This window comes from Meriones unguiculatus, chromosome 11 (genome assembly GCF_030254825.1).
Source record: "Meriones unguiculatus strain TT.TT164.6M chromosome 11, Bangor_MerUng_6.1, whole genome shotgun sequence".
In the NCBI taxonomy this organism is placed as follows: domain Eukaryota; kingdom Metazoa; phylum Chordata; class Mammalia; order Rodentia; family Muridae; genus Meriones; species Meriones unguiculatus.
In genome coordinates this window covers 48,255,837-48,361,804 of record NC_083359.1, presented here as the reverse complement: position 1 = coordinate 48,361,804, position 105,968 = coordinate 48,255,837, and the positions used below count along the sequence as shown (strand labels likewise).

Below are 105,968 nucleotides of genomic sequence, written 5' to 3'. Positions count from 1 at the left end.
GGGAGGAGGGAGGGAGGGAGGAGGGAAGGAGGCAGGGCCACCCTGGTGGTTCTGTTTCTGCATGGGGCATGGGCATCAGTTTGTAGGATGCCCACTCTGTTAACATTTGTGTGTTGCCTGGAGACCACACAGCAGAGATAGCAGGATTTGGCTCTGTCTCATCTCTGAATGGGGAGAATCCAGGCCTTAGAGAGAGATGCAATCTCCCGGGGGAGAAGGTGGGAAAAGGCTCAGAGAAGCCACCATTGTTAAAAGAGCAAAGAGCAATCTCCTCAATAGAGCAGATTGAGAACCTCAGAGGCTGTGTGAGGTTGGGAAAGTGAGTTACCCTCTCTGTGGCCTGCTCCACCTGCTGGGGATCATAGCTAAGGAGCTGGTGGAATTGTCTATGGGGGGGTTTCATCGGTGCTAGACACAGCTTGCTGAAAGCAGTGTTATTGGTATTACTACTGTGATCTGTTCTGGGGGCCCAGCACTGCGGTCAACTGTCCCTTTCCTGGCCATCACTGTTTCAGTGTGTGAATGTCCTCTGCAGATGTATTTCATGTCCCCACTAGGCCTGTCATCCCTCAGGCTAGCCTTCTGGGACTCAGCTTCCCACTTCTTCCTGAAGTCACCCCGGAAAGCGCCATAGGCCCCCAGAGGCTGTGATTCCAGCCTCGTGGCTCAGGGCTCTGGACAGTAAAGATGTTTGAGACGGGAAAACCACCTGTTTGAAAAAGAAGCCAGATACAAAGGACCACATGCCACACTACTTGTGTGAAATCTCCAGGGAGCACACCATAAAAATAGAAAGTGGAGCAGGGCACAGTGGCGCATGCCTGTAATCCCAGCACTCAGGAGGCAGAGGCAGGCAGATCTCTGAATTCGAGGACAGCCTGGTTTACGAAGCGAGTCCAGGATAGCCAAGGCTTCCCCGGATTAATGGCTATGAGGTTTCCTTCTAATGCAATGAAGACAGTTTAAAATTGCCTAATGTTGTGGATACACAACTCTGTGAACACAACATGCAGCAGGTTGTCCACTTCATTTATTTGTGTGTATATGTCCGTGTATGCATGCACACATGTGTCCATGTGGACTTAAGCACTTAGATACATCCCCCAGAGGGGGGGGGTACCAGATTAGTCTTCTTTAGTCACTTATCTTATTTTGAAGTTTTTATTTGGTGTGTGTGTGTGTACATGTCATGTGGGTGACCACAGCGGCCTAAAGAGAGCATCAGTCTCCTGAAGCGAGAGTTACAGGCAGTTATGAGCTGCTCAGCATGTGTGCAAGCATCCAGATGCTCTTTCCAGACCCCAGACCCCTAGTTTTTGAGGCCAAGTTTCTCATTAAATCTGATTTGGGCTAGATAAGCCAGGCAGCCGGATCTGGGACCCTCCTGTCTGGACACGCCTGGCTGGCTAATATGAGGGTCCTCAAGCTCAGGCAGCAAGCCCCCTCCCCGCCCCCCTGCTCCAGCCTGGAGCTGCTCACTTTCCAGGGACTGTGTGCACACACCCGACCCCAGCCAGGCAGCTCATGAAGACTATCTGCTGTGGGACTTCGATACCCGGAGCACAGGGGGAAAAGCATAGGTGGAGGGGACTCTGGAGTGAGGGAAGCTGGGGCCAGCTTGGGGAGTACATGATAGATGTGAGCAGTTCTGCCTTTCCTGTCCTCTGGGAGGCCCTGAGCCCAACACCCTGACAGACACCCTCCTTCTACTGTGACACCGCTGTCCCTAAAGCCGTTATCTCCTCCAGCAGACGTACAAGTAAGCCATGTGTCTGGCCATAGGCCTATCAGGTGGCTAAGATGTCCCCGAGGCCACTGGATTACATGCATTAACACAGTCAATTGTATGTCTTATATATTAGATTACAAAACAAACAAACAAAAACGCAGGGCCAGTGAGTTGGCTCAGCAGCTCAAGGAGCTTGCCGCCAAGCCTGAGTTCAATCCCCAAACTCCATGTAGTAGAACTGACTCCCGTAAGTTGTCCCCTAACCTCCACATGCATGCTGTGACACACATGTACAGACACACACACACACACACACACATACACACACACACTTTAAAAACAGAAACAAAGCCACACAGCTACACCGTACGACCTCCCCTGAGACCTGACTAGTTTATAAAAGATGAGAGCTTTTGCTTCCCCCAAGGCAAAATAGGGCTTTCCCCTCAGTGATCTCAAGTCCCAACCCCCATCCCCTCTGTGTGTGTGTGTGGTGGTGGTGGGGGAGAGCTGGTAGTGTCACCACAGGCTTCTGATTGGCTGGTCTCTGCCCCACCACTCACTCCCTCTCTCCTGGTCAGGAGAGAGCTGAGCCGGCCCCTCTAGGGGGTGAGCCTTGCTTTGTGGGCTCCCCTGTTCCTGGAGGATGCCGACACTGACACCCATGGGGCTCCTGGTGCTGGTCCTGCTTTGGGCACAGGCAGGAGTGACCTCGGGGAGTAAGTAAACCTGCTGCCTTCTGCATCTTCTTCTCCAGAGTCCGAGCAGCATGGAGAGGGCAGCCCCCTGATCCGCAGGAGTCAGGTTTGCCCCAAATGCCCTTTTGTCCCTCTGATGCCCTGCTTTGCTGCAGGAGAGCAGAGCTAAAGATGAAGTCTTCATCTCAGGCCCTCTCTCTCTCTCTCTCTCCTCTCTCTCTCTCTCTCTCTCTCTCTCTCTCTCTCTCTCTCTCTCTCTCTCTCGCTTTCCTGAAACAGTAATGTAGGGCTTGCCGAAGCTGCTAGGGACTAGATCTGTACGAGGGAGGGCTGGAGGCTGGCATGCCGCGGGTTTAGTTGCAGGTGTGTCTTGACTGGTGGGCATCCAGAGTAGAAGATAACAGGGCTAAGATTGTCCGAATAAGTATTAAAAAGCGTCAAATGTCTGTATGTCTCTATACTTTGAAATCTAGTACATATTTTCCATTTTTAATTTTTTTTTTTGAGACAAGATATTAAGTAGCCCAGGTTGGCCTCAGTCCCACTGTCGTAGTCAGGTTCTATGCCTTGAGCTCCTGATCCTCCTTCTTCCACCTCCCAAGTCCTGGGATTCCAAGAGTGTGCACCACCACAGCTTTCTAGCTTTTTCAGCTGGGACACTAATGTTTGATCTGTCTTTAGGCAGGGTAGAGGCAAGCACTGTTATTTCCAACGTGTTCCCTGATGTTCTAGTACCCACACTGAGTAGCAGATTTTTGTCTCAATTAATTAAGATTTCACACACACTGGTCAGGGTTCCAGTGGGTGATAGTCAGAGATGACTGATCAGTGCGGCACAGGATGGCAGCCATCTCCTCTGTCTTGACTGGGAACTCCGTGAAGGAGGCGCCCATATGAAGCCAGAGGCCTTTTGCTGGCTTTTCAGACCTCTTCTCAGAAGTGAGTGAATGCTGGAGCACAGCAATTGAGGCTGGAGGACCACAAGTTCCAGGCCAGCCTGGGCTACATAGAAGACCCTGTTTCCAAATAAGTAAATGGGGCCAACGAGATGGGAAAAGGCTTGCCGGATGACGCGTTTGATCCCAGGGCGCACATGGTAGGTGGGAGAACTGGTTCTGGCTAGTTGTCCTCCGGTCTCTACATGCTGTAGTGCATGTGTCCGTGTGCACATGTGTGTGCTTACAGAAACACGAGTAAAAGTGTAAAGTAAATAAGGATGCAGAACCCGGGTTCTTCTTTGTGTGTGCCCTCACCTTTTCCTTACTCTTCATGGATCTGATGCAATGAACTTTGTTCTCTGAAACTTCTTTGTAAAATGGTAGGTTTTTTGTTGTCTTTCTTTCTTTCTTTCTTTCTTTCTTTCTTTCTTTCTTTCTTTCTTTCTTTCTCTCTCTCTCTCTTTCTTTTGTTGTTGTTGTTGTTGTTGCTTGAGAAATGGGAAAGGATCTTAGAACATGTGCCCTTCTGGAAGATCAAGGTGAAAGATATAATTTGATTGAAATTCATTCATTCATTCATTCATTCATTCATCCATCCATCCATCCATCCTTCCCATTCTCTACTGGGTGCTGAGTTCTTTTCCAGAACTCAGGGCTACCAAGTTAACTAAGTCAGAATAATTAAAACACAGAATTTACAATGGTTATAGAGAAAGTGCTGAGGTAGGGAGGGGCAGGCAGGGATCTTTTCTAGGCAGAGGAACTGTCCTGGAAAGAGTCATTTCTTCCGGGACCTAAAGCAGCCTGGAGTTCAGAGAGGAGGAGGAAAAGCATTTAGACAGAATTACTTGTGTTAAAGGCATTGAGCCCAGAGCATCTATCAGTGTAGCTGGAGGATGAGAGCCAACGGGCATGGCCAGGGGGCTAGGCTGGATGGCTTTGTGGTTGAGATTTTATAATGAGAAAGGAAAGAGACCATCCTCTCTTGTGTGCATGCAGGCACAGTAGAGGGCAGAGGGCAGCCCTGGGTGTCATTCTCCAGCCATCATCCATCTTGTCTCTGAGTTAGTTTTTTGTGTTTGGCCTGAAGTTGACGGAGCAGGCTGCACTGGCTAGCAGTGAGCCCAGGTTCTGCTCCCCTCTGTCTGGGATTCCAAGTGTGCCCCTTGGTGACTGGCTTCGTGGGGGCTGGGGATCCAGACTCAGGTCTTCATGCTTGTGTTTTGCTGATTGTGCACCTCCCTAGGCTGATTCATGGTTTGTTGTAATTATTGCTGTTTGGTTGGTCGGTTTTTGTTTTTGTTGAGACAGGGTTTCTTTTTTTTTTTTTTTTTTTTTAATTTTCATCAATTACACTTTATTCATTCTGCATCCCCCCATAAGCCCCTCCCTTCTCCCCTCCCAATGCCACCCTCCCTCCTCCCTCTGCATGCATGCCACTCCCCAAGTCCACTAATAGGGGAGGTTCTCCTCTCCTTTCTGATCTTAGTCTGTCAGTTCAAATCAAAAGTGGCTGCATTGTCCTCTACTATGGCCTGGTAAGGCTGCTCCCCCCCAGAGGAGACAGGGCTTCTCTGTGTATCCCTAGCTGTCCTGGAACTCTGTAGAACAAGGTGGTCTCAGACTCCGCCTGGTCTGATTCAAATTGTGGCCATGGGATACTTAGAGGGGTTTCCTGGTGTCCAGGCAAAAGAAGGTATGGCTTCGCTGAAGCCATGGAGATGGAGGCTTGTAGATGGGTGGGAAGGGGGGTGTAGAGAAGGAGGGTGGGAAAGAGGGAAGGAGGGAGACTCTCTACTAGCTGGTGGAATTGACCAAACTCACAGATGCATCAGACTTGGGGAGGACCTCCAGGCCCACCTACTTGAGCCACCAGGAACTGGTGTCCAAACTGGGGAAGGGCAGGTCGGCCAAGGGGTAAGGTGATCCCTTGAACACTGTGGGAACACTTGTTCCCACCCCCTGCCTCATCCCCCCAGCAGGTGGGTGGTCCTATGGGGCATGGGGGAGGGTACTACCCCATGCCTCTTTCTCACCTTGTCTTGGTTTTATCTGGTTGTGGCTTACAGAAACTGCAGACCAAGTCGGAGAGGAGGTGGCCTGCATGGTGGCCTGCACAGGTGAGTGCACCTCCCAGGGACACTGAGTCACATCTCTGGTCAGGACAGTCAGGCCACTGGAACAGAGCCAGAGCAAGAGTGATGTAAGGGATGACAGAGCTGCAGTGTGGGGTGAAGAGGCCCATAAGGCCTTGGCTGTGTTCCCAACCAGTGTGTGTGTGTGACAGGGGGGTAAGCCAAGCCACCCACACAGTGAGTTTCCAACAGCAAGCCAGGCCTTCCTGCCCAAGCTCTTCTTCTCAGGTGGATTCTCAGGTGGATAACTGTTTTTGGCCCTACACCCCATTTCTTTCTGAGGGTGGAGTAGGCCAGAAAATCCTGGGAGCAAATTGGTAAGAGAGAGAAACATCCTGAGGACCTGGTGTGGCTATGAAGCAGTGACATCGGACAATGAAATGTCCTCTGTCAGGTTAAAGATGGGCTTAGAAGCTTATAGACATCTGTGCTCTTCACACTTGCTGGAAACCTCCAGCAATTCCTCCCCACTCCCAACATGGCCCATGCTGGCCACCTCTCCAGCCTTCCAGCCTGCTTTATTATAAGTCAGAGCCAAGAGCCCCAAGTTCATCAAGGTAGGAGAGAGGAGCCAGGCTGCCAAGGTTGTTTTGTTTGTTTTTACCATTTTAAATGGTGTGTGTGTATACACGCATGTGTATATGTGTGTGTATACGCATTCATGTTCATGTGCCAGCGTGCATGTGTAGAGGTCGGAAGACAACTCCAGAGAGGCAGTCCTCTCCTTCCACCTGTGCACCCCAGGGATCAAACTCAGGCCATCAGGCTTGGTGGCGAGGGCCTTTACCCTCTGAGCCATCTCACTGGCTTGAGACTGCCAAAGTTTGAATGTGGCTTTGCTAAGTTTTTTAACCACTTGGGTCTCAAGTTCATTTCCTGTAAAATGGTGGAAGTAAGAATACCTACTTGGGGAGGGGGGCAGGTCTGGGGAGGTGGCTCAGTCAGTGAAATGTTTACTTACCAAGCACACATGAGAACCCAAGGCGAATCGCCAGAATCCACATCAGAAACATCCAGGTCTAGTTGTTCACACTTGCAGTCCCATTGCCTGGGTCCTGGGGCTTGCCGAGCAGCTAGCCCAGCTGAATTAAGGAGCTCAGGGCCTTCGAATGATCCCGTCTCAGGACAAAACAAAGTGCCAAGGTGTCCCGTGGTCCACATACATGTGCATGCACACAGATATGTGACATGTGTGCACATACACCCACACATCCTGAAAGAACAGAGCCTGGCCCAGGGTAGCCTTGGCTAATTTACTGAGCTCATTCTGTGAGTCTTTGTTTTCCTCTGAGCCCTTCCTGGGTGTCTGCTGCTTCCCGGCTTCTCTAAGCCAGGCTAGCCCCTCAGGGCCCGTCGGGAGAGAGGTGGGTGGGAACAATGCTGAGTGACATTGCTAAAGTGACATTGCTCCCTGTCTGGTTCCAGAGACAGCGGGGTCACACCTCCCTGTGGGCACCAGATACACCTACCAATACTCCAGCAATACCAGCACCAGCCTGCAGGGGGCGCCGCTGGAAGCCAGTGGCCTGGGCCTCCAGGGCTTGGCCGTCCTTGAAGTGTTAGGCCCATGCCAGATGGCCTTATGGGTGAGTGTCTGTGTAACTGGGAGGTTGTGTTGGCATTGGGGAGTTGACACCGCCCCTCAATTCCCAGTTCACCTAATGAACAGAGATCTTTCCATCTCAGGCTCAGGAGGTGAGGTCCCCAGGGAGGGGTGCATGAGAGGGATATCAGTTTGATTGCAAGTGGCCCAGCTGGAAGAAACGGAATCAGGAAAGACTGAGAAGGGTCACAGGATATAGGGACAACTTGACTGAGGGTCAAATGTGAAGGTCCAAGGTGTGATTGAAGTCAAACCAAGCGGAAGCCTTTAGACAAAGAGTCAGTCCTGGGACTGGGGATTGACTCATTCAGTAAAGTGATTGCTACATAAGCATGAGGACTTGTGTTTGTATCCCCAGCAGCCATGTCAAAACCATGTCTAGTGTGGCCATGTGTACCTGTAACCCTGGTGTCAGGGAGCATGGACAAGAGGATCTCTGGGGCTCACTGACCAACCAATCTAGCCAAATTCACAAGCTTCAGCCTCAAAGATAAGGTGGAGAGTGATAGGAAAACACTCAGAGTTGACCTCTGACCACACACACACACACACACACACACACACACACACACACACACAGACTGGTGGAAACACATGTTCAGATGAGCCTCTAGGCTCTGCTGGACACTGGCCTTACACTGTCTGGCCCACAGGCTTAGGATAAAGGTGAGTGGCTAGATGGAGTGGTGTTGGTCCTGGCAGAAATGTGGGCTCAACTCACCGATGGCTGAATGGTTCTTCCTACCACACCCCCACCCCCAAAATGTGTGTCCTATTACCATGACTGTGCTGTTTCTTGGAGAACCCTGCCTATGCCCTGTCCATGACCTTTTCATTTCCTGTGACGTCTTGGACTCGCATGGCAGTCTTGAACAGGCTGAAGCACGTGAAGAGCTTCTCAGAACTCTGTGTTTGCCTGTAGACCACTGGATGGTGCTTTTTGTGGTCATTCAACACCAAATTCTTTTCCTGGCTCTTGTTTGTTTTGTTTTTGAGATAACGTCTCTCTATTGTCCCGGAACTCACTTTCTAGATCAGGCTGGCTTTAAACTCATAGAGATCCTCTTGCCTCTGTCTCCTGAGTGCTGGGATTTAAAGGTGTGAACCACCACGAATGGGCAACAACAATTTTCTTTTCTATTTCTTTTGGTTTTTTGAGACAAGATTTCTCTGTGTACCTTTGCCTGTCCTGGACTCTTTTGGTAGATCAGGCTGGCCTTAAACTCACAGAGATTCATCTGCCTCTGTCTCCCCAAGTGTTGGGATTAAAGGCGTGTGCCACCATGCCAGGCTAACCCAGCAACTCTTATAAAGGGAAACATTTAATCAAGGATGGCTTATAGTTAAAAGGTTTAGTCCATTGTCTTCATGATGGGACGCATGGCAGCACACAAGCAGACAAGGTACTGGAGAAGGAGCTGAGAGTTCTACAGCAGGCAGCAGGAAGAGACTAGGCCTGGCCTGAGCTTCTGAGACCTCAAAGCCCACCCGCCAGTGAACACCGCCTGCAACAAAGCCACACCTCCTAATAGTGCTACTCCCTGTGAGCCTGTGGGCACCATTTTTATTCAAACCACCACACCAAGTAGGCTCTTGTTCTAGAATCTCATGGAATCCTGGTAGCTCCTCAGGTGATGGACTCCCAGCAAACCCATTCAGTTTCCCCATATGTAAACTAAGGGGATGCAGGGCTGCCTTATGAGTTGATGTGAAAGGGAAGTGTGTAAACACAGGTGTGTGAGACCTAACTCCAAGCCTGGTAGACAGAGACCCGCTGGACCAGAGGTGCAACAGCAACAGCATGAGGCAGGGAGGAGCTGACCCCCAAGTCTGAGTGTAAGATGCGCAATGCACAGCTGAGGCATTTGCAGGCAGCTTCACACTCCTGAGAGAGCGCTAGGCTCCCTGTATTGCACCATCCCAAACCCCTGCTGCTCTTTGGACTGCCTGGAGGACTCCTTTGACCTCCTCTTGCAGGCCTGTCCAACATGCATCCAGGAAAGCTGTGAATGTGGCCTGACACAGAGCTCTAAACTCACAGCAATCTGAGATCTTTCTTTCCTTTCCTTTCCTTTCCTTTTCTCTTCTCTTCTCTTCTCTTCTCTTCTCTTCTCTTCTCTTCTCTTCTCTTCTCTTCTCTTCTCTTCTCTTCTCTTCTCTTCTTTGTGTGTGTGTGTGTGTAACTTGACTTCATGGTTTACAAGCCTAAACTTTGTATATAACAAATGTGAAAAGGTTGGATACCCTATGAGTTTAATGGTATTATGCAGGCTGTTAAATTTGTATCTAGTTATTTATTTTACTGTGATATATTGTTCATAACACAAGGTCCCCTCTCTCTCTATATATATATATATGTGTGTATTTAACATATATATACATATATTTAATATATATACATACATATATATACATATATATTTTATATATATACATACATATATATGCATATATATATGTGAGTTCAGTGGCATTGGCTACTTTTACAGCTATCACTGCTGTCCATTTCTAGAATGGTCTTATAATCTTAAACAGGAGCTGTACACAGCAACCACTGACTCCCTAAGCACCTCCACTGGCCCTACCTCTCTTCTCTGCACTCTAGGGATTTTCCTTCATGTAAGTGTAGTCACCGTGGTCTAGACACATGCATGAGTACTCCTCCTCCAGTCCCCACTCCCTGCCACCAGCACTACACACGCACTCATCTCCCAGGTTCTGGGATTAAAGGTGTGTGCCACACCTCAGGAGTAAACACTTTTTAAAAACTCCATCTTATTTTCTCCCAGTGTGACTTTGCATTGTAGGCAAACTGTCGACCACTGAGCGATAGCTCCACCCCAAGTTTTTAAACAACTCTTTTTGTTTGTTTGTTTGTTTGTTTGTTTGTCTTTTCCAGTTACTATGAGCTTAGGCTGGCCTGGACTCAAATGTGACCCCGGGTGGCCTTGAACTCACATCTTCCTGCCATGCCTCCTAAGGGTTGGGATTACAGGCATGCACCACGCTTCTCAGCTTTTTTCTTTGGATGCTGGGATCATAGGAGACCCCGCTGTACCTGATTCCAGAACGTACTTTTTGTTGGAATAAGCACACATGCCAGCCAGCTGCGCACCACCTTTATCTCGGGTTGTCTCATGAGTTGGTAACTGGTTATAGTCTGGGTTTGTAATTAGCCCTCAACAGTTGGCTTAAGTTGTTTGTCACTTAAGTTCATAAGGTATTGTTTGTCATTGGCAGAATCTTCGTTAATGTTTTCGGAGTGGGTGCCTGTGTGAAGGTCAGAGGCCAGCTTGTAGGAAGGCCACTCTGGCTGTGTACCATGTAGGACCTGGATTGACCTCAGGTCATCAGCTTCAGCGCAAACACCTTTGCCCCAGCAGCACCTTTTTTTCTCGATCACTCAGTCCCTACTTATTTTAGTTTGTAGATCCCTGTTGTAGGAATCCTTCTATCAGACTTCAAAGAGCTTTCTGGGTAAAATGAGAACATTCGTGTAGCAGGGAGAAGCAGGCATCTGGTTGTTTCTATTCACCACCCAGAATCTAGAACCTTTTTAAGGAAGGGACCTTAGCCTCTAACATCAGAGACCATAAACTCACAGTATTTTGTGCTTCAGCTTCAAGACCTCCAAGTGATGTCTGTTCTGGGGTCCCAGGTGGAAGTTCTGAAGGAATCTGAGAGTTTAAGGTAAGACCCTAGCCTAGGGTTTCATGTTTGAGCCTATAACCCCTTCCCACAACTAATGGACTTTGGAGCACTAAGCCAGACCAGGAATCCCAGGGAGGGAAAACCCATGCTGAAGATATGTCATTTTGGAATGAAGATAAAATGAGGGTTCATCTTGGCAGGTTTTATTTGAAAAGAGGGTCTTATTGTAGCCCAGGTTAGCTCCAAACTTGTTATGTGGCCAAGGCTGGCTTTGAACTCCTGATGACTCTGCCTCTACCTCCTGAGTGCGGGAATCACAGTTGTGTACCACCACACTTAGCTCATCTTGATGTTTTGACTCTGTCAAGTGATCGGGCTAGAACAGCAGTGGGACAATTGGGAGTTTTCATCATGCAAGAGCCTTGAGTAATTCTAAACAGCCTCAGGTGGCCTCCTTTCTGACGGACTCGCTTTCTACTCCTGCCTGCCCCGCGCTCGCAGCAGGTAGAGTTCATATCTTCTGGTCACCCAGTGGGCACAGGCCCTGTGCAGGTTTTGGATGACTCTGCTCTCTGCACCCCCTGAGACCAGCTGTCTCCCCTTCCCCCATTGTCGAGGAGGTAAAAGGCAATGTCCTGTCTGCCCCAAGCTAAGCTGCCCTTTTGTGACCCAGCCAAGCCTGGAACTCTCCCTTCAGCTGGTTTCCCAGGGCTTTCTGACAGTGGGCTCAAAGCTCCAAGGGCAGCCGGTCTGAAGACAGCCCCACAGACAGATTCCTCTTCCTTTTTTATTGCAAATTCATTTGTTAAAAAAATAAAGCCTTTGTCCAGGAATACAGGGTGGAGGATGCTGGCCAGGGGCAGATGGGTCCCCTGAAAGGCTTGGGGCTGTCTCCTCTAAGGGGCCTATTGTCCCCCACTCCTCATCAGAAATGCTAAGTCAGGGGCCCTGGGGGTTGTCAGTTCTCTGGGACCAGACTGACACACTCTTCTGAGGAGAGAGAGTCACATTAGCATTGCTCTAAGCCCAGGGTCTGAGATCCCAGGCGCTGCCTTAGGACCTCACCCCTGACACCAACTGGAAAAGGAGGGGCACAGCCTCCCAGGGAGGTGGAAATGAGGACAATTTTGTCTGCATTACTGGCTTAGAGGGTGGTCATTTTCCTTCCTCCTGGATCATCTTGGTCTCCATTATTCGCACAAGAATGCAGGCTTCAGCATTCCTTCCCTACCTTTCAGGGCCCAGACACAGGCTTTCCTGCCAGGCTAGAGCAGGGCCCAGAGGCACAGACTCAGTCCTGCTCTCAGAACCTCCCTGGCTGCTGTGTGCATCCCTCATTCCTGGTTTCCTACTCTGAATGATTTCACCTGGAGTTTGGGGGCAAAAGCCAGTGCTCCAGCAGCCCACGCAAGCAGGCTTGGCCACCAGTCCCGATGTACCAATGTAAGAACTGGGTAGTTGTGTCAAGCAGAGAGGCCACCTAGTCAACAGCATGCTGGGAAGAACAGATGCAGGGGTCTAGACAGCCCCCATCTATCTCTTAGGTGCTGACCTGAGCTGTAGAGGAAGAATTGGGGTTGGGGGTGCTAAGAGGTCTGGATGACCAAGCTGTCCTGGCAAGGTGTGCCTGCTTATCATTGTCTCAGCTCCGGTTCTGTGAAGGTGGTCTGTGAAGGACTTCTGTGAAGTCCTTGCCGCTGTCAGCCATTCATTTCTTACAAGGCAAGCATCTCTGCTCCTTCACGGGCAATTGCTCTCCATCAGGGAGTGATGTGCCCTTCAAAGTCTTGCTTTTCCTGGAATCCAAGGTGAGCACGGATTAAAACTGTGTCTCCAGCCCTAACAGGGATGAGATGGATTGTACAGGTTAGCATGCTCTTCCTGTCTGTGCTCTGGAGCTGTGGTCACACGATGACCTCAAACAACAGGGGAGGAAAGCTTACACTGCAGGAGTTCATCACTGAGGGAAGCCAGAGAAGAAACCACTGGAAGGACACGGCTCACTGTCCAGCCTCCTGTTAGGTCTAGGCCCATCTGGCCAGGGACGCTGCCATCCACAGAGCACGGCCTCCCACCTCAGTCCTCAGTCGACACGATCTGTCAGGCTAGTCTGATCTGGGCAATTATTCCGTTGAGGTTCCCACCCCCCAAGTGACTCTATAAGCTATGTCAAGTTGACAGCAGAAACTCAGCAGCGTACACACCGGCCTACAGAGGTAAGCGGGTGGCCCACAGTGAAGCAGCCCAACAGGATAAAGGCAGCAAGGCCAGGCTTTGGTCCTGTCTAGTTACCTATGTTAGGCCCAAGTCTGGAGTTAATGCTTAAAATAAAAACGGTTTTTCCAACGCCTGTTTCACAGCAGTGCCTTGGGTTCAGTCCTCAGTAATGTGACCCTTGGCTCCCCAGCCACAGATAAAATGTTGGGCTGGGCTAGGAATATAGCTCCATTGGTGGCGTGTTTGCCTAGTATGTCTGGAGTTATGGCCTCAGGACCTGGGGGTAGAAGCCAGAGGTCATCCTTGACTACATAGCAGGCTCAAGGCCCGCGTGTATATATGATGCTCTGTCTAAACACACAAACAAAAAGAAAAGAAAATGGGGAGATATGGTTTGGGACAAAGTCTGCCTTTCTCCTGTGCCTGAGTTGCTGTTCTCTAGGAGGCGACACCTCATGGGTTCAGTGAAAGTTTGCCTGACATGAGTGGATTTCTGGTGTTGGACTGGGTGCTGTTGGATGTCCTTCAGGGAAACAGATTCTGTATTCAGAGCTCAGGCAGATCTTGGGAACCTCTTGTATATGAACTCACACACCTGTGGGGTTCGTCATGATGCCAACAAGCCTAAGGGACACCTTGGAGCAGAGAGGTGGGAAAGCAAGGCTGTTCCCAAGTGTAGCTCCTGGGTGTGCCTGCTGGGGGCATCTGCAGGACAGTCAGTGTGGCTCTTGTGATGCCATCTCTCCTTCCACAGTGCTGCTCTGGGCCACAGTCCTCTTGGCTTCATCCTCAGAGATGGGCAAGTGGTCCACATGTGTCCCCACCGCTCTGAGCCACGCTGGGCCTTGAATGTGAAGCGGTCAGTTCTGAGCCTTGTACAGAGCAGTCCTGAGATTCACACGTCCAAGACCCTTGAGGAGGTAAGGCCTGAAGGGAAGGGCTGTGGAATAGGGGTGGTGCAGGGGGCTGACTGCACTCTTGAACATCACAGGTAGACATTCTGGGCCGGTGTCCCACCACATACCGGAGTCAAGGGGATCAGCTGCTCAAGACCAAGGACTTGGCACTGTGCTCTCTCCGCACAGCTCGCTCCTCCCTGCACACTCAGCCGCTGCCTGGGATGGTAAGTGCACCCCGCCCCCAGCTCACTTCCCTCTGCCATCCTCCCCCTGTCCCTTTGCCTTGTCCCTCCTCTCTTCATTTCTCTTCCCTCTTCTCCTCACGCCCTTCTTCCTCCTCCAACTGTCTCTGCTTCCCAAGTGCTAGGACTAAAGCTTTGTGCCATGGTGCCCGCCTCCCTCCCTCATTTTCCTCCTTTATTTACCCTCCTCCCTTCTTCCTTACTCTTTTCTTACCCATTCCTGCTCCTTCCCTCCTTTCTTTCTTTCCTCCTCTCCCTCCTTCCCCCTACTCTGCCCATCCAATCACCTCCCCTTCTCCTCTTCCTCTCTTCCCCTCCACATCTTTCTGTAATGACGGATATGTGCACTGGACAGTGGTCACCTGAATAAGGAAGAAGGGTCACACTGACATCAACCTTTATTCCTGAGAGTGCTGGCCCTAGAGGGCAGAGAGGCCAGCACCTGTCCACACGGCATCCTCCCCTACTACCTCCTCTGACTGTCACCCTCCTTCCTGTCCCCGGGCTCCTGTCCTGCTAACTCTCCCATCCCCCTGTCTGATCTCCCTCTGCATGGTCTACTATATCACTGCCAGGTGAGGGTGGGGTCTTGAAGCTCCAATGTGGCCCATAGCCCTTCCTATGCTGCAGCTCTGCAGGTGGCCTGGGTCCCAGGACATGGTCTGAGCATATGTCTTGCCCTGGTCCAGTCCAGTCTAGCGTCCAACTTCAGCTGTCAGCAGAGCTTCCAGGCTGGTGTACTACAGGAGGCTGCCTGTGAGGAGCTGCACACAGCTGGACCGTTGCTCCGGAAGGCCAATGCGGTGCACACACGAGTGTTCTCCTCCATCAAACTGCTGCACGTGGTGGCTGGGGACCCAGCCAGCACAGGTGATTCCCCTCTTCCCAATCTGGCCATGGTAGGAGGGAGGATGTGAGGAGCCTCAGAGGGCCCATATAGGCCTTCCCTGCCTGTGTATTCCTGAACTATCCAGAATTGGTCAAGGTCAGGATAGCCTCTTCTAGACATTTCCCTGAGCTCTCTGCTGGCTCAGAGGCCACTGGCTGCCCGTTCTCCCTGAACTGTCTTCAGATGGAACCTACTGGTCTGAGCTTTTGTAGGAAAATTTGCCTTAAATTCAGACTGACACTTTTAGTCAGTCTGTTTTGGGGGCAAATTAACTTCAGATTTCCAATTTTCCAGAAAGTTCCTGGTAATGAGTAGCTTCTCTTTGATGCGGCTCTGTTATAGTTGTGCATAGAATGAACTGAATAAGGCCCATGTCTGGGCCAAAGAGAAAGATATTTTATTTTTTATTTGTTTTGCTTTTTTTTAGGAGCCAGTTATTCCTCTGAATAAGGAAATAAAAACATTATTCTATAAATTATTATTATTTTAACTTTTATTTTTTATTTTATGTGTATGGGTGTTTTGTACGTTTGTGTGTGTGTAGTGCCAGTGGAGACCAGAAGAGGGCATCAGGCTCCTGATATTGGAGTTATAGATGTTTGTGAACTGCTAGACATTGAACCTGGGCCCTCTTAACTACTGGGCCATCTCTCCAACCAAGAACATTATTCTTACTAACATATTTTTGTTGTTGTTTAGGGTCTCATGTAGCCCAGGCTAGCCTTGAATTCACTGTGTAGCAGGAGATAGCCTTGAATTCCTGATTCTTCCGAGGGTTTGGAAGAATTACAGGCATGTGCCACCATGCTTGGCTTTTATTTTTGTTTTCAGGACAGGGCCTTGTTAAATGGCCCTGAACTCTCAGTCTTTTTATGATTAATCTCTTATCTTATTTTTTCTTTTTTCCAGTGTGAGGAATTGAACCCAGGTCTCAGGAGTGCTAGGCTAGTGCTTTACCATTGATCTACATCCCCACCCCTTCTAGAATTAATCTTTTTTTGAAAAACACATCAACTGAGGCCTGGAGAGATTGCTTACTAGTTAAGATGCTTGTCATGGAAGCATGAGAAAGGGAGTTTGGGTCTCCAGAAACTACAGAAAAGCTAGGTGGAGGCTGGAGCTGGAGTGACTAAGGGCAGAGGATGTGATTTTGGACTCCAGCATCCTTGCTGGGTGCATACTCCAGCTGCAGGGGGTTGATGCCCTCTTCCATTCTCCAAGAGCACTGCACACACAGGCCCAAAGGCACCCACAGACACAGGCAAATACAGGTTATTAAAAATAAAAATAAATCTAAAAACTGTTGGGTGGGCAAGGTAGCTGACCTTTAGCCCCGGTGCACAGGAGGCAGAGCCACGGAGAGTAAACTGTCTGGCTGGACTAGTCAAATTGGCAAGCTTTGGGTTCAGCTGAGAGACCCTGCATCAGCACATGTTAGAGAGGAATCAAGCAAGCAAGCAATCCAGATATTGGCCTTTTACATGAGCACACATACGTGCATACCAACACACGTGTGCACCCACATATATGTGAAAATGCATACACATACCACACACACATATACATGCAAAAAACCACAAAATCCATCTTTATTGAGATGTAGTCTCTACGCTGTGCTAGCCACCTCTTTAAAGTGTTTAGTAAAGCTGGGCATGGTGGATCTGCTAGCACTGAAGAGGCTGAGGTAGGAAGCAGGAGGACCGATCAGAGTTCAGGACAGCAAAACCCAAAGCAAACCAGAGCATAAAGAATATAATCCTCACCAGGCGAGGTGGCACACGCCTTCAATGCCAGCACTGCAAAGGCAGGTGGATCTCTGGGTTCAAGGCTAGTCTCATCTACAGAGTGAGTTTCAGGCAGCCAGAGCTACACAGAGAAACCCTGTGATTCTGACATATTCCAAGATGCACACCCATCATCATGGCCACTTTCAGGGTGAATCACCCACTAGCAACCGCATTCACTAGCCATCGGCCCGCCTTGTTGCAGCATGAAACTGGCCTCCATTACTGCTTAGTGCTGAACAGGAAGGACCTCATTATCAGAGCTGGAATTGGTGTTGATATAGTACCTCAGCCATGGGCTTTCTGCCTCAGTTTCCTTAGCGCTGTGTGTATGGCTAGACTGACTCTTTCTCTACAGGGGGTTAAGTAAATGCCACAACCTTTGGCTAAGGACCTGTGAATGATAATTATGAGTGATATTCCAGGCCCTGCCTCCCCCACTCTGCTCCCTTAGAGTCCGACTCCCCAAAGACACAAGTCAAAAGCCAAGCTTTAAGCCTTCTTCAAACTCAGAGTCCATCCAACTTGGTGGCTGTGGCCTGCTTTCCACAACTTTCCCCTGGTGTTTGTCATGGAGATGAAGTGGGCTGGTCCCCAGCTTTGACATAGGGTCCTTCTGAGGTACAAGTGTGTTATCTTGCACCAGGCACCTAGGTTCTGGGGATAGAGTTATTGACATGGCCACTGTTCCCGTCACTGTAAAGCTAACACCTCCTACAGAGAGGGACATCACAGACAAACACACACAGACAAGGCAGCTGTGTTTTGTTTCGAGAAAGGGTCTCATGTAGTCCAGGTTGACCTCACACTTGCTATGTAGCTGAAGACAATCTTGAACTTCTGTTCTGATGCTTCTCCCTCCTCAGTGCTGGGATTACAGACATGGGCCACCACGGCTGCTTTATTCTGTGCTGGGGTGTTGAAGTCGGGCTTGGTGCATCCTAGGCGAGCAGTTCCCGATGGAGCCGCAGCCCCAGGCCTGTGCTCTGTCTGACAGCTGGGTCCTTAGGTTCCCTCCTGTCTTGCTGTTGGCCGAGGCTGTCTTTGTCCTCTCTCCTGCCTACCCCGGGAATGGGCTTTGCTGTGACCTCGTGCAGGCGTCTCTAACCTCTTTCCCGGAGAACTGAAGGACTCATTTGCGGAATTCGAGGGACCGCTCCCCGGGGCCTCTAATTCTAACAGCCTTGCCATCTCAGACATAGACTACAAAGATGTGAGTCCCAGCAGCCTGCAGCACGAATGGGAGGAGACACCGTCCCCAGCCACAGTGGTCACGGCAGCTGCATTAGTGGAGAGGCTGTGTGTGGCTCCGCCTGCCAGCTTTGAGGTAAGTTTTTCCAGCCCTAGGCCAGACTCTGCCCTGAGCCTGAGCACCTCCCCATCCTCTCCTCTTTCTGCATAGCTTTACCAACACACCCAAGCACTTGCTCTGTGCTTAGGCGGGAAGCTAAGGACCTCCTTCATGTTACCTAATTCAACCCTTTGGAAAATTCTTATCTGTGTGCCCATTTTACAGGTGAGGAAACCGAGGCTTGCAGAGTTTAGGGACCATATTCAGCCACCTAGACAGGAAGTAGCAGAGCTGGGCACTTCACTGAGGCAGTCTGGTTGTGGGGCAGGGCGCCTGTTCATTGTGGTACACAGAAGAAGCACCCCTGGGCTTTCCCAGTTAGATGCCAGCACCTTCCCTGCCTGTGGTCATGACAACCAGATTGATGTCTCCGGCGCACACTTGTCCTAGCTGAGAACTGCTGCTCTTCTCTCATCATTTCATTGCCCGGCTCCAGGAGCGAGACGGTGGGAAGCCATAGGACAGACCTGCTTCTCCTGTGCAGCTGAGAGCACCTCTTGACCGCAGCTGATAGTTCCCTTGGTCATTGACTTAGGGCGAGGTGTATTGTGGGGTCCCGGTCTCCCTGAGGAGACAAGCCCCCTTTGCAGGGACACACTAGCACACACCCTCCAGGGCCCCAGCCCCCTGGGAGGGCGGAGCCCTGCTGGGTTGCTGGGAGACTGCAATGTCTGTCTGTGCCCTTCCTAAGGCCAGTGGCCCTACACAAGCTTGTTTTCAGTCTTGAAACAAAGCCAGGACTTGGTGCCCCACAGAGAGCAAACTCCCAGTGTGGGTCTCCCTGGGGGCTGGGGGTTGGTGATGTGGGGGGCCTAGCCAAAGCTTTCACTGCGGAGTCTGTGAGGGTGGCTGGAGGGCAGCTGGGCACGCTTGTTCTGAAAGAAAACTCAAGCTGCGTACATTTATTAAGTGCTGGCAGTAGAGCCAAGTGGGTTTTGTGTTTTGTCTTGTTTCTTTTTTTCTTTTTGGAGGAGCTGGGGTCAGAGCCCAGGACCTCACACATGCTAGGAGAGCACCCCAACACAGAGTCATACCTCCTCCAAATGCCCTAGAGACTGTGGTATACAAAACGGGCATATTTATAGGTTAGTGGTGGCCGCAGATAGGTGTCTCTATGTCCTACAGCCAGACGTCAGAGAGGGAAAGACACCTCCAGGTAGCATGGTGGGGTGAGAGCGAGGCTCTGAGGCTACCCAAGTCAGGCCGAGCTGCCGCAGCAGCCATCAGTTCTTCTCGTGCTGCCGGTGGATACCAGCAGTGGAAGCTGAGAGAGTGTGCGTGGAAAAGGTCCATCCCAGGAAGGCGCCCTGCATTCTGGGGTAGGCCCCTCCGCCTCAAGGAGCCTGCTTTGTGCCTGCGCTTTCTTTTTCTATGTTTTTGAGACAGGGTCTCACTCTGTAGCCCAGGCTGTTTGGAACTGATGATGACCCATTTACACCTCCCAAGTGTTGGGACTAGAGCATGTGCCACCGTGCTGGGTACATCCTGTGTTGTTCTGACACCAGGCTGTTGCTGGTCTCAGTGGCAGCCAGGCGGTGGCAGTTCTACTTCAGCGATCCCTCAGCGGTGGCGTCCCCAGCCCTGCCACGAGCAGGCTCACTGCTGAACAGGCAGCAGAAGGTGGGTCTAGCCTGGCTCCTTTGGGCTCCTGTGGCCTTGGGCTTGGGTTGCAGCAGAGACCTAGGGCTAGAGGGAGGCTGAGATGGGAGGAGGAAGTCAGTTTCCCCACACTAAGCAGCCTATAAGGGTCAGGGATGTGCTTTGGAGGCAGCCCTCTGTCTGCTGGAGTGTTTGGACCTCCATGACCGGCCTTCAGGTGAGGACTGGAACCCCTGCCCATGCTTTCCTGCCATGGGTGTTGACAGCCACTTTTTGATAGGAAAAAGTTCAAGGCCGGCAGACAGCTCATCGGGAGGACCACTTGTGTGCACAAGGGCCTTGTGTCCTATCCTCAGTACCACGGAAAACAAACCAAATCCCAAATCCATCAAACATAAACCAGTGTGCCAGGAAGGCAGGCAAAGAGACGCACCTGGGAGGATTTTTGGTTTTTGTTTGTTTGTTTGTTTTGTGTGTGTGTGTGTGGCTATCACTGGTTGCAGCTGCTAAAATGAAGTGACATCTGACTAAAGCAAGAACCACTATGGCATTTCAACGTTCCTTTGAAAGGATGATGAGGTTCAGGTTGTCCGAGGACACTACAAAGGCTAGCAGGTTAGCCAGGCAGTCCAGGTGTCCAGGAAGAAATATGCCATTCCCATTGAATGAGTGCAGCGAGAAAAGGCTAATGGGCACAACTGTCTATGTGGGTGTCTGCCCCAGCTAGGTGATGATGCTGGACAAAAACAAAACAAAACAAAACAAAATCCTGGGAAGGAAAGCCAAGTCTCAACAAGTAGAAAAGGAGAAGTGCCAAACCAGGAGGAGACACTGGAGAAGATGCAGGCAGAAAACAATCTCACACACAGCGTTCATGACTGCTTGAGTGAAACACATTCCAGCCGAGATTCTCCAGGGAGCTAAGGAGAGAGCTAATTTGTTTCTGGCTTGCACAAAACTATGGGTTTGGTTCCCAGCACTGGATAAAGGGGATGTGGTGGTGGGTGTTTATAGTCCAGCACTCAGGAAGCAGAAACAGGAAGAGCAGGGTCATTCTTGGCTGCATAGTGAGTTTGAGGCCAGCTCAGGCTACATGAGACTTGGCACAAAAAAAAAAAAAATTCACAGAAACAAGGGCCAGCAAAATGGCTCAGTGGATAGAGGTGCTTCCCACACAAGCCTTGTGGCCTGAGTTCAATCCCTGAAACCCATGTAATATAGAAAGGAGAGAACAACTTCCACAAAGCTGCCCTCTGACCTCCACGTGGGTGCCATGTCCCGCCTGCAGATCTCATGGCATTTTTTTCTTTTGGTTCTGTGACACAGAGTCTCAGTCTGGTATCTAGGCTGGCCTTAAACTTGTGGCGGTCCTCCTGCCTCTGCCTCCTGAATGCTGGAATGACGGTGTACACTGCCTTCCCCACACCCTAGCGTGACTACAGATGGTTCCCACTAATGGAGCACGCGAAGCTGCCCCGGGGTTCCGGATGGGTTAGATCTGTGGCCTCACCATCTAGCTGCCATCGTGCCTTGAAGCAGGGATGGGCCAGGTGATGATGGGGTCCCCTGTAACATCCTGTCCCCTCTGTACCCCAGACCACAGAGATATTCCTGATGCTGGTGTCTGAGCTCCAAGGCCTTTCTGGGGATGGGCTGACTGAAGTCTGGCAACACTCATCTTTGAAATGCCAAGATGATTGGTAAGGGCCTTACTCCTGGTGGAGGCTGAGGCACCAGCTGGCTGCCTTTGGGGAATCCTTGATGGGGTGGCTTGGCTTTGGTGCTCTCTAGGGTCCTCAGATAGTGTGACACCAGCTTGCCAGGGTGGGGTCTGGAATGCAAGCTTTGTGGGGCTGAGGTTGAAGATGAAGGCCGGCAGATAAAGACGCCATTGTTCCCCCAGGAGCAGCATCTGTAGAAACTCAGGGATTAGCACGCTGCCAAGTGACTTGGGTCTCCTGTGGAGGCAGCTCAGGTGTCTAGAATGGGGTGCTACAGGCTGGGATCCTACCTCAACATCCACCCATCCTCACTCTAACTGAGCTGGGGCCAGCAAAACATATGAAGGGACGCTCAAACCTCAGGGGTCTCCCTGAGGACCTCACTCTGGGGACCCCAGACTGTGCTTAGTGACCTCATAAAATGACTACTTAACAGGATAAGAAGTATGTGACTTTTATGGCCACTGTCCATACTCATTCACCGAATCCACAAATTACCCACAAAGCAAGTGCCGCTATTTCCACTCTGGATTTGCACAGCAAGGCACAGACCGTTTAGGACACTTGCCTGAAGCTACATAGGAGAGAGTTGTTTGTTTTGCTGTTCTGGCCTTGAACTTTCGGCAGTCCTCCTGCCTCGTCCTCCTCAGTACTGAGATTGCAGGCCTGTGCCACCATGCCAGCCTTAGGATGGAAAACCAGGAGGCCTGTACTAATCTATCCCCAACCCCTGTAGATTTTGTCCATCTGTCTTCGTGGACCTTGGGGTTTGGACCATGGGGAGGCCCTTCCCAGGTCTGTCTGTTGCATGAGAGCTGACACTCCCTTGAGTATCTGTCATCTCTTGTCACCACATTCCCTCTTGCAGCCCAGCAAACTGAGACTCATTTACAGACCAAGTGATGTGGAGAGTGCTGGGGGGCAGCTCTATCTCCACCTTCTCCCTACTGCCTCTGGCATCCCCGAGCTTCCCATGTGCCCAAGGGCAATGGCTATGGCGGAGAACCCTCCATCCAGCCACTGCTCCTGCTGCAGACGCCACCCCCACTCTGCAACAGAGTAGCTCAATGTCTTTCTACAGACTTCTTATTTTAAGTCTTAAAAACAAAGAGGGAAAATAAAACAGACAAGAAAAATAAATTCCGTACTTATAGTGAACAAATAAATCCCTTGCCCAAGCTTGTAACCTCAGCTATACTGGAGGCTGAGGCAGCGAGATCATGTATCCCAGGCTTGCCTGCCTACAGAGTGAGTTCAAGGCCAGCCTAAGCAGCCTAAGGAATTTAGGGATATTCTGTCTCAGAATGAAAAATCAAAACGATGCAGGGAAGTAGCATAGCAGTAGAGCACTCACCTGGCGTGTGAGGCCGTGGCCTCTGTTCCCAGCACTGTGACAACGCGGTAATAACACTGCTCAGGCCAAGCATTCCTTGGTGTTGAGCTGACATCGGATGCTTAAATTGGAAACCACTGGCTGTGCAAGAGGGACACAGGCCCAGCACGGCTCCTTCTCCAGAGAGCTCAGGCATGTCCCTCCTTTGGCCCCAGCCTTGGCTGGCCCCCGCTATGAACAAAGGCTGCAGCAAGACTCAGGGCCACAACATTGTCACCGCGCTGCTCTCCTCAGGCATCCGCTGGTAGACGCTCTGCCTGCCTGTGGTACTCAGAACTGTGTGGACCTCATGAAGCAGCTCATCTTAGCTGGGGAGGTGGAGGCAGACCAGGCTGAGGCCTGGCTGTGGTCGCTGGCCTTCATCCCAAAGCCCACGGATGCCATGGTGTACACACTGCTGGTGAGTCTGCCCCGTCCCCCAGCCCTCACCTCCCTCCTTGGCTGGGTTGCTGGACATATGAGGGTCACCTGCTCCCACCCTAGAATGGTGCTTTCCCTTCACAGCCCAGGGATGGAGCTATACTCAAGGCAGGATTTACTATCACAGATCTGGTTTTCACATGTGGGAAGCAGAGCTTGGTATATGCACCAGGCTGGCCTGGAACTTGTTACGGAGCCCAGGCTGTCCTCAAACCATGTATTGTCCTGCCCCTGCCTCCCAAGTGCTGGGACTAGGTGTATGCCAGCACACCGGTGAGATCTGAACTTGAATTTCAGAGGTGTGTGAGCCCGTTGTGTAATGTGAGCCAGAGATTCAACTTCTCTGGACCTTTCTAAAAACAAATATGCACGTGGATGCATGTTTGCATGTATATGGATGTGTGTTCACAGAGACAGGATTTGTTATTATTATTATTATTTTGGTTTTTAGAGATAGGGTTTCTCTGTGTAGCCCTGGCTGTCCTGGAAGTCACTCTGTAGACGGGGTTGGCTGAGGCTCACAGGGTTCTGCCTGCCTCTGGTTCCTGAGAGCGCGGATCAAAGGCGTGCACCACCACTCAAAACTCACTGACATGGGCTAGTCTAGATTGCTCAAGGGGTTCCACATCTCTTCCTTTCGAGTGCTGGAATTGCAGGTGGGCCACCACTGCCACCCAGGGTTTGTGTGGGGCAGTCTCTGAGCCATCTCCCTAGCCCTTCTGAGACTGGTTTTTGGTGTGGGAACTAAGGATGGACCCACTTCTTTTGACTTAGGCTTGAGGTAAGAAACGACACGCTGTGTGTAAAGCGATTCTCCAGGGGCTCAGCACCCAATCGGAACAATTAAACACTAGGCTAGAGAAATAGCTTAGTGGTTAGAAGCTCTGGCTGTCCTGGTGGAGGACTCAGATTCAGGGTGGCTCACAACTATTCTAGTTCCAGAGGAGCTGATCTTCACAAATGAGGCATATACACAAACTGGCACACTCAAATGCTCATATTTTAAAAAAGAAAAACCAGAGCTGCTGTTCTTATAAACAAACTTGTTTGGGAATGTTGCAGTAGGGAATCTCTGAGGAACTAGCCAATAATTCCCATGAACATTCACTTCCCTCAATAGGTCAGTGCTGTCATATCCCAAACTTACAGACGGGAAAACTCAGGTCTCCAGGCAGGGCAGCTAGCCCTCGAGGGAAACCCTGCTCCATCATCCTGCTAACCTCTATCCACATCCTCATTGCCTCAGGGGTGGAGATGCCTCTTGGGGACCCCCATCCCACTGATCTAGGCTGGGAGCATACAAGGGCACCAGTAGCCAGCAGGTGTGGCCACATTCCGTGGCTGGGCCTAGCCAGCCAGTGTCTCTGGAAGCATCAGGAGGACCTCAGCGCTGATGAGGGTGTCAGCACCTCTGAGCCTCAACAGCTCACCCAACCCCTTAACCCTGACCCTTGACCCTGGAGTTGGTTCCACAGTCTATGTGTTGACCCTGTTCCCCAGGACACAGATTTGGGCACCAACTTTGATCGAGATCTGGACTGGAGCCTGAGTGAATCATAGTCCATAGCCCAGCAGGTGACACACTGGTCATGAGCACCATCCAAGGGCTGGGCAGGGCTGGCTGGCGGGAAATAGCCTTGTCTGCCTTCCCTCCCTCCTTTCTTCCTCCCTCAGCAACCCTGGTTATCTGTTCTTTGCATGGTGTGGGTGCAGAGGCACAGACCTTGGCCTCTATCAGCCTGATGTGCCTCCTTGACTGTATGGTGGGCTGTGCTGTGGGTCAGGAGACCGCTGGCAAAGCAACAGAGCGGGACAGGCAGGCTGTGAGGAAAGGGTAGAAGCTCTGCTTGTCTTGGTCAAGGCCACAACAAATGGCTTTTCCTTCTCCTTCAGGGTAGAGCAAATGCTGTCTGATGCCTCTCTGGGCCTCTAATTTTTAAAGTTTAGTTTGACAATGATCATTTTTTAATTTTAAAAAGTTTATCTAATTGTTATTGTGTAGGTGAGTTGCCTGTGTGGAGGGCAGAGGACTGCTCCTGAGTCAGTTCTCTCTTTCCATCCTGGGGTCCAGGGATCTAGCGCAGCTGGCCAGGCCTGTGAGTCTGCCCACCACGCCATCTTGCCAGCCTCTTTTTTGCATCTAGCCCCATTTTACTCTCCACACTGAAGAAACATAGAGGTTCTTTTTATTTTGACAAATACAGGAAGAAAAAGAGAAAATAAATGTGCTTTAAAGCTATTAGTGCTTGTACATTTTCATAGAACACTCAGGCTGAGATGCATGCAGCAAGATTCACGTACTCTGAGATGCACACATGCACACACATGCATATATGTACATGAAGAGGCACATTTGCATACATACATTCCTACACATACACCTTTATATACACTCATACACAGCCACATACACACATATATACACACACCAACTTTCACACATAAAAATTTCATTTACACATTCTCTCTTTTACACACACACACACACACACACACACACACACACACACACAAATGCTGAGATTCCAAAACACCTGGTGGTAGTGAGGTGCACGTGTAGGCCCCATGTGAATGCTTTGTGTCTTGCATTCTCATGTGGACCCGTGGGGAATCTTGCATCCACAGCAGAACGGAGCCAGACAGTGTTTGACGACTTTGTCAGCACTGGGGTGGCCTCAGGCTGACATTTACACCCAGGGCCCCAGGACCTACTGTGTTTTTCAGGACTGAGGCCAGAGCTGCTTTGAGGAGCATTAAGAGCTGCGCCTATGAGCCCAGCCCTTGGGATAAGGCAGAGCTGCGACTCCTACCAGAAACACGAGGCAGGGCATGTCACCTTCCAGAAGCGTCTGTGATAGCAAAGCAGAACTGATAAGAAATTGGTGGAAGGTGTTGGTGGCAGGGGCTGGTGTGCAGTAAGTGCAGGGCACAAGTTGGGGACAGGGCATGAGTGCTGGCAGGTGCATTGAGTAGGGAGCCTATTGCTAGATTCATGGCAGCTTTCACGTTGCTGTTAGATTAAGATAGCCCCAAAATCAAAGGTCCAAGCTTGCATTCAGAGAAATTATATTAAAAACAAGGACGGTGGGTACCCCATAGGGCCAAGATGCCTTCAGATGGTGCTGGCAGACCGCTTGTCTTCATGACACTCCTGAGCTGATTCCAGCCGCCAGCCCAGGGTTCTCAGCTCTCCAGGGGAATCTTTCCCCCTGGGTACACAGGACTCTGCCTGCCCTTGGGGATCCCTGGTCTCTGGTGAGCTTCCCCAGTGGGAGCGCTGCACTCTGCCCACGATGCTGGCTCATCTGTGACCTGCTTGGTACAGAGAGAACTTTGGCTCGTTTCTTGCTCATGGAAGAGAGCAGGAGCTGGCCTGCTGTGTGTGGGTGGCCGACCCTGTGGCCAGGATTCTCCCCTCTCTTCTGTCTGGGGACCTTCACATTGCCCACCCTAGCTGGCAGCTTGGACGAGGTTGGTGCTCAGATTCAGTGCTGCTGGTGTAGGTTGGGATCAGGTAACAGTCGTGGGGTTGTCTTACCCAACAGAGGCTGTTTAGCAAGATCCTTGGGCTGAGGCCATAGCAACAGCACCCTCCCTACTTCCTACAGTTTTTGTTGTTGTTCTTGCTATTGTTTTGCTTCATGTCTTTTGAAAGAGGGTCTCGCTATTTGGTCTAGGCTGGCTTTGAACTCCTGCCTTTCCTGCTTACACCACCAAATACAGTAGTGACATTTGGACTAAGTTTGATTTTTTTTTTCCTGGTGCTGGACCTCTGAATCAAGGACCTTGCCCATACCAGATAGGTGCTCTGCCTCTGAGCTACACCTGAGCCCTCCTAATGCCTATTGTGATGCCCCCGAATGCCCCTAGACACGACAAGAATGTTCCTGTCCTCCTTTATCCTAAGAGCACAGATCTCTATCCTGGGTATATATCAGGGGTCCCTGGTATTGCTCTAGAAACAGTCCACTTATCCACAGTGGGAGGTAGGGACCAGGCTGAGGTGACTTTAGGATGTGCCAGGCTGAGTCAGGGTTGGGGAGGACTGAGGCCCCTTCAGAGGTCACTTACCAGCCTTCTTGTTGTCTATCCCTAGCCACTGCTGCAGTCTCCAGGGGCCAGCTCAGGTGCCTTCCTTGGCATCTCAGCTCTGGCACACAACCTCTGTGCTGCTCTGGACGGGCACTGCCAACTGCTGCCTGGAGTTGGCTCTCTTGTGAGGATTCTGGGAGAGGCGCTGCGTGTGAACTGCAGCTTCCTGGAGCCTGTGGATGCTGGCCAGGTGAGCATGGACAATGTCTCAACACTGGGTTCAGGTCTTGCCTGGCAGGTCACCCTTGCACAGGTGGGTGGGGCTGGGGACCCTTCCAGGCCTCATAGCCCACCCTACTGCCATTTCTTTTCAGCTTCAGCTTGTGCTGAAGGCCATCGGCAATGCAGGGCTGGCAGCGGAGGCTCTCACCCCTGTGCTGAGCACCTGTGCTTCCCTGAGGGGCAACTCTCCAGAGATCCGGCTGGCGGCTGTCCAGGCCTTCCGGAGGATCCCTTGCTCTGCAGATGTGAGTCCTTGTGTTTTCCTCCTGGCTGCAGTTGGGCAGTGGCTGAACTTAACCCAGGTGTCAGTTCCCCACTTCCTTCAAGATCATTATGTACTCACTGAGCAACTTCTGTGTGCTGGGAACCTGACCAGGTACACAGTGTAAGCAGGAATTTTGCCTCTGTCCTCTAGAGCCTGTGTTTGGTGTGGGAAGCTGTTATTCACCAAGAAAACCCACAAATAAGACACTGGCACATGGTCCAGGCCTGCACGTATAGCACTAGCAGACTCTGTGGGCTACTTCCGGGCTGCTATCTGTTCTTATAAATAAAGTGTTCCTAGCACACAATAGCTATGGGCTATCTGTGGCTACTTACTTTGTGGCTATAACTGCTGAGTGGAATCTTTGCTAGAGAAGCTGCAAGGCCCAAGCTGCCTCTGTCTTTGTAGGACATTTTCCCACCTGTCAGGCAGTCAAGGGCAGATTCTTACCCACAAACCACCAAGCTCTGTGGTCTGGTTTCTGACCTGCTTGTACAGTTTAGCCTCATCTACTACTTGTTTTTTCAGGTGTCCTCAGGCCTCGCTCTGCAACTGTCTACAGAGCACTGCTGGGGAGAGATGATAGCTGGGAGATGGTTCTGTCAGTAAAGTGCATATTGTACAGGCATGGGGGCGTAAAAGTGGGCATGGTGAACCTGCCTGTAATCTAGCCTGGGGAGGGGGACAGGGATGGGAGACTCTGTGGGATTTGCTGGGCAGCCAGTCTAGCTGAACTGCTGAGCTCCAGGCGCAGAGAAAGACCTTGGCCCAGAAAATAAGGTGGTAACACATATAAACAATAAACAATAAGTAAATCTTAAAAAAAAAAAAAAAAAAAAAGGCAATGAGCTGCTGGAGAAATGGCTGTACCGCTCTCACAGAGATCTGGGTTTAGTTCCTGATACCCATGTGGTGGCACCTGTAACTCCAGTTCTGGGGAATCTGGCCTCTAAGGGCTCCTGTACACACATGCTGCATGTAAACTAATGCAAGAAAAGAAACCTAAATAATAAAGCTTTAAAAAGGGCCTGGAGAGATGCCTCAGAAGGTAAGAGCACTTGCTGCTCCTGCAGAAGACCTGGGTAATGACCCTACTACCTCTCACGGTGCAGTGAGCAAGTTACTGGAGGCACCCCCCCCCACACACACATGGAGTCCTGTTCACTGTGACACCGTCATTGCTGTTTTACCTGACACTGAACCTCCCAGAGCCCCAGAATCCCTGGTCTTTCTTCCCTATGTTTCTTTATGTGTTATATATTTTGCACATTAACCTTCATTGGACTAGAACCTGAGTGTCGGGTGGATAGGGGCTGGGTCAGTCATGTTCATGATGTCATCTATCCCATCAGGCACACAGTGGTGCTCAGAAAGAGCAAGCTATGAATGGGTGGCCAGATGATTATACCATGAGGGAAGTTGGGAGGGGTTGATGGAGAAGCACAGAGCCTGAAAGTGGCTTACTTAGGATTGGGCCTGGAAGCACTAAGACATTGATATTTCATACTTATGCTATTTTATAAACAAAGTTTTACTGGGATGCATCCATGTACTCCTGTTATGTATTGATATGCAAAAAAACTTACCAGGCTCTGGGATAAGAGGGCTGGGGAATAGGCATGGCCCCACTCTGTCCCACAGTAGGACCGCAGGTGACTGTGCTGGGAAAGTTTCTATGGAGGAGACGCTGTAGAAGCTGGTGGGTCACAGCGTCAACTGCGGGGTGCCACTGAGCAACGAATGTCTTTCCCGAGCCAGAGGTCGGTGCTCTCTCGCCTGTACCAAGCTCCCAAGGAGGACACGGAGCTCCGGATCAATGCCTACCTGGCTCTGATGAGGTGCCCCAGTGAGGAGGTGTTTGCCCAGGTGCGGCACACCCAGGCTAGTGAGCGGTCCACCCAGGGTGAGTAGGCAGCGTGGGGTGTTGGGGTTGGGCTGTCCCAGGAGTCTCCTGAGTTGGGACAGTGTGGTGAGGCGTACCCTCACCCTCTATGCTTCTAGCTTTACTAGACAGTCGGTGCAGTCTATCCCCGACATGGCGGCCCCATCCTACCCATGGAAACCCTGAGAAGAGCCCCTTCTCCTCTCGGGTCCTCAGTTTCTTCCAGACTCACTAAGGTCTGCACACTCTGACCACATCACATATGGTTCTGTAAAGAGACACCAGGGCCAGCTTGAGAGGCTGAGACCCTGGCTGAGAGGAAGAGAGAACCACAGAGACAGAGAGACTGTGGCTACCAATCCTAGGTTCCTTCGGGGATCAGTGAGTCATGCACTTGGGGTATGAATATGAGAAATAAGTTCAGCTGGCTAAACAAAAACAGAAGCCAGTAACAGTTGGCCAGCTATGGTGGTGCCCATCTGCAATTCGTGCGCTAGAGCTGATGAGGCAGAAGAATCATGAATTCCAGGCCAGCCTGGACTACATACTCTGACCCTGTCTCCAAAGAACAAAGGCTGGGCATATGCCAGAGGCTGGGGCTGAGGCCTGGGCCAGGACTGGGTCTCAGTGCAGAGCACTTGTCTAACCTATGGAAGGCCTGTCCTCCATCCTGCACTGGAAAAACAATCTAAAAAAATTACATAATTCACCAGGCAGGAGCAGCACACACCTTTAATCCCAGCACTCAGGAGGCAAAGGCAGTCTCTGAGTTCAAGGCCAGCCTGGTCTACAGAGTTTCAAGACAGCCAGAACTACACAGAGAAACCCTGTCTTGAAAAACAAAACAAAACAAAAAAACCCAAACCAAACCAAAACAAAACCCAAAACCAAAACCAAAACCAAAACCAAAACCAAAACCAAACAAAACAAAAAACCAAAAACCCCAAAACAAAACAAAGCAAACGACAACAAAAAAGATAATGCATAGCTTCTTAACAGCTGGCTTCCAATGCTAGCTCAACTCTTCCTTGCTTGTGTGTCTCAGGAGGGGGCCTCATGCTGCTGTGAGCCTCGGATTCTGTCTGTGAAATGGGGACACGGCAGCACGTTTCTCAGCGCATGCTGAGGGGGATGAGCTGGTGTGTGAGGGAGTGGTGTAAGAGGACAGCCCATCTTTTGTTCTCTCTGTAGCTGTGTTTGAAAGGCAGGGCAGAAGATGAGTGGGCAGTGAAGGCCTTCTTCCCCCAGCCTAGGAATGTGTTCCCTGGGAGCAGCTCTCCCATTTGGCATCGGAACTTCGACACAGTGCTAGAGAGGTTGCCTGGCAGGTGCTAGGCCCTGGGTTCCATCCCTGTAGCTGCAGACAACCAACTGACCAATCAACAAACATCTTTGTAACACAGAGACAAGCACACACAAATTACATACATGTGTATCCTTATCTGTTTTACCCTCCCCACAGAGGCTGGAAGCTGTTTTCAGTCTTGGGCCATTAGCACCAATAACCTAAAGGGACCTGCCTACACACTTGCCTGAAGTGACCTGGTGTTGTCCTAAACCACCTGTGCAAGCAGCATGTTCATATGAAGTAGATGCAGGGCCAGGGATATGGCTCCATGAGAGAGAGTTTGCTTTGCATGTATGATGAGGCCTTTGGCTCCATCCTCCACCAGGCAAACCAAACCAACCCAAGCAACCAAACCAAACCAGTCCCACGTTGCAAATGGCCTTCTCTGGATGTAGGGTCACAGATGATGCAGTACTAGTTCCAGGCTTGGGGCTGAGGCAAGGAAGGGACAAGCCTTCTAAGCATCCTCCAAGTAGTCAGCCAGAGCCCATAGATGCCAGGCTGTGTGCTGCCCAGGGAGATAAGTGGCTTCCCTGCAAATCAGCTCTGTCCCATGGCCAGATGTTCGAGAAGCTTCCAGATGTGCCTTCTGGGAACTTACGTTAGGCTGTGATTGCCCCACAGATTCACACCCTGCCAGTGTATCCCTGCTGGACCCTGGCAGGGTCTCCATCATGGACCACACATCACCAGCTCTGAGATGTCAGACTGTCAGGTTCTGGCTCTGGCCTAGACTGACCTTTGCCAACAGCCCAGTGAGATGAACTGGAAATGAGGAACCTGAGGCTCAGAAAGTTAGAGTGACTCACGTGCACTTAAAAGTAATAGAGCGAAGGCCAGAGAGGGGGGCTCAGTCAGTGGAGTGCCTGCTGGGTACCTGTGAGGACCCAGGTTCCATCTCCAGAGGCCATGTAAAAAGTAGGGTACATTGGCACACGATTGAAATTCCTGTGCTGGGGAGGGGGACTCAGCTCAGTGTCCCTCAAGCTTACTGGCTGGCGAGCCTAGCTGAATTGGCAAGTTTTCCAGGAAAAAAGTGAGAATCCTGTCTAAAAGCAAACAATGTGGATGGTGCCCAAGAAACAGCTCAGCTGTCCTCCAGCCTCTGCATTCATGCACATGCGTGTACACCTGCATACACACAGAAAAGTTGTAAAGGGGCCTGGGTAGAATGAGGATCTGAAATGAAACTTGTTGCCCCCACCTCACAGCGGCACAGAGAAGTGGTTAGCGCCATCCTGAGGTAACACAGCTTGCATTTGTGGAACTGAACTGGGGTTCAGACTCGGGTTTGACTTTCAAGTCATGGGATTCCCCGTCATTCCTTTGCCTTGAGGGAAACTCTTTAGAGTTCCACACAGAGGCTAGGTCCTGTCCTCTTCCGTAACAGGCAGGGCACCCAGCAGCCTGGTGGGGGCGTGGCAGGCGGGGGCAGAGTCAGGGGCCTTGGCCAGTGGCTCACCACGTGTCCCTTGCTGCCTCATTGCCCCAGTGGGGTCTTTTGTGAGGAGCCACATTCTGCAGCTCCTGAGGACGGATGATCCCCTGAAGCATGACCTTCGGGACTCCCTCCCTGAGGACATCCTCGCTCAGCAGTTCCAGACAGAGACCTGGAAACACTCGTCTTACTGTGATGTCACCTTCCGCTCAAGTAAGGCTCACCTGGGGCTGCAAGTTCTGGGAACCTGAGGTCCAATCTTCAAGAGCACTGGGCTTTCCCCTGCCTGGGCTACACAGAAGAAGTTCAGGGCCAGCCTGAGCAACTTGGGAAGAACCTGTCTCAGAAAGCAGAGAGCTGGAGTCCAGTGGTGGCACTTACCCCTGGGCACAGGGCCTGAGTTAGAGCCCCACATGAGCAATGGGGAGGAGGGGCAGGAATCTTTTCAGCTCATGTCCCTGAACCACCTCAGGCATCTTGGGAAGCATAGGACATAGAGGGGTGCTCTGGGGTCTCCCTCAGCCTTCATCAGGTGGATGAGATGTTGTGTAACTCCCTCCTGGGGCAAGACACCTCTCCTTCTAGCTCCAAGGATCTTCTCTTTTCCTTAGCATCTGGCAACCTGGGAGCCAACCTGGAGAGGACCCTTCTCTTCTCTCCCGACTCTTTCCTCCCTTGTTCTGCCACAGTGAATCTCACTGTCTATGCTGCTGGCTGGGCCTTCAACCTCCTGGAGGTAAGAGTGCTGGGCTTGTTGTCACCCTAGCCCTGGCAAGGAGTGAGCCCATCTGTCCATCTGTCTGTCTGCCTGTCTCTTGTTTCCATTGTTCTATATTCATCTACCGTTTTTGACTCATCTATTTTCTACCTGCCCATAAATACAGCCATATATCTGTCCACACATGGTTACCCAAGCACCTTTCCATCCTATTATCCCTCTTATCCATCATCCATCTATTCATCCTTCTCGCTCAGGTATCCTTCTATCTATCTCTCTAATCCATCCATATCCTTCTAATCTATCTATTCCTCTATCTATCTGTCTATCCATCTATCTATGTCACTCATCAATTCATATCCCCACCTTTCATCTGTCTCCATCCATTCATCCACCTACATTCTATCTCTCCACCCATCCACCTACAGTTATCCATCTATCTACCTACCATCCACTGCAGAAATATCCCTCTCTAGCTGACAATGTGGCAGATGTGTTCAGCTATGGACATGTAGCAGTGAACAACTGAGGCATGGTCCCTGCTCTCCTGGTACTTTTCAGTCTCAGAAGCTGTTGTGGGAATTTTCTCTCTGGGTGTGGGGAGTACTAAGCAACTTCTCCCTCCTCCATCTAAAGCCCTAGTGACTAACCAAAGTTGGAGTTCACCCTGAGGAACCAACGAATTCATTATGCTTACTTACAGAGCAGCCTTGCTGGAAGATCTGCACCTAGTGTGGATGATGGCTCCTCCATGACTGCAAAGATGGGGCCCTTCCCTAGCTTTTATTTTTTATTTTTTTGTAATCTTGTATACCTAGGCCCACTCTCAGGCCAAGAAGCCACATGCAATTGGGACTGAATTGCATAGAACTGACAGGGAGGAATAATGACTCTTCTCACCCCTTTCTCCCCTGAGGGATCAACAGTCCACGAGCCCAGCAGAGATTGTGAGCAGACACGGCTGACCTCACAAAGATGGCAGCAGTGTTGTTCTGAGTAGTGTCTTACAACAGAGGAAGACAGCTCAATGTGACAACTTTAAACTGTTTGTTTGGGAACATGACAGTTTAGCTGAGCCCTGAAGGACAGACATTTTATTAATTTTTTTTTGTTGCTGTGACAAACATGAAAAAGTCAGCTGAGGGAAGGGGAATGTATTTTGGCTCCGTTTGATAGTGTAGTTCATTATGGCGGGACGTCATGGGGCAGCGGGCGTGTGAGGTGGTTGGTCACATTGCATCCACAGTTGGGAAGCAGATTGTGCACACACGTGCTGCTGCACAGCTTGCTTACTAGTTTTGGTTTACAAATATTTATTTATTGTCAAGGCAGAGCATGTGGGTACCACGGTGTGCATGTGGAAGGTAAGAGTCAAATCTCTCCTTCCACCATGTGGGTTTGAGGGATGGAACTCACGTCATCAGCGTGGGCCGCAAGCACCTTTATCTGCTGAACTGTGTTGCTGGCTCTGACTTTCTCCTTTTCATTCAGTCCAGGACTCCTGCCCGTAGGAGTAAGTTTAGTATGGGTCTTCCTTTCTCATTTTAGCCTTGTTGGAGACACCCTTATAGCTGGGCCCAGAAGTGTGTTTTGATGAAAGGTGATTCTAAATTCGGTCAAGTTGACCTGTGCAGAGCTGAGGTCAGAGGGTGTCTGCTAAGCAGGCTGCTAGTAAGTGCAATGGTCCCAGGAGAGGAAAGGTGAGGTCTTCACAAGAAACAGAGTGAAGGAAGGGGGCGAGGGGAGGCACAGAGTGGGAACATGCTGATGGGGAGTGGTGTGATGTGACAGACCACTTGCTTGTCACCATGAGGAATGAACAGGCTGTGGGGCAACAGAGGAAGATGGACACCTAATTTATTTTTCTTCCCTCCCTCCCTCCCTTCCTCCCTCCCTCCTTCCCCCTCCCTTTCTCCTTCCCTTCTTCCCTTCCTCTCTCCTTTCCTCTCTCCCTTCCTCTCTCCCTCCCTTCCTCCTTCTTCTCCCTGGCTTGGTGCTGGGGCTGGGACCCTAGTGCATGCCAGGAGTGGCAGGGGAGAGGGAAGATCTCTGAGGCTGGTGTCCTATGGGCTGTTGTGAAGTCCTGACATTTGGCCCCAAGGCCCTGGTGACTGTAGGTGTCATGCTCTGTGCTCTCCCAGCCCTTTCTGGTTGGTGGAGGCCAAGGCCTGCCACCCAGACACTGCCATCTGGCTCTTGTGATTTTCCTCTAAATTCCATCAAAGACACCTGGATGGCAGGAGGGAAGGGAGAAGAGGTGTAGAGAAGGGAAACCAGATGTCTGGGTGGAAGGAAAGAAGACGGAGAGGTGGGTGGGCGGCCTATAGGTGTACAGGAGGAGGAGAGGGGGATGAGGGATGTGCCTATGGGAGGGATGAGAGAGGAAGGATTTATTTGTTCACCCACCAGCTTTTGAGAATCATCTAGGCTAGTTAGATGGCTCATGGTAATTCATGAGTCCCTATACTCAAGGAGATTCCCACGACAGGCCTTGGTGTGAACTTGTTGCTGTGTGCTGGGAACCCAGGTGGAGTTGTGATGTATGTGGCCTGGGAGGAGGAAGGTTGCCCAGAGGTGGTGGCATTTGAACTAAACCCCAAAGAATCTATAGGGAAATTTTCAAGGTTGTGCCCTGTTTCCTGTGCTCAGGTGGTCCCAGGGAGGCTTGAGTGCTCCAGGCGTGCCTCCTGGGTCCCTGTTCCCACTCCTACAGCTCTTGATCATCAGTGTGACTGGCTTGCTCATCCATGAGCCTCTGGCTTCTCTCTGTAGCTGGAAGTCCAGCTGAAAAATGCTGAAGACGTCATCTTCCGTCTGCTGGGCCCTAAGTCCTTCTGGAGGCAGGAAGAGAAGAGAGAGTCCGAGCCAGAGAATCCTTCAGGGTCAGAGCCAGGCCTGGACAGCCCTGAGTGTGCAAACAAAAGATCCAGAAAGATGAAGATCCTCCAGGAAAAGGTAGTGAATCTGGTGTGCTCTGACTACTCTGTCCCCCAGCCAGTGACCCAGACGCCAGCCAGCATAGGCTCCCGGAAAAACTGGAGCTTCAGGGAATCATGAGTCCCTTGTGGACACCTACTAACTAGGCCTCTCTGATGATGAAAATGTGTTTGTCTTAAGTGTAATCCCCACACAGAAAAGTAAAAAAAGCCCCATGTGTACATCTGGATATGTGTTTCCAACTCTGTGCACCAGTGAGGCTAGAATCTGACCTGTTACAGGCACCCCAGAGAACCCTCCACCTTTTCTTCTAGTCAGTACCCGTTCTGAACTAAGGGAGCCACTGGTCTAACTTCTGATGGCACCAATGAGTCCTGCCTTTTAAAAACCAGCTTTGTAAACCCAGTGCTGGTGTAGTGAGACAGAGCGCTTAATGGCTAGCTGGTCTAGCCTAATCAGGCTGCTCCAGCTTCAGTGAGAGGCTCTGCCTCAAAGAACAAAGTGGAGAGCAATGGAAGAAGACATCTGATGTTGGCCTCTGGTTTACACACACACACACACACACACACACACACACACACACACACATCTGGTCGGAAAGTACTGGTTTACCCTCACCAAAAAGCTGATAATACTATCATGCTCAGAGGAATCTTTTTTGTTTTGTTTTCTTTGAGGCAGTTTTAATCTGTAGCCTAGGCTGCCCTCCAACTTGCAATCCTTCTGCCTCAGCCTCTTTATAGATGGGATCACTATGAGGACCTCCATGCCCATCTTACAAGTACCTTCATCCTCTGTAATAATCCTTCCAGTCCTGCTCCCACCTCTGGGAGCTACTGAGAAGCTCCTGCCACTGTGGGCTGCGCGTTTGCTCAGGTGTTACATAGACTGCAACATGTATTTAAAGCCTGTACTCCCTCTTGCTGTTTCGTTCGTCCATGACTGTGAGATGCCCACGTCTCCACCCAGGCTGGGGATGGGACCCAGGGACTTTTCCCTGCTAGAAAGTGGGGTACCACTACACTGAGCTACCCCAGCAGTTATTTATTGCTACTGGTTTGGTTTAGGGTTTTTTTTGGGGGGGGGTTATTTGGTTGTTTTTGAGAAGGATCTTACTATGTAGCTTAGGTTGACCTCAAAGCTTCTATATGCCGGCCTGGACCTTACGCTTTAGTCCATGGCTACCTTCAAACATACAATCCTTTTGCCTCGGCCTCCTACTGCTGAGACCTCCATCCTGCCAGGCTACTTTACTTACTTTAAATCTTTACTTACTTTAATCTGTGTTTCCCTAATGGTGATAAATCTTGTTTATGATTTTATTTTATATATTTTTTGTACCAGGGTCTTACTCTATAGACCAGTTGGCTTCAAACTCACAGAGATCTGCCTGTCTCTGCCTTCCATGTGCTAGAATTAAAGCTGTATACCACCATGCCCAGCCTTGTTTGTTTATTTTTTTATTCTGTGTGTGTGTTCACATTCACATGGCACAGAACATGTATGGAGGTCAGAGGACAATTCATAGTTTTGAGTTCTCTCCTGCCACCATGTAGAAGGGGCAGTCAGGCTTGGCGAGTGCCTGAGCCCTCTTGCAAGCCTTGTGGACAGTTCTTCATAGACTTATCTGCTGTCCAGGTGTCGTCTTTGGTAAAATGTATATTCAAGTATTAGGTTTATTTTATTTTATTGGGTTATTTTCTTACTGAGTTTTGGGAATTCTTTATTTTGGAAGTAAATTCTGTTATCAGATATGTGACTTGGAAACACTATCTCCCAGTTTGTGGTGTGTCTTTTTATTCTCTTCTACCGGGAATGGTTTACTTTGTAGTTTTCTTCCATTTTTTTTGTGTCTGTGCATGTATGTACATGTATGCATGTGTGCACGTGTATGCATCTGTGTGCATGAATGTTTGTATGTATGTGTACATGTGTATGCATATGTGCATGCAAGAGTGCATGTGCTTGTGTGTGTGAATGTGTGCATGTGTACTGCTAGAAAGGTGAAGGGCATGTGAGGCTTCAGCCTTCCAAACACACGCTACCACACATGTTCTTTGACAGGCATGGTAGAGCCCATGGCCCCATCCACACACAACTTCCCAGAACAGGCATAACCAAGAAGCCAGCTAGGACGAGCTGCAATGAGCCAGCTCTGAACTGCAGCTGCTTTTCCCTGGTTCTGGCTTCAGCATTCCCTTCCCACATCCCTTCCAGCCACCTGAGGGCACCGGGCCTCTGACTCCCTGGACTCCAGGCCTCCCCAGACTGAGATTAAGGGATACACTGTTATGTGTGGCTTATATTTTTCTTGAGTACTGGGGACTCAAACTCAGTTCTTCATGCTCATGACAAACACTTTAGTGACTGAGCCATCTCCCTAGCCCCTGTGGTATCTTTAATTTTTGTTTTATTTTATTTGAGATAAAGTCTCACTATGTAGCCCTCCTGCCCCTACCTCTCCAGTGCACCACATAAAACCAGGTGTGGTGGTACACACCAGTAATCCTAGTATCAATAGATGGAGGCAGGAGGAACCCAAATGCAGAGTCAGTCATTCTCAGTCTAGCAAGTTTGAGGTCAGCCTGGGCTACATGAAACGCTGTGTCAGAGAACTGAAATGAAAAGTTGTGTTGTGAGTGCTCTCACATGTGCTTTTGTGGTATGTGTGCATAGTGTCCGAGGCTGTGTGCTTTGTAGTTGGAAGCCTGTCTTCAGCTGAGTGATCATGTCTGTTGCTAGTTGTAGTTTTAGCAGAGACTGTGAGCACAGGTTTTCGTGTGCATTCTGGAGGGCGGGCACCATGAGGAGCACTCACTCTGCCTATAGCATTTGCTCTTATAAAATGCCATTTCTGTGTACATCTGAGAGCCAGCAATGTGGGTGGCTTGGGTGTGTCCTGACATGTTTATACATAGACCAGATGTTAGCCCAGAGCCCAGGTGGGCTAGGAATAAACACTTTGTTCTAGCTGGGCATGGTGGCTCGTGCTTGTAACCCTAGGACTTAGAAGGTGGAGGGATTTCCAGGCAAGCTTTGGCACTGTGGTGGGTTGGAGCCTGTCTGGGCTGGCTACATGGTACTCTGTTTCACAAAAACAAAATAAACATTTTTGTCTTAGAATGCACTCTCCTCCATCTGTTATCTTCTAATGTTTTATATGCACATCTCAAAAACAAACAGTAACAACAGATACTTGACCTCCACATTAACAAGACAAAGGGAGGGTATCCCTCAACTGGAAGCTCCTTCTTGGCTTAGGTCACTCTTGCCCATTACTGAGGAAAGGGTGGATAAACTACTATTTCTGTCTTTAAAGAAGCCTCTGATTTGGATTTTCTATAAAACTTTTAAATGCTAAAATAAAGTCTATTTGTAAAACCAAAAGTACACACCATAAAAAATGATGAGGGATCAGGAATCCATCATGGCCTGGAGTCCACAGAGGCCAAGGCCAGGTGGACGGGATCCTAGAAGGGGATGCTGAAGCAGAACCAGGGGAAAGCAGCTGCAGTTCAGGGGGCTGATGGCCGCTCCTCCGAGGTGGCTTCTTGTTTATGCCTGTTCTAGGAAGTTGTATCTGCACTGGGCTGTAGGCGCTGCATGCATGTCAAAGAACATGTGTGCTAGAGTGTAGGCTGGGGTCCCATATGCCCTTGACCTTTGTAGCAGCCTCCCCTTTCTCCTAACCCAGCTTTGCCTGGCTCACCGTTTCTGTCTTCGTTCGTGTTTCTTTCTCAGATGGCCCAGAGGTCTGAGGCTAGACGGGTACCAGGCTGCCAGCTGAGTATCAAAGTGTTCGGGCATGAGCTGAGCTTTGTGGACTGTGGGCCTCTGGGTGGCCACAGGAGACGCTGGTCTCTGCATCTGGCTGAACTTGCCATCAAGCTTCTCAAGGTACTCTCTGTCCTCTCCCCACTGTCCCTGTCCCACTTCTGCCTCTGACCCCTCTCCTATGACTCCTACCCCTGCTTCCTGCCCTCTGTCCCCTGCCACTTTGCCCTGTCTCCATCGTGTGTCCCCAACCCTGTGTTCTGCTTCATGTCTCTGTCCCCATCCCCTTCCCTCTGTCTTTGCTTACAGCCCTCTGACCCCGTCCCACCCTACTGCTGCTGCTCTCCTCCATCCCTACCTCTGCCCCCTTGACCCTGGGATGTGGGATTTGGGGCGGTACCTGAGTTCAAAACCCCCCTCCCCCCACACCATTCCCACTTTGGGCCTGTTCTGGGTCTTGCTTCTGACATGGGATTTTATCTCTTTTTATCTTTTCAGTGCTGGGGGGTGGGGTGCAGGGCCTCACACATGCTAGGCAATCACTCTGCACTGAGCCATACCCCAGCCTTGAAACAGATGTTAAATAAAACCAGCATACTTCCTTCCGAGGCCCATGCCCAGGACACACTGAATGATGTGACCTTGGTTGACAGAGACACCTACTGTCCCCACCTGCCTCGCTGGCCTTTGGTCAATAAGCAGACCATTGTATTCCCAGGATGGCTATACTGCTAGGTATGTGGCCTAGGACCAACCATTCATGTCCATGGCCTCATTTTCCCCACCTGTATCTCTAGGATGACATATTCGGAGGATGAGTAGGCACCCTGTGCTCCAGGCTAAGATCCCTAGCCATAGCTGTAGGTTGTCACTATGGTTCTCTGGCCACAGGGACAAGAGGTGCAGGTGACCCGGAGGCTGAGCTTGGCTTTGGGGGAGCTCTTCTTTCCCACAGTGTCTGGCATTCCAGCCAGGCTCAGTCTACATGCCCTGGCTACTGTCAGCATCCATGTCCAAGGAGTGGCTGACTTCCAGCAACTCTCAGATTTCTTCCTGAGGGGTTCCATCAAGCCCAGGTAACAGACCTCTCTGAGTTGGGATGAGTAGGGGGCTGAGGATGTGGGGTATTGGACATCATACAGCTGCTGTGGGGAGGCACCCGTTCTGCAGCCTGCCCGACAGCCTGCTCTTTGCAAAATCAAACAGCTGTGAGGCCATCTTGGGTTATGAGGTCCCTTTACAGGCAAGAAGATAGGCTCCAAGGGATGAGGCTGTATGTTCAGGGTTACACAGGAGAGTCAGGCCACAGGCTCCCTGTCAGGATCACCACATCCTGCCTCCTAAGGGAGGTGAGAGGAGCCAAACCCAAGCTCATCAACCCACAGGGACAACTGAGCAAGGGAGGGAAGGCCTTCTCTAGTCCTGCTGTTGGTGAGGAAACAGATTCCAATGAAGTCACCACAGGATCAAGCTGTGTGGCCTGGAAGGGGCAGAGCAGAATGTATGCAAGTCATGGTCTAAAGCCTGGGTCATCTGCTCCACCACCCAGCTGAGCTGTCTGTGGGTTCTAGATGTGACTGAGAACACAGACATCACATCACATCACTGAAGTGGGGCTCAAGTATCCTGCTGTGTCCTGCCCCCAGCCATGGCAGTGGGTGGTGGGTTTGCCCTTTAGAGGCTCACTGTCTCCATCTGTAAAGTGGGCAGGTGACAGTGAGGGCTGGTCGGTCTGTGGGCTGATGAGTGTAGAGAGCAGGCTTTATTCTTTCTCTTTCAGTGCCCTTCTGCAGGTCTCAGCTCAGATGGGCACCACAGGGACCCTGGGGCAGGCTGGGCTGAGGTGGTTGACCCATGTCCGTGGCACAGTGGGCCTAGATGGCGGGATCCAAGCTAGGAAGGGTCAGGACCTCAAAGTGCATTTGAATGCCACAGAGGACTCGGTGGAGCTACTCAGCTTCAGGTGGGGGCCTTCACCACATGGGGACTTGGGAGTGGAAAAGCCTTCGGATGTGGAGGGTAGGATGGGAGGTGGAGGGGGTGGTTTGGGGGCATGGGTCTGTTGGGAGAGCTGCTCATGGGAAGAAATGGGGGGCTGGGGCCTGAGCACAGGGGTGGGAGGAGGGGCTGGGTGGGGCAGGTTGCTAGGGAGTGGCCTGTGTGAGGGAGGGCCTGAGGTGCCCAAAGACATTTTGTCAGACTCATCCTCTTCCACTAGCTCCAGGCTGTATCTTGTCACTGGGAACAGTATGAAGAACTTAAGTGAGGCTCACAGCTCCTCTGAGTCCCTGTCCTGTACCAGTGACGAAGGTAGGCAGCTGCGCCTCTGGTTCCCAGCCTAAGATGGGTGTCCTGGGTGTGGAGGGGATGACCTTAAAGCACTCTCTAAAAGTGTCTGTGCCACTGATGTTTAATTAGTCTCCTTCCAAACTGGCTGCTCGTACTCCACCCTGGAAAAATCCCAAAGTCATGTTTAAATGCTATGCACAAAGGTGTCTGATGAACTATTCTTGTTTGTTTATTTGAGATGAGGTCTTATGTAGCCCAGGCTGGCCTCAAACTTGCTAGCAGCAGAGCTCCTGATCCTCCTGCCTCCAACAACAGATCAAGGGAAAAAGGGTTTCCTGCGGCTCACATCTTCAGGGGATCACGTCATCATGGTGGGAAGGCATGGGTAGAGGAGCAGGAAGCACCTGGGACACAGGGAGGTGGAAGGCTGCCACCTGGCTCTCCTCTCCTGCTTGTGCACCGCAGGACCTCAGCCCATGGGATGGTACCGCCCATAGGGTGCTGGCCTCCCCTCCTTCGTTAACCTAGTCTGGAAAGCCACTCCCAGACACAGCCCTCATAGAGTGGACTGCATGACGCTGGAGGACCTCGAACTCCTGATTCTGCTTTTGTTTTTCAGTGATGTGGAGAAGGAGTGTGTTTAGTTACTAGAGGCAGAGTGTGTTCCTAGACATTTTTTTTCCTTTTCTTTTTGTCTTTTAGCTTTTTTCCTTAGATACTTCTTTTCCCTTTCTTTAAAAAACTGTTACTTTTTTAAAATTTCATTTATTTATTTATTTATTTATTTATTTATTTAGTGTGTGTGTGTAGAGGTTGGGTACAACTTGGGAGATATCTCCTTCCTTGTGGGTTCTGGGGATAGAACTCAGGTTGTCAGATTGGGCAGCAAGCACCTTTATCCACTGAGCTATCTTGTCAGCTCCCCCTTTTCTCTACTCCCTCCTTTCCATCTCCTTCTCCCTTTCTTAAAAGCTAATTATTTAAAGTGACTTTACTGACAAACTTAGGGCACTAGTGCAGAAGCTCATCCAAGAGAGGACGCTCTTGGTCTACAGTGTCAAGCCAATCAGTCCTTCAGATACCAGGATCAGATGGAACTTGGCCTCCTTCCTGTGAAGGTGCTTGGGAGAAGCAACTGCATTCTTCCTTCCTCTTTTTGGTCTTTCAAGGCACGGTTTCTCTGTGTAGTCCTTGCTGTTCTGGAACTTGCTTTATATGCCAGGCTGGCCTCAAACTCACAGAAATCTGCCTGTCTCTGCCTCCTGAGTGGTGGGATTAAAGATGTCTGCCACCATGCCCAGTCACTTCACAAAACACGACATGCAAAGCTACACGAGTCCCTCAGCATCCACCAATCCAGGAGAAGGGCCATCCTTCTTTTTTCTTTTTCTTTTCCTCCTCCTCCTCCTCCTCCTTTTCCTCCTTCTGTTTGGTTTTTTAAGACAGGGTTTTTCCGTGTAGCCCCGGCTGCCCTGGAGTTTACTCTGTAGGCCTCAGACCTGCCTCTTCCTCTGGAAAGCTCAGATTAAAGACGTGCACCACTGCTGCTCATCGATGTCCATCCTTTCTTGGCCAGTATGTTAATCTTTCCCTCAGCCAGGTGCAAATGCTACCAGGACCATCAGTCAAGCAGGCTAGACCAGGCAATTCCCAGGAGCATGCGTTGGCACATGATAGAGAGAGCCTGTGTGGTGGTTGGAATAGGTATGACCCCCATAGAATCATGTGTCTGAATGCTTGGCCCATAGGGAGTGGCACTATTAGGAGGTGTGGCCTTGTTGGAGGAGGTCGCTGTGGGGACTGGCTTGGAGGTCTCCCATGCTCAAGCTATCCCCAGAGTGGCACACAGTCTTCTTCTGCTGCTGGCAGATCAAGACAGAACTCTTGGCTCCTCCAGTACCATGCCTGCCTGCACGCTGCCATGTTCCCACCATGATGAAACTAACCCTCTGAAACTGTAATTAAATGTTTTCTTTTCTAACAGCTGCCATACTCACAGTGCCTCTTCACAGCACTGGAAACCTTAACTGAGACATCCTGGCAGCAAATTGCTGACCCGTCTTTCCCACTGTGAAGGAAATTGAAATCTGCAGAGTAAAGCCTCTCTTTAGTACCTTAGAAGAAGGGGAAATAAAAAGATACTTTTTAAAATATGGCAATGACAACAGAAATCCTCTGCCACACCTGATTTACTGGCCACCAAGAACAGGAATATATTCTGTGGTGGATTAATGCAAATTAGCCCCCTTAGACCCATACATTTGGATGTGTAGTTCCCAGCTGGTGGAACTATTTGGGAAGGATTATGAGGTGTGGCCTTGTTGGAGGTATGTCACCAGGGGCTGGCTTTGAGGTCTCAAAGCCCCTGCCATTCCTGGTTAGCTCTCTCTGCCCTCAGTTTGTGGGTCAGGTGTAAGCCATAAGCTACTGCTCTAGCACCATGCCTGCCTGGTTGCTACCATGCTCCCTGCCATGATGATCGTGGACTCTTAACACTCTGGAAACATGAGCTCCAAAGTAAATACTTCCTTTTATAAGTTGCTTTGGTTATGGTGCCTCTTCACAGCAACAGAAGAGTAACTAAGACTCACTGAAACCAAGAAATCATCCAAAGGTGGTCCCATGTCAGCAGTGAGCCCTAAACTTCCTTTAATCCATCCTTGGATGTTGCTGACTTGCACAAAGCTATAACAGTTAAAGGCATGGATTAATCACTGACATTCTTGCTAAAAGAACCAAAGTTCAGCACCTGCAGGTCAGGACAGCTCACACTGGGAAACCCGGTGGGGGGGAGAAGGGGGCGCTCACAGGTCACCTGGAAGAGGCTTTAGTCTGCTAAAACTCCAGCCTAGCTTGATGGAAATGAACTGTGTGGGCGATGAAGAACTTGGAACAGGTGAAAACTCTCAGAACAGCAAAATCAGAGAAATTTATGAGTTTACCAAGAAGGTCTGACTAGAGATCTGGCCAAAGACACCACATCCCATACATCCAGACTTGCAGAAGGGAATCACTTTCTCTTGCCAAGGGTGACGCTGTGAGGATTTGAGTGAGAATCAAGATTTCACTGATATAGATACAAGCACTTTGCCTGAAGTTGGAGAAAAGGGACTGATGTGCATTAATTAGAACAATCCTGACTGTAGGAGCTATGTCCATCTTTGCAGAGTATTCTAGAAGTGTGCTGATTGTAGAAAGCATAACATGAACAGAGTCTGGACCTATGAAAGGGTGATGTGGAGAAGTGCCTCAGCCATCGTGACCTATCCCACTAGCGCCCTAGCTTCCTTCCCTGAGGAACTTCATCAAGCGTGAAGGTAGCTGGGACTCACCGCTGACCTTCTGATGGTCTCCCATTCTGAAATTGACACAAATAGCATCAAAGCACTTTGCCTGAAAATGTATGGAATCTTTTTTTTTTTTTTTTTCTTTTTGCCAAGCCATTCTGGGGAAAAATGGAAACTATGAACAAATCCTGGTGTCTGTGTGTGGTGGACACTAGGCATTCTGGGCCTCTGAGGCATTCCAGTTGGAACATTCATCCCGTCATGTAGGCCTCAGGTTGAGAGTCCCTTTCAACATATTACTGTCAAGATACTTGCTTTCTGAAAAAGACAGCCTCTAAATCATTTTTACATTACAGCTCAGTACAATAGAAATAAAACTGTTTTTTTTTTAAATTATGTTTATTCCAAACTATAAACACCCTAAGTGAGTCATTTTGGCACATTCCTGAGAAAGATGTTTATATAGCTTAAAATAAAACAATTTTATAAGAAAAAATAATTCTGGGACTGGGTGTGGTGGCACACACCTTTAATTCCAGCACTTGGGAGTCAGAGGCAGGCTGATTTCTGTGAGTTTGAAGCCAGCTGGCTCTACAGAGTGAGTTCCAGGAGAGCCAGGGCTACATGGAGAAACTCTGCCTCAAACAAAAAGAATCATCCAGGTGCTAGAGAGATGGCCCTGTGTTTAGGGCACTTGTTACTGTTTCAGAGGACTAGAGTTTGGCTCCCAGCACCCAATGTGGAAGCTCACAACCACCTATAACTCAAGCTCCAGGGGATCAGATGCCCTCTTCAGGACTCTTTGAATACCTGCACTCACATGACACACACACACACACACACACACACACACAGAGAGAGAGAGAGAGAGAGAGGGAGAGAGAGATCATTAGAAAATAAAGTCTGTGCTAGTGGTTCTCAGTATGATTGTTTTTTTTTTTTTTTTTTTGCTTTCTACATCACCCCTGGGTAGAGGGCAGGAGGCCATTAAAGAATGGCTAGTGAAATTGCAGGTTGCTATAGCTGATGTTGGTGGTAGTTCCTGGCATCTGATTGGCAAAAGCCAGGAAAGGCATCGAACATTACATAATGTCTGTGATGCATTCAAAGGATTACTGGGCCTTGTGTGTCAATAGTGTGCTGGGGCTGAGGAGCCCTGGTCTGTGCAGTCCTGTCTCTCAGGATTAATGTCTACGCAGCACTGGCTCTCAGGAATAGCTGGGGCTGCACTCTGAGCTCTCTGCTAACCACAGCTGTCACTAAACTTTCTTTGCAGTGTCCCAAACCTGGGGTTGGCAGCTGTGTACTGCAGTGGCCTGGCCAGGGCCTGGTCAGCCCTCGCTGCTCTCAGTGCCTGTGCTCATGAATTTGACTCTGCAGAAGCAGGATCCAGGACTTCAGCTGTACCTGCTAGAAGCTGCCTACGCCCTGCACTTCCAGGTGGGCAGTGTGCAATGCCCCTTCCTTCCCAGCTGGCTTGGGGATCTCCCCAGGTGCATCTGCACCAAGGACTTGACCACAAAGACACAGGCTTACCTCTGAGGCTTTGAGCTGGCTCCCCGCTGCGGCAGGACCTTTGTACATGCTGCCTCTCTGCCTAGGGCCATGACTTAACTCTGACTCAGTGTGTCAAGCACACTCCTGTGCCCAGACCTTTGCACTGGCTCTTTCCTGTGCCTGTGACACTCTTTCTTCCAATGCTCAGGTAACCCCATATTCTGTTTTCCCTCGAATGTTTTTCCCGCGTTAAATAGACAACATAACCCTTCTAAGACCACTCATGTACCCACATGATAAGGACTGATGGCTGCTCTCTCACCTAGTTCTGCATCTGGTGGGGCTGTCTGCTCCCAGGGGTAGGAGCTTTCTGTGCCCAGGGCTCCCCAGCTTCAGGCTGACCTTTCATTAAGTGGCAGATGGGTGAACAGGGATGCGGTATTTGATTTGACTTTTTTGCAGGATAGCAGTTAGAGCTGGGGCCTTGCGTATGTGTGCAAGGCCTGTGGTGTCATACTAAGCTGTCCCTCAGCTTTGGCTCGGGATTCTGGAAGCAGCTTGAGCTCAAAAATGCTTTCCTCAGAGATCTGCATACAGAGGCTTAGGGTAAAGGAAGTTTGTTAAGCAAAGGCCCCAGGGCCCAGCAGAGAAGTGAAAAGACTAGGAAAGATAGGCGCTGGTCCTGGCTTCACCAACCCTCACTCACACAAATTCTGGAGCTGGGTTGGTAAGCAGCAAGTAAAAGAAGGTAGAGTTTTGATTCCAAAGCTCAGGGCTGTGTCATGAGGGTTGCAGATGTCCTCTGTACAGAGCAAAGTGCAAGAAAGAGGATGGACTATCACAGGGCTAGTCTGGGGCAAGATAGGGTGCTACAGTTACCTACTGCAGAAGCGCTACCCTGGCCATTTGCCCTGTCAGCCAAGACCTGGAGAGGCTTGGGTGTAGCTCGGAGGGAACATTTGCCTAGCATGTAACAGAATCCAACACTGAGGCTTCCAACACTGAGGGAAAGATGAAAATCCTGTGCCCAACTGTTCTGAAAACCTGCCTCTCCCGGTTCACAGCCCAGGGACCTCAAGCTTGCTCCTGGCAAGGGTAGGGGGCCCTATTTCAGAGGAGGAGCATGGTCTTCTCCTCTCAGGAACCCTGCTGTGTTTGCAGAAGGACAGCTGGCTCCCAGAAGAAGCCACCGCCCACTTCTTCATGGGTACACCCCAGTCAGATGTGGCCAGGGATGTTGAGGTGGACATCAGTTACAGCCTGCCCCAGAGGAAGTGCCGGCTCAAGCTGCTTCACCCTAAAAAGAAAATTCAGCTGGATGGTGAGGACAGAGCTCTCCCTGGCCAGCCCACAGCTGTGGATGTGGGCTGTGTCCCTGCCACACATTCACTCCTGGGTTCCAGAGCAAGATCTGGTCCATTTGATGGCTCAGGGGGTAGAAAATGGGCAGAAAGGTGGAGCCCCAACCTCTGAACTTGGCCTTCTCCCCAGGGAAGATCGAGATTCTCAAGAGTGCACGCACGGGCCACCTGGAGCTGGTTCTGGATGGCAGGGACGTCTATTACATCAAGGTTTGTTCTGTCTTCTTGGCACAGCTGCGTTAGCCCTGCCCCACCCCAGGTCTCCCTGCCCCAGCTCGTGTGGTGTCCTGGTCCAACAAAGCTCTCCCGGCCCAGCGCTGATGTTGAAAGTGTATGGAGTCAATAGTAGAAAGTTTTGAGGGCAGGAGATGGCCTAGCAGTTCAGCATGCTTGGTGTTCTTGCGGGGAATCAGCACCCACAGCCAGTGACTCCAGTCTCAGGGTACCTGACACCCTCTTTTGGCTTCTATGGGAACCTGCATGCATGTGCACAGACACAAAATAGATACAAACAAATAATGAACAATAAAATAACAGCAATCGAAGTTTTTACAAGTTCAAGGTAGAGAAAGATATTAAAACAAGTAAAGCAGGCCTCTCCCAGGATTCCTTAAGCACAGGCTGAAGTTCCTGGAACTGAGTGGCTTAACACAGTGTATCTGCCATAGATTCTGAAGGTTCGAGTCGGGTTGGGCTGGTGAGGCTTTTAGGGAACCTGTGTTCCCGGACCTGTCTTGGGTTCTAACTGCTTGCAGAATTTCTCAGGCCAGAGATGGGTTTCTCCACATATGGTCAAATTGTCATTCTTCCACAAGTCATTTCAAATTGCCTCTTTTTAGAGACACCTATCTTACTGGATTCAGGCTAATAATCCCTTGTAATGCCACCAGATACAAAGACCCTGTTTCCAGACAAGGTACCCCTCACAGGCTCTGGGTATCAGGACTTCCTCATCTTTTGGGGAGACTTGGTTTAAGTCATAATACTACCAAAATATAAAGCCATCTACTGTGGAGTTTTTGTATTGTTTTGCTCTGAGGTGCTAGGGTTACAGTTTAGGCCTGCTTGCTACCATTGACCCACACCTTCATCACTCGCATGACCCACACCCTCATCACCACTGATTCACTGACCAGGACAATGCTGGGACTTTTTCAGGGCCGAAGTGACCTGCAGCCAGCATCAGGCATCAAGACCCAGCGGTTTGAGGCCCAGCTGGAGGCAAAGCTGGTGACAGCAGGCAGACCTATAGTCCTTGATGGGAACATCACTTGGCAGGCAGGCAGCAGGCTGGACTTCTCTGCATCTCTGAGCCGCATGCGGAATGACCAGGCTCATGTAACAGGTGGGAGGGACACCCTTGCTCTGTTGTCAGCCCAGGGTCCCTGTATGACCCCCACCAGCTAAGCCTCCTTCACACTGATGCCCATCTAAGGGGTACCAGCTCCTGTCTGCTCCTACCCACTCGCCCACTTAACTCCTTCCCCCTCACCCCACCTCAGGTACCCTAAAGTGGCAACTTTCTAAGGCAACAGCTTTGGGAATGTTTTGATTCTAACTCACTGTGACATTTTGCTCCTGGACTTAGAACACACACCATGGTGATTTTTGTTTTGTGATGGTCTTTTGTAGCCCAGGCTAGCTGCAGATTCACTGGATAGCTGAGGATAACCTTGAACTTATGACCCTCCTGTCTCTACTTACCAAGTGCCAGGGTACAGATTCAAAGCACTGCACCTAGTTTTCTGCAGTGTAGGGGGATCATGCCCAGGGCATGCATAGGCAGGCAACCTGCCAACTGAGCTAAATCCCCAGTCCCAGTATCTGACCGTAGCTCAGCTAGGTCCACTGTGAGCCCTGTTGGCCTTGTGCTAGAGTCAGCTTAGCCCTTGGCTATGCTCCTTGCGGTGTTCTGGAAGATCCCCTGAGCCTGAGCTGGAGGAACTTGGAGCAGTGCCTGCGTGTTGCCTAGTGTAGGTATTTTGGGGTTCTGTAGTCTGGCTTAGCTCTGTGTACCTTGGCTGCATGCCAGATTTACAGAGCTGAAAGTTCTAGAAAGTTAGATATGGCCAGTCACTCGCCTCTCCTGTCCCCTCAGTTTTGTTTCATGCAAGTTTGCCCCAGATGGTGGAGGTCACTCCATCTGTGCCCTGATGTCATTGTTCCTGAGGTACAATGGTTCTTTGAGGCCCCGAGGTGGGGACTGTGGGGGGGAACGGCCACCCACACCTGTTGCCTACTGTCCCCACAGTGTTGCTGGAGAAGAAGGCAGAGGCTGGGCTGCAGGCGACTACCCTGGGCGTCGAGCTGCAGGCTCCGGGTGTGGTAGAGCTCCACATCCAGGGCCTGCTGGAGCAGCGCGACCCTGTGGGAAGCAGCAGCCTGAGGATCAAGTACAGCCTCCTGGGTATGGTCCTGCCGCGAGGGGGGTGCACCCTGCCTGGGGGCTAAGATGCCTCCTTCATGCGGCTCTGCCCTTGACGAGATACGGCTGTTAAGTGCCAACAACACCGTGTGTGTTAGAGGCTGCTGCCTGTCCCTTGGAAAGCCGCATTAAGGAGCTAGGGATTCGACTCAGTTGTAGCGCTTTCCCAGCTGCGTGGACCTAGGTTCCATCGTCATTATAAGTGATGGTGTCCTAGGCTTTAATCCCAGCACTCAGGAGGAGGATCCTTGGCGGCATAGCCAGTCAGAGGCCAACTTATTGTGCAACAGCCTGTCTCCAAAAGTAAAATGGAGGCGGAGGCGGGCTGGTAGTGTGCTTGCTTAGGGTGCCTGAAGCCCTGAGCCAGGCTGGAATTCACCTCTCCTTGGAGCTTGGCAGAGGCTGCCTGGCACAAGGAGGCAGGGGCTCTGACCCACAGGTCAGGCAAGGCATGTGGCCCACGAGTGCAGCACCTACCAGAGGCTGAGGATGGAGAAGGGCCCCAAGGATACCCGGGAGCTGGAGCTGGTCCATGAGTTCTACTGCACACAGCTCCCAACCATCAGTCACAAGGTTGGTGCCTAGGCGGGGACTGAGGCTTTCAAAGCCCGGCCTATTATTGGAGGAGTGGGCCAGCACATGGACATACAGCTGCGGTCGCTTCACTGGGTCGCTTTTACTAAATACCCACTGTATACCCAGCAGAGAACTGTAGGGAAATTTGTGTTGGTCCTGATAGGCAGGCTACCTGAGAAAGCTCAATAATGGAAAGCTTGTGCCTGGCTGGGATGGGAGAGCTGAGCATTGGTAAGCTTGTTTTGGGGTGGGGCTGGTGAGGAAGGCTCCCCTCTGGTCAAGTAATGTTTCCACTGAAAATTAAAATGAAAAGATAATTTTATTCCCATAGAATGTGTCCTGGGCAGAGGAATGGTAAGTACAAAGGTCCGGGGCAGGAGAGAGAAGAGAGGGGGCAGGAATGTTATCAAAGTAACTAGCAGGGCAAACAAAAGCAGAGCAGTGATGTTCTGTTGCTGTCTTGGTGGTGGGTTACTGATTTGTATATAGTCCAGGGGTTGAACCCAAGGCCTCATGAGTGCTAAGCAAGTGCCTGTCCACTGAGCCACATTGTCAGAATTCCTTTATTAGTTTGCTTTCTTAAAAAAAAAAAAAGATTTATTTTTAGTGCATGGGTGTTTGCCTGCATGTATGTCTGTGTACCACATGCATAAAGAGGGCATTGTATTGCCTGGAAATCGAACCTGGGTGCTGTGGAAGCCAGTACTCTTAACCGCTGAGCCTTCTCTCCAGCCCCTGTGTCTGTGTCTGTGTTTGTGCATGCGAGTGCAGTACCTGCAGAGGCCAGAAGGGGAGTTCAGATCCCCTGCAGTTGGTTGAGAGCCCCCAGACTTAGGTGCTGAGAGATAAACTAGCTCCTTCTGGAAGAGTAGCAAACACTCTTCCTGTTACTCTCTTTTTTGTTAAAGTTGTTTGTGTGTGTCTGTGTGTGTGTGTTTACTTGAGTGTGCACATGTCTGTGTGAGTGCATATGCATGTGTGTATGCAGATGCTCAAGGACCCCAGAAGAGAGAACCGGGTCCCTTGGAGCTGGAGTTACAGGTTTTGCCGAGCTATCTGATGAGGATGCTGGGATCTAAATTCTGATCCTTACGATGAGAAGATGTTCTTAACACCAGGCAGGTGTTAGGGCTGGGGGGACGGCGCAGCACATAGGCTGACTCGCTGCTTTTCCTTCCTTCCTTCCTTCCTTCCTTCCTTCCTTCCTTCCTTCCTTCCTTCCTTCCTTCTTTCCTTTCTAGACAGGATCACTCTATGTACTCCTGGATGTTCTAGAATTCACTATGTAGAACATTCTGGCCTCAGTCGCACAGATATCCTTCTGCGGCTACCTCCAGAGTGCTGGGATTAAAGGTGTGCACCATCATGCCCAGACAACTCATTGTTTTTGAAGAGGACCCAGGGTTGGTTCCCAGCACCCACATGGTAGCTCACAACTATCTCTAACTCCAGTTACACCCTGTTCTGTCTTCCATGGGCACTGGGCACATAAATGAGGGACAGACACACATACAGGCAAGACATTTATACACATAAATATTAATTAATTTTTAAAATAATAAAATTTAAAAGCAACACTTCTGTGTATTAAAAAAAAAAAAAGGCAAAATATCCTGGGCTTTCTTCATAACCTCAGCTCTAGTGAGACAAAGGTGGGGCTTACTGACCAGCCAGCCTGCCCAACTTGGTAAGTTCCAGAGTCAGTGGGAGACCCTGTGTCAAAAGAAGATGAAGCTGGGTGTGGAATTTCACATCTTTAATCCCAGAACTCACTGGGAAGAGGCATGTGTACCTCTGAGTTCCAGGCCAGCCTGGTCTACGTAATGAGCTCCAAGATGTGCAGACGTGCACACACACACACACACACACACTAAATCAATTGTATGAAAGCACCTGCCCAGCATGTGTAAGGCCCTGGGGCATATCTCCAGCAAGAAACAAACTGCTTCCAGTGTTTGCAGAAAAGCAAGCTGATATCATGAGGAGGGGCAGGAGGGCTCAAGGCTGTGTGGTGGGCCTCCTCAGAGATCTCACTGTTGGTGTGTCCCAGGTCCAGCTGCAGTACAAACAGGGCCCGGACCACCTACGCTGGCAGCTGGAGGCCAGCTACGGGGAGCAGTGGGCTGAGGTTGGCAACAAGAGATTCCTGCGCATCAGCCAGACCTTCAGGAATGACTCGGGGCCATCGCTCCGCAACTACTTCCTGGAGGTGAGCCTGCCACCAGAGCAGAGCGGTGACCTTGCCAACGGGCCTTGATGGATGTGGGGGTGCAGGACCTTCTCCAGTGTCTCTCTGGGCTGTGGGGATGTGTGCAGACACCAGGCTTGGTGATGCCCCTGAGCCAGCCCCCATCCGTGTCCTCTGTGAGCAGGCCCTGCCGAGGATAGCATGTACCACCACACCATGCGCAGCTCAGGCTCGCCCTAAACTTCCTCACCTGCCTCCTTGGAGGTGAAGGGCAGTGGGTGTTGGCCCAGGGCAGATCGAGCCTGTAAACCCTGGCTGGAGTTGAGAGCTGGGCATTCTGGGCATGGAGTGGTGACTGATGGGGTGCCGGGCTGCATGCCCCAGCTTGCGCTGCAGGTCCCCGAGAGGCGGGTGGACGGCCTCGCACAGCTGCACCACTCCAGCCTCTGGCAGCCCCACGTCAAAAGCAGCACATCTGTGAAGGTGCTAGTCAACGGGCGGCTGCCCTTCATGGCAGGCTTGCACTGGAAGGACACATCTGGGGCCACCGTGTGGAGATGGGAAGGTGAGTACCAGCTCTGAGGCTCCTTAGCCAAGGGCTCCTTTTTTGTTTTCACTTCCAGCTGTTTACCTAGACTGCGCATGCCACCTGGAACGCCCTTTCATTTACGTGCTGGGCTCACTCAAGGCAAGCCTTTCACAGGGCCACCCCAATGTGTTCCCTTGTCAATCACTCTCTACGTCCTAAGCCCCTACCATCTTCTCCTGCATCACCTCTCCCCATCTCCCCAAAGCCTGTTGATCTGCAGCCCTCAGACCTCTTTTCTGTTCCCAAAGCAAACCTCAGGATCTCTGTACTTGTTCCTTCTCCTTGCAAAATACCTTTTCGCACTTTTGAAACATGTGTTTGCTATCGTTTGCTTCTAAATTAACCTGTTAGGATTAGATTTCATTTTTATTCAAGTAGTACAAAGTTTAACTTAGACTATTCATTGGGCGTTTCTGAGTCCAGGTTAGTGTTCCTGGGGGTTCGCCATTGTGATCATGAAAGTGCTTAAAGTGCTTTTTTTGTTTCTTTGTTTTTTGTTTTTCGAGTCAGGGTTTTTCTGTATAGCCCTGGCTGTCCTGGAACTCACTCTGTAGATCAGGCTGGCTTCAGACTCACAAACTCACAGAGATCTGCCTGCCTCTGCCTCCCAAGTTCTGGGATTAAAGGTGTGCACCACCACCATCAGGCCACTTTTTTTTTTTTTTTTTTTGAGAAGAAGTCTCAAGCCAGTCTGGCCTCCAACTTCTCATGTTACTGAGGATGGCCTTGAACTTCTGATCCTCCTGCCTCTGCTTCCCAAGGGTTACAGGTGTCATGCCCAATTTCATGCAGTGCTGGGCACAGAACCCTGGCTATAGATGGCAAGCACTCACCAACTGAGCTAAATCCCCAGCCTCTGAGGTGCATTTTCAACAGTAAAGCTTACAAAAGGAACCCTCTGCCTATCTCCCAGCCCCAAGCCTTGCTCCTCACAGAGACCAGTATGAATTGTTTCTGCTGTTTCTTCAGATACACCTTTAAGAATGATACAGCCTTGCTGCCATTTCTAATGTTTCAGGAGGCATTCTTGATAGATGTCATACTTAAGAAAATGAGAATTTAATTCTCACAAGGGCCCTTTTTCAAACACCTGCTTCCTCTCATCCTCCAGAAAGAGCTATGTTTTGCTACCATTCTGCATTTATGTAAATTGGACAGTGTGCATGCCTTCCTGGCGGAGATGTAGGAAGGGTGATGGTTATAACCCTCTGTGTCTTCTTGAGTTACAGTCACCTCTTTTTATGTTTGATAAATTTTCTGTTTTCTTCCTTTTATTCCTATCCTCCTGGGATGATCAGGAGTTTGAGAGTGCTATGGCCTTAATTACTTCAGAAGGTTTCCTGAAGAGTCTTCATGAAAACCTGGCAGTGTGGCACACACCTTTAATCTCAGCACTTGGGAGGCAGAGGCAGGTGGATCTCTGTGAGTTCAAGGCCAGCCTGGTCTACAGAGTTCCGGGACAGCCAAAGCTACACAGAGAAACCTTGTCTCAAAGAAAAAACAAAACAAAAAAGTATTCACAGAGCCATTGCCTTGGGCCCCTTCTGCGCTGTGACTTGTCTGAGTCACAGCCCCTGCTTTTGTGCCTTTGTACTCTTCCTACATGCTCCTTTGTTCAGATGGAGCACACCCTCCAGTGGCTTTCAGGCGGGGGCACTTGTTTCCAATGGCTACTGTAAGAAATGGTCACTAAAATGAAGGTTGCCATCTAAAATCAAATGGTCATCAGGGCCTGTTCCCTCTGACAGCACTTCCTCGCTCTTCAAGGCTCTGGAGGAGGCTGGTCCTTGTTTTGCAACTGTTTTATGCCAATTTTTACATTGTCACTTGTCATCCTCTGTGTATATGCGCCCACATTTCCTTCTTTTTATAAAGTACACCAGTTGTATTGATTTAAGGGCCAGTCTCTAGGATAGCCTCAGCTTAACGAAAGCTGCCACGACTGCTTTCTCAACCCCAGGCCCATCGTCTGACCTCCACAGGTCACAACACCCTCAGAAACTCGCTGTTTTGTCTTGTTATTGTTTTAGCGCAGCTACAGCTCTCAGACAGGAACTTTGTAGACAGCACTGTCCTGTGCACTGTTCGCACCCCGGCCGACACGTTGTAACCTCTGATTCATGAAGTAGCAGGGAGCACCCTAATCCCTAGGGTACCCCTGGCTGAGCTTCAACAGGCGTGCGCGGCAGTCCAGGTTCCTGTCAAAGTTCACACTCCTTTTATTCTGTTCCCCTGTGCCCCACCCCAGGGGCCCCCGCTTTGCACAGCTGCGGCTGCGATGAGACTGCCCGCCTCTTCTCCTGCCCTCACAGCAGCTTCTCTGTGTGCTCTTGCAGGGGCCTTGAACTTGGACAGCCCCTGGCTCACAGTGTCCGCAGCACACAGGCTCTACTGGCCACACTGGGCCCTGTTCCAAGCTGTGTCAGAGCTGACGATGGCCAAGGCCTGGACCCTCAAGGACTTGGTGGTCAGCATGACCTGCAGGGGGCAGGGTCATGACAGGGAAGTCAAGATCCAGGTGCGCACTGAAGCCACCACCTACCTCCGGGTAAGCCTCGCAGGTTGTACCTCCGCCATCCCATCTACATGCCTGCATGTGCAAGTGTGTGCACGTCTTTGCTCGTGCATGTGTGTGTGTGCCCAGGTTGTTATGTTTGTCTCAGCTGTTTTTTGTCGGCTTGACACAGATTAAATTTAATTGAGAAAATGCCTCTATCAGATTGCTGGTAGTGCATCTCCTGTAGTGCATCTTCTTAATTAGTGACTGATGTGGGAGGTCCGAGCCCACTGTGAGTGACACCACCCTGGGAAGGTGGTCCTGAGTGCTATATAGAAGTGGGCTGAGCAAGCCATGGAGAACAAACCAGTAAGCGGCACTCCTCCACGACTCCTGCTCCAGTTCCTACCTCCGGGTTCTTGCCCTGACTTCCCTCAGTGACAGGGTGTGGCCTGAGAGTTGTAAGACGAAATACTTTCCTCCCCAAGTTGCTTTTGGTTATAGCATTTTATCACAGAAATAGAAAGTCTATGACAGCATTTGTGCATATTTGTATGTGTGTGCTATGTATGTGTGTATGTATATGTGTATATACGTATGCGTGCCTATGTGTGCCTATTTATGTATTTGTGTGTGTGTGTGTGTAAGCATATCTGCTTGAGTGTGTGTGTATTCAGGGTTGGGGGCAGAACGAGGCCTCTTGTAACCTAGATAAGCGCTGTGTCCCTGCCTCCCTTTGTTGTCACTCAGCACAGGAGCCGCGTTCCCTTCACTTGACGCCATCCACACACAAGGGAAAACCGGAGGCCTGTAGCTGATACCACCCCACAGACACTGGACTCAGAGTCTGACTGCACTCAGCCAGGGTTATCAGCACGCTCACCAAGAGAATCTAAAAACAACTCTAGAAAGAGAATCCAGAGCCCTGTGTTCTTGCTTAGCAGCTCCCAGGGGTGAGACTCTGAAGTGGCCAAACAGCACCTTGCATACATTAGGCCACCAAAATGACAACTTTGACGCTACAGCTGGCTCTGTTATCAGTGACTCTGTGAAGGCGCTTTCTCTGCCATACGTGGCAAAGTGTGAGGACAAGCATTGTCTCCCAGGATGAGCTCCAGAGAGTCCTGCTCCAAGCCCTTTCTCTTCTGGAGCAATGCAGGACCAGGGAGAGTCCTGCCTACCTCAGCTCTCAGGGGCATCACAAAGGGGCATCCCCTTGGGGGCAGCGCTGGGTAGCACTGCAGTGGTGGGTTGTTTCTGACGATCTCAAATGATATGAGGAGGTGACTGGGTGTCAGGGACAGCCGGGGCAGGAGTGTGAGGAGAAGGCAGCAGCCAGCTTCTGTGGGCCAACAGCTTAGATGAGGCCAGGTTACAGGGAGGCTTGGCCCGCTGTTGGAAAGGCAGTGGGTAGGTCTTAGGGAGGAGATAAATGACCTATGGTTTCCATCTGAACAACTGGCTGGAGAAGCTGAGATGGAGAGCTGGTAAAGGGGACATGTGGAAGAAAGCCCCACCACAGGGTTCTGCCTTTTGGCTGGAGGGTCAGCAATGGCCATATCCAATTTGGCCTTGGAAGAATCTGTAACAGGAACCAGGGTCTTAGGGTAGAGGACACTGTGAAGCTTGAATGAGGGACTGAGGGAAGGCCATGGTCCTAGGCCTCCTCCAACCCCAATACAAGCCACAATAATACCCAGATTCCCCCCGCCTCAAGCTCTGGAGCCCACAGGGTAACCCAGGGAATGGAAGCTACGAGCTAGCATGGGCCCCTTGGAATTCAGAGATGGCATCTGCTAAGAATAGTGGTCCAGAGAGATAACAGTCCACCCTAACTCAAAGAGGAGAGGTGGATGGGTGGGTGGGAGGAAGCTGTATCTGCTTGGTTCGGAGTTAGGGCAATAGAAAGGGTTTTTCTTAAGGGTCCTAGAAGGTCTAGCCAGCCTGCTTCCACCCAGAGATCTCAAGGATGGACTTAGCTGGAGGAGCTTTGAAGGATGAGTAGAAGTTCACCATTCAGAAAGAGAATGAAGGGGAAGTAGCAGAAGGGATTAAATGGTTCAAAGGCTCTGCTCATGCACCTGGCTTCCTTGCAGGTTTCCATGGTGACAACCTTCATGCCAGGCCTCTTCCGCAGCACGAGTGAGCTGGAATCAGCCTGGAGTGCCCCTGTGCAGAGTGAGGTTCTTGCTGAGAGCAGCCAGGACAGGAGGGGCCTGCACTGCTGGCTGAAGGGGCTCCAGCAGGAACTGAACTTCACAGCAGCCTACAAGCACACAGAGAGGGTGAGCGCCAGGTGGCCCTGGCGGTTGGGAGACCCTGGGTCCCTCACTTGGGTCCCGTTTTCCCTCCCTGCTTGGCCTGTGACCTTTGGCCTCCTTGGGCCTTGATTTCTTCCTGGACACCAGGCCCTTTAGTACAGACCCATGGGGTCAGGGAGGTGGGGATTCAGCTTCCTTAGCACAGCCCGTCCAGATGCTGGTGGGTGGGAAGCGTGCCTTGGAGATAAAGGTTGGCTCCTAGGACCTTGTGGGCTGGTCAGAGGCTGCTGCCAGGCTCAGTAGCCATTCTGGCAATCAATCCCAAGGTGCAGGCAGTGGGAAGCAGTCCTGTCTCTCCATGGCGAGGGTCAGTTGCAGGGCTTTCCCCAGCACAGGGTCCTTTGTTCCTCTCAGTGCTGTTCTCATTACAGCCTCAGAAGACCTATGTACTGCTGACAGTCCTGGGGGCTGGGGCCCCGGGCCAGCCTGGAGGCCTGCAGCTGGAGGGTCAGCTGGAGCAGCTGCAACACAGGAAGACATTGTACCGGAAACGAGGGACATTGCTGCTCAGGTATGTGCCCCTTCCCTGCGGCTATCACCTCTAGGGAGCACATTCCCATTCCTCCAGCACCAAGTGGGAGCTCCCAAAGGCGCCCTACTACCACTCAAAAAGATCTCATGGTGATAAGACACCAGCCCCCAAACTCCTACCAGCTGCGCCGCGAGTTGGCAGAGGTGTGAGTGGGAGTCTGCCACTCATGGCTGAGCCCGAGAGCTCCCAGGCATCTTGGTCGGACTGTAGCATGGCTGAGGGAACACTGTTGAGGAGGCTGGGGGTGCGGCCCAGCTGATGGTGTCTGGCTAGCATGCACAGAGGTTTACGTTCAGTCCCCAGAACTTTAAACTGTGCCGCCATGTTAGGCTTTCTATTTCTTTGTCTTTTTTGGTGTGTGTATGTGTGTGGAGAGAGAGAGAGAGAGAGAGAGAGAGAGAGAGAGAGAGAGAGTATGTGGAGAGTGTGTGTGTGTGTGTGTGTGTGTGTGGAGAGAGAGAGAGAGAGAGAGTGTGTGTGTGTGTGTGTATGTGGAATGTGTGTGTGTGTGTATGTGGAGTGTGTGTGTGTGGAGAGTGTGTGTGTGTGTGTGTGTGTATGTGGAATGTGTGTGTGTGTGTATGTGGAGTGTGTGTGTGTGTGTGTGTGTGTGTGTGGAAAGTGTGTGTGTGTGTGGAGAGTGTGTGTGTTGACATGAGGGGTAGGGGCATGTGAGTGCACATGGACGCGGAGGCCCCGGGTCACTCTCAGGAACCCCTCAATCATCTTCACCTTGTTCTGTGAAGCAGAGTTTCTCAATCAGACCCAGAACTCCCCGATGCGTCTGTTTGCTTTGGGGATTCTACCTGCCCCTTCCCAGGCTGCATGAGAAGTAAGCCCCTCACCCCTCATCCCCTCACCCTCACCTGGGATGTCTGTGGTCTTGAGGATCTGAACTCTGGTCTTCATACTGGTTGTATTTTAACCACTGCACCATCTCCTGGCCCCTGGCCAGGCTTGGATCAGCAGCTCCTAGAGCACAGAGCGGCTGCGTGCCTTCCGGTGTCACTCTCTGCGAGTGTAGACAAACTCCGTCTGTCCACTGCTCTTGCCAGCTGCCTTAATGCCGGTGGCCTGTTCTTTCTCCTCACCCAGGCACCCCTGGCACCTCCTGGTCCCAAAGAGCCTCCTCTTGCAGGGGACCTTTACGGTGGACAATCAACGACAGCATCACTCCCTGGAGACCAAGGCTGTCCTGAATGGCCAGGAGGAGATCCTACACACTGTGGAGCTGGGCCGCCGGGCTGGACACCTCTATGTGCGTGGGCTGTTGGGAAGGTGGCCTCTGGGAGCCTCTGGGAGGAGGGCAGCCTCTTACCTCTGCACGTGTGTCTCTCCCAGGTCTGTACAGGCCTGACCCACCCCTACGATGATAAGGCTATCCCCCAGAGCCTGGAGGGGTGCCTGGTGGCTGGGAACCCTCACAGTGTAAGTAACCTTCCCACCCCAGTTGTCCAGGTTCAGTTTTGTGGCTTCTGCCCCAGACTAGCACGAGGTTTCCCTGCCTAGGCTCCCGTCTCACTCTGTGTCCCCTGCTGCGGTCTTCTTGGCAGCCACAGGGAACTTTATAAGGCGCTAGCTCGGTTTGTTACACCCATGCTCCAAACCCTCGCAGCTTTTCTTAGGATAAAGCGCTCAGTTCTGACTCTCTGGTCTGGATGAAGCCAGAGCTGCCTCATCCAGGCCATCCATTGCCTTGGCTGATTTCTTCTCTATTCAGGGCCGTGGTACATTCTGCGGTTGGAGCCATCACTGCTCCTTCAGCTAAAGTTTCCTTCTGCCGTCTGTAGAGAGTGGAGTCCCACCTCAGGCCCCTGCAGGCTTTCCTGCACCCCCGCCGCAGCACCCCCTTGCCTTCCCATCCCCAGGTCAGCCATGAGGATCTACATGACACGCCCACTTATGTTTGCATGTTTATTCTGCCAGTCTTGGTTGCTCTGTTGGCTTTAATGTCCCAGTCTCCACTTCCCCAGTCTTTTGTGAGGTGAATGATAATTGCTAAAGTAATTCAGCAAGCTTAATGCTATCTATCATCTGCTAGGCTGCAGCACCAACAGTGTCTCTCTTAGGCCTGTGGGTTCATGGTCTCTGTCATAGTTACTTCACGCCTCTGTTCACTGTGCAGGTGCGGTAAGCAATTGTTTAGAGAGTACATGTGACTATGTCCCAATAGAACTTTATGAGGCTGGAGGGATGGCTCAGCAGTTACTTGCTGCTCATCCAGAGGACCCTAGTTCAATTCCCAGCACCCACCACCACCCTTACCCCCAGGCATTTCATGGCCTCTTCTGGCCTCCACAGGCATCTGCACTCATACTTAGAGACGCATGATTAAACATGCAAATAGCAGAAGGCAGGGTCAAGAGGATCCCTGAGAGTTTGAGGGCCACCTGGCCAAATTCCAGACCAGACAGGACAAAGCATGCTGTACTGGCCAGTGGGCTACAGCCTGTGGCAGCAGATTTGCAGTCTTGGCACATACGCCCGAGGCTCACACTGCCTGTGTGTCATTAGCAAATCTGTGTCCCTGGGCCTCAGTCCCTTTTCCTGTAGAGTGGAGACATGTCTGTTTTCACGCCATGACCATAGCTCAGTATGTAACTGGTGACCTTTCCTAAACACATGAAATGTTTACCAGGGCCTCATTAGATTCTTTTCCTGTCCCTCTAAGAGCGAGATCACCATAATCGCCAAAAAGCATTTATTGAACACCTACTGTGCGCACAGGGAATAAAGTAGTGCTCCTCTCCCTCAGGAGGAAGATGAAGCCAAGCCTGCAGTGGGGGCTGGATGCTCCATTCCAGGGCTTCACTTCCCCTCAGTCAGGGGGCTGGCAGTGGTTCCTCCAGATGCTGGCCAGTGACGCCCTGGGCATGTCCGAGGGAGCACAGTGCATAACGCCAGCGTGACACGGGCAGGGGTGGCGCCCAGTGGCTTTCTGGGGCCTCAGCCAGAGATTGCTGAGTGCTGCTCCAGGCCAAACAGTGTCGCGCATGTGTTTATGGCCTGTGTACTTTGAGAACTGGGAGATTTCAGACAAAGCCTGGATTTCTGTTGTTTATAAGAAAAGAAAAATCAGAAGTTCTGGCCCTGCTTAGACTCAAGTCCCAGCTGACAACATCTGGCCAGGATCAGGGGTTGGGGAGGCCTCCATTTACTGTCATTGCGCTGTTTGCTCCACTCAGAGCTGCGCCTTAGCGGGAGGAACTCCGTGGCAGGATGGTTGCCAAGGCTCTGAGCTCTGGGCCAGCACTGCAAAAAAGACTAGAAAGGTTTTGTCACACACATTTTCCTCCCTAGCTGCTTCTTTGTCTTCCATCTTTGTTCCAAGATACCATGTTTGCTTGTATCTAAGAGTAAACCATCTTGAGTGAGTCCTTGGGGCAGGCAGGCAGTTCTCCATCACTACAGACAGGAAATGGTGTCATTGTCTTCCAGCAGCTGGTAAGTGGTTGTTGAGTGAGTAATTGATTACTGAGTGTTTCCTCTTGTTGGGTTACATATTGCTCCAAATGTTGCAACTTACAACAGTGTCTTTCAGTGCCTGAGCTCGGGACTGCAAAAGAATCTCAGTGGATTAAAGCTGGAATCGACAACACTGAGTTCCTGCAGGGGTGCTTTGGGAGGAAGCCCCTCCTTGCCTGGTCTGCTTCTAGAAGCCATCACACCCCTTGGTCCTTCCAAAGACAGCAAAGGAGTGATCATCACTCTGTCCAAACATGACCCTCCTGCTGTCCCCTCAAAGGTCCTTACTTAGATGAAGGCTGAAACCTCAGGGTCTGGCCCTACCTCAAGATCCCTGAATCTTTGCTTAGAAGGCAATCTTTCCTCAGGCTGCAGGGGTTAGGATGCGGCCTCGCTGTTCCCCTTGCTACTCTGTGCCTTTCTCCCACTCTGTGCCACGCTCCCACTTTGACCTTGACATTTCAGTCTAGAAATAGTGGTCCCGCATTCATTAAGCACCTACTATGTGTTGGCATCGGAGTGCTCGGAAGCTAGCAGTGAAGAAAATAGACCGCCTGAGCCCACTCTGTGGGGAGAGGCCTAACATTGCTTTCATCAAGCCCACCCACCACCTCTAGCAAGAACACTGGTGCTGCTCTACTGGAAGGTCCAGCATGCACCTGGCTTCACTTCCTCTTTACTTCCTCTTTGGACATCAGTCTCTGGGCCCCTTGCTTTTGCTCTTTGAATTCTGTGGTGGCTTCTGCTGCACGTGGACATGATAGTGACCTCTCGTTACACTCTGGTTCTCACACACTCAGGCTAAGAACAGTGAGGCCACGGTGACACTAAAAATCAACCAGAAGGTAGTTCTGCACCTGAAGGGCTCCCACCAGGGCAGCTCTCAGCACGGAGGGATCCAGCACAGCGTGGCTCTGGATGCCACCCGTTCCAACCAGGTGAGTATCCCCAGGCTGGGCAAATGCTGCTAGTGCCTGCAAGAGGAGCCTGGGGTTCTGTTATGGGGTGCACACCTGTAATACCAGCCACTCAGGAGTGGCAGGAAAATCAGGGGTTGAGGTCGTCCTTAGCTGCAGCCTGAAACTGTTTAGCCTCGTAAGTGAGAGCTTTTCCTTTCAACTTTTAGTTTTTAGTAATATATATCTATAACTATATCTATATCTATATACATATGTATATATGTATGAATACACATGTGCACTCCTGTACATGTGTAGAAGTCAGAGATTAAATTAAAGGTGTTAGTCCTCTCCTTCCACAGTGTAGATCTTTAGATAGAGCTCAGATCATCAAGTTTGAAGGCAAGTGCCTTTACCTGCTGAGCCATCTTGCCACCCTGAGACTTTTTCTTTAAAAAAAAAAAAACAAAAAACTAAATAAAAACAAAAACAAAAAACCAAAAGCCAGGTGTGGTGGTACATGCCTGTAATCCCAGCATTCAGAGAGGCAGAGGCAGGCTGATCTCTGTGAATTCAAGACCAGCCTGGTTTACAAAGCCAGTCCAGGACAGCTAAGACTACACAGAGAAACCCTGTCCCTGTCTCAAAAAACAAAAAACAAAAACCAAAAACCAAAAAACAAAAAACAAAAAAACCCCCAAAAACCAAAAATAAACAACAAAACCGCCACCACCACCAAAAACCCCTAAGTATGCTGGGGAGCAGGCTGGGCCACCCCTAGGATGTGATTACTCCTGTCTGTTTCCTCAGACCCTCCGCTTGAATGGTAGCTTTGACCTTTCACGGCGTCGACAAGGAGCATTTGACTTCATCGTAGATGCACAAGCTGCTATCAACCACAATGCCACATCCCAGGTCAGAGGCTGGACTCTGTCCCCTAGTGAAAAAAAAGGGTCTAATCGGTAGGACACTTGCCTATGATGTATAAAGATCTGGGATCCGTTCCCAGCACATAAACAATGCATGTGGTGCAGGTCTGTAATTATCCACACCCACTCTACAGCACAGACCTGGCCACACACCCACTCTACAGCACAGACCTGGCCACACACCCACTCTACAGCACAGACCTGGCCACACACCCACTCTACAGCACAGACCTGGCCACACACCCACTCTACAGCACAGACCTGGCCACACACCCACTCTACAGCACAGACCTGGCCACACACCCACTCTACAGCACAGACCTGGCCACACACCCACACTGCAGCATAGACCTGGCCACACACCCACTCTACAGCACAGACCTGGCCACACACCCACACTGCAGCATAGACCTGGCCACACACCCACTCTACAGCACAGACCTAGCCCACACACACCCACACTGCAGCATAGAGCAGCCCTGGCCCAGGTGCCTACTTGAAGATCCAAGCAGGTGCAAGGGAGGGTGGAGAAATCCACGAGGTATAATCTGAGGGCCAGGCCTTTCAGTAGCTCCATCACGCCAACCAACATCCCTGGCCAGAACTCAGTGGAAATCCCAGCTGGCTGCAGGGAAGGCTGGGAAACGTATTCTGTCTGTTGTGTCCTGAAGGAAAACCAGGAATCCCTTAGAGTGGCTGATATGGGTGTATTTCTGCATCCATTCATTCCCATGTGCACGCCCTGTGTCTGCCTTATGCCAGCCTCTGCTGGTGATGGGTGACCTAGACTTATCTCCGTTTCCAAGGATCTCTGAAGCCGGTGGGTGCCCTGCTTCCTGCTCAGTTCCCAGGCCTGTGCCCACTAGCTGTGTGGTCTTAAGTAAATCACTCAACGCCTCTGAACCTCAGTTTTGCTAGCTGGGAAATGGGGTGGTAACACTAACCCTGTAGAGCAGTGTGAGGTTCAACAGGGTCAGGGTGCCAGGGTCACTGAGCCAGGGGCACAGTGCAGGGTTCATGGTCAGTGTCCGACAGGAGGCATGTCAGCAGCAGGGGAGCTAGGGGCACCCTAATACCAGCTTCCCAGCTGCTTGCTAAGGATGATAGAAGCTCACCCCTCTCTTCCCTCCCATGCCCCAATAGGTCTTGGTCCAGCTGAACAAATCAAGCTCCTACTTGGCATTTTTCTTACAACTCCAACCTCCAGATGGCCTTGCCTTCCTGCCCGGCTTACAGGTGTGGATGCTGCTCTTGAACTCATCGCCAGCTCACGGGAAGTTGGGGCCACGGAGCCTCAGAGCTGTGGTGCTGGCCTCTGAAAGGAAACCCACCGTTCACTCCTCAAATGTGAACGTTCACTCCAGGGTCTCTCCTTGGCAGCCTTCCCTTCGTGCTCTGGGTGACCTCATCCTTTCCTTTGGCTTCAACCAATTTCTCACACTCTTCCAACTCCCAGCTCCAAACCCCTGAGCTGCTAGGAGCGGCCTCAGCAGAATCAGGGCCAGACAGCAGGAAGCCTTCAGTCACCACCTACGCCACAAAGTCTTTAACTCTGGGGTGAAGGCTGTGTCTCTCCCTTAGCAGTGGACAGAACTCTCATTTTTCCTCCAACTTATTCTGTGTTGGTGTCTAGGGAAAGAAAGATTCCACTCTATACTATAACAAAGGAGTTCAGAAAGACTTCTAGATGTGAAAACTACACAAAAAAAAAAAATAAACTCAAGCTGGGTGGTGGTGATATACGCCCTTAATCCTAACACTCAGGAGGCAGAGGCAGGCAGGCAGGCAGGCAGGCAGGCAGGCAGCCTGGGCTACAAAGTGAGTCCAGGACAGCCAAGGCTACAATGAGAACCCTGTGTCGAAATACAAAACAAAACAATCCCCCCCCCCAAAAAAAAAACAGCAGAAAAAGAAAAGATAAAAATATAAAGTGAAATGTGGCTCCCAGCACTGCTGCCTGGCTGCTTCGCCCTTGGGCCCAGCACTTCACCCTGGCCTGCCTTAGTTTTGCTAACTGGAAAATGAGGATGCCCGTGTCTGTGTGAAGCTGGCAGCTGGGCCATGTGTTCAGGAGGGTGGCACTGAGGTCAGAGGGAGTGCACCTGAGGCCCAGCGGCAGCAGCATGAGTGGGCAGCCTTCCATTCAGAGCCATTAAGAAAGGCCCGATACACTCATGTGGGCCGAAGGTGGCTGTGGATGGAAGGAAGGAACAGTGTTGTGTTCTGAGCTACGTGTGTTCAGAAGGGATGTTTCCCTCCTTCCTTCCTTTCCTTCCTTGTATGTGTGTTTTGTTTTAAAGACAGAATTTCATGTGGCCTAGGCTAGTCTTGAACTCACTATGTAGTTCAAGATGACCTTGAACTCCGGCTCCTCCTGCCTTTGCCTCCAGAGTGCTGGAATTACAGACGTGCCCCACCAGATCCACTTTATACAAACCCACCCTCTAACTTCTAAGGGCACATAGCCCAGGCTCACTTGAAATAATAATCCTCTTGTCTCAGGCCCCAGGTGCTGGGACAGAGGTGTGTGCCACCATACCAGGCTTGGAGCCATACTGACTGGGCTGGACCTGTACAGCCTGCAGGGCCGCTGGAGGTCAGGGCAGTTAGAGAGCCTGAAGTCTGTCCAGGAAGCGCTTGGCCACAGAGACACATGGAAGTTCAAGTCTTCCTCCTTTCTCTCCACCTGTTTCTCTTTTTGAGACAAGGTCTCCCTTTGTAGTCCAGGGAACCTTGAACTCATGGTTTTCCTGCCTCAGCCTCTTAAGTGCTGGGATGCCAGGCATGTTCTAGCTTAGGTTTTCTCTGCTGCCTTCCCTGCTTCTTTCAAAAACTGACATGAGCTCTACAGCTAAGGAACAGCCAGGACTCAAGTCCCGTGTCAGGAGCGGGGACGTTGGCCTGGTTGCTCCCATTTGTCATGAGGGAGTCCTTGGAGCTGACCTGGCTGGAGGGCTTCTTAGAGCAAGGCCGCCCTCAGCCCAGCTTCCTCTGACCCTTCATCCCTTCCTGCTCTCTCTGCCTCCCTACAGGTGCTGGCTTCCGCAGGACATCACAAGGAATGCAGAGTGGACGCGTCCCTGTCTGTGCGTGTGTCTGGCCACCAGCTGCTTCTGCTAGAGGTGGACACTAGCAAGCAAAATAGGAGGAGCCGCTGGGGCTGGGACATGAGGGTCTCGCTCCGCCAGGCTGTCTTCAACACCCCTAGAGCCCTTCAGCTACAGCTGTCCTCCAAGGTCACCCCAGCAAGGTAACTGCCGCTGTGTGCCCTGAAAAGGCCTTCAAAAGGACGTCCAGAGACCAAGGCTAGTGTCTTGCTTGGAGAAGCCATCCCTGCAGGCCCCTGCCTCCCGAGACCACCTGGGTCAGCTCTGGTGTGACCGTCTTGATGCAAAGGCTGGGAGGAGGGTGGCATTAGTCCACTTACTCGCTCATGTGCTCAGGAAACTGCAGCAGGAGGATGGTGAGTTTGACTCCAGGCAGGGCTAGAGAGACCCTATGTCAAATGATCTCTTTCCCCTAAGAATGAAACAAGTCACCAGACACTCACGGGGGCTGCCCAGGTCCTGCCACTCTCCTCCTGACCATTCCCTGAAGCACCCAGGATGCCATGTTGTTGAGGACCTGGGTCTGGGTCTGGGTCAGGCCAGGACTCCCGTACAGCCGCTCAGCCACCTGAGTATACATCCTTATGGCCATCTATAAAGACATTAGGCAAGTTGCTATTGTTATTGTTGTTGTTACTATTATTAATTTGAAACAAGGTCTCATTGTGTAGCCATGGCTGTCCTGGAACTCACTCTATAGACCAGGCTGGCCTTGAACTCACATACATTCGCCTGCTCACATAGATCCTGAGTGCTGGGATTGCACGTGTAGTCACCATGCTGACTTGAAGCAAATTGTTGAGGATGAGTGCCCCTCTGTCATCTGTCACTGTGACAGAACCTGTTCTAGGTTAGGAGCTGGTGGGTCTCAGCAGAGGGCTGGATGATGAGTTCTCAAGCTTCCTGTGGTGACAGCCCATGCTGAGACTGGGCAGTGTCGGCTCCTGGGAAATGAAGGGCAGGGTCATGCACCAGTAAGACCTGATTGTGAAAGCAGTGGCAGGGAGACTGTAGTTCATCCCAGTCCTGTTCCAGGTTAACAAATAAGACACCATCCTTCTGCTGGCAAGATGGGAAATGAAAAGTAGAAAGAAAGGGGAGCTGTGCTTAAGGTGACGCCAGTAGGAAAATGCGCTCCATGGGACTCTGTGTGCACTGGGGTTGGCTCTGAGCTTCCTAGCAGCCAAGGCAAAAAGAGAAACCAACCAATAATGGTATTTGTAGAGCCATAAGAAAGCACACAGTGCACATAGCTGTGTACATGTGTGTTGGGGAAAACATAGCTGGCCCTGTCCTGGTTACTAAAGGAAAATCTCCCCCGTGTCATACAGAATTCACTGTGGTGATAAGAGCTGTGTCCCTTGCCCCAGTAAGGCAAATTTAACACCAGGCTTCAGGAGTGCACACAATAGGAGCCGTAAACATAGGCATAAATACAAATGTAAGCAAATGAGTTCCAGGCTGATTACTGGCCATGTGCCTCAGCTTGCTCGTCTGGATGGTGGGGGTGAGGCCTCACAGGGTCCTGTGAGGTGTCTGATAGGGTCTCGGCAGTGACTGTTCGTGGGGCAGTGTGTCATTAGGAGATACAAACAGCCCTGGTGCGGTGCGTCAAAGGGACCATTGTCCTATTTGCTTGTAGCCTTTGCTCAGTCAGTTCCCATCTAGCCCCCTACTCAGCTGGGTCTGTGCCAGGCTGTGGACCCGGGAGGGGACCATCAGGCTGCAGCCCCTCCTTCATTATATCAATCAAAACCCACATCCCAAGGCCTGCCTTGTTTGTCTCTCTCTCTTTTATATAAAAAAATTATTTATTTTATGTATATGAGTGCTCTATCTGCACGTGTGCCTGCATGCCAGAAGAGGACATCAGATTCCAGCACAGACGGAGCCACCATGTGGTTGCTGGGAATTGAACTCAGGACCTCTGGAGGAGCAGACAGTGCTCTTATCTGCTGAGCCATCTCTCCAGCCCCCTTGTTTGTCTCTTAATGGGGGAAGGGGTACGGTCGGTCCCCTTGCAGAGGAACATGGAGAGATGGCCTTCTGTGTGAAGAAGGGTCCCACAAGGGTTAGTACTTGCCTGATTAGTATTTCTGTCTGATTCCCTACTGCTCAGAGAGAAGGGAGTTTAAAGAGGTTGTGTCCATGTCGAGGGCCACACAGCTAGAATGGCACCCCTGGCATTTGAACCCAGGTTTGCCTGACTCCAAAGCCCCCCTTTGTGTGGAGCCCTGGTAGAGCACCCCTGCAATGATCCTCTTGGGGTCCAGTGCCGAGGCCACTCACTTAACCATCTCTCTGCTAGTTACTTTTTTTGGTTCTGGAACAAAACATCTGGGAGGGCAGCTTGGGAGGTAGGTATTTTAGCTCACGTAGGCTCACAATTTGAGGGTGCAGTCCATCATGGAGGGAGCAGCCCAAAGCTGTAGAGGAGTGAGAAGCTGCTTGCACACATTCGGGCGGGTGAGGCAGCAGAGAGTAGATAGGAGCGGGGCAGGACTATAAACTTTAAGGCTCACCCCTTAAAGACCCACCTCCTCCACCTTCCAAAGGCTCCACGGCCCTGCCTAAACAATGCTTCCTGCTGGAGAACAAATGTTCAGACACGTGTGCCTGCAGGAGACCTTAGCAGTCCCCGTCACTTTGCTCCTAGGGTACAACTGTTTTCCAAGGCGCTGCTGGACCAGGACTCAGCTCAGCTGCTCCTCAAGACTGCTGAGGAGAGACGAGGAGGCTGGGTCCTCAGGCTGTGGAGCCTTGCCCAGCACTCAGTAGCTGGCTGGACAAAAGTGCCCCATGCCCTGAGCCTCAGGGGTGTGCTAAAGCAGAAGAAGACGTTCCGAGAAGGTGAGAGCTGAGCGATGCTGTACAGTCAGGGTTCTCTCAGGAATGGAACTGAGAGAATGAATATGTGGAAAGGGTGTTTGTTGGAGTGGCTTACAGGCTGTGGTCCAGCTCGTCCAACAATGGCTGTCTACCAAGAGAAGGTCCAAGAACCCAGTGTTGTTCAGCCCATGAGGCTGGATGGTCTTCAGTATGGGCCAAAATCTCAGGCATGCTCTGGGGAAGGAATGGACTTGCTATCCAGAGTGAACGAATGCAGGCAAGAGCTTCCTTCTTCTGTGTCCTTATTTGGGCTGCCAGCAGATCAAAGGTGGATCCTCCCACCTCAGAAGAGCAGGATTAGAGGTGGGTTTTCCTACGTCACATGATTTAATTTAGAAAAATCCTTTACAGGTGTGCCTAGCCACTTGGGTTTTAGTTAATTCCAGATGTAGTCAGCTGACCGCTATAGCAGGTGTCTTGGGCCTCTCGGACAACTGCTTCCTCTGATCAGCCAAGGTAGATTGCCTTCAACACCAAGAGAACTCGGTGAGGAGGCTCTTCTGACAAAACTGCAGAGGTGTCCTTATGTAGGACTTGTTAGAGCCTGTCGTATTCAAATGAACATTGTCTCTAGAGGGGGCACCTGGGCACACAGCTTCTCGGGCATGCTTTCTAGAACAGATGAGGGGTGGTCCAGCTGGTCAAGATGTGTTTGCTGCCAGGCACAACAGAACTGAGTTTGATCCCCAGGATCCACATGGCAAGGAGGAAACAGACTCTTACACGCTGTTCTCTGGTCCCCACATTTGCACTGTGGTATTCACCCCACCTCCAATATTATTTTATTTTTGTTTTAATTTTCGAGACAGGGTTTCTCTGTGGCTTTGGATGCCTTGGAACTTGCTCTGTAGACTGGAGATCTGCCTGCCTCTGCCTCCTAAGTGCTGGGGTTAAAGGTGTGCATCACTATGGCCCGGCTCCAATTTTATTTTGAAAGAACTTCCTGACGCAAAAATGTTTGGGATGGAAGTGTTTTTGTGTTTCAGGGTCTTTGGGGTTGTTACCTGCTTAGATTACTAATTCTTAAATCCAAATTCTTAAATTCACAGCAGAGTCAGTGCTCCACCAGTTTGGGATTTTAGAACATTCTGGATTTTCAGATTGAGACTCCATCATGTGTTTTAAATTTATTTAAATTTTTTTATGTGCATTAGTGTGAAGGTGTCAGATCCCTTGGAATTTGTGTTACAGACGGTTGTGAGCTGCCATGTGGGTGCTGGGAATTGAACCCGGGTCCTTTGGAAGAGCAGACAGTGCTCTTAACCACTGAGCTATCTCTCCAGTCCATCATTTTGTTTGTTTGTTTGTTTTTTCCTGAGTGTCTTAGGATTTCATTGCTGTGAAGAGACACCATGACCACAGGAACTGTTATAAAAGAAAACATTTAATTGGGGCTGGCTTACAATTTCAGAGATTTAGTCCATTATCATCATGGCGGGAAGCATGGCAGCATCCAGGCAGACATGGTGCTGGAGAAGGGGCTGAGAGTTCTACATCTTGATCCACAGGCAGCAGAAAGAGACTGTGCCACACTCAGTGTAGCTTGAGCTTAGGAGACTTCAAAGCCCGGCCCTACAGTGACACACTTCCTTCAACAAGGCCACACCTACTCCAACAAGGCCACACCCCCTAATTGTTCCCCCTCTATGGGCCAAGCATTCAAACACATGAGTCTGTGGGGGCCATTCCTATTCAAATCCACCACACGGAGACAGGGTCCTGTGTAGCCTAGGCTGGCTTCCAGCTCTCTATATAGCCAAAGATGAACTGAAACTCTTGATCCTTCTGTCTCCCCTCTGGAGTGCTGGAATAACAGGAATGCACAATTGTGTCGGGTTTCCGTGGTGCTGCGGCTCGAACCCACAACTCTGGGCATGCTCCATGAGCACTCTTCTCTGAGGTCCTATCTCCAGCCCTTCGTGGTGCTTTCCATTTGACCCAGTTTCAATCTTATGAAGTCAGATAATGGCTGTTCTGACATCAGTGCAGACTCCAGGGAAATTCGGGAATGGCACCAAAAATCTGACCTCCCCTCTGTTAGAGATGCATTCTTTTGCTTTGTCATTCTCCCATTAATGTGTGAGAAGACTGTCTGTGTTTACAGATGTGGTATGTGGACACCTCAGTGCACATGGACCCCTGCTCTGTTGCCTGAGGGAGGCGTAGACATGGAGGCTCTTCCCTCTTAAGCATACATCTCTCATCTTCCACAGGGCGGTTATAACAACTACAAAATTCCCTTAACCTCCCCTGAGACCTCAGGCATGTCACACTGGGGGCCAAGCTTTTGGCTCATGAGCCGTGGGGTATTCCATTCTCAAGCCAAAGCACAAACCCAGGCCCCGTGGTACACACCTATTATCCAGTGCTTGGCAGCCTGAGGAAGAATTGTACTAGCCTGGACTACACAGTGCCACCCTGTCTCAGGAACAAACTAAAGCAACAAAAGCTTTGTTCTGGCCTTTTTTTTTGAAGACTTTATACATTTAAAGATTTGTTTTTATTTTATATGTATGGGTGTTTTGCCTGCATGCTGCTCAGCACATGTGCATGCAGAGGCCAGAAACTGAGGTCCTCTGGAGGAGCAGGCAGCACTCAACCACCCAGCCCTGTCTTCAGCCCCTCCTTCCCCTTTCTGACATCAGAAGACAATGATCTGCCATAGATTGGCATTTATGTTCAGCCCTGGGATCTACAGTTTCAGAACTCTCCATGACAGTTCTGAGGATGTCAGCTTAGTGACCAGAAGTCAGTGTTTCACTTCTGTGTACGGCTGCAGCCACACACTCAAACGATAGTTAAACAGTTAGCCGGGTTACTTCCCACCCCATCCTTGTATTGAGGCAGGCTTTGGCTCCCAGGCTATCTGCGCTCTATCTGGTCCCGCTCCTTGTGTGAACTGCTGTGCTTTGATGATGTGTTGAAGGCTCTGAAAGTCAGAGGTTCACATAAGGGACAGAACCCAAGCATGTGTGACCACAGTGCTCTTCCTACATTGCACTGGGACCCAGGGTTCAAGACCCCAATTCTTTGCCCTTCTACCAGCCCATGGGGTGCTGTGCTTTGGGGAGGGTGAGCTGCAGCTATGTGTCACCACACCTAGTTTATGTCCTTCAGGGAGGGAAGCCAGGCAAAGACTCCACCAAATGAGCACATCCCCAGCATGCTTTATTTAACTTAGTAATAGCAAGAACAACTTTACTTAAATATTGAATTACTCTAGCACTATTATTGAAAAGTCTTTCTGGTCTCTCCTTTGAACCGTTGTCAAACATCTCAGTTAACCACGCATGGGTCATTCCCAGGCTGAAACCTGATTGGCTGGCATTAATTTTCAAGATTCTCATGCTATCTGGGCTTTGCTATGCACCTGCTGAGGACAGAGATTAAGGCCCATGTTTTGCAGTACATGTCTCAGTTACCTTTCTCACTCTAAAAAATACCCGATACAAGCAACGAAAGGAGGGAAGGAAGGGTTTGTTGGCCAAGTCTGGAGCTGCAAGGGCATGGCGGGGAGAATCAGGCAGCTGGTCACACAGCATCCCAAGTCAGGAAACGTCTTTTTACTTAGCCTAAGACTCCAGCCCAAGGGATGGTGCTGCCTACGCCTAGTGTGGTTCTTCCCACATTAGTTTGCCCAGCTTAGAAACCCCTCACAGACATGCTCGGAGGTGTGAGTCTAGATCCTGCCAAGCAGACAGTCCAGATGGCCTGTCACAGCGTGGCAATGTGGGTTCCCTTGGAGCACTGTGAGCGTGTGAGCGGCTGTTGGAACGTTCTTTGAGGAAGTTGTATTGGGAGATGTGTGGACCCTGAGATAGAGCCGAGCTGGGGTGAGCCATTCCCCTAGCCCTGGAATTCCAGGTTGGCTCTCACAGCTTCCTCAGTGCTATGTACATCAGGCTGTCGCAGCAGGCCTGTGCGGGGGGTGGGGGGGGTGTCAGCAGACATGCCTCACCAGGCTGGCTCCTGTAAACACTTCCTGTGGGTCTGAGCACGCTGCAAGGAGCTGGCATACCACGGTGCATCCCACAAGCGTTGGCATCACCGTACCACAATCCAGCACTTCTCACTCAATGGTGTCTTCATTCCTCCCTCCTCCCCAGGCTCCGTGACGGTGTCCACCGACTCAGCCATGCTGAGCTTCCTCCTGCAGGACAAGCATGAGGAGACAGGGGACAGCAGCTTGCACAGTGTAACCTGCACCCTCGCCCAGAACTGTAGCCAGGACTTGCCGGGAGAGCTCCAGCTGAGAGGGCGGTTGCAGACCTACTCCGGAGCCCCTGGGGGCCAGGCCAGCCTCCATGGTGACTCGACCAGCCTGCCCCTGAATGGGACCTGCTCCTGGGACCCCGAGCACAGTCAGCTTTCGGGCAGCCTGACTCACAGCTGCAGCCCACTGAGTGGTGCAGGTAGGAGGGTTCCTCTGCCGAGTGGCTTCTCTCAAACTCTGAAGTCCTGAAACCCAGGGCAGGGGCGTAAAAGCGAACCCTGGAGCCCAAAGCAGCTCAAAGTCCTGACCCTCTGGGACCTATGCTTGTGGGACAGATCCGGCCTCCTGCTCTAGTTCCTCTTTGGATGCCTGGAGAGGCCCAAGATGTCTCGGCAACAGCAGATACACTGCTAACCCTAGTCCCTTGTTCGAACACTTGGGCAGAGATCCCATGGGGACAAAGGTCTGACCCTGAATATGGACAGGAATTGCAGTCGATGGTTGGATCAGATGAAATCACCACTTCTGGGGAACAGGAAAATTTGTATGTGGCATACCTGGAGTCTTTGGGGACAGCGGGACTCCAGGGTTCCTATAGAATTCCAGCCTCCACTCCGACACAGCGGGCTTGTGACAGGCCCTTTTATACAGTCTCATTCTTCCGTCTACTGTCTCACCTGTAGGGCTGCCAGGGACAGGTGCCTGGGAGTCTTCCAACCACTCAGCACTGCACAGTGCGAGCAGTCATCCCAGTGCCAACCTGGACTCCTCAGCCACGGGCGCTGAGGCCAGCCACGGGCCCTGGGGCCACCCATTTTCCACATACAGCCATGGTCACATCCAGGTGGGTGACAAGCGATCTGGACCGATGTGCAATAGGCAAGGGACCTTGCAGGCTAAACAAATGAAGTAGTTGTTTTTCCTGCTGCTGGCTCAGGGTTTTAGTACAGTCTGTGGCGGCAGGGAGGGCACAGAGGCGTAAGGCAGCTGGTCGCGCTGCACCCACAGTCAAGAAGCAGACAGATCAACGCCGGTGCTCAGCTCACTTCCTCCATTTCATTCAGTCTGGGAGTTCAGCCTAGGGAATGCTGCTGCCTGCATTTAGATGGTTCTTCTCACCTCAGCTTAGTCTAGAAATCCCCTCGGGGACATTCCCAGATGCCTATCTCCTTGCTGCTTCTAAATCCTATGAGGTTGACAACGGCAGGCAACTACCACAAGGAAGCCACCCACTGTCGCTCACAAGTTTGTGAAGAGTGAAGCCAGGCTTGGAGGAGCAGGCTTATCATCCTAGCTATTTAGGAGGCTGAGGCAGGAGGATTGCAAGTTCAAAGACTGTCTCACGAGGAAAATTTAAAAGAGGGCTGTGGTTGTGGCTCAGTGATAGAATGCTTGCCTCGCTTACGTGAGCCCCACCCAGGTATCCACCCACATGCATGCACCCCCCCCCCACACACACACAAGAAGAGTCACTTTTGTGCCTGTCACAGGCCTGGTCAAGCATGCAGATTTCTATGCCTGTTTCCTCATCTGCAAGGTGAGTTCCTGTAGAGGCTGAGGTGAGGAACCTTCTAGAACAGTGCCTAGCCTGTAGAGAGCTGTAGGAGCGGCTGCTGCAGCCGTGTGCCCTGTCTGCAGGAACTGTTTGTCCATGTTGGCCTCGCCGCAGGGCCGTAGGTGTGTGTCTGCCTACAGGTGCTTTCTTCAGGGTCAGTTTAGGGAAGAAACTACCACCTTCCCCTGTTGTCTCCACAGGTCTGCTGTAGTGCAGACACCTTGCCTGCCAGCTGTTGGGGCTGGGCCAGGGGAACACAGAAAGGTGGCCTCTCCAGGCAGCAGGGTCTGACCTAGGTAGGGTAGTGAGTCATGGGGGCCAACACCAGAGGCTAACACTGGGGACTGCTGGTAGGATAGTCTAGGGCCGGAACCCTGGCTGAAGTGACTTTTGTGGCCCTTGTCCCCGATCTCCTCTTATACCCTGTAACATATCCTGGTCTTCATCCCCATGGGCGTGGTTCCTCTTGTAGTCCAAGACGTCTGCAGTCCTCTGTCAGCTCAGAGCCTAAGGGCTTCTCGCCAGCCCCTGCATGGCAGCCAGTGGTGGGCACTCTAAGCATCACGAGTCAGGTAGACTCCAGGACTCCACTCGCACCTTCCCTGGCCGGGTGCGATGAGGAAGATCTACAGATCAACGTGCTAAATGCAGGGTTGCAAGTGCCCTCTCCCAATTCCTGGGCCAGGACCCAGCAGAGGGTAAACTGCACACAGTTGGGACTGCCTGCCAACCTTGTGAGGGCTTGCTAGGGAACCTGGTTCAGGCTGTGGGGGCTTCCCCAGTGGGCCTGGCTCTGAGGAGCACTAAGCTGTGGGAACACAGGTGCCCCTGCTCCTGCACATACAAGGCCCACTGGAGGAGCCTACAGCGGTCTGGCATGCAGCCCACAGTGGGGACAGGCCAGCAGAGCTGGTCACGATGTGGGGCCTCAGAGCTGGGGAACCCCCTGCACTATAGAGTCAGGCATACGTGGGGCTTTCTGTGGCACTAGGGTATGAGTGCCACTCTGTCTAAGCTTCCCATGTGCTCACAGACAGAGCATCTCACAGCACTGTGTAGATTGGTTTTGGTTTTTTGGGGTTTTTTGTTTGTTTTAGTTTTTGTTTTTTTGAGACAAGTTTTCTTTGTGTAGTCCTGGCACTCACTCTGTAGACCAGGCTGGCCTAGAACTCAGAAATCTACCTGCCTCTGCCTTCTGAATGCTGGGATTAAAGGCTTGTGCCATTATGTCCAGGCCCTGGGACTGTGTTTTTAAAATATGAATCTGAGTCAGGGAAATTGTTTAGAGGTAAAGAGGATACTCCATCTGTAAGGTCAAGGATTCAGCACCTGGCACTTCTCGAGCACCCGAGTGTGTGTGTGTGTGTGTGTGTGTGTGTGTGTGTGTGCTCTACAGACATGCACACAAACAAAGCATATACTTAAAATAATAGTTTTTAAAATGTGAATCAATCTGTCAGGTTGGGAGCAGCCGAAGACCAGGTGTGCCTGGGTGATATCAACAACCCTGGTCCACAGCCAACACTGCAGACGTCTTCGGCCAGGGAATGTCATCCTAACCTTCATCCTTGTCTCTCTCGGTCATGGGGGAGGAGGTTTTACCTAAGGCCTGAGACCGGTGAAGGAGGTACAGGAAGGGAGAGTGTGTTACTGCAAAGGCTAGTAGGCTTCTCTGCAGAGCAAATAGAACAAGAAAACCTGCCAGGCATGGTGGACGTTAATCCCAGTACTCAGGAGACAGAGGCAGGTGGATATCTGTGAGTCCAAGGCCAGCCTGATCTCTATAGTGGGTTCCAGAACAGCCAAGACTACACAGAGGATTCCTGTCTAAAAAAGGAAAGGAAGAAGGAAAAGAAAAAAAAAAAAGGAAAATCTTGGGAAAATCATGGGAATCTCCCAGTCTCCCATAGGGGACAGCAGCCATTGGCAGTAGTTGATGAAAGAACAGAGCCATTTTCTAATAAAACTTTATTAACATGAACAAGCAGCCCTGTGGACCTAATAGGGCATCTCCCTCTTCCCAGGCTCACTCTGGCTATTGTCCCTGAGTCCCAGGCCACTCTCTGTACTCCCCTTCCCTCAAGGGAATGTTTGACTTCAGGCCTGCTCTTTCCATCCCTTGGTTCTGAAGTCCCTGGAGGTCTGGGATGTGGCCAGCTTGAGATGGTCCATCCTTACCATGTCCCTGCAGGTCTCTGTGGACGTTCATGATGGTGCCGCCAGCTTTGAGCACTCCATACCTATCTCGGCAGGCCCTACATCCATCAACTACTCTGTGAGCTACTGGGCACACGAAGGCCATCTGGAGCTATGGGGCCACGGCCAACACAACAGTGAGGCCCTGCTGCAGGCCGGGGTCCCTGGTGAGGCTGATCTACAGGCTGAATTTCGGATGCATGGTGAGCTTAGGTCCAGAGCGCAGCATCCCCTGGGCCCAGATCTAGTTCCAGCCTTGACCTAGGCAGACCTGGCTGGCCCTGGGCTCTGGGAACACCAAGACAGCCTGGCCTCCAAGAGCTACCCCTGAGAGGTACACAATTTCCCAAAGTAGGGGGCTAGAAATAGCAGGAGTTTTACTCTCTGAATTGAACACAGCCAGACATTGAACACAGCACTGGTGGCCTGCTCTCCCTCCAGTGGTCCTGAGGGATCTCTTCTGCTAGCTGGGTGTCCCCTAGCCACACGGGTCATTCCAGCCTGTCCTGTCTGCATGGGACCACCTTTCTTCTTTTATTCTCCTGCGAGGGCAGTGGTATTGGGTTCAGATCCCAACACTTGCATTGTTACTTTGTTTTCTTTAGTCACACCTGTAAAGCTCATTTTCTAATCAGGTCATATAGGTATGACAGGTAAGATTTTAGAGTGGGAACACAGGTCAACCCTAAGTAAGGGGGAGGAGAAGGTAAGAGCCAGCAGGGAGTGAGCGCTGCGTGCCTGCCAGGCAAGCTTTCAGCACTAGTGTGCCGTGACTGTGCTGCTCTCTCATCCACTGGAAGTCAGCTCTGGAAGGGCCACTGTGAGCCACTGACAGCCACTTAGAGAAGGGAGGGCTGGGTGATGGGAGAGTTGAGGCAGCAGGGGCATGAGGCAGCTGCTCACATCTCAGCCACAGTCAGGAAGCAGGGGGATGGAGACAGCCGCTCAGCCCGCTGTCTCTTCTGTCTGGTCTGGGACCCCAGCCTGAGGGATGGAGCCCTCCGCTCTCAGGGGGGATCTTCCCACCTCTGTTTGCAATTCTAGAAACTTTCTCACGGGTGTGTCGAGAAACTTAGCCCTTTGGTAATGCTAGATCCTGTCCAGTTGGCAGCCCATATTAACCAGCAGAGCCTCAGAGCACCAACACCTCACTGCCCTTCCAGCATTTCTCCCTGTTCCCTCCTTTCCTTCTGCAGACAAGGGGTGGAGGATCAGAGAGGCTGAGTCACTTGTCTCAGGCCACACAGCTAGTTTATAATAGTGAAGCCAGGCCTTGCACTCAGGAGTCTGATTTCACGTTCTGCCTTCCTCTGTCCTCCGGATAGATGCAGGGGCCTAGCCCTGAACCCTGGGTAGTTTCCCTGTCATCTGCATCATTCTCCTCTGGTCTCAAATGTTGCCATCTTTGTCATTCAGCCTCCTGGGGGATAAATAGGGGTTTGCTCACACTGAGGGCTGAGACCACTCATGAGCTGACATTGGGCTTGCTGGGGTATATATTAGTTCCCAGGAGCGCCCTCTCCCTTCCCCCATTGCTGTCTGTATCTAGCTGTCCCAGCACACAGTGACGCTTTCTGTTTATTGGTGTCCTGGCAGCTAGGTGTCCCCAAGCATGAGACCCATGTCCCCTCCCTTCCCTTGCCCTACCATAGCAAACATGCGTCACTGAATGTGGGATAATGCAAGAAAAAATGTGTCACTCACCCCTGTGCACTCCCCTTCCAGATCCTCTGGGTGTGACGTCACCTGGGTGCCTTCTTGAGGTGGGTGGGCTGCAACCATTTTACAGATGAGAAAATCAAGGTGTGGGCTTTGAGGCATTGGCCGCCCCCTGGGCTCAGACCTAAGCTGTGCACCTCACCTCGCATGACTCCAACTTCTGACACACAGTAGAGCATGACCGGGCGCCTAGGCTGCTGTGCCCTGCGCTGTGGTGAAGACGCCCAGCAGGGACGGGTGGCAGGCAGGAGCTGGCGGGACTTCTCGGAGGAAGTCTAGGGAATGCCTTGTGATGAAATCATGGGGGCTTGGATTGGAGCGGTGACCGGCCAGCCCGAGGCCAGTCAACCACCCCTCCTAGGCCTACATGGTGGCGTTTTCTGCCAATGTCCATGGGTTGCAGCACATCCTCATTTCAGTCTCTGCTGCATTCCTGGCCTGGGAGGGAGGTGAGTTCAAGTCCCCACAGCTCTTGTCATTCTGCCTTTAGAGACTAAGACCTGGGCCCATGTGGTCCTCTGCGACAGGAACCGGGTCAGTGTGGATGTGACGGCCCTGCTGGCTCGGCTGCCGAATGGCACACTGGAGGCGACAGTGAACAGTAGCCACACAGTGCAAGCTTTCCAGAGCCTGGGTCTACCCTTCAGCAGCCAGGTGAGGGCCCACAGGGCCAGGAAACCACCTCCAAATGTGTTACCTCTCACCCAGGCCCTGTGTGTGATGGAAGGAGTGACAGGTGGTCACACACTTTACAGTTTACAGAGGCTCTGTTAAAACAGCTGCAACAGACAGACAAGGACACTTGTGGATGAGGTGTGGTAGTACAAGCCTTTAGTCCCAGCACTCAGAGGCATGGGGACCTCTGAGTTCAAGACAGGCCTAGTCTACAGAGGGAGCTCCAGGCCTTCAAGTCTGCACACAGAAACCCTGTCTTGAAAACAAAACAAAACAAAAACACAACAGTTATAGCCCATGCCTATCAAGCAAACCCTTTCAGCCACAGGCCTGGTGTCTGGCAGCCATGTTCCAGCTCCTGGCCAGGATCCTCTCTGCTCATCCAGTAATGAATCAGAGATAGAGTCCAGCTTCCTTTTGCCAAGGAGACATGGCTCAGAACTATGAGCATTGCTTAGCACTGCAGGTAGTACTCAGTGCCGTGAACAGTACTCAGGCCGTTCTGCTTCCTCTCATCCTTCTGACACTCACTGAGGTGCACATCCATCTTGAGCCGATGCCCCTCTGTGCCCCCAGTCTCCTTATGTGTGACATGGAGATAGACAATGTTCCTTTACATGTAGCTGTGTGGATCAAGGTTGTGAGCTGAGGATGTTAGAGCACCGCGGGCCATGATGATGTTGGTGATGCTGACAGGGCCGTCACTGGCTCTTGTAACTGTTTGGTGCCAATTATAATGGGACTTTCTTAGATCACAGGCTCCCAATAATGACACAGAGACCTTTTATATTCATTAATACTTGGCCTTAGCATAGGCTTGTTCCCAACTAGCTCTTACCTTAAATAATCCTTTATAGTAATCTATGTTCTACCACGTGGCTTGTTTCCTTTCCTCGGTCTCTCACTCTGGCACCTGTTTCTTCCTCCACATCCAGCTGGCAAATCTCACCTCAGATTCCTGCTCAGAGTTCCTCTTTCTGTCCTGATGGCTTGCCTCTTCTCTTCTGTCCTTGCTATAGGCCGGTCAGCTCTTTATTAAACCAATCAGAAGTTGTTGGAGGGAGTGTTTACACAATATGACGTGGCCATAGGAATGAGAATACAAAATCCAACCTGTACTCAGCTCTCTGCTGGTACAGAAATCAGCGTTTGAGTAATACAATGACAGCTTTACACAGTGCACAAAAGATCACCCCAACAGTCTCTGGGTCACACATGAGGTTTAGACTAATTGCTCAAAGTCATGCAGCAAGCAGGCTGTGGGGTGAAAACTTGAATCGGGGTTTCTGTGGTCCCCTCCGCAAGGGGCTGCACCATTTCTCGAGTCTCTGCACTCATGGCCCACCTTACGCCATTGTCTTTGTGTCCCACACTTCTGATGAGAGGAGAGGGCAGTTCCTAGTGGTCCCCCTTATGTAGAGTTTGGACCCCACAACTGAGCAGACCAAAATCCCTCTCTCCCCAGTTCATCTGGATCTTTGTGTCTGGCTGCAGTGCGTGCTGGGACCACCTGAGCCCTGCCTGTGAGCCCCGTGTCCAGGGGCAGCCAGGAGCCAGTGCCTGCAGGCTGGAGCAGGATCTTGCTCCAGGGGTGTGAATTACAGAGGTGCTCAGCTGATCTCCAGGGTCCTCAGCACCCCTAACACTATGTGTCCTGTTCTCTCTCCCTCCCCTACCTCAGTTGCTATTCCGAGAACTCTGGACCTTGGAAGACATGACTTCCTCCTTGCAACTCACTTTTGACAGCCAGGATATGCTGGTTCTCCATGTCCATGGCCAGAACCATGCCAACAGGTGGGGCAGTTCTGGGGGCTGCCCAGGTGTGGGGAAACTGGGGACAGCCAGCAAGTGGGCACTGATGGGCACCAATGAGGCATGGTGGCTCCCAAACCACCACAACCCACTGAGAAGAGAGAATGAGAGACTCAGAGATACAGAGAGGCTTTTCCAAGGTCATACAGCTCTTAACATTCCCGATTTCTGGGGCAACACAAATGGGTCCTCGGTCTTTGTCTGTCTCTCCCCAGCCACTGGTCTTAGTAGACTGGTATAGCGCTTAGGGCTCTTTCCTGTTAAGTGGAGTGTGGGTTATCAGCTGCCCTTCTTGAACTCAATCCCCACCTTTTGATTCTCAGCTGGGGGAGGCTTTGCACTGTCTGGAGACATTTCTGGTTGCTAAGCCAGGAGAGGACGGCTGTAGAGATCATGACTCCACAGATAAACAACTGGTGGAAGGGTTACATAGAGGGTTCCTGGGAGGAGGCTGAGGTACATAAGTCCTGCCACCCACACCTGAGGGCTCCTGCTATGCAAACCAAAGAGTTTGGGCCCTTGGAAGACACACAGTCCAGAGCCAATTTCAGCCCTTTACAGGGAAGCTCAGGTTGAGGGGTGTAAGGTGGGGAACTGGCTCCTGGTGCCAGAGCTGGGTGGAAGCTGCCCCCACCCATGGGACCATGAGCCCCTGGTGACTGTGACCACAGGTGGATAGACCACCCACGTTTGAGGCTCTCTGACCCTCTTCCTGGGGAGTGTGCTGAACTGGGTGACCTGGTGCCAGCTCTAGTTCTCTTCCCTTGCTTCCAGCACGGAGCTGCTGCTATGGGGCTGGGGCCGCCCCCCCTCCTTCCTGGGCTGCTGTCCCCACTCAGCCCCTTCCACAGCTAAGGTAATGCCCCAGCACCCCCAGCTCCTGAGTAGCTCCAGGCTGCCCCAGGCACTCCTGAGCAGCCTGAGCTACAGTGTGTGTCAGCACCTCCACGTCTGTCCTCCATGTCTGTCCTCCATGTCTGTCCTCCATGTCTGTCTGTCCTCCATGTCTGTCCTCCATGTCTGTCTGTCCTCCATGTCTGTCCTCCATGTCTGTCGGAGCCTGCAGTAGGCCCCAGTGAGCCACTACCCCCCACCAAAACAAAACAAAACAAAACAAACACTACCAACAACAAACCCCCACACAACTCTGGCTCCCCCTCTGGCTTTCCTAAACATCTGTGTTTACATTCCAAGGGACCCAGGGGACTCTGGGGAGTTGGGAGGTCTGCCTGTTGTCTGATACCCCCCAACCCCACCCCACCCCCGACCTGGCACACCCCGAGCAGATGCCCCAGCCCTTCCCCTCCAGCAGAGACAACGCTGCGCCCCTCATCCTGAATGCTTTTCAGGGAGGCCTGGGTAAGTAGGGTGGCTTGTTAGATGATGGCTGACGGCTGCTTCCACATTGTCACTGTATCCTTGTCTGTCGCTAGTTCCCAAATAAGGAGCTCCTACAGGGAATGCCAGCCCTTGGCACAGGGACTAATACCGAGTGGCTGCTTGGTAAAGACAGTTAGTGATGAGACCTGCCAATTGGCCAGTACCTCCCCCACATCCCATTTTCTCCTCTCCTGCCTCCTCCCTATTTTCACCCTTCCCTCCCCATCTGTCCTGCCTGTACATCTTATGTTAGGCCTGGCCCAGGGCCTCGTGCCCGCTAGCCAAGATCTCTACCACTGAGCTGTAAACCTCCCACCTCAATTTCTGGCCACTGCATTTTCCTACCAGCCACCAGGCTTTGTTCAGTGCTGTCCTGGTCATGTTCTGGCTTGCCTCAGTTTATAGAGTGCTGGCTGTATACAGCCCTCTCCTGTTTTCACAGCACTGTAGTCAAAGGAAACTGTCTTAGTTTTTTCTCCTGTTACTTAGACTGCTTCACCTCACAGGAAAATTACCATTGATGTGACTCAGTGGGTGAAATGTCTAACACATCCAAAGCCCTGGGTTCTAGCCCCAGCACCCCATAAGCCAGGCATAGATGTCATCCTGACACTAGGGAGGTAGAAGCAATAGGATTGGAAGGTATAGGTCAACCTCAGAAACATAGTTCATTTCAGGCCATCATGGGCTACATGAGACCCTGTTTCAATCAAAACAGGGTCATAGTGTGACTGTGTCATAGGCCAGACAAAACCGTTTTCAGTATGACTGAGTTAATGAGGCTCTATCTTTACTACTAAAGGCCTCAAGATTTTTGTAGAACAAGGATTTTTACATAACACAGTATGATTACAAATCAGCATGTTTAGTTCCTTTGAGATCTAGTCTTATGTAGCCCAGGTTAGAACTTTCTTTTTAACTGAGTGCCTGGAATACAGGTGTGTACCACTACACCTAGGTTATGGAGGGCTGAGGATTGAACCCTGAGCTTCTTGAATGCTACCCACTGAGCTACATCTGCAACCCCAGTTTTTATTTTGAGACAGTCTGTTTATGCAGCCCAGGCTGGTCTTGAACTTACTGTGTAGCCCTTACTAATGCTGAACTTACCACTACTCTCTCTTACTCTTCCTGCCTCAGCTTCCCCAAGTGCTGGGGTTACAGGTGCATGCCATCAAGTCTGGCATGAACTTGAATGCTGAAATAACACTTGGATAATAAAAGTCCCCAACTCTTCAGTAAGGTCTTTTCAAACATTCAGCCCTGAGTTCAAACCCACAGCAGGACCCAGAGCTGCACAGAATGCTTTGTACCGTGCGACTTTTATTTCACTACACTTGAACAGAAGTCTAGAAACTGTGACATAAAAAGTTAGAAAGCAAGCTAGGGGTGTGGGTTATGAGCCACAAGCCCATCCAGTCTCTGGTACAGCCACACAGTCCTGTCAGTATAGGACATTGGCTACTATGGTCAGTATGTAAATGTTCAAACAAGACTGATAACAATCAAAGGGGGGTGGGGGCTTGGAGATAGTGCAGAGGACCTGGGTTTGGATTCCCAGCACCCACAGAAAAAGCCAGGCACAGCCAGGTATGATGGTGAATTCCTTCAATTCCCACACTTAGGAGGCAGAGGCAGGAAGATCTATGTGAGTTCAAGGCCAGCCTGGTCTACAAAGTAAGTTCCAGACTAACCAGGGCTGCATAGTAAGATCTTGTCTCAGATAGATAGATAGATAGATAGATAGATAGATAGATAGATAGATAGATAGATAGGCAGGCATAGATAGCAGCACACACATATAATCCAAGGGTGGGTGGGTGAAGGCAGAATCCCTGGAGCTCACTGGAAAGCCAGTTCAGTCAATCAACAAACTCCAGGTTTAGTGAGAAACCTTGTCTCAAAAACAAGGTGGATTATGACTGAGGAAAAATCTGACATCAATCTTTGGCTTCCATACACATGCGTACATGTGTGCACATACATCCCCCTAAATGAAATTTTCTTTACCAGTTCAGGTTGCAGGCCAAGTCGATCTGAATGCCGACTCTAGATCTCGAATCTTCTCCTACCCCTTCCCTGTGTAACCTGGCATTTTTATTACTGCTTTAATTTTTATGTGCATGTGGGTGTAGGTGCCTGCAGAGGACAAAAGTGGGCATCAGGTCCCCTGAATGACAGGTGAAGCTATCTGACAGGGTTTGGACACCAAGCCTGGCTCCCCTGGAAGAGCAGTGTGACTCTGAACTTCTGAGCCACGCCTCCAGCTCCCCAACATTTTCCTATGAAACTTTTCAGATACAAAAGTGAGACAACTTTTCATCAGCCTGTCTATGCCCACTGCCTAGATCGTCCATTTCATCTTTCATCGCTAAGCTTCTTTCAACACCCTCGTTTGCCATTCTGGTGTGCCGAGGCAGTCAGTCCACAGAAGGCCTGTTCGTAGTTTTTGATTGTTTGTGAGAAGCCGCTTGAACATGCTGGAAGGGCCTCTGAGCTTGTTGGAAGCACTATTTTAAATTTTTAGTTATTTTATTTTTTCTGTCATGGGTGTTTTGCCTGCAATGTGTGGTGGGCACCACGTGAATGCCTGGTGCCTTCAGAGGCCAGAAGACGGCACTGCCTCCCTGGGGACTAGAGTAACTGACAGGTGTGAGCAAGCATCCTTCTCTGTAAGATTAAATGGCCAAGGCTCAGGAGGCCGAGCATCTAGCGTCAATACCATAACCCTGTCTAGGAGAGCCACCCTGGCCAACTCTACTTCACTGAGCATTGTCCTTGTGTAACCCTGCCCTCTGTGGTCATAAGTGGTGCCACAACAGGAGCTCTGTCTAAGCCAGTCTGCAAGTCAATGTCACAACCTAAGGGCCTGAGGAATTTTGCCAATGTTGCGCCACAGGGCAGGTAGTAGGTAGGCCCTACCTCTCCTCAAGACCCTTACTTCATCAGAGTTTGTTCATCCCAGGGTCTGTTCATCTGTAGGCCCTTGGTCTGGGGCTCTGGAAGGCAGAGCTGAGGCTAAGCACCATCTGGCTGAGGGTGGTATCACTTTTGCCTTCACCAGCTCCGGTTCGCCAAGGATGAGACGAAAAGCACCTTTGTCCTAGAGGTGGGGGAGCGCCGTTTCCATGTCAGCGGCAGCCTGCTTGCTGCTGAGGACAGCCTAGCCAATGTCATCCAGCTGCAGCAGACCTTCCCTCAGGTGGGTAGCCTCCTAACCGAGAAACGCTGCCTTCAAGACTTCACTTCTGTGGGGACAGAACAAGATGGACTCTGAAGGGGACAAATGGATGGAAGGGACCCTCTGACCCATGTCTCACCTCCATTATCTATTGATCTTCTCCTAGATCCTAGGCACTGCTCCAGAAGATGGGATATAGCACAGAACAGAACTACTGAGCCCTGACTATCACTGAATATATAATCTAGTAGAGGCAGGTGACAGGAATCATATAAATTATATATATATATATACATATATATATGTATGTATGTATGTATATGATTAGGAAGTCAGAAAGTGTCACCTGAGGAGGTAACATTTGAGCTACCCTATACGACAAGCAAGTCTGTGGAAAGAGCATTCCATGCTAAGGGCCTGGGGTGGGAATGAGCCTGAGAACTATCTAGAAGTCCCTGAGCTGGAACAGGCAGGCTGAGTGGGGATGGCAAGAAGAGGTACTCTTTGAGGGGCTAGGCCATGTCACACAGACTGGATTCTGCCTTCCTCCCAGGCTCAGGGAAAATGCCAAGTTCCTGAGCCCAGCTTTTTTGGCTTTGTTGGTCTGCTTGTGGGGTTCCTGTCCCTTCCAGATCCTTCTATCGCCCCCTTCTTCCATAAGACTCCCTGCACTCTGTCCAAAGTTTGGCTGTGAGTCTCAGCATCTGCTTCGATGCCCTGCTGGGTGAAGTCTTTCAGAGGACATCTGTGGTAGACTCCCATCCTGTTCCCTCTCTTCTACAACTTCTAGTGTCTATCCTGTCTGCCATTCTGAATGATAACTAAGCATCCTCCCTCAGGTCCTCCTTGTTGTTTAGCTTCTTTAGTTTTTTGGATTTTAGTATGTTTATTCTATACTTTATATGGTTAATGTAAGGATCCAGGCAGTCAAGGATATAAAGTGATTAAACTGTGAATATAATAAATAAATAAGAAGGAGGGAAGGAAGGAAGGAAGGAAGGAAGGAGGGAGGGAGGGAGGGAGGGAGGGAGGGAGGGAGGGAGGGAGGGAAGAAAGAAAGAAAGAAAGAAAGAAAGAAAGAAAGAAAGAAAGAAAGAAAGAAAGAAAAAGAAAATGTCAGGTCCCTGTAGCTGCTGTGCTGAGATTGGCCTGCAGGTGGTAGTAAAGAGACAGGACTAGGCAAGAAGGTCTCTTAACCAAGGAGGAGCTTGCCTGAGTGTCCCAGCACTAGGGAGGATGTCATGGGTTACAGGACAGCCTGGGCTACACAGTGAGACAGGAAAGGAGAGAGAAGGAAGGGAACAATGGGCGCTGTTATTCTAACCTCACTTCATAGACAGGAAACAGGCTGAGAGGTTAGGAGCCCTGCTCAGGACCATGCTAAGTGTCTGCAGAGCTGAAGGTCCTCTACCCTCTGTTGCTCACACCCCCACCCTCCCCCTCCTGCTCATGCTTGCGGCATATTTAGCACTGTGGAAACAACAGTCCACACACAACTCCTTTCCTTTGGATGTGTCTCCCCTTCCCTGCCCCAAGCGGTGTGTGGCTTGACTCCACACTGGTCACCCATTCTCTTCCAGCTCAGCGCACTTCCCACAGAGCTGGTCCTGAGGACGGGGTTCCAGAGAGCACAAGGCACCCACGTCATGTCTCAGGCGGTGCTGTGGAATGGCAAGGAGGTAGCCTTCAATGGGAGCCTCTCTGGGCCCCCCTCAGGGACCATGGGGACCATCCATCTTCAGGGTGAGTAGCTGAGGGGCAGAAGGCATGGTCGGAGGTGAGTGACTACTTGTCCTTGGTGCTCTTCCAGGCCCTGGGGAATCTTCAGGACACAAGACAGCCCAAGGCCCAGACCTCAGAGGAGACAGGCAGAGAGCTAGGAACCCCCACGTCATCAAAATCACAGAGGGTGGGATCACAGCACAGTTCATAGTGTTGCTTATCTAGAATGTCTATTCCTCAGAACCTTAAAAAATAGTGGGGGTGGGAGAAAGTGTCTGCAATCCCAATCCCCAAGAAGTAGGGACCAGAAGGTCAGGAGTTCAAGGTCATCCTTGGTTACATGAAACCCTGTCTCAAATAAATCAAAATTAACAACAAAAGTAAACCGGGGCCAGTGAGCTGGCTCTGTGGGTGGAGCGCCTCATCAGGCGCTGACCCTGTGCTGGGACCTGTGTGGTGGGGATACAACCAACTCCCACAAGTTGTTCTCTCGTTTCCACACTTGCATCGTGGCACATGCATGTGCACCCACAGATAAATGTAATAAAGATCCTAAGTTGTCCTGAATGAGACCCAGTGTCTTAAAGTGGTCAAGATCCCCAAGCAAGGTAACTCCCCAGACTCTTTCCAGTCCTACTGCCTACCTGGTCGTTAATGTCGCCAGGGGGCCCTGGTAGGCTCATGTATCTTACCATCAGCGACAGGCTAAGGGGAGGGGGCTGTGTTGATCTCTGTGATCCCTACTGATCTCAGCCCCTTCTGCTGTCACCTAAGTCTGGTCTGAAGCCAGCAGTAGCTGGCCAAGGCGTGCCCATGGTGGCTAGTCGGGGTTCAGGAGAGGAATGGCAACAGACCTCTAAAGGCCAAGGCTTGGCTGTGGTGCTCTGTTGGCCTCAAGGAGCCAAGCGTGTCCTGGGGCCAGCGTCAGGGCTCAGAGGTGACGCTGGGCCGGTGTGGGTCAGCTGCTCAGTGTCACTGGGATAGGAGGAAAGAAGAACAGAGCTCCCGTGGGGACTGTTAGAATGCTTTAAGAGGCATCATGACTGGATGTGTGGGTTCCAAGTTTTGTAGGGCATGTGAGAGTGCAGCCGCCTGCCCGAGTGGCTGTGTTTTCAGTTGAGTCCCCGAATCAGTCTCCTGCCATGACCTTACATGAACTTGCTGACACCCTCTCCACCCCTCTTCTCACAGTGGAGTTTGCCAACCAGCTGTCTCTGTCCCTGCCACGGCGCTGCAGCCTCCGCCTGACCTCAGAATACTCTGGAAATAGCTATCAGGGTGACCTGGCTGTAGCCTGGAACCTCAAAGACCAGGTGGGCAGTGGGGCTGCAAGGAGACCCTGGGGGACCCCCCCTTGCTCGGGGATCATGGCTGGGGGTCAGCCAGCTGCACTAGGTGCCCAAAGGTGGAGGCAAGGGGCGTGGTTTCAGTCCCACGTGCCAAACACAGCTGGAGTATACTAGGCCAGCAGAATGCAGGCAGGGGAACGGGTTTTTAAAACCCACTCCAGTTGTAGGCACCATGGAGCAAGTATAAACTGGGGACTAGATTTGTAAGGCTGGGGGAGACTTGTGTGAGAGATGAGGCTATCAGCCAAGGACCCCAGTAATGTGAACTGTAGGACAGCAAGCACAAAGGCCCTGAGGCCAGGGCTAAGCTGAGCAGCTTCCCATGGAAGAGGAGAGGGCAGATGAGGACTCATCCGTCAGGACCCAGAAGGGACTGGCTGGCATCCCGTCACCAAGCTTTCCAGTAGGGGACTCTGAACACCTACAAAGAGGGACAGAGGTCTCTAACCCACTTCCACAGGAAAGATGAAGGCAGCCACAGCCTTGCCAGCTCCTCCCTCACAGAGGTGGTGACAGTCCATCCTCTGCTTCCCCCTCATGTAGGTGCAGCGATCCTGGGACAGCGGCTCACCTGTGACTCTCAAGATCGCGTGGGCTAACAGGTCCTCTACCCACAGTGTGGCCTGGGATGGCTGCCTCGCTGCCTCCCTGGGTCAGGTACGAGCTGGCTCCCCAGTGAGCTCTCACCTAGGCTCCTCATTCTGGGTCTTCCAGCAGGCCTCTGCTGACCTTCCTGTTCTTGTCAGGGAACCTGGAGCCTGGGCCCACTGCAAGCCTGTGGGTCCCTCTCTCTGACCCCGGTCATGTTCAGTGAGCAATTTGATCTCTCCTGGGGCCGACACCGGCTGCAGCAGAACGTGACGTATGAGGTGAGGCCCAGGGAGGCTCCGAGCAGGTCATCTGCATGGGGCCTTACCACCTATTGGAAGTACCTGGCTTAAGGCAGTGTGGTTCTCTGTTCAAGTGCTGGCTATGCCATGGAACCCAGGCCAGCCATTCCTCTGGATGAGGCTTGCTTCACCTGAAATGGATATGGCAGTCATATCCTACCAGGAAGCAGGTCAAACAGGCTAGTGCTACACACAGTGGAGCAGCTGGTAGTGTTAGACGTCTGCTAAAATGGGGCAGGAGGTGAGGGCCGGGCTCAGTCTCTTCCGCCTAACCAGAGCTTTCAGTGGGGCTAATGTGAGACAAAAGGTGTGAGACAAAAGCCAGTACTGAAATGGGGACAGCTGGCTCTGAGAGTGTACCTACCCCCTCAGCCTTCTGCACCCCACCCCTGGGCTTCGGAGACCCTGTAGTCCCAAGCTGGGGCACCTGGTCCCTGTGTGGGTGACAGTGACCCCTGCAGGTGCTCTGGATAGTCTCTCTCTCCAGAAACATCAGCTGCGCCCTTGGGACAAGGTTCACGCAGAGGCCACACTGGAGCACATCCTCCTGGCCCCTTGTGCCCAGCACAGCTTCCGGGGGACAGTGGAGACCGACTACAAGCACAGGCTACGCCACACCCTCCACCTGGGGCTTTGCAACTTTCCCAGGGTGAGTCTGCTGAGAAGGATGGGCTGCAGGAGAACCAGGGGCCCTGAGGAGGGGTAGCTCCTGGGACAGGCGGGCTGTCACACCATCGGCATGGCACCTGTCTTCTCTCAGTCTCTAGTTTATGTGAGAGAAGGAAGACATATATAGGGGAGATGGTGGTATTCAGGAGGATGTGACATAGATATGTCACCAAGAGCTATCACCACCACCATTGCTGAGGTGCACACTGGGACCCTTTTCTGCCACTACCCAGGGCTTATTACCTGAGCCTCTTCCCCCTACCCCTATTCTCAGGTACTGCGATCCATCTAGCTCTTATTCTTTCCTGTCTTGCCCCACATCCACACAATACCCTTCCCACCTGCCCTCCCATCTATCTGTCCATCTACTCACCCACAAACCCATTCCTCCACCCACCCACCCTCATCTGTCCCTCCCGGGGGCCACAGACTCTTCTGTAAAAGACAGGCAGAGAGTATTTGAAGCTTAACAAGCCACTGAGTCTCCTGTTACTCTTGCCTGTTACTCTCACTGTGCTGTGGATGCAGTGTCTCTGGGCTGAGTGAGAGGTAAGGCAGGGACTGCTCTCCCGGAGGGCTGTCCAGAGTGGAGGAAATTGGGGCAGACCAAGGTTGTATGACCAGGACCTGGGGGTGCTGGGAAGGGTGGGAACGGTGCTTACAAATGGCCTTGAGGCACCTGCAGGCCCTGCAGAGGTCCTACACAGCGCCTGTGCAGGGCACGCATCAGTGTTTCAGGAGCTTTGCTGGAGACGGCTAGTGGGTGGGTCAGTAGAGCATGCCTCTCCCATAGCCTGCTACAATTGTCCAGGTGGGAGGGACCACAGCCTTGGCCAGGGTCCAGGGGGGACCAATCCACTTTCACTGTCTCCTGACCTCTGGAACCTCTGCTGTCTTCCTTCAGGCCCTCTCATTCTCTGGGGAGCACAGTCTGGACCAGGGTGCACTCCTGCTGCGTTCTCAATACCAGCTGGGTCTTGCCCCAGACCCTGACCAGGGCTTGCACTTTAGCCTAACCCTGTACAACCACAGCCGACCAAATGTACCTGACTTCTCTGGGCAGCTGGAGGTATATGTCCAATTTCTCCCAGTTTTCTATGCTAGCAGCCCCATTGCCTGGACAGCCACGGCACCTAGTGACCAATGGTGGAACTTCTGGTTGCAGGTCCAGGACTTCCTTTCTGGGCACACTTTTGAACCTAAGGCCCACAGAGTTGCTCCTCTATCACCCCATGGCCCTTCTCTTTTTATAACCAAGAGATGTGGTCTATCTTGTTCAAATAGGACAAGGATAGTGAATCAGTCAGGGTTCTCTAGAGGAACAGAACTGATAGAATGGATATATATAGAGAAAGGGGATTTATTAGAGTGCCTTACGGCTGTTGTCCTGCTAATCCAACAATGGCTGTCTAAGGATGGAAGGTCCAAGAATCCAGTAGTTGCTCAGCCCATAAGGGTGGATGTCTCAGCTGGTCTTCAGTAGATGCCAGAATCCCAAAGAAGTAGGCTCCAGTGCTAATGAAGGAATGGACTTGCTGTCTGGAGTCAGGGCAAGCCGATAAAGAAAGCTTCCTTCTTCCAAATCCTTATATAGGCTGCCAGCAGAATGTGGGGTCTAGGCTAAAGATGGATCTTTCCCGCCTCAAAAGATTTGTATTAAATGTGCATCTTCCCACTTAAAATGATTTAATTAAGAAAAATGCCTCAACAGGTGTGCCCAGCCACTTGGGTTTTATTCAATTCCAAATGTAGTCAAGTTGACAACCAGAATAACCATCACAGATGACATTGCTAGATGGAATCATGACTAGAGGCCGTGACCATTTCTAGGCAAGATGCTGAGGCTCTGGGTCTACCACTACTTAACTAGCAACAAGGCCTGCTCTTCCCAGCATCTATAAACTGATGCTCCATACAACATCCTGGAATCAGAGGCAGAGTAAGGTCTGAGGCCAAGCACTTGGCAGGTGCCCAAGGTATGAGGTCCCCACCCTTCACTCTCCTTACCCTACTCTGGGGTCTGTGAAGTGCACAGCCCTGGTCCTTGAACAGAGGAAGGACACACTCAGGGACCGGTCCCCAGCTATACCAAGACCTGTGGGTTCTTGTTCTCTGCTCACTAACTAGCAGGGCTGAAGCTGAATCGACGGTGGGCTCTTCAGGCCCCAGACACTGCTGTCAAGTGGCTGCTGGTTGTCCTTGGCTCGTGGTGCTGCCCCACAGTCCTTGCCCCAGCCCCCAGGCTTTAACACCTGTAGCAATGCAGCACTTTGTAGCAGCATTGTAACTACTTTTACTGATTGTGGCCTCAACTTCCCTTGACCACCTCTGCAAAGATGTCAGAGACTGGTGAAAACAACCAGACTCCTAAGACTTAAGCACCCCTCTGATTTCTGCTGAGCTTTGAGAATCACTGATCCACGTCATTTTACAGCAAGGAGCAGGGACTTACTCAAGGTTGCACAGCTTGTCAGCGGTGGGATCTAGCTTAGAATCTAGGCAGTGAGACCAGGGAAGGCATGGCTCTCATCTCCAGGTGCCTCTATCAGTCTCTTTTCAATGGTCCCATTTCCCTGGGACCCTCATAGCCTTTGATCTTGATCCAGTTCATGCAACAATCACTTGTCCTGTCCATCCTCTCTCAAGGCTGGGTGCTTACAAGGATTTGGGTAAATGCAATGACCACATATTACCCACATGGGCCCCTTGAACTTGCTAAGGTCTTTGCAGTAGTTTTCAAGAAAACTTAGAAGGCCTGGGCTGCAGAGAGAAACATTTGGACACTAGGACTGTCAAAAGAGAGATGCCTGGAATCCCCAGACCCACTGCATCTAAGGAGTGTGCAGGCAGGGCCTTGGGTTCTGAGCCTCCTGGCCAGTGGGTTGCTGGGAAGATGCCTGCAAGGTGGGCTTTGCTGCATATGCTTTACTGTACCCAGGGGGGTTCTGAGCTGGATGGCAGGGAAGCTGGTGTTCATAGAAGAACGGAACTAGCATTTTCCAATCCCTTCTGTACTTAGCCTCAGCCCTTCCAGAGTACAGAGCAGGCAGAGGCCAGAGACCAGAGCAGCCCCAGTAGCCAGGCCCACCCAGGTCTCTATTATCTGGTTCCTAGCTCCATGGCCCCAGAGCTCAGCAACTCAGCTTGCTGGGGCGCGTCTCTACCTCAGCCTCCCAGAGCCTGGTCCAGCTGGAAGGCAGTGTGGAAAAGGAGAAACTAAGGCTTTTGGTGTCCCGGGCCCTGAGCTGTCTTCAGGCTTCTGCCACCCATGGGGAAGGTAAGTGGAGGGTGACAGGTCCCCAAGTCAGCTGGCTAGGTTAGGCCCCATCTTTGTCCAAGGGTGGACAGGGGGTCCCTATTCCTGTCCTGTTGTGAGCTTAGAAACACAAGAACAACCCAAATTTGGGGTGAACTTTCTGTCAACACCTGTACTGACTTTGCTGGGTCAGGTAAGGCTACCAGAGGTGTAAGCTGGCTGGGCTGCTCAGAGGTGGGAGAAGGGATTACTTAGGGGGTACAGCCCAAGGCTCTTGAACCTTAATATCTTGAGGTTTTGTGTAGGGCACTGGGGAGACAGGTAGAGAAGGCATGGATGCAACCTCCCTTCCTGGCTCCAGGGAGCAGAGAAGAGAGTATGATGCTGCAGGCATGCATCCTCAGGAGAGCTGTGGAGGTGAAGGCCCTGCTCCAGAGCACTGAGCAGTCTGCCCAGCCACTGGGGCACCTGACCCTGCAGGCAGCTCCCCAGAGCCTCCTCCTAGTTGCACATGGCAGCCAGGGGTCCCTGCTGAGCCACATGGAGGTAAGAGGACCTGGGATGGAGGGCTGTTGGCCGGGAGTCCAGAGTCCTTTAGTGCAGCAGTGCCCAGAAAATCAGCCTAGACAGTTGAGGACAGCACACACATTCTCCAGTCCCTGAAGGATGCTTCCTCGACTTCTCACCTGTCTGCTCTCCCACAGTCCAGGATGACAGCAATCGGATCCCAGGTGCAAGCCCAGCTGGAAGAGAGACTCCAGAGCCTGGATGGCTATGTGAGAGGCTTTCAGAACCTGGTGGGTAGCCCCTGTATGGATGCATGTAGGGGGGCCTCTGGCCTGCGCCTCAGCTCTCCAGACCAGGCATGACAGGCTGGAGAGTGCTGGCCCTATAGTCTTCCCACTGACCTTGCCTTGGTTTCCCTGCCTAGGTACAGCCAGTAGGCACCCTGAACAATGCAGCAGAGTGTCTGTTGCAGTTGACTCAGGTAGGGCTAGGTGCTGTTCAGACAGGTGGCCAAATGGTGGCTACCTTGTGGCACCGAAGCCAGGCCAGACACATGCTGACCGGTCGCCTGCCTGTCTACCTGGAACAGCTGCAGGTGGGGCTGGAGCAGCTGCGGAATGAGTTGGAACGTGAGTACAGGAGAGGCACAACCCAGCACCAGTTGGCCTCAGCCCCAGCCCCGGGGGCCTTGGGCCTCCAGATTCATTCTCACACTACTATCTCAGTCAGAAAAGCAGTCTAATTTCTTTAGAACCCGCCCCCAGCACCTTATTTCTTAGACATTTGCAACCTCCATGGCCTTCTGGCATGTTTTCTTCATCCATGTAGGCTCCAAGGTAATGCCCGCTTATGCCCGCTGCCAGGCTTTATCCATCCTCGGCCTGACTCTTCTCACATGCAGCCTTGCTGGGAGGTGTCCAAGGCTGCCAGTGGGTGTCTGTCTGTGGGCTCCGGTGAGGCTTCCATCCTGGTCAGCACTCAGCCCTGCCCTGATCAAGCTGAGAACCAGGCCACCGTGCACTTAAGGACCACTCCTGGCCCTTATGGCTCCCGAGACTGTTATCTGGCACTAAAGCAGGCAGTGGGGACCTGTCTCTGTCCCTAGCTCAGAGCTGGCTGTAGCAGAGTCCCTGTGCCAGCAACTGGCCAGGAGCACACAGATGTCCCCATGGCTGTGACTCACAGCAGCTCAAGGGTGCAGAGCAGAGCAGAGTGATAAGAAAACACCGTGATAAGAAAAGACCCAGAGCTTCACTGTCACACTGGGAGGCATTGACTTTCCCAGGATGCAACTGTGATGCCTGTGGGAAGTATTCACCAGGAAAGGCCTATGGAGATGCACAGGCTTTCTACCAGAGTTGTCACATGGTCTTCCAACTGGAGGGGCACATATCTGCATAGTGGGGGTAGCCTATCAATTCCAGGCAACCAGGTCAGCAGTGCTACAGCCCACTGCCTCATTTCTACCCCATCCTCTACTCCAGGCATCTGCCCGGTGTCCTCTAGGCCTGGGATGTTGGGCTTTCCTGGCTTGCGCTTCAGAGGTTCTCATCAGTAGCCAGGAGTCCTGAGGTCTCAGGGTGATTACCTGTTGCAGAGCCCCTGGCCACGCTGAACGAGGCCTATTCGGAGGTGATGCTGCAGCCCCTGGATGAGGTGTGGCGAGAGCGGGCTGAGGAGGCCAGGCAGTGGCTGCAGGCCTGGCTGCTCAGGCTGCTAGGAACTTGGCAGCTAAGGCCCATCCAGATGGCCCTGGGAGCTATGATGGGTACCCTGGAACTGGTGAGGGTGTGTGTGATGGGGGGGGGGGCTGGGCTCAGTGAGGGTAGCTCTGACAGCTATCATTGCCCACCTCCAGGCCACCCACCATACGCTGTCCTGGGCTGAGGCTGAGGTCTCCCGGGCCTTGAAGCGGCTCTGCAAACCCTTGCTAAACATGTACAGTTACTCAGCCAGGTAAGCGGGGGTGAGACTTCTGAGTCCAGTGTTCCTGCGACATGGCGGGACATGGCAAATGCCTGTACCTGGTCCATGTCACTCTTAGGGCAACACTGCCATCCATGTGGTCCTCATTTGACAGGGGGAAAACTGAGGCTCAGGCTCTGCACAAGCTCTGTTCACATCCTAGTTGGCTTTGCAAAAGGCTTTAGCTGTGGGGAAGACATTCTTGGCTAGCAGCCTGGACACGGCCTGATGGGCAGGGTACCAGACTATGAACTAGGTGGCACATGCTGCTGAAAGCAATGCTCAGAGAAGCGACCTAGGGGGAGGGACATGCATGGTGGTGCAGTTTGGTTGAGAAGGGGCCAGAGGGCTCCCCGTTGTGTGTGTGTGTGAGTGTGTGTGTGACATACATTTCTGTGGGCCCACATGTGAAAGCTGAAGTTGATAGAAGAGTCTTTATTGTTTTTCCAACTCACTCTTTGATGCAGGCTCTCTCAGTCAAACACAGAGTTCATGGATAGGGCTAGCGTTCCAGCCAGCTTGCTCTGGGGATCTGCCCTCTGAGAATGAAGTACCAGGCTGCCATGCTCACTTCCCCCTTATGTATGTTTCTGAGTATCTGACCTCTAGTCCTTGTGCCTAAGTGGAGCCATCTCCCCAGTCCAGAAGTGAGCTTTGGGCAGGCGGTTCGAGGTAGGGCACACAGTGCAGAGTGGGGGTGGTGAGTGGTGCTGTGGCACCGTGGCACCTGTTTGAAGAGCCGTAAGGAAGCCAGCATGACTTGAGCAGGCTCCAGGTGGCCTCAGGCACCAGCTTCTGCTTGGAGATGGGCACAGACACAAGGGCTTTGGCCCAGGGAAAGGTGGATCTCTGTGTTTCAGAAGTTTAGTTCCCATTGTCCCACATGTTGAGGGTAGATTATGGAGATGGGCAGAGTGCAGAGCCCTGTCTGGAACCATGTGGCTGGCTGGGTGATTGCTGGAGCAATAACAGCATGGGAGGAACAAGAGGCAGTCAGAATCCAGCTGTGCCGCTAGGTCATCCTGGAGAGGGTTGGGACTCGACTGCACACAGATGGTAAAAGAGAAATGAGACGATTCAGAAGTATTCGGCCTCAACAGCTGACAGGACAGAGGTCCCTCAGCCTGGGACAAACTGGCCGAGGCTTCTGCATGTCTAGCCAGTGCTGTGTGAGCAGAACTGTAGTGGCCTGAATCACAGGAACTGTTCTTCTACAGTGCTAGAGGGCTGCAGTGAGGGTGCCGGCACCTTAGGTGATTGCTATTAGGTGGGAAGGAATTAGCCTTGGAGAAGTGCAAAGAGGCAGCCTCACAGGAAGGCTTCGCCAAGAATGCCTGCAGTTTCTCTCTGCCCCAGGAGGGGGCAGCATTTCCTGGATATGGAAAACTTTGGCCTAAATCTTGGTTGGACTATTACTCTGCCTCGGTTTCCCCACCTGTAAACTCGAGACATACCTCCTAGGAAAATGAATGGAGAGACAGTTGAAAACCTGTAGGGGCTTGTGTAGGAAGAAGATGGACTTGAGCAGATGGGACTGGGTGGAAAGAGTAGGGTCTGCTGTGACAGTGAGGTTTGTCTCTTCTCCTCCCTCAGCTTTCCTCTGGCTAGGCTCCTGTTCTAGCCCATTCAGCACGTCCTACCGTGCCTGTATACTGACCACACCGCACCCTGAGGTGGACTTTGCCTCCCTCAGTGTCTATACCTGTCTCCATTACCCCACTGCCTCCACTGTAACCCATGGCGCACAATCAGACAGCTGCACCCTTACTGTAGGGCCTTGGTCCATCTTATACACTTCCCCAGACAGGCAGGCCCTCTCTAAGGGGACAGCCCCTCTGTGATTCTTTTTCCAACGTGACATCTCTGTCCTTCAGGGAAAGGATGTGGGCTCAGTGAGACATCCCGCTTGCTTGGGGTTCCAGCTCCTGTGTGTCCCTTCCAGGAACTGCTCCGTGGTGGTGAGGCTGCCGCTTGTGCCCGTGGGGAATGGGCCCCTGGATGCAGCCCAGCTGATTAGGTACCTGGTGGAGGAGAAACTCCTGTGGCCACTCCGCAGACTGTACGAGGCTAATGTGGTGGCCGAGTTCTATGGGTTCCGGCGGCGACTACTGAGGAGCCCCTTCAAGTGTGAGTCCTGCCTCTGCCTGTGGAGTGAAAGCCTAGCAGGTGCTCTGGCACTCGATGACAAGCAGCCACAGAAGAGCCTGCCAAGCTCTGTGGCATCCCCGAAAGTTCCTGGGCTTGGGGAGGTCATCCGGGGCTACAGACGCTGCCTGATTTTGTCCAGAATATAAGTCCTGTGCCTGACTAAGGGGGAGTACACAGCAGCTGGGGGCTCCCTCAGGAGCCTCAGCCAGCCTTCTCCCAGGGGCCTGGATGGGGGAGGCACAAAGGGCTGGGCTCCAGCTGTAGCTGGAAAGCTGCTGGGTGCATGCTTACTGGGAAGTCTGCTTCCAGGCCACACTGCTGCATAACTTCTTCAGCCTGTTTCCTCCTGTGTGGGTAGAGGGGATACCATGGCTGGCTCGTGTGGGCTCTGAGCATGCAGCCTGAGCCTACGCCCTCAGTGCAGAGGGGGCACAGTGCCAGGCCTGGCACGGAGCAGTTGTGTGATGACACTCCTGAGCTCTTGGGAGAGTCTGCTTGATCCTGGGAGGCAAGTTTATACTCCATGTTAAGCTGGCCTGGCCTCTTCTCAGATCATGCTGTGGTGGCTGGTGCCAGGTACATGGTGACCTTTGATGGGCAGGTGTGGGGCTTGGGTCCCTGCTGCGGCAGCTTCCTGCTAGCCAAGGACTTCAGTCACCAAACATTCTCTCTGATGCTGAGTCGCACAAGCTCAGGGTTCACCGCCCTTCGAATAGAGCTGAACCACACAACCCTTGTTCTGTATCCTAGCCTAAAGGTGAGCGCACGGTAGGGGGAAGGACCCCTGGAGCCTCTTGTCTACCTGCTGTCTAGAGTGACTCTAGGCGCATCCCTGTGGTCTGCAGGCTTACAGGCTTTATGACACTGCCGGGCCTTGGGATGGCTGCTGGGATTTAGACCCGTCTCCTGCTGTGCTGAGCACAGGGCCGAAGGTTGAGCTGAGCAGCGAGGATGGTGTGTCTGTTGCCTGGGATGTGCCAGCAGGCCTCTGCAGCCTGACGCTGGGCCTTTGGCACCATGGTATGTTGGAGCTTGGCGCTGCCCACAAAGGCCTTTTCTAGCTACCCCATGGCCAGACTCCAGGCCCGAGGGTGATGTCCTCTTTCTCAGTAGCACTGCTGTTGGCCTCCCTGGGGAAGAAGAGCATAGGCAAGAGCTGGAAATAATGCCAAAGGCTGCCCTTTCCACGGTCACCTCCCTGCTGGAGTGGCAGTGACTCATGGCCTCCTTCCTAGTGTGACACACTGTCTTCTTCTCAGTCCTGGTGGTTCCTGTCCCGTTACAGATGACCCAGCAGAGGCTGGGTGACTCATGCCAGCTCCCAGGGTCAGCATCTGGCCCCAGGGCTTCTGACCCAGCTTGGCTTTCTTCCCTGGGGTCAGTCCATACAGAGTGAAGTCAGCTCTCATGAGATCCCCAACATGCAGCTATGCCCCAAGAAGTGCCCTGGAAAGCGTGCTAAGTGGCCCTTTGGGCTGGGACAGTGGGGGAAGCACCGCAAGGCACAGATCATCTTTAGATTCCCCCTCCTGAGGGCTCTGGTGTTTGGGGAGTGGGGAGAGTGAGGCTTTCCCAACAGATCCCTCCTGCCCTACAGGAGCATCTGCTGGCCTTCTGGGTACCAACAACAATGAGGCAGATGATGAGCTAATGTTGCCAGATGGCACAGAAGCTGCCAGCCTGGAGGAGCTCACCCAGGGCTGGCAGGTAAGCTGTGGGGAAACCCTTTTTGCCAAGTGTACATCTAGGCTCAGTGGAGGATGCTGCGTGGGTGCAGGGTGAGCAGGCCTCTCGCTCCACTCGGGAATCCAGGCATCTTTTGCCAGGGTGGATGCACAGCAGACAGTGTGCCCTGGAGAAGAGGGGTCTGTGCAGAGGAGTGAGCCTTGTGTGTTTCCACCCAGGTGGATGAGAACTGTGGTCCTGTAGAGAGGGTACAGCAGCCATGCTCAGGGCCCAGCAGCACCTGCCAGGCCTTCTTCCAAGACCCCCAGTCCAGCCTGGGGAACTGCTTCCTGGTGGTGAGTGCTAGGCTGGGCCTGGCCGGAGGCCACTCAGCAGAGAAACCACAGGGTAAAAGAAGCCTGGTCTAGCCAGTGCCCTTCCAAAAGCGCAGTAGGCAAGTGCAGTGATGGGCTGGCATTGGTTTCAGGTGGACCCTGCTCCATTTCTCAGACTGTGTGTCCAAGATACCTGTGACCCTAAGGAGCTCCACCCTGCCTGCCTCCTGGCAGCTGCCTACATCGACTTGTGTGCCCAGGACTCTGTGCCCTTGGCTCTTCCTCTGCAGTGTGGTAAGTTCTCACCTTGGTCTAGCCTTGGTCTCACACCCCACGTGGAAAACCAGTGCCATTCTCTGAGCTCCCAAAGCGATGACAAGTGCTCAGTTCTACAGTGAGCAGAGGCCCAGAAAAGCTGTATGCAATGTGGGTTTTATGAAGAGAGCTAGCCTGGTTGGCAGGGACAGGAGGTCAGCCTGGGCTACATAGCCAGACTCTGTCTTAATAAAACCAAATAGGGCTGGAGAGACAGCTTGGTGGTTAAGAACTCTTGCAAAGGACCTAGGTTCAATTCCCAGCGCTCACATAGAGGCTCACAGCTGCCATAGGAACGGATGCTCTGACCTCCAAGGCACCAGACACACATGGTGCACAGACATACATGCAGGCAAAACACTCCTACATAGAAAATAAAAATTAATACAGCTGCTTAAAAATAAAGCCAGACAAAAAAGGGTGAGAGAGCTTGGCTGATGAAGTACTTGCTTTACAAGCATGAGTTGGAGCTCCAGAACCAGGGAAGAAAAAAAATCTGGGTGAGGCGGTGTGCCTGCCATACTGGTTCTGGGGAGGCAGAGACGGGTGAATCTCAGGGCTTGGCCAGCCTAGACTTAACTAGGCTAGTTCTGGGCCACCGAGAGACCCTGTAAAACAATGAATATTTCCTGAGAGGTAAAGGGATAACACTTGAGACTACCGCCACCAAGCCAGGTGTCTCAAACACTCTAAGGACCCTCTGAATCCTGGGCATTCAGAACCTGTAAAATAGCTCTGCGGTGACATGTCTGTGGCCTGTGAAACCAACACAAGCTGGCAGCTGATGGCCACATTTGCTTCTTCATCCAACACACAAGTCATAGCTGCAGTGCATAACAGTGGGAAATGCCAGAGACCTTCACACCCATAATTCAGGGCAGCCTGGGATTCTTGAAGGCATGGAAGAAGACATTCAAAGATGAATACCAGGCCAAAAGAAATGTCTAAGAGTAGTGTAAGAGTCGGGAGTGTGACACTCATGTTAAACTAAAACATCAGAAGAGAAAGTTAGTGAAATGGAAAATGTGACTCAGAGTGTGGAATGAGGACCTGGTGTGCTCCAATAAGACAGTGAGAAGTATGAGGCTAGAGCCCTTAATCACGAAGCAAATGCTATCCATAGTCTTACTAGGTCCATAAAAGACCTGTCAGAGCACAGCTGCAGAACCGAGTGGCCAGAAAGTCTTGGTCCCATCCTAGCAAGAGACCCTGTCCCAATAAAAGGACGGGCAGTGCCCAAGGAACCATCTGGCAGCTGTCCTCTGCCCCCACATGTGTGTAACTATATACAAGGGGTGTTTTTGCTTGCAGGCTGCCCGGATCCCAGATTCCTCTGGGAATGGAAGGGAGAGAGCAGAGCTTGTCTGCAATGAGCTTTCACTCATCTGGGGCCTTGCTTGGGGCTGGTTTCTGTCTCAGCCTATGCTGTGCTCTGAACACTGGTATAGTCTGGGTATCTGCCTGGAGGCCTGTGGAAGCAGAACCATAGGTGGCTGGGCTAGTAGACCATAGCAGCACCAGATTCTCACAGCCGAGGACATCTAGACTTAGAGATCTGAGGGGCCCCAACAGGCTAAGCCAGAAAGAGTCCAACAAGCCAAAGCCAGGCATGGTGGCACAGGCTTGTGGACCTAGCTCTGAGGAGGAACAGACAGGCAGGTCTCCAGGCCCCCTGAGCTGACTAGCCTCAGCTAATCAGTGAGCTCAGTGACAGACCTGCCATAAAAAATAAATTAAATAAATAAATAAATAAGTAAATAAGAGGTGGGTGGCGCCTGAGGGTGTGTCCAAGGATCTGAGGCTCCTCAGGCCTCCACACTCAACATGCACACACAGAAGGACCTGAAGCTAACAACTGAAGTTTACACCCCCATTATCAGAAAGAGAAGGAAATTCAGACTTGAGCAGAGATAGATGGGACATGAAGTAGAAAATGAGTAAAATCCACAAAGCAAACATTTAGTTATACTAATGAGAGAAGACTTAAATAACTGAGATGGGAAATGAAATTTTAAAATCTAGACAGAACTACTACAGATAGCTTCCACAAACTAAGCTGGATTCCTTCTTAGTTTGTGGAAGCTATCTGCAGAGGTCATGTGGAGTCCTCTTAGGGTCTATGCCCATGCTCAGCAGCTTGACTGCCTATGTTAGGGCTTGGGTATATTTTCCCCCTGTACTCTCTCAGGCATATTTTCCCTTGTGTTGGATCCAGCAACTCTGTCCTGCATGGGCTCAGTTATATTCTCTGCTCCCACAGCCTCAGGTGTTGACCCAGCTCTTTGCTTTGGTGGGGTATTACATCTTGGTCTTCCCTCTTGAGGAGAGGCCCTTGGCAGATGCTTGTTAGTTGTCAGTGTGTGGGTGGAGTGCTTCAGGCCTGCACACCGCCCCATTGGTACGAGGGAACCACAACATGCCTGCTATGCTTTCAAAGTGGGGAGATGGTGATGGAGTGACTATCCTTTACGTGAGAGCCAGGGGCTACCTCAGAGACCCCAGCCCACTTTAGGAAAAGATTCGGCCTTCCTTTTAGGCCTCACAGCACAACCTTACTTCTCTTTTATTATAGTTTGAGATTTTGCCCAAGGCAATACAAGGCTGCCAAAGACGTCAAGCTCTTCACCTTCTACCCCAATCCTAGTTCCTGGGCGAGGTCAAAGTTCTTTGCTGGAAGAGAACCCGTGCAGAAGGCTAGAAAACCCAAGAGAAAAACAACAGTTGCTGCCAAGAGCAGAGAGGAAGGGCTGAGAACCAGCTGCACTCTCCCAGTGTCTCCAGGGCTGAGGGACTCCCAGCTGGCCCAGGGAATTCATTCTCAAACTTCACTGGGAGGCAGCCAGGCCCAGGGACACACCTCTGGGAAGACACTCCACACCGCACCCACACTTGCGCAAACTGCTGCTTCACTCACCCAGCAACTGTTTCTGAGCCTTGAGATGGCTGTGACCACGTGGTTTCCCCTGTCACTCTGGGAGGAACCAATGTCCTCAAGACTGCTTAGGGAGCTTCCTTCTCCAGATGGACACACAGGGTGCTTCTAGGGCATGGGGAGAAGGCTCCTTTTCAAAGGACATGTGACATAAATATGTGGGGGCCTTGGGCCACTAGACAGCAGGGTTTCTTTTTTTGTTGTTGTTTCTCTTAGGAAATAGGCTTTTCAATTGCAAAATAAAGCTGGAGAATTCATGAGTGTCTGTGGGATTGATTGCTAGGGCTGCCAGCCCTAGCACCAGAGAAGCAGAGGTTTTGGTGGCCATGAGCCTACCTACCAGGAGGGGGCACTCTTGAGCCCTTTCTCCACTGAACTATCTTTAGTTTCTCCCCAGGGCTTTGTGCAGGCTGGGGCTAGCATTCTGCTGCTGAGCCTTTGAAGGGGGTGGGGAGTGGGGGACTGGGTATGCACTGCCAGAAATGGGACAAAGAGAGGTAGGAAGGCAGGCACCAAACTCAGCCAACCCTGTTGAAAACAGGTGTCTAGAAAAAAGATCTGAGCAGAGGGAAGTGAGGCCAGTCCTGCTCACCCTCTAGAGCAGCGGTCCCCAACCTTCCTAACGCTGCCACCCTTTAATACAGCTCCTCATGTTGTGGGGACCCCAACCACAAATTATTCTGTCGAT

The 105,968-nt window shown here is 51.5% G+C and overlaps 1 protein-coding gene across 1 annotated transcript; it reads left to right on the top strand.

Annotated features, from left to right (window-relative positions):
• Positions 1-2,319: 2,319 nt before the first annotated feature.
• On the top strand, positions 2,320-105,537 carry LOC110559009 (uncharacterized). Its single transcript, XM_060365081.1, has 65 exons — positions 2,320-2,448; positions 5,435-5,485; positions 6,926-7,086; positions 10,723-10,793; positions 13,726-13,891; positions 13,963-14,094; positions 14,802-14,982; positions 17,982-18,112; positions 21,332-21,435; positions 23,084-23,249; positions 27,366-27,551; positions 27,676-27,828; positions 29,607-29,751; positions 32,571-32,729; positions 33,128-33,252; positions 36,007-36,189; positions 39,913-40,068; positions 40,837-41,021; positions 41,726-41,908; positions 42,164-42,255; positions 46,798-46,961; positions 48,180-48,339; positions 48,510-48,589; positions 49,538-49,724; positions 50,631-50,786; positions 51,244-51,377; positions 53,431-53,589; positions 53,953-54,133; positions 56,494-56,705; positions 58,751-58,939; positions 59,347-59,486; positions 60,603-60,765; positions 60,849-60,935; positions 63,773-63,910; positions 64,682-64,786; positions 65,944-66,036; positions 67,833-68,050; positions 70,564-70,757; positions 74,903-75,208; positions 75,693-75,853; positions 78,756-78,963; positions 80,970-81,133; positions 82,836-82,948; positions 83,741-83,822; positions 87,411-87,548; positions 89,108-89,277; positions 90,024-90,027; positions 90,293-90,562; positions 91,142-91,255; positions 91,345-91,467; positions 91,976-92,137; positions 93,062-93,226; positions 95,272-95,434; positions 95,775-95,959; positions 96,118-96,210; positions 96,345-96,549; positions 97,518-97,702; positions 97,779-97,876; positions 99,828-100,012; positions 100,585-100,790; positions 100,879-101,053; positions 101,631-101,740; positions 101,938-102,054; positions 102,186-102,327; positions 104,921-105,537. The coding sequence occupies exons 1-65, from the start codon at positions 2,376-2,378 to the stop codon at positions 104,923-104,925; spliced, it is 9,612 nt and encodes a 3,203-aa protein (XP_060221064.1). The 5' UTR covers positions 2,320-2,375; the 3' UTR covers positions 104,926-105,537.
• Positions 105,538-105,968: the final 431 nt, after the last annotated feature.

Coding starts and splice junctions, on each gene's coding strand:
- LOC110559009 (XM_060365081.1), top strand. CDS start 2,376: ATGCCGACACTGACACCCATGGGGCTCCTGGTGCTGGTCCTGCTTTGG. Junction 27,552..27,675: donor AGCCTGTGGATGCTGGCCAG/GTGAGCATGGAC, acceptor ATTTCTTTTCAG/CTTCAGCTTGTGCTGAAGGC. Junction 83,823..87,410: donor CAGCCCCTTCCACAGCTAAG/GTAATGCCCCAG, acceptor TGCCTTCACCAG/CTCCGGTTCGCCAAGGATGA.